Source organism: Oreochromis aureus, linkage group 22, assembly GCF_013358895.1.
Source record: "Oreochromis aureus strain Israel breed Guangdong linkage group 22, ZZ_aureus, whole genome shotgun sequence".
NCBI classification, from domain to species: Eukaryota; Metazoa; Chordata; class Actinopteri; order Cichliformes; family Cichlidae; genus Oreochromis; species Oreochromis aureus.
Genome location: NC_052962.1, coordinates 25,692,699 through 25,796,648, shown reverse-complemented (window position 1 = coordinate 25,796,648; position 103,950 = coordinate 25,692,699). Strand labels below are relative to the sequence as shown.

The 103,950-nt window shown below is 39.8% G+C and overlaps 1 protein-coding gene and 2 long non-coding RNA genes across 3 annotated transcripts; 2 read left to right on the top strand and 1 right to left on the bottom strand.

Moving 5' to 3' along the window:
* Positions 1-4,144: 4,144 nt before the first annotated feature.
* Positions 4,145-50,603, bottom strand: LOC120435759. The gene is made up of 3 exons (XR_005609893.1): positions 50,325-50,603; positions 10,012-10,211; positions 4,145-4,924 (listed from the first exon to the last, which is right to left on the bottom strand). It is a non-coding gene; the product is annotated as an uncharacterized LOC120435759 (long non-coding RNA).
* On the top strand, positions 5,398-11,052 carry LOC120435760. Its single transcript, XR_005609894.1, has 4 exons — positions 5,398-5,832; positions 6,505-6,629; positions 10,740-10,777; positions 11,029-11,052. It is a non-coding gene; the product is annotated as an uncharacterized LOC120435760 (long non-coding RNA).
* Positions 50,604-55,157: 4,554 nt separating the features above from the next.
* On the top strand, positions 55,158-61,739 carry LOC116318905. The gene is made up of 3 exons (XM_031738072.2): positions 55,158-55,338; positions 55,696-55,855; positions 57,640-61,739. The coding sequence occupies exon 3, from the start codon at positions 57,644-57,646 to the stop codon at positions 59,438-59,440; it is 1,797 nt and encodes a 598-aa protein (XP_031593932.1). The 5' UTR covers positions 55,158-55,338; positions 55,696-55,855; positions 57,640-57,643; the 3' UTR covers positions 59,441-61,739.
* The last annotated feature ends 42,211 nt before the right edge of the window (positions 61,740-103,950 follow it).

The following is a 103,950-nucleotide window of genomic DNA, read 5'->3' as shown; positions in this document are numbered from 1 at the left end:
AATTTACAAACACACACAGGGATCTCGGTGCATTTTTTATTCATTCCTCTGTGACAGGCTGGGCTAAGGCGGCAGATGTGTGACATGCGCTATGACAAACAGGCACGCTTTCTAATGAGGATGGATGGGAAAGCATGTTGGATCAAGCGAAAATACAGAAGACTAATGAAGGCTGACATCAGCAAAATCAAACCTGTGTGGTTGTTTTCTTTTTTTTCTATTTCCTGCATTGCAGGTTATTAAACAGGATGTCCTTAAACTCCTCCTCCTCCGCATTTATCCTAATACCATTGTAGACTAACCACAAATTCTCTGCCTGTCCTTCAGTCCTCCCTACAAAAAGGAACAGGACATTTTTTGACACTTTTTAGTGATTTTCTGTGTTTCTTCTAGCTGCTAAGTTGAAATACTAAAATAGTTTCAAGTATTAATTTCAGCTAAGACCAAAGGCTCTGCTGAAAGGAGTGAAAACGGACAGCAATGCATACTTTTTTCCAGAGAGAGCAATAAAGTTTACCTTTCCCCATGAAGAGATGCTCATTTGGGTAACCAGAATTAGCATGAGTCAAGCTGTAAGTTAACTGAAACCAAACCGTGATCTTTGTTTAAACCTAAGCAAGTAGTTGTGGTACCCAAACCTGAACAAATGGCAACTGAACACAAAAGTAAACAGCAAACCAAAACGGAACATGTAAAAATAAAACCAGAGAAAGTGTAAAAACATTGGTCCCAAGAGACTTGAACTGGGGTTGCCTGAGCGACACGCAACCGCCACTGCCACATCCTGCTTGTTCTTTTTTGTGGACTGTTGACTGGAAGCACCACAGTTCCCCTCTGAGATCGCAAATGTATAAACATTGGGACTATTTCACAAACTGCCTGAATAAACTTTAGTGAAGGCTTCACTAACTGCCATCAGATAATTATATGTGTGTCCATGAAAATAAATCAATGGACAAAAAAATCTAAAAAGTCCAAAAGTCTTGTGCCACCCTTCATTTCATCATATTTTGCTTCCAGGGAGCCAGGCTTTCTTGTAATTTTTAAAAAGCGGTCTTGAGCAATACTTTCTGGCTTTCTGAAGGTCTTTTAGAGTTTTTCACAGTTTACACAAGCATAATAATAGATTTTTGTAACAGCAAGGTGATTCCCAAACAGCTATTAGCCAAAAACTTAGCATATGTCCACATGGTGTGCAGTCTGTACTTAAAAATCTGAAGAAATTGGACTGGACTGAAGTAGAGGACAAAAGAAGAAGTGGTAGGTTTAAAGCACATGTATCCAAAGCAGATGAATAGTATTTAAAAGTCATGTCTTTAAGAAATCTAACTGATCTAACTACTGTTTGCTGAAGGCTCATCAGAGTAAGTCTCAGTGGAAGAGTGGCTGTCAGGAAGAAAAGCAGAGAAAGATGTGCCAAATTACTAAAGATCTGGATTGAAACTCAAATCTGTGGCAACACCGGGTGTTATGGAGTGATGAATCAATAAATGAATAAATCTGACACTTTTGGTTCCAATCATTGGCAATATGTACACTATACAGTGTGTGATAACCTCCAGAAAGGAACAAAAAGTAGCCAGAATCCAAAAAAGTGTTTAATGTTCTTCGAGAAGACTGGAGAACTAATCCTGAAGACCCCTTAAAAAATTACAAATAATTACAAAATAATCTAAAAAATAAAGGTGTTGAATTTCAAGCTCGCCAGAACGTGTACTCTATACTGCCTTATATACTGTATTTCTATTTATGGTTGCATGTGTTTCAGCAAATCACTGCATTTCCCATTTTGCTAGCAAAATCAAATGAAATCAAATGATGGTGGGTTGAGACTTTTGGACAGTGCCGTATTTCCAAATACAAATACAGTTGTTGGAGGAAAATTCAAGTGTAGCTCAGAGTCTGGGAAATTAAACTTTTCATTTGTAAGAGGATGGCTATGTCATTTCCTCTTTTAAAAGTTACTGCTGGAGTTGCCACCAAGCAAAAGATTAACCTTGCCTTCCTGTTTCCTGGAAGACAGTAGCAGCACAAAGCAGCTAGTGTTAAATAATAAAGCAGGGCACTTCTACTTGGGAGCATGTGGATGCATTTTAACTTAGTTAATCTAGGTTAGAAAAATGTGGGGGCTTTTTCTTGTCAGCCTATCCATTTAACCTTTTTCCTCCTTTCTTTCTCAAGTCATATTTTCATGTTTGGGCATCTTTGACTTCTTTGTTTTTAATATATCATCAATGCATAACACATGTATACATTTTTTGCTGTATAACAGATCATTACAAATGCCATGGATTTGGGGCCTGTCCAATTCAAATAAAAAGGAAAATAAACCAGTGGTGTTGAGACAGACACGAGACTTTGCTCTGCTGATTTATTTCTGCTGCTGTTTGCCTCGGAAATGACAGCGCTGACAGCACTTTGCTGAGCGAGTTCTGTAAGAGACAGGGGGGGAAAAAAGAGCTCCTCAGCAGAGATGGGTTTTAAGTAGTTTCATAAAAGCAGCTGAAGCAATGCATCACGGTTGCTCAGTGGGTTAAGAAGCAAACCGTGTATCTGCAATGTTAAATTCATGAAAAAATAAAGGAGCTGGATTCAGGAATAAATCAGATCTCTAGAGTGCAGCTTTTACCTAGGCTGCTGCTGAAACACAAGGAAGGATGACAGTCTGACCTGTCCTAATTAAAGCATAAATAATAAAAGACTTGCAACTTTCATGCATTGTTTGAAATTAATAAATATTTTAATTCAGAGGTAGACGCTTTGAGAACTTGGATTCCTTATTAAAACAGCGAGTCGGTGACGCACAAAGATTCAGAGGAACATGCGGCAGCCCTTACAAGAGGATGCACTTGATGTTGGAGAAGGGTGCAGCCTGCACACATGCACACACTCGGCGCTGATGAACAATACTTGAGCAAAAACTCACCCGCATAACCTCTGATAACCTCTTGCCTAACTCCATTTCACCCATGCACAGTTTTACAGCAGCAGCAGGCGTGATTAGACCAGGATGCATTTGGCTGAGCCCAGCTGTGGAGAGCCAGCCAGTGGATGAAGAATATCAGTCTCTCATCCCGCTAAATGAAAACTAAATGAAAGGCTCTCAGATGGTGTGAGAGTTGCGTAAGGAGGCACCGAGCGAGGTCCCGGGATAAGCTGATTACGTGGCAGACTCGTATTCATTTCCACATCCAATCCGAGTTGAGCGACAAGGCTTAGAGAGCCCCGCTCCCCGTTACTATTGCACCCACTCCACTCCTCTCTTAATACATATCTTCTTCTATTTTGTTGTTGTTGTTGTATGTGGCGAGTGTTTATCTGTGTGTTTGTGTGTGCCGCAAATGATCCCACATGCTTCCCTGACCGCAGGCGTCAAAGGCAACTGCTAAATCTGCTTTAGATAGTTGTGGTTACAATGCCACTAACAAAATGTGCACACACGGTTGCTCATACATGTTCATGCACTTACACGCACACACCCAAAGCACTATACTTGAAACGGCTTAGCCAAATGTAAAGTACACACCGAGGCTTAGCAGCTGTGAAGGTGAAAGTGACAGGACAGCTGGGGATGTTATCCAATTGTCGGCATTTGTCCCGTTTGCTATTTTGTGTGCGTTTGTGTGGTTAGTCCAACAGTAGCGGTGCTGTCAGGAGGTCAGATCTGGCATCAGAGGAGAAAAAGGGGCAGTTTAATAAAGTGTCAAAGCTTAGCAATAGTTGTTTTTCACCACGTGAAGAGTGAGGGGTTGATGAGAGAGGCCGCGAGCAGAAACGATCTTCAACAGGTGGCAACGCTTCGTCTGCCTTTTTCTCTCAGTATATATCTAAGCCCACGTGCCTCGCTATGTGTGTATGTGTAACACAGCGTCTGTTATTGTACAGCTAATCCTCCACAGAGGCCACAGCATATAAACAGAACAACTGTGCTCACCATGTGACAGGCTCAGAGGACCAAGGAAACACCAGCGCTTCCTGGTTTACTTTTAAATTACAGTGGATCGTTTGGGAAACAATGGCTCCATTTTGAACAGAAGAAGCTATTTGTCCTCTTCAGCAGCTGGTCTCATAACATTTTGCACGTGTACTGATCAGTATATAAAAGTGACTGTAATTCAGTTCAGTTTTATTATATAGTGCCAAATCACAACAGGGCAGTTTACATTGTCAGGTGAAGATGCTACAATAACACAGATAAAACGCCAACAATCAAATGATCCCATTTGAGCAAGCACTTGGCGACAGTGGGAAGGAAAAACTCCTTTTTAACAGGAAGAAACATCTGACTGGATCAGGCTCAGGAAGGGGCGGGTATCTGTGGCGACTAGTTGGGGGTGAGGGGAGGACAAGAGCCAAATCTCTGGCTCTCTGTGGAAGAGAGCCAGAGATTAAATTCCACACATGCCTTACTTTTGTTAATTCCCTTAAATGAAAGTTAGAAATCTCCGCTTAGCTCACAGTTTACAAAAGGTAGGTTTTAGCATTTAGAAGCGAGTGAACTGGTACTACAGGGCCCAAAGTGGGCCAAGAATATATCCTCCATGCACTATACCACCACTAGCATCCCAAATTTGACTCATATCTTCAGGTCTCTAGGTGAGCCTATGTGAAGTGTAGATTCAGTTTCCTGTGACAGGAGTGGGACCCGGTGTGGTCTTCTGCTGTTGCAGCCCATCTGCTTCAAGGTTCGATATGTTGTGCTCTTCTGCATACTTTGAGTTACTGTTGCTTTCCCATCAGTTCAAAGCAGCCGGGCCATTCTCCTTTGACCTTTGCCATCAACAGGCGTTTTTGCACGTAGATACTCTAATAAGGAGGAGCGCTATCATCCCTCAAATCTTCTCTGGTTGATTTCACTTTAGTTGATGCGTTTCCTCTTGCTCACACGAACTTAGTTCCGCTACAGCTGTAACCACAATATATCCTGTTTAGTGAATGAACAAAGAAAACAGAGTAGATCAGAAAAGAAAAGGGGAAATGTCTGTCGCACAGATTCAGATTGTAAAAAACAGGGTATTAAAAACATTTTATCAGAGGGCAATAATAAACTTCTGGTTTATTGTAAAGGAAAATTTAGATGCATTAAAACTTGGGTCTTATTCAGCCTTTAGTTTGACATTAATGATATTAATAGCTGAGATCAGAGCATGTGTAATGACTACATGCCAATATTTCTTTCAGAATTGCATTTCATGTCATCTGCATTCATTTTGCAAAGAAACCCCAAAAAACAACAACAAAACAAAATATAGCACAAATCAAAAAAGCACAGATCAAAAAAGCTGAAGCACTGGTTGTTGTGACTATATTCTTAGTATGAAAAGCAGGTTGTGTAAAACTGTATTTTCCTCATCATATAGTGGTTGAATTATTCAGTCCTCCTTATTGTTATGATAATTGAAGCTCTCGCTGTCACTTTTCTGATGCCCTAAATTCAAATTCCTCCGCATCATCTGTACTTGTTGAATAAATATTTAGGCCCACTCTGATCACGGTGCAGAGAAAATACTTTTTCCTTCCCTTTTTCAAGGTGTTTTCACAGCAGCTGACACAGTGTATGTGTTTTCTATTTGTAACCTGCCATGGAGCTGGCTTATTATCAGAGGAGTGACCACAGTGTCACAGTAACTGCCCTTATCCCCACATTCACGCTCACCCCTCCGTCTATTACCATTGCCCTGGTCTTGTTCCATGCCATCTGTGTCCATAGCAACTGGACAGAATAGGTTACTTATTATAGGACAGGGGCTCAGCTGCCAGGTAGTTTACAATGAGATTTGTCATATCCTCTTCCAAACAGGTCAACAGCACATGAGGTACAGGAGGTCAGAGGTAAGAGCTGTCTGTTTCAGAGTGTGAAACTTTTTCCACTGTTCGAATTTAGGATTACTTGTATTGACTTCCAATATGCATTTATTATTGATCTCATGATCTCAATTTAATCAGAGCCTAACTGTTATTCTACAGAGAGAAGGTCTATAAATCAATAGCGATATGATATTTAACATAAACTATTTTGTCACACAAACAAAACGGAGAGTAAAGAATGATGGATACAGGCAAATCTGCCCAATGTAGTAGTTTTTTTAAACGACAAGCAGTGCAGTGTATGGAGTATGCAGTAAATACTTACCTGAGATAAAGTACCTCATAGTTAACAAGAGAGCTGAATGCTAATGATATAATGTTAATTATTTTTGTACCAAGTGTTTTAATAGCATGTAATGCTGAATATCAATGTGTTACTCACTGCATATGCCTAAAATAATTTAGTATTGAGAACAGCTAGTATCAAGTTAAAAAAGCCACACCAGTTCACCATAACAACAAGTTATGGATTTAAAGGGAAATATGTCTTAATGATTTCCAGCTCTTTTCGACACATAAGCCACTTTATTAGGTGCAAGTAGTTAGTATTGGTCCATTTTTTGCCTTAATTCTACTTCTATGAAGTCCAACATGAATCTCACATCGACCACATCCCAAATATCCTCTATTTAACAGAGATCTGGTGACTGTAGAGGCCATTTGAATGCAGTGAACTCATTGCCACGTTCAAGAAACCTCTTTAAGACAATCTGAATGTTGTGACATGGAGTGTTATCCTGCTGGAAGATGGACGCACTCAGGTAAGCTTTAAACAATGCTCGTATGGTGGTAAAAGGCCTAAAGTGTGGCAAGAAAATATCCCCACATACCGTGACGCTCCCACCATGAACCTGACCTGTTGATATAAGGAACTATGGCCTTAATATTGTTTACAAATTCTGACCCTACAAAGCATCTTCAGACCACACAATCTATTATCCAATTTGGGTCTGCCCATGCAAACTGTAACCATAGTTTCCTGTTCTTAACTATAAGGAGGTCTTCTGTCGCTGTAGCCCATCTCATTCAAGGTCCGACGTGCATACTCATGGGATATTTTCTCTTTTTCATTCCAGTTTCTGAAATACTCAGACTAGCTAATCTGGCACCAACAACCATGCAAAATTCAAAGCCACTTTAATCACTTTTTCCCCATTCTGATGCATGCTTTGAACTCCAGCTGGTCTTCTTGGCCAATCTCTACAAGCCTAAATCTGATGAGTTGCTCATTATTAGATGTTTGTGTTAACAAGCAATTGAACAGGTGTTTATAACAAAGTGGCTGGTGAGTGTAAAAAATCAAAAAGTTCTTTTATTTTGTGTCTGACTTTCAATTCTCTTTCAATCAAAGACAACTGCGTTTTTAATTTCATGAAACCCAACATGGTTTTCTACATATATAATACTTTTCTACTGTTGCTGAACATTCAGTGCTTTTTTCCCACCCAACATATATATATTCATAAAGTATTACTTTATCATTTATTTTATTAACAAAACAGCCATTATTTAGATGATATAAACCATTTGCCAAACACTACTCATATTCTCATGTGTCCAAAATATAGACAAAACTACAAATGTGTGTTTTGTTCGAAACATGTCAGTTGGGTGTCTCTTTGGAAATTTCACAGACTCACAGAGAACGAGTGAGAGAAGTGAAGGGAAGTCCTTTGGTAGCAGCTGCGGGTGCAGATTGAGAGATAGCGTTGCAGATTGTCAAATTCCTCGTCTCTGCCCCTCTGTCCTCTGAAGCACATCTGTGTGGAAGCAAGCAGACTGGGACCTCAACAATGGAGGACATTCAGTCAGCTCGGATAAACTCTTCTCCTGTTCCCATACCATACCACCATCACTGCTCTTATCTCAGTGCGCTCCCTTGCCTCTCACTCCTTCACTCTCCAACAATAACTTTTCTTCACTTCCCTGAACCTCCAAATCTCACCACCAGCTTGTTAGTGTCCCCGCAGTTCCTCCTCTTCCCCTGATAAACTACGGGCTGCTCTCCCCTTCACCGCAGCCCACCCTGTCATCACCCCAGTTGTTAACCTGGACCGTGACGATATTACCAGATGTGACATGTTGCAGCAGTGCTCAGCATTCTCATTTCTTGCACCGCTGTCATCTTTCTGAGTTAGAATTTTATTTTATCCAGTTTAACTTTGCCTTGTTTCCTTGCACTGAAAGCACAAATATGGAGTATTATATTGGCTATAGTCATTTTACAAATGGGTTTACTCAGTGCTAGAGTTTTCTGAGGCGAGAGCTCTTCTCGTTTAAAGATGCACAACCTCTCTGTAGACATTTTGCTTTCAAAAATTAAAAGATTGAAAATTAGTCCTAAAAGAGGAAAGAATAAATAGCCAGTAAGTGACCAGAAAATACAAATTTTAATCATGTCTGCTTAGAACAACATAATATATCAACTTGTTACTGCAAAATTAAAATTGTATTGCAAAAGGCAAACAAATGAAAAGAGGTATCCCATCCTGCCAAACTCATGGATACAAATACACTAAGGCCAGTTTGCACAGAAAGAAACAGAAATAAAATAGTCAAAAGTAATTATTTTCAATGTCATCTATCCACCCACCCATCTATCAGTCCACCCATTTCTAAAGCAATTTATCCCCCGCATGGTAACTGGATCTGCTGTCTCTGATATCAATTGAGAGATAATAGGTTGGAGAGCAGGACAAGCATACTCTTCATTTTAAAATGAACCACGGTAACCAAATAAACTAAACAGTCCAAATATTGTATTCAGTTGTAACAATGTGTCTAACTTTTCATACAAATAGATGAACAGCTCTCTATGTGGAACTGAAACTCTGAGGATAAATCGATCTCTTCTCATGACTGACCACAATCGCCCCCTCTTTTGATAATCTGAAAACACACTGTATTTAATTGTTAAATATGTACGCATATTGAATATTGACTGTCACACAGCAGCAAGCTTTAGGACACGGACGATATCTTGGCCCTGTTCTGTCAGAGCAATTAAAAGCAACCAATGAGGAAGCTTGTAGCTCCATTACCAAAATGCTGGATTACATGTATCAGCGTCAAAACTGCAATGAGCCGAATCCTCCCCATAATGAGCGCATTAATCCACCCCTCCACTCTCACGTCCTCTCTCTCTGTGTTAGCAGTGATAAACCTGCAGAAACAGATAGAACAGAACCCCCTGCCTACTCTGGATTTATTCAGAGGATGTTTCGTATAGATCACAACTGATTTTTCCCTCAGGTTTGACTTATTTAACATTTGAATTTGTGCAGCATGGAAACAAAATCCTCCTGATAATCATGCCTATAGGTTAACAGCCATGTTATCATGAAGGGTGACTCGGTTTTGTAGCTGCAGGTTGTGGAAGTTGAACTGCGACAGAAAGAGGAACAGATTTATGGAGAATTTTTCCCCAATGGAATATCTATAAAGTTGCATTTTGATAACATACGTTTTGACTTATTATTGTTATATATATATATATATATATATATATATATATATATATATATATATATATATATATATATATATATATATATATATATATATATATATATATATATATATATGTATATGGCACTGCCAGGCTCTCCACACCTGACTTCTACCCAGTCCAAACCATGTTCTCTCCTGCGTGTAGTTGGCTGAAAGGAGGGCAAGACCATGTAGCTGAGCCTAGCAGGGTCCCATGGACTAAAGCCTGGTTCCAGGGTGGCCTGGTGGTAATATGGTCCCCTGGCCTTCTCCTTATTGATTTAGAGGATTTCTAAACTGCTCCTGGGATCATTCCAGTGGACAAATCCCTCTACCATGATGGTATTGCAGAGGGTCTAAAGAAGCATAACATCCTGCAAACTGTTCAAAGACCGGTGTGGCATCGGCGGTAATGCAGGCATTAAACTATCAGTTGCGGTGACAGAGAGCTCAGGATGAAAGTGAAGTTGTCAAATTCCCAGTCAGTCTCACTCCTACCCTCACGCATGGTCACAAGCTTTGGGTAGTGACTGACAGAAGAGGCACAAGCAGTGGAATGAGCTTCCTACATAGGATTGTGCTCAGATCAAAGATCACTTCTCCTCTACACTGAAAGAAGGAAGTTGATGTGGTTTGAGGATTCAACTAAGTTACCTCCCGGGTGTGTCATAGGTGACGTTTTTTGGGCATGTCCTAGAAGGTGGCATCCCCAGGATAGTCTCAGAACACACTGGGAAGATTATATCTCACGGGTGGCTTGGGAATACGTAAGTGTCTCTGAGAGCTGGAGGAGATGACTGGATAGAGAGAGGTCTGGGCTTCTGTACTTAGCCTGCTGCCCCTGGAACCTGCAGCTGTGTAAGGGACAGAAAACAGACAGACAGTATTATATTCACTTCCATGCACTGGTTAAATGAATTCTGAGAAGGAAAATAACTGAGTGACAGGTGAACTAATAGATGTGAATTTGAATTTAATGTGCATTTCATGTTAACTTATTTTGAATTAATAATTCAGCGTTGAAGTTAAATAGATTTTTTATTATGTAGCAAAATATTTTATTATAATTAAAACTGAAATGGTTTATAATTATCAAGCTGCCACATTTTACAAGCTGTACAAGATCAGAGTATAAATACAAAAGAAATTTCCATCATCCTTACATGTGAGAGCAGGTGTAAATTAAATAGGCATAGATGCACAATGAAAAAAAAGCTGAAAACAACCTCATAAATATGCATTTTATCAAAACATGTTATAATGCACACCGCCTTTCTGGCATATTTCTCCTCTAATCATTTATAGCATTAAAATTCCTCTTCTTCAATCAGCAGCTATTAGTGCAGAAGCCTTATGCTTAATTCTGTACTCTCCATTCACAGATGGAGAATAACTCAACAGCACAGATGTTTTTCTGCAGGTAAATAGAGAAATGTTAAGGCAATATATTCCTGGACTATATAGACTTTGGAAGCAATTAAACTACTCCTTTAGGCTCATGTGGCATGCAAAGGCCATTCTCTACCTGATGGGGATGGCCAAACCTGTTTCTTATTAGTTGTAATCTTTGTCTCAAAAAATATCAATAACATCAATGAAAAGTGAATTTAAACACAACTGTAATGTAATTCTTTCACAATATATTCCTTCTATGACATTTGATGATGGCAGAGAGTGCTGTCTGACAAAAAGCCCCTATAGATGTCCAGCTGGATTAAGATCATACGACTTAGATCGTTTTCATCCTCATCACATCGTTCCTGTGCTCTGTGGATGGAGACGTCGTCATCTAGGAAGACTCCAATCTATTCAGCATGGAAACTTTATTAAAGGTGATCACTCAGCACATCAGATGGCATGGTGAACCCAAACCATGCCAGAAAGAAAACAGACCACCCTATCCCCTCACTGAAGGGGCCATAGGTTCATGCTTTTCATCCTTTAATTCTTAACTCATTTGTATTTAAAATGTTAGTAACAATATTTACCAAATTCATAATCTAGGTTTAGCGTGTTAGCATGCTAATTAGCATTAAAGTACAGCTAGGGCTGACAAGAACATAAAGTACTGGTAACATTTGCTGTTAGAAGGAGCTCTCAAGATATCTGTTCATCAGTCCCTAGAGTGTTAATAAGCTTAATAAACACATACATGACCATCAAGCTAAATTAACAATACGAGCTATGGCATATGGATCTGGTTGGGGATAGCAAATTGTGCTGACATGAGGATGAGCACCAGAAGTGTCAGGTTGTTCTGTGACTAAGTTGCTGGAAAGTGTATTTCAAATGGTTGATGTTATGCTTAATTTTGTAGCTACAATGACCCAATCAAAACTGGGCTGTGATGGTGGTGATAAAAAGAAAAAAGTCAGGAAATTATTCTATTAAATCCCAATTGGTCCTTGACTGTCTGAATCAAAGTGTATTACATGGCAATTCAACTGGCAGTTTTAAGTCACATAGAGCTAACGGGTCTCAAACATACTGTCAAGTGCTTTTTAAAGTGTTCGATCTCATGCCTGCAAATCATAGGAAGACCTGTATGGCCCTGCTGCTTCCGCCTGAATACTTCTATAGGGATCATCATGTAATGACAGCACCTCTCTTAACCAGCGCATAGATCTAACACTCCCCCTCCTTTTCCTCCTTTTAATCCTTTCATCTTTTCCTCTCCTCTGCTCATCTGACTCTAATCTGCCTTGCTTATCTTTTTCAGGGGCTCGCTGAGCGATGTGGCCCTTTTGTGGAATGGATAGATCTACAGATAAAAGACAAGTTTAAAACGCCGGTGACTCAGCCGGGGTGTTGTCAAATAAATTGGGACGACACCTCTTTCGTCCCAGGAGATGCTACGTGCTTCGTTATGGCGAGCTCCGGTGAAGGTGTGGTGTTTCTTTCCTTACAAATCTCACTGTGATTTATGTAGCTTCTTTTTTACTCTCAGTCATCTGATTTTTTTTTTTTTTTCAAATCTCAGCCGCTCTCCTTTAATCAGCCTTTGCTGTGCTTATTTGGAGTAAGTGATTGCTGGTAATGTGGTCTGGCAGTGAAAGGCCAGGGCCCAGGCCCTCACTGAAATCCATAGATTTTCTCACAGCACTATTGCTAGCTCTCTAGGTGTGAGTGATGATCTCCATATGCCCAGGCTAACCCATATACTCACCAATAAGGCTGTGTGTATTAGTCATGCCTGTGTGCCATTATCACCATGTGTCAAGTGCACACCTGATATGTGGTGGGTGTGCGTCTCCAAATACTTGCATGCTTAGGTATGTGTGACTGAGATGGTTAGTGTTCTAGTATACATGTGTGTATGTGCCCTGTAAGGCTACAAGAGCTGGAGCCTCATACATCACTGCCTCACCTTCTTAGTTATGTTAGCTTTTTGCCACAACTGCTCACTGCTGGCTGTTTACACTGACCCTGCTGCACGTCAAGACAACAATTCTTGCCACATACAACAGCTGTAAATGTCACAAACTGCTCAGACAGAGGCGGCTGACAGGAAAAGCAAACAACACAGGCTTTAAAGATAAACACAGAAACTCAGCTTCTAGTTTAGTAGGTGCACCAAGTGTAGGTAAACAATCCTGCAAAAAATGGTGCCTTCATGAATGGGTCTAATGTGTTAGTTCTTCTATCTTGTGGGGTTCCCCAGGGATCTATTTTGGGTCCCTGTTTTATTTATTAACTAAATGCTACCCCTCAGGAAAATCCTGCTGAGACATGGCCTAGATTTTCACTGCTACATAGACTCTATGAACCATTAAAGCCTGGCACTACCGATGTCTCAAATATTAGATCGTTTTCATCTGAAGTTTTGGTAAATCTGTTTCCTGTCTAAGATTCAATGACTCTAAATCTGATGAAATTCTGAAGTAGGCAAATTAAATAATAAGTCATATAACTTCATCTTCCTCCACCCCCAGCACTATCAACACTGAAGATCTTTCCTCTGGTCTGAGTAATCTTTAACTCTGACATAACTTTTGATTTACAGGTGTCTACGTCATAAACACTGGGTCACCAGACCCAGGTACCCTAACAGTCTACAGTTATGCATTTCTGTTTCGTTCAGCTTAGAGAGATATCCAAAATCTGCTCATTCCTGTCTCATTCTGCCCCAGAAAAGGTTATCAGTGTTTTTATTTCTTCCAGACTTGACTACTGTAATGCACTTTTCTCTGGCATCAGTCACTGTGATTTACACAGACTACAGTTATCTTAAAATGCTGAAATCGAAAAAATTGGTGACCACAGTACATCAGTCCTTCCAGTCTATCATTGGCTACCTGGTTTTAGAATGGATGTAAGATTTTATTGCTTGTATTTAAATCTCTATAGGGTCAGGCTCCTGTTTACATTCTAAGCGCTGTCTAATATGAGCTTTCTGATATGGCCTTCATAGTGGTTCCAAAGACTCGTCTGCTCAATAAAGGTGTCCAAGCCTTTGCATCTCGTACCCCACGACTGTGCAAAAGGCCAATTAATGCCTTGTCGATGCTTTTATCTATTTTTCTTTTGTTGAATGTGTGGGATTGATTGTGTCATTTTGTCCCCCTTAGTTTTCACTAATTTGAAATTGCTTTTAATTCTGCAGACCTTTTTTATTTTTTAAATTTCCTTTTCAATTTCGAACTTTCTTTAAAAAGTGCTGTAAAAATAGGAAAATTGAAGTAGAGTAAAATCAGCTAAAACATTCAGGTTTCAGGGTCAAAACTGGCAAAGATGAGGGCTACAAAGGTGCCTTCCTCAACTGCTATCGTTCCTTGGTCCTAGTCTCTCTGTACTGTCTATTATCTTTGTAATTGGTGCTTTTTGGCCCCAATGCTTCTGAAAAATTAAAAATAAAGAAACATCTTCTTAATTTATTGTAACTAGAAGGCTAACTAGCTATCAAATCAAATCAGTTTTATTTATATGGCACTTTTAAAAACAACAGCTGTTGAACAAAGTACTGTACAATAGAATAAAATTCTATAAAATTTTAAAAAGAAAGTAAAATCAAAGATAAGAGAAAAATAAGAATAAAATAATGACAGACTCATACAGAATTAAAAGCCAAGGAGTAAAAATGGATCTTTAGACAGTGTTGAAGAGGTCCTGACATTTAAAGGCAGTTATTCCATAGTTTCGGAGCAGTCGCAGCAAAAGCCTGATCTCCTCTGTGTTTTAATCTAGACCTAGGGACAACTAGCAGCATTTGGTCCACAGACCTCAAAGATCTCCCCGGAGTATACCAATTTAAAAGATCAGAAAGATAAATAGGAGCTAGTCCATGCAATGATTTAAAAACAAGTGTCAAAATCTTAAAATCAATTCGAAAACTAACTGGCAACCAGTGTAGCGAGGCAAGTATAGGAGATATGTGCTCTCGTTTGCGTGTGCCAGTCAGAAGCCTTGCCGCAGCGTTTTGAACCAGCTGTAGTCGGCCAATGGATGACGAGGTAACACCAGAGTAGAGGCTGTTGCAAAGCTAATAGTAGCATCTCAAAAACACCAAAAATCTAAAAAGGTAGGATGCTCAAGTTACTTCTGAGCTTCATGAGCCTCGATCTCAACATTTACATAGCATCCTCCTCTGCACACCCTCCTTCACTTTAATCATCTCCTTTTAATGCACATGTTCAAACCACCCTAAGCTTGCTAACTTTGTATCCAAACCATTCAACCTCAGCTGTTGCTCTGATACACTCACATCTAATCTAATCTATCCTGGTCACTCCCAGTAAAAATCTTCAAATCTGCTTCCTCCAGCTCTGCCTCATGTCTTTTTCATAGTGCCATCATCTCCAAACCATATATCATAAAAGGGGCTCACTATGATCTTGTAAACCTTTCTTTTCACCCTTGCTGCTTTCCTTTTGTTGCAAATCACCAAATCAGACACTCTGCCTGTATGATCTTCACTTCTATTGTGCACTCTGCTGCTTTGGATTTTCCACCTCCAAACACAACAGTATAGAAATCCTCAAACTACCAAACTGAAAAAGGCTCTTCTGAAGAATCTACTCCAGTTCTCAGCAATTCCTGACACTGGTGGTTTGTGGAATAAACAAAATGGGCAGTGTATCAGGAAGTGGAGGGCTAGACTAAACAGCGGTAGGTTAAACAAATCCCTAGCTGGGCAGCTTTCCAGTCCTTCTTTATTGACACTCATGTGGTCGTCAATTGCAATTTTTCCTAATAACATTTAGCATTTCTCCTTTGTAAAATATTATATAATCGGTCCCATGATGTTTCACAGATGTTCACATGATGTGCCCTGGCTGGGCAGCTTTCCAGTCCTTTATTGAGACTCATGTGGTGATCAATTACAATGCCTTCCTAATTACATTTAGCATTTCTCCTCTTTAAATTGTTATGTAATTGATCACATGATGTTCCACAGGAGCAGCGAGGTTCATAACTTTGCTAAAAAAAACCTGCTTTCTCTATTTTGATATCAGGTATCATATAAATGTCTGCTCCTCCATTGTTAAATGATGTGCCTGACCAAGAAACAGTCAGATCACACTGACTCATTTAAGACTTGTTTATAACCTAGAGTAGTTGCAGATTTCAACTGTAAGAGAAAGAGCAGTGGCACTCTGTCCCATCTTAACAGAGGTTGCTTGTGCTTTTGTGTGTGTGTAAGCGACTGTTACAGGCCATGCTATTTCTTGCTCTCTGAGAGCTTTATTCTCTTGCTGCTCCAGACATCACAGGCCTCTGACACCCACGGCTGAGGTTGTGTTTTGTCAGATGCTCCCACCAAGTAGCGCCAGAGTGGCAGTCTCCACACCAACACACGAAAATCACAAACTTCTACTGAGATGAAGCAGCCGCGGAGGTTACGAGAGAAGCAGCAGAGAAAAATGGAAGGCAAAGCAACAGAGACAAGGGCAAGGCTTTTTAATTAGCATGAGCTGGAAAAAATAACACAAGAGCTATTGAGACAGATGCTCACAAGAAGGATAAAAATGTATAAAATAATTTCCTCTCTTCCAGCAATTCACAAGGCTTCCAGACCAAAACTGCCTCTGCTGTTTTTTCCATTTCTTTGTGGCAGCGTTGGTTTATGTTGCGGTCCAGAGACCTTTTCAGTGAGCTGTACGTTTTATTTAAAGACCTGTGAGTGTTTCTGTTCCACATATAAATGTGCACACACACACACTGCAGCAAATGCACTCATATGCAGTCTGTCCAAAGCAAAACAAAAGAAACTTACTTGCGTATGTTCATCTTATAAAAACCAAGCCATGTGTTTGGTGGAGGGGCAATCAGTGGATGTTTATGGGATCAATCAGAATGGCAACTACAGCTAATAAGCCAAACATACTCTCTACACACACACACACTTGGAGTCAAACAAACATGTTCACATGTACACGCATTCATAGAAAAGTGAAACTTAAGCCAGCTCTCACCACCACCACACCCTGAGAATGTGCAGCACTACACTCCGTGCCAGAGACCGCATTTAATGAGACTGCAAGGGACCACTAGCTGAAAAGAGTCTACCTTGAGACAACACACGCACACACACACGAAAACAAACATTAATTAAGGGCGTACATAATTCCTCCGATGGAAAACTATTCCAGACGGGATGCATATCACTACAGAAACGCTTGCCCACAGAGATGCCGCAAAGTATTCCACTATAGAATCCATTCAGCAGGTGGGTACACATCCTACCACAACTAAACCATATAAATAAGAAGCTGCACTCACGCATGTGCTTTTAGTTCTTTTTAATGCAATTTCTTTTCCTGCATAAATATACGGGACTTATTTAAACAACAGGCTTCGGTTCCACTCGCACGTCTATGTTTATATCTTTGTACTGCAATGCATGCACTTGGTGCATCCCAAAAGGTTGATTCTGTTCATCTGGACGTAGCGTTTTCAGTGGGAGAAACGTTTCATCACTCATTAAAGTGTCTTCTTCAGTCTCAGCTGACTGCAGGTTTTCCCCAATCTTATAAACAGTACATTTGCACAATGACTGAAACTAGCACCACTGAAGGAACAATGGGCTGTGAGGTCAGTTCATTGATCATTAAGATGCAAATTGTCATGACCACTGATCAAAGCCCACTGATCAATGGCCATGAGTACCATTGACAGAGAGTTGGGAAATGGCTGCAATCACAGCATTTTAAGATGGTGACAGATGTACCCTTAGGCCCCCTCCTCGATTCAGAGATGGTTTTTCTCTTTTCACATAAATGGCCTCCTTGACTCGCTCAAACCAGCGTTCCTCCCTGTCCAGGATGTGTACATCCTCATCATTGAAAGAGTGTCCACTGCCTGTAGGTGTAAATAGTCACTTAGATAGTGATGAAATGTTTCTGAAAACAATAGAATAGAATCAACCCTTTGGGATTTAATTACCTGGATGATTGAACTTGCATCAAGACATACTTGGTGAGTGTATTTGCATTTGGTGGTAGCTACAGTATCCGAAAGCGGAGAAGTCTATGCAACAGCAAAAAGGTCTGTTAGTTTGCCCAAACTACCTGCAGTTACTTTCTACAAAAGACAACTTTCCTTTGAAAACAGATCAGAGAAGTGAGTTTTGTGGCTCATCCAGAATGTGACAGTATATCCCTGCCACCAGTGTCACACTCTGAATGAGCCGCATACAGTTCTTTGCAGTTTTTAAGTCTTTAGGGTTGCCTCCTAACCTGACATCAATTCCCCCTCCTCCGCTCTCTTTTTCTTCGTCTTTATCCTGTTTTAAATTCCTGTCCCTGAAGTCATCAGAGGTTTGGGCAGACAGCCAGGACAACGAGCAGTGTTTAAATCTGTCTAGTCTCTTCCTGAAGAAGAGATCTGGATCTGCCCTAAAGGCAGACACACACCAATAAAAAAAAAATTAAAAAAAGAGTAGAGAAGTTTCCAGAGCTGACAAATGACGACAACTCAGGCAATGACTCTGCAATGACCAGTATTATTTACTAAGTATGTACAGTTTTTGGATCATTAATATTCATATAACTGCAACTATAGAGCCTCTGATTGTATAGGAGAGGAAGCATTAAAGATGCCCAAAAATACGCAAAGCAGTACTGCAAAACTACTGCGATGTGTATGCATTTTAATGAGATCATTATGGATCCACTGACACTTGGTAAAAGGTGCATTTTGGAGCATTCTCACTTAACAAACACTCCGGCTGAGAGTGAATGCTAAAAAAAGGGAGTGTTACAACACTTTCGGCAGAAAAAGACGAGTTACTATGTTTCCAGTCACAGCTTCTCCTTTCCCAAAAGACTTGACAATAGAGTGAAAGGTTCCAGGCAGACAAAGAAAACTTAAACTGATCTGTAAATTAGCTTGCAGGTCTTATGGTCAGCTTAGCCACGGGGACTGATTTGTGCCAATAAGTCGAAGGCCCGACAGGCTCTCTGCGGGGTACTCGTGTCATTTTCTTACCGCACTGCTCTCTCATTTCCTTCTACTTTTATCATATTTTTTTCCTCCCCGTGTGTTTTAATACTCTGGCTTTTGGATCTTCACTCTTATTACGGTTTATATTTGGCTCCCGCTGATATTTATCATGCCCCAAACACCATCTCTCTCGCTCTCGCTCCTCATTTCCTTGATGAATTGGCAGTCCACTGTAACCCGATCCCTGCCTCCTCCCTGCATACCTGAATAATAACATGAAATGTAGACAGGTCAGTGGGGCTGTGACCTGCTGTGTTCCCTGGGGCGTGACCTCTGTATGACTTCAAGTTACGATCTAAACATAACTCGTGGTGGCACCTTGGAATAAAAGGAGGTCACTGGATTTGCCGGAACACATTGTCAGAAAGCGAAGAAAAGCGTCTGTACCGCGTGATATTTTTAGCCGCAATGTGCCCAAAAATAACCGGCTGTTTTCGGCATCATCCTGCAGCTTTCATTTGATCATTTACGCGTCTTAACACAAAGCACAAGAATGACATCACCCTGTGCCTGGCTGACCATTTATCTCATTATGTCACTGTTTTGATAATGATGCATTTAACTGATTTCTTCTCGAAGACTGACAAATGACTCCTTTGTGTCTTTTAGCTCTTCCTGTGCTGTGACTAATTATGACCCAGACTCAGAGCGTCTCCTCGGCTCCGGCCAGGTTAAACTCTAACCTCTGTGACATCACGGTTAGTGCTATGTTCTCATCAGCTGTTATAAAGATATTATAAAGATATGCTAAGATCAAGGCTTTTTGGTGTGGCCTATATTTGACCTCATGTTAAAGAAAACTCATTAGTGGCAAAAACAAGCTGCTGAAATGCTGCACAGCCGTGTTTCTGTTATCCTGGTGAATATAAGTCCAATATTCACTCTCCTTTAACTCTGTATTGGACTTATAGGGGGAAATCTAGGTCTTAAGGTGCTAAATGCTTGACTGAGTTAATCTAGGTAGAAAACTGGTACATTGATGGGCAAGCAAAACAAAACATAACCCCCAAACCCAGCCATTAAGTCCAATCCTTACTGATTACAGAAGCAATAAGCTGAAAACACATAACACACTCATCTAAGTCCACTGGGGGCCACCTTGCACTGTTGTATTGCACTTAAAATATTGCCCATTTTGTTGTTTATGTCTGAGGACGTGCTATAAATATACAAACAGGTGAAGAAAAAGATTTCTTCTTAATCTACACTTTGATGCCTATAATCTTAGCTCTGTTCTTCTCATCGCATAGCAACAAAGCTGCAAAGCTGCACTCCTACTCCGACATTTTTTTCCCATTTAAAGTAAAAGGTTGTTGTCATCAACTCTTCGTGAACCACGCAGATTTAACTCCTCGCAGTTTTTTCCCCTCCCCCTGTATCTTTCCATCAGCATTTTTAGCCGAACACTTACTGAAGTAATTGTCCACAACTGTCAGATTCAATTGATTTAATTTACAAGGACTTATTGGAACACACAATAAAAACAATGAAAACCATCATCATTACTGGCTTTTATTCAACATTTATTCTTTTTTACCCCAGCTATTTAATAACCATGACGGTTTTATTGCCCTCCCTGCAATGTAATAGTCCTCTCATTGTTCAGAAGCCATGTGGCCTTGGGCTAGTGGGGAGAGCGGTGGGCAGATTTAAAGATGGATCTGGTTGATGTGCGCTGGTAATATAATCTTCTGACGTGCGTCTGTGAAAATGTCACTATGGCCTGGAGCGGCACTGTGTGTACTCAACCTCACAGGTAGTAACTGACAACTCTGGGTGTAATTCAAAAGCACATTTTTAGGTATACATGTTTATTTTTCCAACTTAGGGCTGCGGTGAAAAATTTAACAGCGTCATCAAAAAAAAATAAATGCTGTGTGATTTATTAGCAAATGTATGAAATATTTTACGATACTGTATTTTTCTCTGCTTGTCAAATTCTCATAGAGCATTGTGCTTGGAGCAGTTCTCCATCCTTCAAAAACACTCTGCAGACAAAAAAAAAAAAAAAACTAGGGTACATGCTGGCTAAATGTGTCGCTGCCCTTGACAAATGGCGAGACATTTGGGTTAGCCTTAGAGAATATAAGCATGACAACCTTTAATCGATCTGCGCTTTTTCCTGCAAACATGTGCAGTGAAGCGAGTGCTCAGAATAGATAAGCTGACTTGTCCTGAATAAAACACATGCGCCACCTTGTTCTGACCGAAACTTTCACCTCTCTTTCCAGAGTTTTGTCAGGGTTTACTTTAACGGGCGCTTACATCAACTTTTGACTTCAGCCATAATATAGCCTTTGTTAGGCACACCTGTTCAATTAAACCTGCTCGTTAACGCAAAAATCTAATCAGCCAATCAGAAGGCAGGAACTCGGTGCATTTAGACAACTGATTTAAGCGACTTTGAACGTGTCATAGTTGTTGGTGCTGGTCTGAGTATTTTAGAAACGTCTGATCTGATTTTCTCTCAACCTTCATCCATAGAGCAGCAGTTCTCTGACTGAACATGTCTTGGTGATGTCAGGTCAGAGGAGGAGGAGAATGATCAAGACTGCTTTGAGGAAGGCAAATCAGTACCTCAACCACAACCAAGATATGTAAGAGAGTGCCTTTGAACATACAACAAATTTAACTTTGAAGCACAAGACCACACCGGGTGCTGCACCTACAGCTAAGAACAGTAAAATGTCAAAACAATCCCCACGGGATCCTGCAATTCACATAGTAGGATGGGAATCCGGTGTGAACAATAAGTCTCAGGCCCAGTCTGGTGTGAACAGATGGTATGGATCCATCCTGCCTTGCATCAGTGGCTCAGGCTCCTTTTGATTGGTGGTGATGCTGGTGTAATGGTATCGGGTTATTTTCTTGGCCTGTTAATACCAGCCGAGCATCATTTAAATGCCACATCTCCCCTGAGTACTGCCGCCGATCACGTCCATCCCTTTACGACCACAGCGTGCCCATCTTCTGATGGCTGCTTCCATCAGGATCTGTCACAAAGCTCCAAACAAACTGGTTTCTTGCACATGTCAGTGAGTTCAGTCTACTTAGATCTTATCCCAATAGAGCACCTTTGGGTTGTGGTGGAACGGGAGATTCACATCGTGGATGTACAGCTGACAAACATGCAGCAGCTGTGTGATGCTATCATATCAACATGTAATGGACCAAAATCTGAGGCATGTTTCCACCACCTTGTTGAATCTATGCCATAAAGAATTAAGGCAGATTAGAATTAATGTATAAGTAAAAGATTATCTGGTGAGTGTTTCCATTTTGCTATCTCTCAGTTCGATTACTGTGTAATTTTTCATATGGCAAGCTGTACTTTGAAAATAATGCCCAGTTCCATCCAACAGACAACAGAAAGTGCAGAGTTTGAAACTATATAGTCCTGAAACTGGGGGTCTCTGGGTAAAAAAGAAATACTAGACGCAGTCAAGTGTGCACTCAGTGGCTCACGCAATGTCAAGTGTTGTGATGTACTGCTATTGTCCCATGAGACACAGGACAGTCAGCTCAGTTTGAAGGAACAGGTCAGAGTACATTGTGTGTGGGTGTTAGTAAGTGGACGGTTTGTGTGTCTTTGTGTGTGCTGCTTGCAGGAGAAAAAAAATCTAAAACAAAATTGTACAAAAGCGAGACAGTTTTTCTCTTACGCTGCGTTGACTGAATCTTATATGTTATTTTGAGGAAATTACATATACTAACCTCTCATATGAAAAATGATTTAGGAGAGTAGCTTGATGCAAATGTTTTGAAATAGACATGACAGATTTGAATATCTGAAATACAATATTATGAAAAAAAAATCAGATTCAGATCACAAGATTTGCATTTTGTTTTAGGGGTAAAAAACCTTAAAAGAAGGCAAAGACGTTTAAAAACAGTAAAAGGATAAATATGTTTAGCATTTACATCAATAAGTTCAGATTCATGGGAACTACAAGTGATCTGTATGAGAATCATGATGTTATTAAAAGCGTGAGAACAGCTAATAAATGAACATCGCTGCTGTTCCCAGTGGCCAGTAATAAACTTTTACCCACAGCTTTTAGGGCTTTTCTATACAGGAAAACAGGAGATCTTGTGAAAAAAACAAACATCTTGAGCTTAAGAAATTTGTGTGATCACAGCTTCTGAATATGGCGTACTGAATATGTGCTACAACACATTCAGTACTGCATGAAAAAAAAGGTACTTGCAGAAAAGAGTGATAGTGGTTCATTTCAAAATAGATATCAATATGTTTGCCTAATGATCACCATATGCATTATTAAAGCAATCGCATAGTTTTTCAAAGGTATTACGTGTGATGTTCGTTAACCAGGCAGAGTCAAGTACAATATGTGGGTGGTTATTCCCACTCTGATCATTATTATTTCAAGGCTGTCCTGATGTCAGACTGAATCACTGAACCCTCTTTGATCTAGGCTCTCTGAAGCAGCCCATATGGCTTAACATTCAGGCCGTGTATTTACCTTTCTAACTGAGTTGAAAAATGTCCTCATTAATAACAGTGGATTGTTTTGTCTCTGAGCTGTCTGCCTGGGCTTGGCTAGCTGCTGGTTGCCGAGAAGAGTGTAGTCCATCCACCCAGAGTAGGCCGCAACAGTACACTGGTAGCACATTTAGCAGCGCCGTTAATCTGAATATCAGACGCAAACATTCAGCTTGCATAAGTAGCAGCATGAAAGCAGCTTATATTTTGAAAGAGAAGGAGTGAGTGGGATTGAAACTGTGATCGTGCGTTCGCATGCAAGCCCTCGTGTGCATGCATGCATGCGCCCATATGTGTGCGTTTGGATTTGCCTCAAACATGTGTATCGGTATCCGTGCACAGCTGAGGGAAGGGGAGATTTGTCGGCTTGAATTTCACCGGTTGAACTTTGGAGTCTGATACGTTTGGGTGAGTGAGGTAAATCACATAGAGGGGTGACTGCTGTCAGGAAGGTGACACTTTGAATAGCACCAAGGTTCATGAAGGGAACTCAAAAGGCATGCGGACTGCTACTTTCTCAGTTGTACATAATCAAATCATTTGTATCTTTTTGGTAAATCATTGTCCTCTAATGTATGCTCTGTAATCTCTTCTGAATCAGTGTGGAACCTCCTGTCTAATCTCCTGGACCTATGATTCATTGACTTACTGCTCACTGCAAGGCAGCTTTTTATTATCAGATTTTTTTTCCTTCACTGCATGTTGCAATGGGAGGCTTAATGTGTCTTACTTTGATTAAAGTGTATTTATATCAGCGTGGAATTAAGAGAGACTGAATATGAATTTCAATACAGAGAACCGGCATCTGATCTGTGAGCTGCAGCTGCATACCACAGTGGGATGTAGGCTTAATGCAGCGGGAGGTGCTGGCTTATGAGTTTGCCACGTGGATGTGTTGTGCTCAAGCCACACCATTCACTTTTTTGTATTCATTAAGCTAATATGCGGTGGCCTTCAACTCTCACACACACACCCACCTCTGAAGTTAAGTGTCACTGAGTGTCAACAGACATTGGCATTATTGTCTTTTTCAGGCATGAAAAATTCCGAGCATGTTTCATAAACTTCAGTGTCATTAGTCCCACTGTGCTTAAATATAATTAATTAGAAATGTGATAGCATGTGTTAGCTATTCACCATTTGCATTTACTAAACAGCTTCTACAAATCAGGCACATTATAAAGAATAGCGATAGATTTTGTTTTCTGCATGCTAAAATCAGCAACATAAAAGATGGATGGAGCCAGGGTGCCATCGCCCATCAGTTTTTGACTCTACTTTTTGAAGCTCCAACATTAGTATTAGTTTTATTAAGCAAGAATTTATTTTGGATGCTAATTTATCAGCTAACCAAGCTAATAAGGGTTAGCTGATAAATTAGCATTAGTTTATTAAGCAAGAATTTATCTTGGATGCTAATTTATAAGCTAACGCTTATTAGCTAACCAAGCTAATAAGCGTTAGCTGATAAATTAGCATTAGTTTATTAAGCAAGAATTTACCTTGGACACAAAGGTGGAGTGCTAATTTATCAGCTAATGCTTGTTAGCTTGGGTAGCTACCTACATTTATAAATTGTATGGGTACACATACACATATCAGATAATTAGTGCCGAGCACCAGCTAATTTCTCTATAAGACACTTGCCAAACACAAACAGGTTTGCTTCAGGTTCAGGAAGTACCAGTGATTTTTCCCTGCTTAGCCCTCCTCCACAGACAGATTACTCTTAAAAATCAAACAAACCAATGTCAGTATACATTTTGTATTTAAAACAACATGTTACAGGAGTTTACCAATGATCCCAGCTCTGTTAGACCTTTTGGATCTGTTTACTTGTGGCCTCAGCCTTTGGTAATGGTTTCCGACTGTTATCCATCACTCAGTCACTCATAGATATTTCCACTCAGTGTGATGTTATAAAGTAATTGCCAGTGTGGCTGATCTTCTGACTTGTTTTCTTCAAAACAAGTAGGTGCTATTTGGATTCAAACTGAATGCTTTTTCCAGAATCTGCACTGATTGTTTGACTATAAATGCTGTTATACACTGGCTTCAACAGTACTGCTGATGGCTGCATTGTCTGCCAATAGCACTTGCCAGCTGTACCACTGCCCAGCGCATTACGTGCAGTGAACATTTAGTTCACTGCTGACAGAAAACAATAAATGCAAATCTTTTCAGCACAATCGTGCACAAGACGGCTATTTAGTTCAAGAAAATATTCTGGTTCTGGATAAAAGAACACAAAACTAAGTGTGAAATAAAACAGTGATCTTGTATATCAAAGTCATGTTTTTTATTCACTCCAAACTTCTGAAGTCTGCAGACATTATGGCTCTGTGTCCTTATGTGCTCTTGATTAACTTTAAGCAGCATTTACATTTTAAACAGACACACATCATAACTGGGCATTTGCTGAAATGACGGATAGAGGTTTTCTTGGACAAGCTCATTTCAAGTAGGATGGCAACTTTACTGCAGTCAGCTTGGATTAACAGCAGCTACAATGAATCACAGCAAAAATGTCAAAGCATATCTAAACCACTCTCAAAACTGCTTAAACCACTCCTGCAGCACACTATCCATCAGCAGCCCCTTCTGATAGTATGGCATGGAAGTAATGCATTTAGATGTGCTACACACAAATTATGACTAATGGGAGGAACCAATAGCTGAGAATTAGTTAAGTCAAATATCAGTTTAAGAAGTTGCTGTGAAAAGTTTTGATAAGTTTTGATTTTCTGGTTTGTGTAATTTATTATACCTGATATTAATCCCTCCCTTTAAGAAAAAAACTAATGAGTGAAAAGGAAAAGAGGGCCTGTAGATAATGCTGGCATTCATTTGTTGCGCATGTTATACAATCTGTTTACTGCCTCACTGTGAATGTTAATATAAATGAACTGAAGGCAGGAACAGCTGTAGTTACTTAGCAATGAGAAGCGAGTTCCTGCAGTCACTTACAGGCCTGTGTTCATTCTTGTTGGACATTCAGTAGATACTGTGTCGGTAGCCGTTATAGACAGGTGAGTGGAAACGCATTCCACCAGAATGATTTAGTGCTGCAAAATATCCCAGTGTTGATATGAGTGGATAAAAAGGTTAACTGTTCTAAATAAATAGATGGATAATCAGTTAAACTTGATGCAGTGCTGCACGTGGGGCACGCTTTATTTAACCCATTCCAAATTAGCATCCTTCAGTACGATCACCCACAGAGCTGGATGGTTTGCAGGCGACTGCATCAATATGTACACCAACACTTCATACACTTTTGTTTTGTACTTTAAGCACTCAGATAGCAGTTTAAGATGCTGCTCACGTTAGTATTTTATCTGTACGACCATGTGTGTTTATTCCCACGGTACAGTGGAAGTGAAAAGGAGGACGTCTGTTGCAGTGAAACTGCCATAAAAAAAGCAGAGCTCCAGACACAACATGTCTATGTCGAGCACCCTTGAATGACCCGGTGCACAATGAGCCACAAGTGTGTGTGCGTGGTAACTTGCCCGAGTCTGTACAGTCACTTTATGTGTGGGTGTTCCTGAAATGGGACTTTATTGGTGTCCCTTGGGTACCCATTGGTTTCCTTTGTCTGATCCTTAAGACCCCATGGGAGCTCAGAAGCTTTAGAGTTTGACTGTCTCCTACACTTGCACACATACACAGACTCGCCTGTATAGCGCTGCCATCCACCTCTCGCTCGCCTAATAGACACTACATAAAAGGAATCCCAGTGGGGCCTAAGTGGGCCTCACTATTCATTCACTCCATGTCTGACATCAATAAAATGACCTGCAACCACTCAAACACACCTTTCTGTCACTTCCAATTTCCTGCTTCCTTACCGATGGAACACAGATGACTATGTCAAGACCGCTGCTCTCCGTGGCTTACAAAATATGAGTGAAAGTGCCTGAATTTCAGTTATTTCTTTGTCCATTTTACCTGCAAAATGCAGCAATGGATATTGTGATATTAGGACAACAAGTAGTATAAAAGTGCGATCTTAAACCCATGAGTTATAGGTATAGATAAACCATGGCTTCCCACATCAGATGGTACAAACAGTATTGCCACAGGAAATATTACATTTGCTTGTTAAACGAGTGAAACCAAATGCAAATAAGGGAATGCACATTTGTAAGGGGGAAATAAATCCGTATAAGCTATTGGGTAGGGCTGTTCATATAACGATATATATCGGATGACGATATAAAAACGTCTATCGTTTCATTTTACGCTATCGTTTGTTTCGTGGTGTCGCAAAATAAACTGTTTACGGCAATATTTTTTCGTCGTTTTGATGGTCTCTCTTTCTCTTATATTTAATATAACCACACTACGGACGGACAAGCGCCTGTTTTTATGCGTTGTCGTTAGCAACAACGACGGTAAAAGCATCGCGTGTCCGCTTGTTTATATTCCACATAAACATTTGACAATAAAGCTCAAGATCCTGTTACGACTTTTCAAAATAAACTGAATCACGTGAAAGAGTATGCAGAGTGTTTACGGATGAGAAGCAAAAAAGAGCCGTCAGGTGCTAAAAAAATAAACCTTAGACTCAAACGTTAGAACAGGCTTTTCCCCGCAGCACGCCGTGTAATAAATACTCACAAAGAAAACGGCGGCCGTTACAACTTATGTCTTAAAATGTATCGTTTCATGCATCAGTTTAAACACTCGACTCCAGGTACACGACGCCCAGCTGGAAACACTTCATGCAAGTCGAGCTGCCCGACATTCACAGAATTTACAGAAAATGTTACATTTTTGTGATTTATATCGTTATCGGACGATAGATGTCTTAATATCGGGATATGAGATTTTGGTCATATCGCACAGCCCTACTATTGAGTAAAGGTGAAGGGCCGAAAGATGCCAAGTGAAATGCCTGAAAAAAGTTCAACTGGTCCTTTTTGATCAGTCTGTGCTTTTTATTTATTTTTTTCTTGTTTCTTTAAAGGCTAATTTCAGTTACCTCCTTTTTATGAACTATAAACTTACATGAGAGCATATGTGGGGCTGATTTCGCATTAGTCAGTTGAAACCCGATCACTTGAGAGCCGATATGACAGCATCTGGCATTTTCCACACTGGCCTGACAGAGCGGGTATATTCGATTTAGCAGCTTTTCCTTCTGGATGATCAAAAGTTACTAGTGAGAACAGATGGGAACAGGAGAAGAAGATAAAGAAAAAGAGGAGACTCCAATAAATCCGTTTAAATAGACTGCGTTTTTGGGGGGATTCATGCAAGTAGGCAGCGAGCGCCTCAGCTGCCACCTGCCCTGATGGGGCTTCTTATTAAGGACTTGGCTCAGTTTGGCAGGTGCACTGAAGAAACAGACAGAGGGCTAAATAATAGTGAAAGGTGTTTGTCTTCTCTCCCACCCACCCCCCTTTTGGAGCATAGCTAAAATTCATAACAGGAATCCCATTATGTTATCAGTGTTGTATAACGTCGACAACGCCATTCCTGTGACAGGTGTGTAATCTCACCAAAAGCGTTTTGACAGTCCATCAAACCACAAACGCCAGCTAGAGCCTGATCCTTTCGGCTTCATTTTGAATGTCATTCTGTTTTGATTTTAATCTGGTATATGAAAGCCCCGCCTGCACCACCGCCACACACCAATGTGCAAACACCCAACATTCAAAAGCACACAAACACTCATATCCCTCCCACCCCACCGTCACAGAGGCTCCGTCTCCCTCCCACCAAGCATTCTCCTCCTGGAGATTTTATTGCTATCCTCACCTGGCAGGGCGACATCATGATCTATTTTCAGTATTTGTCCATCTCCTAGAGAAGTAATCACCTTAGCTCTGCCGTAGCAAACACTGCTGTCAGATGAATGATATTGAAGCTGTAACAAGAATCCGCAATGGCCCCGCTATTCAACAGCTGAAGCAGGAGCCTCCGCTGCTTTAGCTTTGGAGATTGCATTCAGAAATGGCCACATACATCTCATTAAAGAGTTCTCAAACGGAACAACAACCCTGGATTTACAATGTCGAATGCACCGGGCTGCAGCTTCTCTTTGGAAAATATTCTTTAATGAACAAAAATGAGCCAAGACTGCAAAACAAGCCCGACCCCTGCTCCCTTCGAGGCCGACATCAATACGGATTTGTCCCTGAATACTGGCTCACATACTCAAACTCACGGTATTTTCTAATAGGAGGTTGTTAAATTAAACGTTACAACAAAATATAAAACATTTCAATTTAGGAAACATGTTTGTTCATTACTTCTGCATTAACTGAAAAATCAGCTAACAAAGCAACTGTGTTAGCTTTACTTTAATGTGAAAATTTCCATTGTTCACACACGTATACGTAAACAAAGACACTAAATCCACTAACAGGCGAGTGGAATAATGATCATTTTCTCAATTTAACATTCTTCCATGAAACCGTGGGCCTACTTTGACATATACCACCCAATTAAAAATTGTTTCTCCCCGAGCAGGAAAAATCACTCCACCGTACTGCAAAAACTACCTGCAAAGAGCCCAAAATAATAACTTGGATTCCAACCTCCCCAGATTCCAATCTGCAGAATGTGCCAAAACAAGCCTGATCCATGGAGCATCCACCCAGCAACCTACAGGACCCAAAGGATCTGCTGAAAGGAACATTCCAGAGCCACATATCAAAGAACACCTCACCTCGAAAGGCCCTGTGTCGATGCTACAGGGCCTCAGAGACGTTTTCAGAACCTGAATCCGATTTTGTTTCGCCAAGCATGTTGCACAAACAAGGAATTCTGTTCTAGCACAAAGGTTATGCCGCCCGTGTACATAAGACAATTTTCCATAGACGAGATAGTATATATAATATATAACAAATAAATACATTTTGGCCGGACAATAGGAACAACAGGGACGTATGATGCAGTGATTTAACTGCTGTGTCTTTTTTGGTGTAGATCTGGTGACAGAAGTGAAGCCTGGGAGAAATTTAACCCACCTAAAAAGGTTGATTTGTGGTCCACTACTCTCAGGCTTAAAATGGGATGTTCTTCTGTTATAACCTGCCCACCACAAGATGACGCAGGTAATGATTCACATCTGAGATGAGTTATACAATAAAGGCTAAAATGGCAAAACCTCCACAGAAGCCAATAAGAAAAGTTTGAACCTGGTATAATTAGTTGGAATTATTCCAACTAAATATACTATTTATACTTCAGGGCTGGATATATGCAGTATGTGTCTGTGTGTGCATGTATGTCTGTTTTACAGGTCTAATTACATGCCTAAAGTATTGGTTCTGTATACAGTGGCCATATTTAATTACATCTATAAACTTAAATAACTGTGGTTGCAGTTGCGTTATGCAATATTTTCCTTTTTTTCAATCCTAGTGTATAAGAAGCTATTTAAAAATGACTGTCTTATTTAACAGACTCTCAGTCATTAGAGATAGTTTAGTGTTAACACCTCAGTGCAGTGAAATTAGAAAAACAAATACAACTAAATAATGAAAAAGGTATTTTTCTTTTGCAATGTTTGCTCCCATAAGGCTGTTTCTTTTTCTTCTTGCGCACAAAGACACATATACACACACAAAACATATCCATCACCCATCACCCACTATGTTATTTTAATGGTGGGCTCTGCAAGGCCCTAAATAGCCTTCTCTTTCACTGGTCCATCACTAAAGGATACAATGTGCACTAGGTCCAGTGAGCACGTTGAATGATGGCATATTTGCTTGCGATTCTCGTTTCTATGCCGGTTTTGAAGTTTCTCTCCTCCCGGGCTGCGTTTGCATCTTCTGTGTTGTGGCCAAGGTAGATTAATCATTAATCAGCCCCCCTCCCCTTCTGCCCCAACCTATCTGTTTTTGGGCTCATCCTCAGCTGAAAACACCCTAATCATCCCTCCGTCCTTCCGCTCTTTATTTGGTCTCTTATGCAGCAGTTTTTGCTTCCTGCTGTTATACAAGCAACGTTTTTAATCCTCTTTGGATTGCAGACATTTTGAACCAAATGATGAAAATAATAATAAATGTGTTTTAAATGTAATGAGATTCAGGATGCAAACCAGTTTTATTGTTATCTCGCTTAGAGTCAATGTTTGCATAAGTGTTTACTTTTTAAAACATGGTTAATGAAACTCTTAAGCTTGGATTTACTGCTACAAAGTCAAATAATCCAATTATCCCAGCCAGCAATGCATATCTATTTTTTTTTAAAAACACACTTGTATTTTATTTCGACTCTTGTAAACCTCTGCCTTAAAATCTGCCCCACGGTAAGCTGGCATTGACTAAATTTAAGCCCCGGTGAAACTTTGACATTGGTATTGTTTATTTGCCAAGGTTAGGCCACTTGCAGCATATGGAAAGATGGGATCGCAGTGTAATCAGCACTTAGTGATAGTCTGACACTATAATTTTATGGATTCACCCATTAACTGTGAAGTGGTGTCAGGTTGAGAAGAGTTGGTCTTTGGAGACCTTGGAGATTGAGCAAGCAGCCCCACAGCTGCTTTTCGCATTCTTCTCTCTCCAAGACTGTTGACTTCATTTCCTGCGAGCCTCACCCCAGGACGCTTGTGTCTGCTTTCTCATTCCTCTGTTTTTCTCTTTCTGTACTTTTCCTTCCCATGTTCTCTCTGCGTGCCTCTTGTTGCCGTGTCCATATTTCTGACTTGCTTCTATTTTATTTCCCTCTCTCTCTCTCACGGTGACCCACCGGAACCTTCCAAATCTCTCGTGCTGTCAGAACAAAATACATTAATGGTACACTGATGATGTAGTTCCTAAATCAAGCATAGCAAATGGCTTTTTGAATCAAATATGAACCACATGACTTTGGGCAAATCTGCAGCCAGCTCACATACAAGCCCTGTTTCAAATTCTGACTTAACCTACTTCCCTGTCGTCGAGCCACTGCTGGTGCCAGAGTTTTATTGGCTTCTCCAAGTAGCTGCCTGGTTACAGTCGTAAGGTATTATTAAATATTAAACTTCTGACCTCAGAGAAGCATATGCATGTGTGTGGCCGCTGCTTTAAATGCCATTTAAATTACTTTTTTTTTTTTTTTTTTTAAGCGAGTAGTTCATCGGCAGGTCAACCTCGAAGGGAGAGAGAGAGAGCAGATATAGAGTGATTTATAGTATTTGGAGGAAGGTGGGGGACACAGGAAGGAGGAAGAGGGTGAGAGAAGTGGGTGCGAGGGGTGGGGGCATATAACACCCCATCCAAAATGGGATGTTTTGCAAGCCTGCATACTTGTAATCTGTGTCAACTGTGTCGACGGCCAAGGTGCTTTCAGGAACAGGAAACTAGGGGCAAAAAACAACACACACACACACATATACACACCAAACCACCTCCACCCATTTTTTTCTATATGTGACATTTATTTTTTAAATAAATCTCCTTTCCAAGCAGCTAATTTCAGAATTGTTAAGAGACATTGCACACCTACAGCTTAAAAGCTTTAATAGGATTTTATTATTATTATTTTTGATTAGATGGCATTAGAATGACAGCTTTGACCAACTAGACAGGTCGTTTGCTCCCTACTGTTCTCCCATCAATCACCCATGCATTTCCTCCTTTCACCCTGGGTTTGACTCCAATCACAATCACCCCGATTTCCTCTCAGTTTCCTGCTTTCTCTTCCTGTAGAACTAGCCCTCATACTATAGCAGCATTCTGATTAAAACCATTTATGTCATGCAAAGACCTATTAATTGTGACAGTTCAGCTCATAAATTAGAATTTTTGTATATTTTGTTCAGTAAATACTAAACAGGTGCCATGCAACTTGCAAGCAGAGAGTTTATTCAGGCGACACTGGAATTCTTTAAAGAGGTCATTTGCAATGTGGCAACCGACAGCGAAGAACACCTGACAACAGGGTGCACTATGGGAAGAGGGTAAGCCTGCAGAGGCAGTGTGATGTTTTGGGCGGTGTTCTGCTGGGAAACCTTGGGTTCAGCCATCCATGAGGATGTTACTTTGTACCACCTACCCAAGCATTGCTGCAGACCCTGTACACCCTGGGCTAGAGTCTATCCAAGTTGGCATAGGGCGAGAGGCAGGGTACACCCTGGGTAGGTCACCAGACCTACACAGAAGCAGACAGACAATTATTTAAGTTCAGACTCTTCAAAAAATTAGACGCATGTCTTTGGTTGTGGGAGAAAGCTGGAGTACCAGGGAACCGCACGTAGCCACCATCGAATATGTGGATTTGAACCCAGGATCTATTCTTCCTGTGAGGCGACGGCGAACAAAAGCTATACTTTTTAAATCTTGTATTTCACAGCAAATGAACAGTTCATCCAGGTTTATTTTCTGATTGTCACTTGGGAAATTATTCGCTATTTAATCAAGTATATTTTCTAAATCATTGCTTGGGACTATTTAACAGAGAAAAACACAGCTGCTGTGTAAAATGACACAGCAGTTCTAAGCGCTTCTGCATATTTTGCCAAATTCAAATCCTCTTGATTTACTTTCGGTCCAAATCATTTCCCTAAAAACACAATGAATATATCAGTGTATATTTAGCGCATAAATATTTAGATTAATTTTGGTTTTCACCCGTAGTCCTGTTTACCCTTTATTTTTGTTTTCCTCTCTGGATGCATCAGCTCAGTGCTTTTCCTATGGGTCTACTGTTTGATGTGGAGTAAAAGGCTCCAGGAGTTTATGAATGAATATTTTAAAGGGATCCAGTGAGGCGGCAGGGCACAAAATGGCTCCTCTGTCCTCCCTACAAGTCGGTCAGTCATTCTGCCGCAAGCCCAAGTTTGGTATCTCATAAAAGCAAAGCTGCATCACTCTGCTGGGAAGGGGAGTTGAGTACAGGAAACGGCTTGTGTGTATACATACACACACACACATATATGTATATATATATATATATGTGCATGTGTGTGTGAGTGTTTGAAAAAAAATGTTAGAGGAAGCAAGTTTAGAAAAGGAGTGAGACAGAAAAACAGAGGTGCAGGGTGTGGGAAAAGAGGCGAAGGAAAATGTGTGGGCAAGAGTTGCTAAAATGGGAACTTGTGCTGTTGGAGCCTGCAGGCTGTCAGACGGATGTGTTGATCAGTGCAGAGCCCGAATCAAACGGCTAGTGGGGAAGATGAAGTCTCCTCTTCATTTGCTAACAACTCACTACATAACTTTTTGTTTGTTTTTATTTGACCTCCTGATTCTTTGAAAGTTGCAGCAGAAATAGAAAGCAGGCATTTTTATTTTTGAGCAAAGTACAACGCTTAGGAAATTACAGAGGAGACTACTAGTGCTGCACGATACTGCAAATTATGCTATCAGTTATCGATAGGGCCAGTATTGCACATAACAATACAAATACTTTTAAAATATAAAGGCAGTTTATGAAGGGAAACCAGTGTATGATTTAAATGTGTCTGTTCTAAAGCACTTTGGGTCACTTTCTGATGTTTAAATGTGCTACAGAGTATAAATGAAACAGACGAGACAGTCACCGTAAGAAGGCTCTGACATTATTAAAAATTCACATGTGAGGTGTATTTTTTCATTTAAAAAAACCCCTGAAAAACCAACACAGTTCAGCGGACTATATACTGAAAATGGAGCATATCAAACCCATAATCAATACAATAACAATATAATTGCTGGCATTGTATCAATATTTGGATCCATCTACTCACCTCTAGACACTACAGGGGGGTGATTCAACCCCTTTCGAATGAACAAGAATAAAAGCAAAATGGAAAGGATTCAGAGAATAACACTTTAGTGGAAACTCACAAAAACTATCCTAGAAATATTCCAGCTGAGTGTTAAAAGATTACAGTATCACACTCATCTACACCAGAATTCCCTGTTAAGGTGTGATCTGCAGCTTCCTTTCTTAACTTGTTGAACTGCAACTTATACACCAGGGCTGCTATGTGTGATATCCTGCAGTTAGAAAACATTGAAGAAATCTTACATGCACGGTTTGTTGGCTTTGCAACAAATTGCGCGCTGATAGATCTCAGTAAATGTAACAGGATAGCCTCATTCCCTGTACGGGAGATTTACAGTCGTGTGCAAAAGAGGGCAATGCGTTATGGATGGTGCTCTGCAGGAAAGAAGCAGAGTCTGTCATCGAAGCATTTTTCTTGCAGCAGAGTAGTTCCTTTTTTTATTGACAGTATATTTTGCTGTTGAAGCGGTTAGATGTTCAATTTCTGAACTAGTTTAGTTGAAGTTTTTTTAATATTCTATAAAAGCAGTAATAAATAACTACTTCAACATAGTTCAGAATATGCACACACCATGCTGGTGGCTGATTTTCTGATTTGGGCGCAAAGCAAGAGTCTACTAGAAAAAAAAAAAGACATGATGTAAGCCTCTTTGTCCTTTTAGCAACATGAGTGACTGATGCACTGACTCCAGGAGACCTCAGTTATCTGTGTGTTCCTCTTGCAGAAGCAGTGGATATTACCCAATCCTGTGAAAACCTGTTGTCAGTGTGAGCCTGGTATCATTGTGAGCTCAAAAACTGCATCGACATGCAATGTGTTCTCTGCTCTAGTCTCCGAGTTTTGGCCACCTCACTGTGTGTGTGTGTTTTTTTGACTGATTCTAACCACTCAGTCTCTGTTAGTATGAAAAAAGAAGAGACAGGGAGGTTATGGTGGATGGGAGCTGGGATAGTGGCATCGGGGTTTGTCTGTCTTCTAATCTTTCGCATGCATCTCCGGTTAAAATTTCTCTTGTGAAAACAATTATATTAAAATAAGGAGAGGCACAGTTTATAATGTCATCTTCAGCAAGTCAGCTTGAGCCTCGTTAGTATGAGCCGCTTCGACAGAATGTGTATTTTTGATTCTTGTGTAGATCACCAAACACAAGCGCTTATGCACTGCCTTCCTCTGCTGCCTCTGATTATCTTGGGGAAATCCCATCCCTTAGGTCATTTTGTGCCAAATGTTTTGAGACCGAGTCGAGTCTGGGAATGCTAACATCTCGGCATGCATCAGCTCAGACATCTCAGGAGAGGCCATGGCCGCCGAGCAGGCAGGTGTGATAAACACATATAATACAGGAACGCTACTTCGTCAGATGCGGTTCACTGGCTCTGTGTCATGGTTTTGAAGTGATGTAATGCATTATTCTTTGCACTCGCTGAGACACACACAATATTCATATATCTGTTGACACTTACTCCTACACATTTAGTACAGATGAACACTTTCACACACGTTTGCAAAACTAAAAAATTTCCGAAACATTTTTCTTCATATCTGTATTTCATTTAAAAAAAATCCAACATAAAAAAAACTATAAGAATCAAAACTTGTGCACTTTTTTCCCCACAATGACACATTTTAATTGAGCAGAGTATATAAATGTCTTTGTCTGAGTTTCTTGCCAATACCCTGTGGCACCATTTTGAGGCAAAATCAATAAGCAGCATGACCTTCAACATGGACAGAGTTTGGCAAAAAGGACAAAATCAATACCAGCTAAATGCCTCTGAGCAAATCTGTAATGAAAAAGTGCCATTGCTCAAAATGTGTCACATAATTTGCTACAAAAATTGCAACCTGCCTCTAAAATGGTAAACAATATTCATGTGCTTATGAAACCAACGCACTACAGAAAACCTATTACCCGTGAGTCCGGTGTAATCAAGGAGAACTGATGGATTTTTGTGGATTCAAGAGGTACAAAATGCTGCCCACCATGTGTGACAAAAGCAGAAAAGTAGATATACCTGCAGAAGCATTTAGTATCAATTTGAGCTGCTCAGTGGAGAATGCCTGCAGCTGTGATTTGTGGATGTGTGTATTAATTAATGAAAAGACCATGACAGAGAAAAGCTGTGACTGTGTGAGCTCTCCAAATGTGGAAGATTTCTTCAAGCAATCTGTTGCCTGGCACACGAACAAGAGCGTGCGAGAAAAGAGAATTCTCTGAAAAGCTTTACTGGATGACTATTTTCTTCTACTTTGTTATAAATAATCACCTCAGGGATGTAACCAGCAGAATAATGGATTCAAAAATCGAAATGAATTGAATTAAAATGTTAAATCAGAGCTATCAACCGCTGACAGGTCTTAGAGAGCCAGCTCTTAGTCACTAGAGTTCTTTTGAAATGACTGTATATTTATCATTTGTAGCTCTGTTCCTTTTCAATTTGATAAATTATATTTTGTCATTATTTCATAAAACCTGAGAAAGACAGAAATGTGATAGTTCCACAGACTGTATATAAATGATGTAAATGGGCTCCTTAAACAACCACTGGTTTGTGAGCACTAGGGTTGAAACTTTGACTTTATTTATGGTCATCTTTGTTAATAAAGCCAAAAAAAAATGATAATGACAACAAGATAAAGTGCTAAGTTATCAGCTAATGCTAGCTAGCACAGTTAGCAAGTCCATAGACTTGCATCTATAGACTGTATGGCTGCTTGCAAAGACACAGAAGAACATAGAATACTATAACTTTACTAAGCAAAAGTGGAGCATTGATTTGTTTGGGCTCTTTAACTGTACACCAAGCTAATTATTTTCAAAGGATGTTACATTAAGTTTGCTTAATGGCCAGCCTCAAGTGACCGTTGAAGGAACTTCAGTGTTAGGCACTGTGCTGGCTTTATTTTGCAACTCCCAGGGTTGCCACCTGGATAATCCCTGCTTCTGTGAATTGACTTTTCTTCTGATTTTTATCTAAGAGCACTTGAGGTAGATACTGTTTTTCTCTTAATTTATCTAATGAAGCCTTGCAAAGACTCACTGAATTCTTTCAAATGTCTGTTGATTGCGAAAACAGGAAAGCAGGCATACCTTAGTTCATTAGTTATCCAGCAAGTAAAGCTGTAGGTAAAGCTTCCCAGGCGTAATTTCACTCAAGGCACACACTGCATTTCAGTAATATTAACATATTCATACCCACATGTTGAATCAAGTAAAGAAGCAGGGAAATGCATATAGTACAGATGCATGTTTATGTCCATGCACTTAAATATGCACAAAAACTCTGGATGAATTCACAGGCTTGGAGTTTTACAGAGGATTCCCAAACACATGCGCAAACAGCCAAACACACAGAGGTGTGATCTTCCGGGCAAGGCTGCGAAATGCTGCTATGTCAGAAAACACCTCGCAATGCAAACAGAACTTCACAAGGCAAGCGCTTGTTCCAAAGCCAGAATCCAGGGCAGCGCTCCTAACGTCTCTGTGAGAGGAGGAAAGGAGGCGAGGGAGTAAAAGAGAGCGAGCGGTGAGATGAGACCAGACCGGACATGATGAGAGGAATCGAAAACTAGAGGAGAGAGCAAGAATCAAGCTCGAGCAAGAAGAAAGGAAAATATTAGAAGAGCACTGCAGGAATGATTGAAGATAAGAGTTTTTAGAGAGGTGGCATAGAGGGTGGGAGAAAAGATGAAGATGAAAAACTAAAAGACAGCTTGAGATTGAAAATGGTGAGCAGCAGGGAAAGGTAAGGCACAAGAAAAACTAAGATTTCTCCCCTTTGTACTCTTTGTAATCTTATTTCAACTCTTCAAAGATAAAAATAAACCAAAGAGCTCACACCTCACAGTAGTAACGCAGCATTACTTCCAAAGCAAAGCGCTAACATTTGAGTAGCTAACTATATTTATCTGTAGAGCATTGGGACAGGTTCGAGTTTACATCCACCGCATCCATTGTGTAGTACTTCCGTATCCTGTGCACAGTGTGTAGTTTCAGCCAGCCTTTAAGACTATCGGGTCTGTAGAACTAAAAGCTCAAAACCGGCCACCTCTGCGTGGATCATCTCAATTTTCTAAAGTAAGAGTAAGGTCAATGACCTCATGGCAACCTACAGTTGCTAGGGGGAAATGTGTACTCCCAAACTGGTTGGTGAGTGAGTTGCTGGCTGCTGCCAGGTGAAATCGGTTGCAATCGGTTGGTGTAGGGTGCTACACCAAAAACCTCCTTGTGCTTTATTTGGTTGCTATCTGTTCACTGTGGTCAAACATGGCTTGCATCAAAGACGCCGACTGTCCAAGCAGTAGTGAAACACAAAGTAGAAATGCAGGCCGTTTGCCTTCAAAGTAAAAGTTGCAACTTTTACTCTGAAGGTAAAAGTTGCAACTTTTACTCTGAAGGCAAAAGTTGCAACTTTTACTCTGAAGGCAAATATTCTTCATTTCCAGCTTATGTTCTGCTTTTTATGTTCTACTACTGCTTGGCACGTGGTTTGCAGACAAGTCAGCATTGAAACTAGCTGACCGTGGGCAACCTGGTAGTAACCAAAGCAATCACATAAAGAGCTCCCACCATCCTCCATCCATCCAGCCTGTGTGTGGAAGCTGGAGCACCCAGAGAGAACATGTGGAGAACAGACAAGGTCCACCATAAACCTCTTTGCAAGCAAACTCACGATAGCATGTCCAGCAATGCTCCAGTAACCACTTGCCAAACAGTCGCAATATACACATTCAACTAGCAACTAGCGTTTACAAGGTCACCACTTACCATTCTCTACTGCTTTAGCAGCTGATTTCAAAGCAGTCTCATCATCGTCTCTCTCTCTCTTTTTTTGTTGTTGTTTTATACAAGAGACTGAATAGTGCCGGAAATCTTGCTACACTTTCAGCAAAAACAATATTCAGTCACATTGTCTGGAGTCCAACATCTATCAGAATATTTTCACTTCCTCTTTTCTCTCACATGAACTTCCTTTTCCCCCTCAAGCTTAAAAAGACTGTTTGGAGAAATGTGAGCTAGTTATGCTTTATGATCTGCGGTCTGCTATCTTATTGACATTTTGCCTGCCCTTCAACAAAAAATCCCTTCAATAATATAACTCATTGTCGCGTGCAGCCTCAAACATAAAAGGCTGGTTGAAGCCGGACATGTATTTTCAGCTGTTTCTGTCTGTTTAAAAGAGGATAATCCCACCTTACATCATTCGGAATGAATTAATGGGTAATTTTGCTAATTTGATCTGTAAAAGTCAATCACATTAAGCCAATCTTTCGACAGCCAGCAAAATACCAAACTTTACAGTAATAACAATAATTCTGTAGTTCTGCAAGGTTGTATTTTCCTTAATTTCTTGTTTAGTCTGTTGCTAAATGCCTTTACCCCACAAACTAGTATAATTATCCCAGGCAGTTTTTCCAGTCTGGAAACCTTTATTCTGATTGGACAATGAGTGACCCAGCTACCTGTGTTGTGTTCTATTCTATTCCCATATACATGTTGGACTTCTGTGCTGCACCCAGCTTGCAGCACTGGTTATTTCATCTATCAGTACTGGAGGCCAGTGGTAATACATAAACAGCATTTATTAAGAATAAATCTAGAAAATCTACCTCTGTGTTACCATGCAGTGCAGAAGCTTGCGTCACTAGCAACCAGAAGCGGCAAACAAATTGCTCAAAGAGCGCTTATTGCGATGACGCACATTAAATAGGCAGGGTTGTTTCGTTTTGACAGGCATCCAGTTTTCGGAGCTTCCTGTGTTCTCTGTCTGTATCCTCTATTTCAAAGCATCTGTTAACCATCAGCAAAACACCACTTCAAAAGCAACAGTCTAAAACAAACCTTTAGGTAAAGTGGGATGAATAAATAGTAATCAAAGACCAAAACAGAAAGAAAAAAACCCCCATAAATACTCACCATCTTCAGTGTTTGGAAAATGTGACTTCTTCCTCGTCAAAAAATCTCTCTTAAACACAAGGAAGTTATTCCTCTTGTTGACAAAAGCCATGTTTGTTATGTGTCCTGTTATGTGAAAAAACACGAAACAGAAGTATACCAAGAAATTGGGTTTGAAGGAGTGTATGAGTGTGTCACTTGTTTTCAGTCAGTGTGCTTTTTTCTCAAAGTATCAGTGGGCGTACTATAGAGCCAGTTCTGGAGCCACCAAATCTGCCTTTGCCTTTAAATAACAATGTACACGTATTTATTGGTTAAGTATAATACATCTTAAAGTACTCAGCTTTTTTTTTTTCAGATTTAAAGATTTGAGACGTTGTCCTAAGTATTAGTATGTGTGTGTGTGTGTGTATGTACAAGGCCCAGGTGTGCGTTTCTACTTAGCATGCGCACGTGCAGGGTGGTTACAATCTGGAAGTGGGATCTGACTCTTCTGCGAGACACCCCCTTTCATTGACATCCAGTAGGACAGATTATCTCTGGCATTCCACATGTGGAAGCAGTTGAAGCCAGAGGAGCTGCTTCTGAGAAATGTACAGTAAAAATATGTAGGACAAAGTGCACACAAACGGAGGGGATACGGCTCCTTTGGCCACTGTATATTAGCTGCATCATTATGGGATTCAGGATTTGGACAATAATATTCTCTTGTTTTAGAAAATATCTCAAAATATAAATGTACAATATTTAGAACTGTAGTTTAATACAATAAACACTAGATTACCTAAACTCTTTATTTACTCACCCTAGTAAGTCATGAGAGCTGATGTTTACAGTTATGGTCTGCAAGTTTACATATGCTTTGGGTTTTAAAATATTTCTTTAAACTATTTTTTTTCCAGGATGAAAAAAAAGAACAAATTAGACAAATTGCACAAATTAGATTTTCTCTGATCCACTGAGTGTAAATGATACATTTGCACTGTTACCATTAAGTTAATAGCAGATATGGCTGATAATAAAATGATATTGTTGTTGGCACTAGGCAGAAAATGTTATCCATCTTGACCACCGCTAATCGTGTTAATTTGACAGAATAACACAATTAATTGTGTCTAAAAAGTAAATAAAACTCCCAGAATGAAGCACTGTTAGACTTCTTAATTTGCCATTTCTCACTGCGGTATTCAAATGATAGCGAGCATCAAGAATTTTGCTAACTATCACATCAAGTTTGAAATGCTTGTATAGTGACAATCACATTCAGTTATATGTAAAGAATATAGGTTCTACTTCTTTTTAAATAAAAACCATGAGAGGGAGGGCATCACCTCTGTTCTGTCACACCAAACTTCTCACAAGAAAGTGAAAAAATTGTTTTAACAGCAGTCTACAATTGTAGCATCTTATGTTGTGGCGCATTAACTTATACAAAGGAGGCTGTGTGCTTAGTAGCATTTGCATGCATGCATGTCCTGCTGTCTGTAAACCTGATATCTTGAAGTTTTGAATAAATTCTCATATCATTTTGTAGGGGTGCATAGTGGATCATGTTAACAATCCATATAAATTTGGTTTACATCCATTAAGGACTTCAAGGCCAACTTAATGATTTACTTAAACTATATTTCAAGGATAAAAGATCTGATGTATCAACAGGACCTGGAAAAACTAGTCCATGCATTCATCTTTAGTAGGCTTGATTATTGTAACAGCATCTTTACAGGTCTACCTAAAAAATCAGTCAGACAACTACAGCTCATTCAGAGCTCTGCTGCTCGAGTTCTTACCAAGACCAAAAAAGTGGACCACGTCAGTCCAGCTCTGAGGTCTTTACACTGGCTGCCTGTCCATCAGAGGATAGACTTTAAAGTTCTGATGCTGGTCTATAAAGCTCTGAATGGTTTAGGACCAAAATGCATCAGTGACCTGCTGACACAGTATGAACCTTCCAGATCCCTCAGGCCATCTGGATCCAGTTTTTTATTAGTTCCAGAGTCAGAACCAAACATGGAGAAACTGCATTCAGCATTTTTATGCTCCATATATCTGGAACAAACTCCCAGAAAGCCTCAGATCAGCTGAAACACTCAGTTTATTTAAATCCAGGTTGAAGACTCACCTGTTCTCAGCTGCATTTGAATAAAGTACCAAATCCGCACTGTTTTACTTTTAAGTTTAAATTCTAAAACTTACATTTTAACTACTGATTTCATCTACTGCTCCTTTCTTTTTCTTTTTTCATTTTAAATGCTTTTTAAATGCTTTTATTTTTTAACGTCTTTGTAAAGCACTTTGAATCACCTTGTTGTTGAATTGTGCTATATAAATAAAAAATAAATAAATAAACTTGCCTTGCCCTGCCTTATGATTGTTACAAGTGTGGCGTGTAATGCCAATTTTGCTAAAAAAGTGAAATGAATGCTGCAAGTAATTATACTCAAAATGATACCAAGTATATCAAAATGGGTTTAAACAGGGCAAATAACAAAAGCATGCATTTTGCACTCTTTTTAACTGCACTAGAAACTACTTAAAGAAAAAAAAATTGAATATATACAAAATAAAAAAATAAATGCTGCCCACACAGTGAACTGGCTCAGTGGAGTTTTGCTTCTTGTTGACTATGTGACCTTGAAGGACTCTTGGTAACTAGGCTACAGCACCGCTTTATTGGTTTAAAAAGGCCTATGAATGAAACGACACAGTCTGTACTTAAAAAGTAAGAGGAAAACCTTCTAAGACCGTCTCAGTTTCACTACTGTCCGGCCTGTTTCATGTATGCAATTATCAACTTTACAAAGCCTCGTGAGCTTTTGTGATCATTCACTCTGAGTTCGCTTGTTCATCAGTCTTGAGAGAAACCATTCCTCGGAGACAAAGTCTATTTAGGGACAGGAAAGAAAATTGCAGGTTTTAAAAAAACAGTCAGAGTGTGAAGTCAAGCGAAGAGACAAAATGTTCTGACAGGAAACTCTGCGGTTATTACACATAATGGACCAGCATATTCACAAAGACACACCTGCGTGAATGCACACACACACACGCTAACACACCATCATGATGATAATATTCTAACATCTGTGGATTCATTAACGCCCTCCCTTACATGTAAATTTTTAATCCATGTTCGTCTGCTCTCCGCAGTGTGAGGTATGGCTGAAATCCTTTTTTTTTTTTAATGTGAGATGATTCATATGAGCACACAGCATGGTAATCACCAGCTAGTTGCTGTGCATCAATCAATTAAGAGAAGCTGTCAAAGCCCCATAATGGTTTTAATGTGCTGCTTCTTTCACTGGCCCACTGAATCGCCTGAGTAATTGCTACATAATTACCCAGAATCATCTTAGGTAGCTCTCTACCTGGTTAAGTCCATGCCTGAATATAAATGTGTAGAAAGTTAGTTTCGGGTGACTTGTTTGAAAGCAAAGCACTTCTCATGGGAGCCATCAGAGGAATACATAATACAACTGAATTGATAAAGTGATGATTAGCAGTGCACCTGCAACAAGATGAGATGAAATCAGAGAAGAGCTTCAAAAGGCACTGACACATTTGATTTGCGAGGGAGGGAAAAATGGAAACAAGCATTGCTGGTGGAAATACTGAGATCATTTACTTAAGTAAAAGTACTGAATGTGTAAAGAAATTTCATTACAAGTAAAATATGGTTAACAATTATGGTTATTTTCTTAATTAATTAATTGAATGAGTGATATAAACAAAAAAATATAAATAAAAAAGTGAAAAATGCCAGAACTCATCCAAATATCTTCTTTACCCAACTAAAAGTATGAATCTTAAAATTAAAGGGACCCGGAGATTTGATCAGCTACATGCATTAAGTTTATTTTTTTGGCATTACTTGTAATAAATTGCTCAGTTGGCAGAACTACACAATTAAACTATTCAAAAAATTTCCTGTTTTAAACTTCTGAAACAATGTATCATGTTTTAAAACTTTTGTAAGAAGAGCATTATTTAAAATTAATACAATACTACAGATGGCAAATACTCCCAGTGAAATGTAAATTGCAATGGTGGTAAAAGTACATTTAGAAAATTTACTTGAAATTTAGCCAAGAAAGTGTGTATTACACTACTGTATTGGATTATGGTTTCATTACCTGTCGTATATTTTACTCCTGTTGCTGACAGAGGCTCAGATAAATGTAACCATTAGTATCATCTATAGCCGTACACGGAACAAAAACTCCCCCCTGTAATATAGTGAAGATGATGTACAAAGAGTGCGTTAAAAGAAACACTCTGGAAGAGAATAAAAAAGAACGTAATTGCAAATAAAAACCTAGTAGACGCAGCTTTAGCTGCTCTTCACCACTGACAGGCCTTGACAGCAAAAAGCCGTAAATGGCATTCATTCAAAATAACTGCAGTTAAAAGGAATGACTGTGACAACAGATTATATGACTCATTTCAAGCACTACAAACTATTAGCCAGGTTGCTCAAATAAGAAGAGGCTTGCTATGTAATTACTGATATTAAACACAAAAACATGGGGGAGATGGCGGGGTAATACAAAAGATACAAAGCTGGTATTTCTGATATCTTTTAGCATCTTTTAACTTATTTTAGATGAAGGCGCTGGGTGCAATCAGCTCATGAAAGCCAGGAAAGCTCCAAGGTTAGCAGCAAATGAAGCATGAGATTGTGGTCAAAAATCTTCTGCTGGTGTTGTCACTTTTGCATATCAGAATTAACAATACAAGGCATATTCCCATTTTTCCCATATTACTCCCATATTTTGAGACCACCTCCTGCAGGCCTTCTGTTTTTAACAAATTTTCCTGGGAAACTCCCAGAATTTACAAGACCCTCAAATTTTATTTAGAGAAACAGCACTACACGAACCACTGTATTTTCTGCATTGTCTAATGTTACCCAAGTTATCAGATTGATTATACACTAAAAACAGTTTCAGCCCATTTGTCAGAGCAGCCTCAGGCTACTCGCAGCTTGATTTAAGAGGTGTGGGCAGCTAATCTTTGTGCATACAAATCGTATGGTTTTCGATTGAATTAGCTGTCATCTCAGGCATGTGACCGTTTCGGCTATCCTTACTGCAAAGACACAGAAACAGCGAGACTTTAAAAACACATAGTGGTATGTTATATGAGACTGTTTTGGTATTTATAAATGGGAATTGATGACTTCAGTACAGCTGGAAAGATTTTAATAGGTTAAACAAAGTAAAAGTGAGGGCGAAGGCATATTCAGAGGCACAGAGAGAGAAAGACCATAATGGAGACTGAGGAGGAGACAATCATGATCTGCTGTGATGATCCCTAAGTGAAGCAGTCAAAGGAAGAAGAAGAGATCAGTAAGTCGGAACTGAAATGCTGCAAAAACACAAATGTTGCTTTAGCTGTGGCACCGGAGAAATATTTTAGTACACCAGTTTTCTGGTATGCTTCATATTTTAGCATTCCTTCTGGAAGGCAAACAGCCAAAAAAGCTAAAGGATCCTGACCAAACATCAGTATGTTACAAGAAAATATTATTTAAGTTGATAAATCACGACGACTTCTTTGAACTGACAAACCAACAGAGGAAAATTTTCCCGGGAATGAGATCCTCTTTGAGCATCACTGTAATCTTCATCTAAATAGACTTAAGCCTGTTGAAATCCGTCAATGAAGCATTTCACACACACACAAAACAAACTGATTGAAGAAACAAAGCAGCTTAGGTTAATGAAAACAATCAAAAACAGTGCCTAATTTCCCGTACATCAAGAAACAACACCGCATTTGGAAGTGCTCGAAATATGAATCACAGCTTTTGCAATCTAATAAAAAGGCTTTGCATGAAGCAATATAGTGACATTCAATTTAGTCCTATTTGCCTTTCAAATGAGCCTATTGATGGTTTGAAAGTCACAGCAGTCGCAATCCAGCTGTGTCAGTGGGAAACGACAACGCCGTGGTTTCTACTGCGGAGTAAAACACAACAAGCAGGGCTGAATCTTTGTTCCTCTCGTACAATCATCACCTCTTCCACCTACTATACTTTCATCTTTCCTTTTCAACCTGCAGTCAATAGATATGACTTGCCAGGACAATAACGATAAACAAATATCGTTGCTCATTGTCTTATTTGGAGAGTTCAGCCCCCAGTGAGCCCCTGTTGGTGCTGCTGATTAATGCTGTGTAGTGTTTGGTGCTGACAGCGGTGCCCACATTCAGGGCCCCTTGGTCTCTGGGCTAATTAAAGTCATTCTTCAGTAATATTCCTAAATCAACTGTTTCCTCTTGCCTATTTAAGACCTAATTGGAAGCATGTGCACTCAACCCAACGGGTTCCTTTTAACCCTTGACACTTCAAGAATGTGTCTGATGTGGTCACTGATTTTCTTTTGCTGCTTTCTCTTTCTTTATTCTTCCCAGATGAAAAGGTGTGACGATGAAACTTTCACATACTTTTTTCCCCCAACGTCTGAGAATCAGACTGTAGATGTGGCGATGCTTTCGGGACCTCGGTGCTATCAGTATGTGTTAAATGTCTTAGAGAGGGATAAGACTGACAACAAACAACTGTCTGGCTCCACATCAGATCCCGTGCTTCTGCACTGTGGCAGGAAGAGCAAATACTCACGAACACGGGATTTATCCAAAATCTGCAGATCTGCTCCAATTCTACATCATTTCATCATCATAATCCAGCCGTGTACGCACTGTCCGTCAGTTTAACACTCCTTGTTTACAATGTTACCTTCCATATTACATCCATTATTATTATTAACACTCTTAGGAAGGTTAATTTATCCAAGAATGGAATAATGGCATGCGTGTGTGCACATGTTAATTATGCCCTCACCCATGCTGGCGTTATGGCTCTAAAAAGAAAACATTCTGGCTTTACTGGAATTATTATTCTGTTCAATTATTTCACATTTCTTGGCAGTTCAACTCACTTTGTTATTTAAATATTGTTCTTCATTTCATACAGAATGATTCCCGCCTGAATTTACTATAGAACAAAGCAGGCTGCTGCTTCAAACCCATTACTAACAGAGACAATGCGGTTAGGACTTCTCTTGTAGACTCTACTCTCTTTTTTCTTCCTTCTTTTTAGAGTCCAGGACATGACGAAGACATCGCCTCTCTGCCTGCTGCAGCAAACGATTTGCTGTTTATCTGCACAGACGGTTCAACTGTGAATTTGCTTTAATCATTCATGTTGCTCCATTTCAGCGAGATCTCCAGGTTGTTATGAGATTTCGTAGCCGGTCGGGTGCACACATAAAACTCCATTTGGATACGAGATCATTTCCAAAAGAAACGGCTATGATGTTTTCCACCACATAGATTGAATGAAGTGATGAGTCATTGAGGCGCCCAAGCTTGTCATTCTCATGCAGAAAACAAAAATACAGATGGAGGGTCCATTACACTTTACCTTTCAGTCCTGAACTGCCTAGCTTAACAAACCTGCTTTCTTATGGAACGCTAGGTGTGCTACCTCTCAGCCTCTGTTTGTCAATGCCTCAAACTCATGTCTACAGCTGCTCTGTGAACAGAGAGCTATGGTACCCGTGCCAATTGTTGTTTGAAGAAAGACTGACATTATTGCTTTTGTTCACTGGAATATATTCCAAAATGTGGCTGACCCAAAATAACCCAGAGAGAGAGAGAGAGAAAACATAGACAGCAGCACAAAGCAGAATCAGCTTAATGGCTATTGCAACAGGAGGAATTATTATAGCTATAAATGGTTGGCTAATGCTTTAAATTGTGAACTAATATTTTAAACAGGCATTAATGGTTGGAAAGTGTAATAAAAGTCAAATAAAGCATTTTTGTTGAACTTCGAGCTGTAGGTCACCAACTTCAATTTTGAATATTGATACACAGTACATGGAGCTAAGGATGGGATCCTATTTGGGCCCATTTAGCCTAAATATTTGCTAAAGAAGGACGGATCCGGTTCTGACAAACCATCCTACTTTGCCAAAATGTCCTACCGTAAGTAGTTTATGCACATTTCTGCTGTCACAGAGTAATTCCAGCACAAATTTAAGTAGGTATGACGGTTTGGCACTTAACTTTGCCCATCAGAGTATGCTTGTAGCTCATATTCATAAAGCCAGGACGGTTTGGCACTTCATTTTACCCGTTAAAGCAGGGGTCCCCAATCCCAGTCCACGAGTGCTGGTGTCCCTGCAGGTTTTAGATCTCACCCTGGGTCAACACACCTGAATCACATGATTAGTTCATTACCAGGCCTCTGGAGAACTTCATGACATGTTGGGCGTTTATCAATATGCGTACTTGTGCGTACTTGCGTTCTCGTGTACTCGTGATACGTCATCAGTCGGAGACCAAGTACTGTTCCAATTCGAAGTACGCATCAAACCGAGAACGCGAAAAAGTCCCGGATGTGTTCTCGATCCGCCCGTTTTATCGAGCATGCATCGGTGTGGACTTGGGACAGCTATATATCCCAGAATGCATTTCGTCCAAAACTCAACAGCGGACTCCCGGCACATCGTTTTCAACCCCCCCACCGCTCGCGGACTTCTCACTACTCAGGTTAAAGAAACTCAGCAGCTGTCTATAGTATTGAGTGTCCACTAAAATAAAAATAAAAGCGTTCTAACATCTCACCTGCTTGTTTTTATTAAGGTATGTACACGTATGTACATGTACACTATTTTTATTAATAGAGGTTTCACTACTGAGGTTAAAAATGTTATATAAGTCACTTAGATCACTTCTAAATGTTAATGTTTGGTTTATTTCAGTGTTTTATTTGTTCCTGAGTAAACTGGTTTGGCTGTGATTAAAGTTAAGCTTCATAACATGTTACTCACAGTTAAATTAGGAGGGGACGCAGTAAAACTCCGGACCTGTGACATCATCACGCACGCAGGTGTTCCAATTGTACATATCGCGAGTCCGTGTCATGCGTTCTCGGCGGGTACGTGCTCCCGTGCGTTCTCGGCGAGTACGCATCACCGAGAACGCGAGTACGCATCGCTCATTTGGGCATTGATAAACGGCCGTTGAGAAGGTAATTCATCCATTTAAATCAGCTGTGATGGATCAAGGACACATCTAAAACCTGCAGGGACACCGGCCCTCGTGGACTGGGATTGGGGACCCCTGCGTTAAAGTATGCTTGTAGGTCACATTCACAAAGGTAGCATGGTTTGGCACTTAATTTTACCCGTCAGAGTATGTTTCTAGCTCTTATTAACAAAGGTAGGATGATTTGCCACTTAATTTTAGCTGTTAAAGTATGCTTGTAGGTCACATTCACAAAGGTAGGACGGTTCGCCACTTAATTTCGAGTTGTGCGCATGCGTAGAAACAACGGGTAGGATGGTTTGTCAGGTAGGATGGATTCCCAGAACACCCCTGGCTAAATGCTAAACTTGATTATGACTCACCTTTGTAGCCGCCTGTGTCAGTGCAACTTTCCCAGCAGTCACTCTTCAATTGCTGATGGTACTTCACTCAAAGATGCACATTTTCTTCTGTCGGACCAGGGCATAGGTCTCTAAAAGTCATGACGATATAGACAGATCAAAGACATGGCAAAGGCACTGCAATCTACAGCCTCAAACATGGTGAAGTCTTGCTCTGAGACAAATAAAAACATTATGTGCTTCACCAAATTGGCATCTACTTCAGGAGAAGTGCATTGAGTTATTATGTGTTAAAGTCATTTTCAGGTCCCTGAATTTCTGCCAGTGGGTATCAAGCTGAGGTCACTATTGAGACTGAAAAGACCGGCAAACATCCTGTAGAGGTGCTTGGCCACAGTGGCCTCTGCTGACGGGTAAAGGTACTGCGAGCAGAGGTAGGTTGAGAGTTTTAAGCGTGAAGCAGCGCAGCCTTGGCATTTATTTGAAAATGGGTTGATGATCACTAATTGGTTTAATCCTTTATTAAACTATGCGCTCATGATTACCTTAAGATAATGAATCACGCTCAGCCAACTGTTGTGGCAGAATATAATTGACATGGATGGATCCCAACTGCTTACTGGGAGAAGCTGTGGGATGCATCTGTCCTGCCTTTGCACAGCTGCTGGAGAGTGATGACAGCAGTGTTTGGCTTTTTTAATTGAAGCGGAATGCAGTGGCGTTTGCACGACTGAATCAGAAGACAGTTGTGAATGCGCCTCATCAAATTATATCTAAACTGTTGTCAAATATGGGAATCAAGCATATATTCTCACAGGATCTTATCACGGTGGAAAATATGAAATGCTAATATCTGGCATGACACAAGAAAAGCAGCAAGAGTACATCCAGATGTTCCAACAATCTATTTAGCAGTGTGTTTGAAGCCAAACTTTATGACAACATGGAAATACTTTTATGAGAATAAATGTCAACCACAGACAGAGGGAACAAATGAAATTGCCGTTAAAAGCAAAACTCCCACGGCAACAAATGCTATTGTCTGAAAACACGGCATACACATACAGTAAAAGATGCTTTCCCATAAAGTGCTCTGAAAGACCTCACTAAAGCTATTTTCAGCCTGTTTAGTAGTAGCCAAGCACTGATATAAATCAAGTAATTGCTAACAGAGTCCCACGATGTTATTTTAGCTTCGAGCTCAAAGAACGCAAAGATTGGCCATTAAAGAGAAATGAAATGATACGATTTAATTGGCTTTTCGCTGACCTAATGCTTTCTTAAGTCAAGAGCGTGTGGCGCTGTTTCATGTTTAAAGAAGTGCATTTTACAGCAGTAATTGAAAGGCTTTTATGTCACAAAATGTTTTGAGTCCAAAGCTCGCACTGATGGATTAAGCCAGACTCTGAGCATTACAAAGAGGGGGGCATTTCACAGAGAACACATGAAAGCATTTTTCGGATCTTCGGCGATAACTTTAATCTCGGAGCCAAATTTCCCACAACAACCTACAGATAAATGGAGCTTATGTGTCATCGTTGCAGTTTTGGCAGATTTGATTGTATTCCAACAAAAAAGAAAACAGGCTACTTGTGTGTGAGAGCGACACTTAAATCAAAATGGCAACAAGAACCAGCTTTCAGTGTGCCGTCTTTCCATCATCTTTAGCGTTTAATGTGAGTGGAAATCAAGATTTTGCTCAAGGAAAACATAATGTGGAACCAAAGAAACAAAAAGGGAGAAAAGAAACATTTATTATAGTTCAACATTTGCTTTGAATTAAATCCTGTTACTGTGAGATCTCTTTCTGCGCCTCTTTTCTTTCCCAAGTGGATTTTTTTTCCTATATCAAGAAATTTAGATACAAGTAGAGTAAATGATAATTCCTATGAGACCAGAGGATGTTTGGGAAAAGCCAAATCCACCAGCTAACCAGGAAACCAACATCACGCTCCATCACTGCCATGCCATGACATCATCCTGCTTCCTCTCTGCTGGTGTCCCTGTGGTCTGGACTCCTAAATCTCTGGCTTAAACACTGAAGTTCTCAAACGGGCTTGGCGAATTAATCCAACGATGAGAGACAAGAAAATAATAGTGCTCAGCTTTAGTGAGGTCCTCTTGCCTTTTCTGTCTCTCTGCTGTGTGTCAGCATGAATATTCCTCCTCTGAAGAGTGCTGCGATACAACCTGACATTACCAACTTGGAGTGCCCCCAAATTAGATAGAGTTAGTTTGCTTTGGCAGCACTCGCCGCTCCACAAAAACCTGGATACTGCATAAACTCCAGAAATGTCTCTAATGACAGACATATGGTACAGAAATGTACCCCTGAGCTAGAGGTAATCACTGTCATTTAATGTTACAGCAAATGAGTCGACCATTAACACCCAGACCAGTACAGGCCTACACCAGCAGTAAAAGATCAGTTTGGTTAATTTGATTATGGTGCTTAAAATTGTCTAAAATATACCCAGTTTTATTGCTGTCATCCATGACAAACAGTTAAATTAGTGCAACTCACGACATACTTCATACTTATACCTCTAACATACAGTTGGGGCCGTAATTTGTTGGACAAAAATACAGATTTCTTTTTACCTTTTTGCCTCTGTACACAACCACAGTGGATTTTAAAATAAACAGTCAATATGTGATTGAAGTGCAGACTTTAGGCTTTAATTCAGGGGGTTTAACAAAGAAGGACAGATTAGATTTTGCCTGATAACATCTAAAAAGCATGCAGCTTCTCTACAGCTGAAACCAAGATTTGCTGGTACCAGAACGACTGAAGGAGAAAGTATGAAGTAGGAAAGGTACGGCTCATTATCCAAAGGATGTCAAACATGGCTGAGACAGCGTGATGTTATGGGCATGTACGGCTGCCAGTGGAACCAGGTCCGTAGTGTTTTTTGATGATGTGATGGCTGATAGAAGCAGCAGGGTGAAATCTGCATGTGAAGCACTGATTCACAGTGCAAATGGATAATAACCCAAAGCATACTGCAAAAACAACCCAACAGTTTCTCAAGACACAACATTAAAAGAAAGGTACTCTTCAATGGCCAAATCAGTCACCTGATCTAAACCCAACAGAGCATGCTTTTCAATGAGCGAAGAAAAGACAATGCAGAGAGGGCCACAAACAAGCAGCAACTGAAGGTGGCTGCAGTAAAGGTCTGGCAGGGCACCAGACAGCCATTAACTGCCAAGGACTTTCAGCCAAGCAATCCTTATATTTAAAAATATGATTGTGAAATTCATTTTTAGCCTCTGAAATTTGGGGGCTGTGCAAAAATGAGTGCAATTTCTAAGCATTTACTGAAATCCTTTTTTAAAAAATCGATTGTTAGAGACAGGAAAGGCACAAACATGAAACTGACTTTCTACTAAGACTGATCAATTGATCGATTTAAATATTTGGCAGTGTAGATCATGTACTGAGTGAATGGGTGTGGGTCTAAAGGCATTGTTGGTAAAGATGTGATTTGAGATACTGGACTTTATTGGTAGACTCTTTTTTATGTTTTTGACCTTTAATAGAGCTAATATTTCATGGGTTAATTGAGAAAAGAGTTTCAGATTAACCAAGTATGAAAACAACCATTCAGTTACAGTGCTAGTGGATCTATTACTGCTTGTCATCAATATAAACACTGATAGTTGTAGAACAGCATTCAATTGACCAGCTACTGCAAGAGGAATTGGTCTTATCAATAAAACTAGTTACAGTATGAAGTAGCTAGCTAAAAACAAGCACGATTTAGACCAGGGGTGTCAAACATAAGGCCTCTGGGCCAGAATCGGCCTGGCGAAGATTCCAATCCAGGCCATTGGATGGTTTTGGAAAATGTGAAAGAAGAGATAAATTTGGGACATTAACTGTATTTTCACAAGTTTTACAGCTTTTCCTACTGATAAAATCCCCCATGGCACTTCACAATACACAAAAGTATTTATATAATTCTTATATAATAAAATGATAGAAAGATAGATTTCTTTAATTTTACACATTTTCTTTTTACAGTTTAACCCCAAAAAGTCATGCTGACATATATCTTTCATTTACTGCACATCTTTTCTTTATCATATAGAAATCCTGTGACAGACTGTTAAAATTGCTCTTGCTTGTCTTCTGCTAAGATATTATTAATTAAATGTGTAGTTACACTGAAATAATTTGGAGTTTCACTGATTTGGCCCACGTAAGATCAAACTGAGCTTTATGAGCACCACAATGTAAAACGGGTGTTTTATAAAGTAAAATGCATTAGCAAATTGTTGTTGTGCAAAACAAATAAATACCTATGCTCGTTAACTAAATTTTAAAAATATTTGATGATGTCAACCTGTAGCTGCTAATATGAATGTCTCTTTAACCCCATCCATCATCAAAGAAGCAATACAGAAGCAATCCACAGCCACCAGTTCAAACATAACATACGTGCGTTTGGAAGCAATGTGTAAGCATAGCTGTTCATTAATTTTTACATCATGTTTAAAATCAAAAAAGTTTTTTAAATCAAGTTGTAAAAAATTGTCATAGCTGATGTCTAAAAAATATAGTGTTTAATTAGTAAAATAATTACTTTGTCTGAGTAGACACTTTGAAGAAGTTAAACCAGCTACCATGCCAAAGTAAAGAAAACCTGGGCATAATTTATCTTATCAGTTACAGCCGTGCTTTCCAACATGTCATGATGTGGGAAACCTTGTTAAGGATAAAGACATTCAAATGACAAGTCAGCGTTTCCCTTCATATCAGAAACATAATGAGAGTGCCAGGCGTTTCCCAGTTAATCCATTTAAGACCTTTATTATCTTATTAACCTTGAATCAAAAAGGTGTGGCAGAAGCAAAGATAGTAGAGAAAGAGGTTATATTCAATGCACGCAAAGGCCAGAGCTGGTCAAATTTGAATAAAACGGTTAATTATAACGCTTAACCTCGCTGTGAGAGTAAATGTATTTGTAAGGTAACACTGCACGAAAACTACAGGAGCAACTGTGCATTTTTCTCTTCTGCAAACTAGCAGGTCTGTTGATATTTTTATTCATGTTGTTTCATGTTATGCTGAACAATTTTATTGCTATGTTTTGCATTTAACAGTATTGAGTTCAAACAGTTTGTTTCTCGTCAACTTTCCCTGTGACTCAAATCCAACTTTTTGAGCCATTTGAGCTCCCTTACTTGCTGCATTGGGGATTCAGGAAGCAGCTTCACTATCATAACAAAAGCGTTAAGAAACGCCGTTTGTTGACAAGTTATGTTCCATTTCCCGGTCTTTTATCGTCAGTCAGTCTGTAACGTGAACTTCTTTCAGTATGCAGACGGTCTGTTATCTTGTCAAAGTTTACCGTCTGAACAATGTGCTGTTATTTCGTATATTTAGACCACTTTGCTAAGGTCTCTGGCAGGCTACAGAGTTAGCCGAAACGGCTAACTTAAATCCTCCAGTGACTTAAGTTGGAGGAAGATTTTCCATCAAGTCTGGGCATCCGATGAAACTGAAGCACCTTCCAGTAAAAGTGGAGTAGTGTGTGTTCATAGAGGTGGGTAAAATAAGCTACTGTTTCTTTGATTTTCTGGTTTGTTTTTTTAACATCAACTTGTGTTATATTTTGATTTCATTCCAGGGAAGTGAAAGTGCTTACTGTAGAAATAAAAAATGTACTATTGCAAGAACTGGACAGTAAGAGCAAAGATTGTTAACCTGCAGGTTGAGATGTGCAAGAGTCCCAAAACTGAGAAGGAAAAAGTTTTTTCCATGTGTAATATTTTATTTTATTTAGTTACGAATCAGAAGATAGGTTATGCCTTAGTGTTTGAAAAAGCTAAAAATAAATCTAAAACCTTTGGGACTCCATCCTTTGGAATTCTCAAACAGAAAGCAACCACGTAATGACAAGTTTGAACACCAAAGCTATCATTCTACACTTCACTGTACATCACTTTGTTAAGTACACTTTAAGTATCACGTTGGACCCATTTTTTCCTTTAGAACTACTTTAATTTGTTGTGGCACAGATTCAAGGTGCTGGAAATATTCCTCAGATACTTTGATACTTACTTTGATGTGATACCATCGCAGTTGCTTGCAGAAGTGTCGGCTGGAAATCTATGTTGCAAATTTCCTGTTTCACCACATCCCAAAGGTCACTAGATTGAGATCTGGTGACTATGTACAGTGAACTCGTTTTGTCCATGAAACTAGTTTGAGGTAATTTGTTCTTTTTGACTTGGCGCGTTATCTTGCTGGAAGCAGTTATCAGAAGATGAGTACACTGTGATCGTAAAGAGATTGAAATGGCTACAATACTGGGGTAGGCTGTGCTGGTTAAATCATGGTCAGCTGGTACTAAGGGGTGCAAATTGTGCCAAGACAATATCCCCTACACCATCACCAGCAGACTGAACTGTTGAGAGAAGGCAAGCTGGATTCATGCTTTCATGTTGTTTACACAGAATTCTGACTCTACCATCTGAATGTCACGGCAAAAATAATGACTCATCAGACCAGGCAACTTTTTTTTTTTCAGTCTTCTATTGTTCGATGTTGGTGATCTTTTGTGAACTGTACCATCAGTTTCCTGTTTTCAACTGAAAGGAGTGGCGCTCTTTATGGTCTTCTTGTTTGAGGTGCTGTCTGTTCAGATATGCTCTTCTGCATACCGTGGTTGAAAAGAATGTGCACCTGAGTTACTGTTGCCTTCCTATCAGCTCAAAGTAGTTGTCACTTTGAGTCACAATCACAGTAGTCTTTTCACACTCAGAACTGCCACTCATGTCTATGTCACTGAGTTGCTGCCTTGTGTTTTGCTCATTAGATATCTCTGGTAACAAGCAGTTGAAGAGGTGTACCTAATGAAGTGGCCAATGAAAGTATTTTCAGCCTAATAGTCCAACAGAAAATACTTAGACTCACTGACGTTTGACTTTGACCTTTGGCTTTTATGACTTGCAAATATATTGTAAAATATATGTTTCCATGTTTGCCTTAATTTAATTTATTTCCTAATGGGTCTGTTTAATCATGCATTATAAACAGAGGTAAATGTTTTGCTCAAATTTAACAGAAACACCGTCTGTGTCTAAAATTAAAGCTGTTTAATCATGGAGATTATTATATTCTGTGAGGAGGGTGCTTAATTTATCTTCATGTCCGTGGAGTCTGGTCCTATCAATCTGCGCTGTATTATATTAAAAGGTTTTTCTTATCCACACTGAGGTATGTGCTTAAGGAGGAAATTATTTCAGGGCACAGTCATTGTGATTAGGCGTGCCTGTACAGCAGCAAGATTTGTGATTAATGATTTTCTTTATTGTGCTAATACAGAACGATGCCACGCTTGCAGTCCGGTGTGTGGAAGCATTTTACCCCAGCCATCAAAGATGGAAGAGAGACCTTCATGTGCAACTACTGCTCAAAGACATACACAAAGAACGCGACTAAGATGCAGATGCATTTAGACAAATGCAAGGAGTACTCTGTGGTTTCGCAGCAGTCGCCGGGCCCAGATGGGAGCTCCTCTGCCTCCATCCCTGTTCCCTCCTTATCATTCTTGCCATCTGCCACTCCTGGGGGACAGTTCCTCATTGATTCTGTGGACCAGCGCAGCCAGGCGTATGCCGACGAGTGCCTGGCGAGAGCTGTGTACGCCACATCTTCACCCCTCACTCTCACAGACAATATTTACTGGAAACGATTTTTCAGTGTGCTTCGGCCGGCTTATTGTCCGCCCCCTAAAGAGGCTCTTTCCTCACATCTGTTGGACTGTGAGTTTGACAGAGTACAAAGCCAGGTTCATGAGAGCATAGGGAAAGCAGACTGCGTCGCCATCATCAGCAGTGGCTGGTCTAACGTGAAAGAAACTGGGACTATTATCTATGCTGTTGCTACTCCCGTACCGCTGTTTTACAAATGCACGATGACAAAGGAGCAGACACACACAAGCGAATTTATTGCTGAGGAACTTAAAGGCGTCATAAATGAAGTCGGCTCACAAAAGGTTTTCGCTGTCGTCACCGACGATGTCCCGGAAATGATGGCAGCGTGGGCTCAAGTGGAGGAAGCTTTCCCGCACATCTCAGCTATTGGCTGCACAGCGTCCGGTGTCGAGCGTCTCTTTGACGACATAGTGGCGCAGCCGTCTATGAAGTCACTGTGCAGGAGAGCTGAGCAGGTGGTGAGGTGTGTTCAAGAACAGCAAATGTTAAGTGAGACTTTTAGGTGCTGGCAGACTACAAAAATAAGAAACCACACTTTTAAAGGGACAGCACTGGAACTGCCCTCTGGCACAAACTGGACTGGTGTGGTTAACATGTTCAGCAGCCTCCTCGAGGGTCAGAACTCTCTACGAGAGATGGCAGTCTCTACCACACTGGATATTGAAGTGACTGTCAGGGCTACCTTGCAGGATGCCGCGTTTTGGAAAGGGCTGAGCAGCAGTCGGAACTTACTGTACTTGATTGGGAATTATATTGATTTCTTGAAAAGAGAAGATGCCGCACTCTCTGGTGTTGTCGACATGTTCAGTCAGCTAAGATACGTCATCGGGACTTCTCTGTCAGCATCTGTGCTGCACAGCGCCGAGCAGAAAGCGGTCATGGCATCATTAGACAGGTGTCAGGAGTTCTGCGTGAAACCTATCCACGCAGCAGCGTACATGCTCGATCCAAAGCACGTCGGACAGCAGACGCTCACCGGGGAGCAGATAAACAGCGCTTACTACGTGATATCCAACCTGTCGCACCATTTGAATCTCGACGAGGGTAAAGTGCTCGGCAGCTTTGCCAGGTTCTCGGCCAAGCAGGGACTGTGGAAGGGGGCCGGAATATGGAGCTCGTGTCAGCACGTGTCCGCATCCACGTGGTGGAAAGGCCTGTGCTCTTCTGAGCCGCTGTCTGCCGTAGCCTTCGCTATACTCCAGATCCCACCGACAACAGGTGCGTGCGAGCGCCTGTGGCAGCACCTCCGTAGTACGAAGGTGAAAGGCTTTGTCTCACCGGAGAGGGTGCAGAAACTTGTCGCAGTGCAGGCAAATCTCAATCTTTTAGAGCCAAGTGACTTCGACTATGCTCCACTGGAGAGTGACGAAGAGAAAAAGGCTTCATTTCAATCAGAGTCTCACCAGTAAGAAAAATGCCTTACAGTGTAATAGAATACAACTATTAGACTAGATGTATTCCTTTCAGTGTACAGGATTTGAACTACTCTATAAAAGTAAGTAAACTGCACCGTGCTCATGTTTCTTTATTCAATCCAAGGCTTTTAGAGAAAACACCTTCATAAGGAGACACTGAATCAGATGCCTTCATGTGTTTTAGTGAATTCAAGTTTTTTTGTATTACATAATCACGTAGTATGTATCAACTTTTTAATCACAACGTAAAATATTAACACAACAACAAGGTCATATATTTCTTACAGCAACTAAACCATGTAAATAAAACCACTGTATTTATTGAAGATAACACTTTTGTCTCTTTTGCGTTTATGCCTGCATGTCAAACACCTTCACCTTCACACACATTAAAAAGTGTTTCTGCACAAATGTTCTTCAGAAATACACCACAATAATTTTAACAAGTTAGATCTAATCTTTATAGTGAAGTTGCCAGGTTACCAGCAATTATTTTATCATCATTTTTTTTTCCAATGGGATGAGCGTAGAAGTAATAAGCTGTAGAGATGATGGTAGTTACGTTTTCTTACTTTGAGGTTTCCACTCTTTCCCCCAAGCCAAGTGGCTGTTGGTCTTACATTTAATAGAGTGCTAGTTTCCTTCAAATAAAAGCAAATTCGTGAGTTTAAAAGGTTTAGCACCTTTCACTGAACATTATACAATGAAATAAAATTAAGTTTTGCATCGGTTTTTAAATTAAACGCATCATAAAATAAGCTCTGATGTATCTATGCAATGAGGCACTCACTGTTTCCTCACTCCATTACTCCCACACTCTACACGGGTCTTTCCCTCATCTCTGTCACCACCTCCGCTGTCTTGTGCCAGCGGTTTTGCACCGGGAGGGCCTTGGGACTCCGAGGGCTGATCTGGGCCTTACCACTAGCGTTATTAATCTTTATAGAAATGAGCCGGCTCGTCTCTAGAGGTGTCTCTGCTTCAGTGACAGCAGATCTGAGGCAATGCTCTCCACTGGAACACTCAGTAATTCTCCCGCTGCCTCTTCCTTGAACTTCATACATTTCTTCTTGCTGCCTGTTGTCTGTTCTTCACCGTGGATCTTGTAGGCTGTAATAATTAGAGAGACTGTTTATATCAGGTTACAGAAGAACAGGGCCGTGTTCAAGATGTGTGCTGTTTATGCCAGATGGTGCGTTGGTTGGTTTTTAAAGTTGCCCTTTTAGTGATTTAGTCATATCAAGCTGAGTGCATGCAATTACTAATATGGTAATTTTTCTTTTTGGTCATGGTTTTATCTGTGTTTCATCATTTGTTACAGGCCAACATGATCAGTGTCAAAGGCTTTTTGTGTTGTTGGCTCATGAAGCGCTTCTGTTACATTCTAACTTTCTGCCTGGAGGTAAAATGAAATTCAAATATGACACATAATTCAAAACAGTAAAATGTTGTAACTCTGTACACAGAATATTTTCAATTGTCTTACTAAATTACTGTACAAAAGACTTTAGCCATCCCGATTTTTTTTTATATTTTCCAATCAAAATAGATCAAGCTTTCTTGTAATTTTTTTTTTAAATTATTAAATATTGTTCAGGAGTCGTTCTCCAGGGATCTTGAAGGACATTCAAAGCTTTTCTGTAAATGTCTGCGTTTTGTTCTGTTCTCTGTCAAGATGATACCACACTGCTTCAATACTGTTGATTTCTGAGCTCTGAGGAGGCCCATGAATGCCAAATACTGTTCTATTGTGTTTTTCTGTCCAGGTATGCTCTTAGTCCATTGGCAGTGTATTTGGGATCATTGTAATGCTGAACAAAGAAGCTGTTCTCAATCAGATGATTTCCAGATGGATCAAAATTTCACTCTGCTTTTCTGCGTTCATAATTCCATCAATTTTAAACAAAATCTCCAACACAACTGCCTGAAATTCAGCCACAAACCATGACAGAGCTTCCACTGTGTTTTACAGATGGCTGCAGACACGCTGCTAATCTTGTCAATACACTGACAACAGTTTTGAACTGTTTGAAATCTGGATTCATCGCTTTATAAGGCCTGTTGCAAGTCTAGTTTTTGAGTAATTTGGCCTACCTCTACATTTCATCTTCCACTTCTCCAGTTTCTCCAAATTATTTTAAAGACATAGCACATCATGACAAGGAGTGTGTCAGGTTTTTGGCTAATGGCTCTTTGGGTATGACCTTGTTGGTATAAAAAATAACATTTGGTGCCTTCAAACTGAGTTACCTTTGACATTTTTCATCTTTTTAAATAAAGAAACTGAAACAAATTGTGTTTTTGAGGCAGAGTCCAAGTTAAAAATGACGTAAACATCCGATTTAAATTCACTCTTGTGCGCAAAAAGGCAGCTAATGCCCAAGAATATCTAGCTCTTTGTAAGCAAAATATAAAGAAATAAGGGTTAGCCCTGACTCCTTGTTCCATATTATATTTTGAAATAAAAATAAAAATAGGGATAAGAGAGATGATTAATCTGATGAAAGAAACATGAATAAAACGAATGTATAATGGGATCCAAATGCCCACTTAATTACCTTTAATAGCCACTTTACGTCACCTCTTTCTCTCTAATATATAACCTATACACCTTTCATACATATCACTTTACCTGTTTTCAGCTTCGTGTGACATCTACAATGCCCTATAATTAAATGACTCCGTTGCTTCCTCTCTGACATAGAAACATCATTTATCCCTCTTCAGTGTTTTTGGTGTGTAGCGCCATGAATCTGCCATCTGGCCAGATCATAACACAATAGTCCTGCGACAAGGCTTTAACCACTGTAGATAAACATGCGTTTAAACACACACTGATGTAGTTATATCACTATGCAAACAAGAGGAAATTGTTGAATTTCAGCTCAGCTTAACTGGCACGGTCCACTAGTGAAGAAACACAAGCTCTCAGCAGCTCCTCGACATGTGGAACAGTCGCAGAAGGTGGCCTGGAAACAACAATGAAAAGCATTCTGCTTTTCTTGGGAATTTGTGATTGGGGAGGGGGGCATACCGATTAAGCTGTCTGAATTCCCCCATTAAACCCTCCACAGTACATTAGCCACCAAATCTCTGGACAATATGACAACAGATTAACATGTCTCTCTTAATTTAACTGTGGACATGATGAACTGCGCCGCGCAATTTGTTTGCAGTTCTGGGTTGTAAAGCACTGTGCGGGGTAACTTATGAAGTGTGGTCTGATAATTAAAGCCAGACGAGATTGTGTGTAATTTTGTAATCTAATCTGTTTGACAAAGTATGACTGCTTTAACAGCTGGTGCCAATCCAAGTATAACTCTCTCATCAAGGACTGATACTATTATCTTAGCCTGGAACAATGGCTGGCTTTAATAGGGACTGTGTGTGAGACAAAGAGAGCAAGCGAGGAACCGGTGGTGTGCTTACATTGCAAACAAAAGCAAGTTTGTCCAGAAGGAGAAGGTTAGAGTTTTGCAGGAGTATCACTAGCTCAAGGAACCAAATTTAAAACCCTGAGGGGAAAGGTACAGTGTGGGATTTCATCAAGGAGTCTTTCAGTTGTAACTCCCCGTCTCTGCTGCTGTAGCCTCTTCACTATCTTTGTATCTCTCTAGTCATACATAAAAAGTCAGCATCTGGAAATACAAAATGAAAAGGCACAATGAAAACTGCATGTGGAGTCCTCAGAGTAAAAGGCAGACCTCTTTTTGGAAAGAGATTGCCTATAAGATTTTAAAGTAAACACCACACTGGAAGCAGGGAGAAACATGTGCCCAGGCTCAGTGTGTTTGTGTAAGTGCACTGCTTTCGGATGCCACATCCATGCATGCAGACAAAATAAGGTTTGCTGATTCTCTTAACACAGACTCAAGATTATAGAGAAGATACCAGAAGATGAGTGATCACACTGGAAGAACTGGACAGGGATGTAGAAGGGCACTGACCAGGCAGTGGGATCTGTATCTGCTCCTTTGGGCAACGAGGAACACGGTGAGATCCCAACAAAAGAAAAATCCAGCAGCCTACTTGTGCATGGTTCTGACTAACTGTCTGTCAAAGGGGTTTGCACTCTACCTGGCAGGAGTCAGTCACTGATGTCTAGCATGTGGATGTCTGTGTGACTTTCCCAGGATTTGCCTTCCAGTACTATTACTGACCCACTGCCAAACTAGCTGTGCTAGTTGATGTTTCAGCCTCCATAATGTTCGCCCCACCATGTTTAGTAGCCAGGAGTAGCCTTAAGTAGATACAGTCGGTTTCTGCAGCAATTTATATATACAGACTTTTGAATTGTGCACTAATATCAAGCATTTGTGGACACAGTGATGAACGATGTTCGCTGAGATGGTTCTGAATCAAGGGTGGGTAATTAATTTTCCCAAGGATAACAGATGTTCAGTTTTGGGTTTCAGCCATGTCTCTACAGAGACTAGAGTCTGGTATTTTCATCATCTATGGCACATAAATACAGATCCTCTGCAATTTAATGCAGAGAAACATTATTCTTAAATGTTCTCATGAAACTATTTGAGATGCCTTCTCCACTTTTCTACCTAAAGACTCTCTAAGATGTTCTTTTTATGTGCAATCATGTAACTAGAGTGTCTAATTGTTTCATTGGTACTCTGTTTTGAATAAATTTGTGTTTTAACTGAATTGCAAGTCATTGTGTTTATTGTGCATTTGCATTTCATGCAACATCTCAAACTTTTTTGGACAGTCTCCATGTTTGTTTCAGTGGAAATCTTAAACACAGTCAGGCTACATTTCTTCCTCCCTTTTATCCTTGTCACTGAGTCTAAAGTGGCCGAGCAACTGCGTCAGAAGGCTAAACCTTTATTTAGAGATGACCATTGTGTCAGACTGTTAGGGTATGCAACCGTTGCTAACGTCCAACCTACTGTAATAACAAGCCAGCAACAGTTTGCGGTTAGAGGCACCCATCATTTTCTCATTCCTCACCCTGGCCAACACCAACCCACTCATCAACCCACTCCCCTCTAACCTCTCCATCTGAAAAACAAAAACAACAGATGGGCTCTGCCAAGGAGACTCCTACCCATTACCACAGTAAGGAGCCAGAGGGGTGGTGGGAGTGCTAAGCTGCTTGCTTTGCAGATATGTAAAGTAGCCTGGTGGCACGGAGAGACTAGGCTGTTCTCCCTCGCATGCCTTGTTCTTGCTGCTCTCAGCACCTCATAATGCTTTTATAATTACATTTCAACACAGTTGAATTATGATTGGGTGATCATAGCATTTTTTTTTTTTCCTGGCTATCACCTACTTCACTTGACGGTAGGTCATGCTGGCCTCTGGAATTAGAGGCCTGCATAAGCTGCAAATTACATATAGAAACACATTTTAAAAACCTGATGATAACCCGCACACTTGTGTAACGTCTGAAGATGGAGCTACAAATAATTATCAGCTCAATCTCCAGCTCTAAGCTTTAAAAAGCTTCCTACTGGTTTACAGCTCATTGTTTACCTCTTGTTATGCAACTTTACCGTTTAGGTTCACGCTGCATGCTGTTTTCGGTCACAGCAGAAAGCTTTTTTTCTGCAAAAAAGCCAAATCACCCACAGTACACTACCTGCTCGGCTTTAAAAAACAAGCAGAAACAATTAGCGACTCGCTGAACAACAAAGAGAATCATTTAGCAGCACAAAGTTTGTGCTGACTTTGGGCAAAGGGTGGGTACAGCATGAACCACTATTCAAAATCCTCGTTATTGTGGCCATATTTGAAGTGTCTGTGGTAAAACCAGCAACTATTATATAAATGTGTTACATAGTGACGGAGACAGGTCACTGAGGAAAACACTGGACTCCAGTGCAGCATCTCATGCAGTTCAGGAAAAAGGTTTTTATTTGAGAGACTGACTGTGGGATGGATTTGGGCTTGAAATCTTTGCAGACCTTTTGAATACACCGTGGGATGGGCACTTTAGGTAAACGGATAAAATATATCACTGAATCAAAAGTGAAATTGTTAGTCTGCAGAAAATGATGCTTACATCTAAGTTCACTAAGGAAGATCTATAGTCTGTTCTTTACAGCACTTCTGCTTCCTCATGCTGTCAAACAGCTCTGACATCATTACTGTAGTCCAGTGATTTCCTTGCATCATTTCTGCAAGCCAATCAGCCTCTGTTCTGTGTGCATTAAGTGCTCCTCTGCCATTCTGCCTTTCAGATTGGCGTTCATGCCATCCACCTTCTTCCTATCACCGCCTCACCCTGGTCATATCCACCAACACCAGCTGATTGTTGATTTCAAAAATAATATCCATGTTGTTCTCCTACATCACATTTTTTCCACATCTGGCAATTCTAAACAGGACCCACATGACTTTTTTGCTATATCTGTGGATGCATACAAACAGTAATGAAACTTTTTCCTATTTTTTTTCCAGAACAGATCTTGTGAAAAATGTATACTTTGCTTATTTTGGTATGAAATTGGGAGACCAGGACAAGCTATGGGCATGTCATTCAGTTATCCCAGTATGTTTTGAAAAGCTCTCTGAGCAAAGACTAGAGGAAAGAGAAAGACCTTAGGTTTTGGTGATCCAGTGGTGTACAGGGAACCACAGAACCAGTTTGATGACAGACACTTCTGTTTAGTGAATATTTCTGGATACAGTTGTCAAACTAAATCAGTTAGCCAGTCAGTTAGCCTAACCTTCCATCAGCAATGATGGACATTCGGATGAAATACACACTACCCATTTTTACTGGCTTATTCGATAAGAGAGAAGAGTTGCACTACATTCTAGAGATGGGAACTGTGGAGATCCAGCTTCTATTAGCTCATCTGTCCCCCAGTTATTCACTCAGCCAGACTTAAATGACTTGGCACAAGATGTTGATTTGTCAAAGGAAGCAGCTGAATTGATTGGGTCTAGGCTCAGTGGGAAAAACCTGCTGGCTCCAGGAATCATGTTTTCTTTTTACAGGCTTCATGTGAAGGATGTTATTCCTTTCTTTCAAATGGATGATGACTTTGTCTATTGAGCTGATGCTGAAGGTCTTTTGGGTGCAGTGGGTTTTCAGTACAAGGCAGACGAGTGGAGCCTGTTCACTGACAGCTCAAAGCAAGCATTAATGTGCCCTGTAATGGTAGTCACTTTGCATCCGTGCCAGTTCTGTCCAGCTAAAAGAAACCTATGAAAATAAGGTAATTGTGTTTGAGAAGCTAAAACACAATGAACACACATCCATCATTTGTGAAAAAAAATTTACATTTCTACTGTTTTCTAGAAAACAGTAGAAATGTTATTTTGTTCAATTCTTCCCAGTTCTTCTCTCCATATTAAAATGTTAACATATCACGTTGTAATTGGAAATTTAGTGTTGCAGTTCAGTTACAACCTTTATCTAAGTACCATGTACAATTTAATTGTTACATCTTAATGTAGAATTAGGGGAAGATCACAAGCTTAAGCCTTGTAAAATGGCCAATAAAAATGGAAATACAGTACATCCTGGGCTTTCTGACCTCAGGAAATCACATGATAGGGTGCAGCTAGGTTTCACAGACGGTTCACCTGAAATCTTGGCTGATTGTGACTTAAAACCCGTTTTCACACCTTGGCTCATGTGATTAGGTAGAGGATCAATGGGGGTCCATGACCCTCTTGGGGACACTCCCATAGGGCATAAAATCTGGGACTCTCCACCATTTGACCGCAGAACTGAAGAAGCTTCTTGTATGAGAGGTGAAACGTCTTCGAGCAACTAAAAGAAGTCCAGACGCTTTTCTTTCCAAACTCCTTAGACTACAGTACTCGAGTAAACTTTAACTTCCACCTCAAAGGATAAGCTTCACTATTTCTTCTCCTTATTATTAGGTAACCCAGAGCTATGAAATTATCCCTGAATATTAATTTTTTATTACACATGTTAATGATTAGGTCTGCTGTAGGTATATTGTATAATGTTTTGATTCAAACACTTGAATTAAGCAACATCTGGATTCTTAAAAGTGTTGTTTTTATTGTCTGTAATTGGTTTGTTGCTATGTACTGGTGTGTGATTTATGTTTACATGGTGTTGTGCCTCGTGGCTGGCGTTGCACACAGACTTGTTTTATTCCAGCAAACATTGGCTTTAGCTAAAAGCCAGGGGACTCATCTGCGATGAGAAATGGCACAAAATAACCCAAATAGTAATGACACTATTGGGGATGATGCCATTTGCACTACGTACGAGGTCTATCTATTTCATCTTTGGAAAGTCATTTTGTTTGGATGCAATAGCTAACTGCTCTTATCAGACAAGGTTGTTAAAAATGGTGGAAGAAGAGCACAAACAAAGCCTGTTAAAGTGACAGGGATTCTCAGAGTCAGCTGCATATAGAAAAACACAGCCCCTCCCTACCATTAGGAGACATTGCCAGAACATGATAATCACACTAGAAATACCTATTATTCCAGGGTGGGGGGTTGTTACAGAAGCACAATTAAAATATAAATATGAACGATAAAAAATAAGGAATAGCAGGCACTCCAAGTGTAATGTCAAATTAAATATGTCAGAGTTAAACAATACAATGTACAATGTAATTATGATGTTAATATTGAAAATAACCCAGGTGTCAGAAGGAGCAATGGTCCAATACTGACTTCAACTTGGACATTGTCACAAAGTCAAGTTCCAAACTCACAATGTTACCGATATTGCGGATCAATTTACTGAGTCTGTTGGTGTCCACTACTCTCAGGTTGCTTCCAAGCACACCACAGCATAGATAGCACTGATAGCACTCACCACAACTGACTAATATAACATCCTGAGCATCATCCTGTAGATGAAGGACCTCAGTCATCTCAGAAAATAGCAATGGCTAGATAGTAGAGATGACCCTTCTTGTAGAGGGCTTCTGTGATTTAAATGAAGTCCAGTTCATTAACAATGTAAACACTGACAGCAGGTGAACATCAGTGTTGGTCAAGTTACTTGAAAAAAGTAATCAGTTACTAATTACTGATTACTTCCCCCAAAAAGTAATCCCGTTACTTTACTGATTACTTATTTTCAAAAGTAATCAATTACTTAGTTACTTAGTTACTTAGTTACTTTTTAAAAACACGATTTACAACCTGAATAGGTGATAAAGCGATAGATCTTTCAGCCCAATTCTACTTTTTCTGCATAATTCATCATACAAAATGTAATCAAATGGAAAAGTCTCTTTTAAAACTTGTTTTATTAGTTTTAATCTTTTAACTTTATGCATCAAGCAAAATTAAATTATATGCAACATTCTCTGACTGGAAGAAATTTGTTTAACATTTAAACCTATTTTCTGCACATTCCAGCACATAAAATAAAATATTTTTTTGTGTTTACACTCACTCTTTCAAATAGATGCAAGTAAAACACAGCAGAAAATAAATAAAATCAAAGACTAGCGGTCCTGTTGCTCTATTTTCACCTGTAAAGCAGGACTGGGGTAGGCGGAGGAGGTTTACCCTGGTGCAGGTGCTGCAGCGGTCAGTGGAAGAATCCGCGAGTTTCTCTGTGAATTTCACATTACGTCGTAGCGCACTCGGTGCTTGCTTGGAAGTTTAGGGGTTTTTTTGCTGTAAAAAGAAGTTTTCTTCCCACGCACAACGGACACTAATGTTTTTGTCACTTTTTATGGAATCAAACTCAAAATAAGGTCAGTACTTCCACGCTTTAAACGCTGCATGCTACACTCTGTCCCGCACTCGATATATTATGATCTGCAGACAGCTGTTGTCACGAACGTCGCACTCGCTACGCCACTGTCATGAGACATTCTCGCAAAAAATCACGGTTTTAGTAACGCAGTAACGCAGCGTTCCTACGTGAAAGTAACGGTAATCTAATTACCGTTTTTGCAATAGTAATCCCTTACATTACTCGTTACTTGAAAAAAGTAATCAGATTACAGTAACGCGTTACAAGTAACGCGTTACTGCCCATCTCTGGTGAACATACTGTGGTCTACCACTGGTCACATAGTCAAGTTGGCAGGGATCACCCAGAGAAGGCCTGACGGTATTAATGGCACTGAAGAAGTAAAAATAACATGATTCTCAAAGTGCTGGATGGCTTGTCCAGGTGGGTGTAGATATGGTTGAGTGGGTAGAGGATGGTGTTCTCAACTCCAAGTTGGGGCTGGTAGGCAAACTGGAGTGGGCAGCCTATGGGCTGCAGCTGGTGCAGGATGAGTCTCCCCATGGTCTTCATGGTCTTCATAATGTGTCATGTAAGTTCCATGGGTTTGTAGTCCTTAGGGCCAATGGGATGTCCATTTTTAACACAGGTATGAGGTTCTCAGTCATCCAGGTCATTGCAGTTTAAGGAGCTTGGAAGGAAAAGCGTCTGGACCTCCTTAAGTTTCTTGAAGATATTTCACCTCTTATCCGAGATGCTTCTTCAGTTCTAACGTCAAATGGTGGGGAGCCCCAGATTTTTTTTTAGGTATAAGGTATGACCTCTTCCACAGCATGGGCCAGGCCTTGAACATTGCCATCATTTATCTCCACTGTTGTCTTCATCCTTTGTCTTACTATCTCATGTTTACATTCAAACTTCCTGCTTTCAATCTCCATTTTTTATCCTGTGTGTTCACTCAGTATCACCTGAGGATTCACAAAAGCAATCAAAGATGTGAAGGGAAGCTGACGACTTCTTTCTTCCACATTCCCCTCCCATGAACAGTCATTTGAATCAAACAGCTCTTTAGCTTCTATCCAGGACATGAAGTGAGAGAAAAGGGCTGGCCCGAGTTTCTCTTGGAATGCGTGCCGCTCTCCTAGAGCGACAGAAACCTCGGTGGTGCCAAGTACGCAGCTCTAACTGCTACCAGATGTACAATTATAACCACTTACAACCACCAGGGCCTGTTTGGTGGGCAAAAAAAGGGAGATAAAGTACTTGGCAAAATAATGAACAATCTGCAGAAATATTTATCTGTTTCAGCTTTAAACTATTTCTTTATTATGGGCATTTTATTGCCTCTGAGATGCAGATTGTGTGTTCTGAACCACACAAAACCACTGCAGAAGTTACCATGTTTTATAAGCTAATTATAGACCAAACACACACACTGAATGAGTGAGGGTGTATTGATTTTCCTCCAGCTCATTATTGAGGGAAATGGAACGAGTCAGATTTTTTTACAAAAAGGGGGAAAAAAAATCTAAATACATTACTAACTTGTTCTGTTCGTCGCCTTTTGAGGGTATAATGTTCATTCAAGTTGACATATAGTTTGCTGAGCATGCCAGGGAGTATAAAACATCATCTTACTTGATTTTTCCCTGCCTGAACTGTACTTCATGTGAACTGGAAGAGCTATGGAAAGAGGGCATTTGTTTGAGGAGCCTTTTTTTGGAAAGTCAATTTTATTTCTTAATTTGTGAATTTCTAAACACTAATGTGATGTCCCAGACATGATAGAATCAGAAAAGTCAGTCAAGATTTATTTTGATTTTTTCTTTGGACAAGTTTTGCAGCAACACACTTGAGCTAAAGGTGCATATCCTAGGAACAAAGCCAAGTTGTTGTATCGGCTGCATAAGGAAAAACAAATTTAGTATCACATACTGGCCATTTTATTGGGCACAGTTGTTCAAGTAGTCGTTAACACGAATATCTAATACATTTATCACATGGCAGTAACTTAGTGCCTTTAAGGAAGTAGACATGGTTAAGATGACCTGCTGAAGTTCAAAATGAAGAATGGTGCTTTCAGTTAATTTGAACTTGCAACGGCTGTTGGAGCCAGATGGGCTGGTCCGAGTATTTTAGAAACTTTCAATCTGCTTGGATTTTCCCACACAACCATATCTTTATAGACAGTGGTCCAAAAAAGAGAAAACATTCAGTGAGCGTCAATTCTCTGGGTGAAAATGCACAACTGATATCAGAGGTCAGAGGAGAATGGTCATACTGCTTTGAGTTGCAAGATAATTTAAATTCTCACTTCTTACAACCAAGGTATGCAGAAGAGCATCTCACATATCAAACCTTGAGGCAGATGAGCTAGAGCAGCAGAAGACCACACTGGGTATCACTCCTGTCAATAACAAGAAACTAAGGTTACTACTCACCCAAGCTCATCAGAATCAGAAAAATGGAAAAAAGGTTGTCTGGTCTGATGAGTCTCACTTATCTGCTGAAGCAGTTGCATGGTAGAATTTAGTCTAAACAATATGAAATCTATCCTGCCTATAATGCCACAGCCTACCCAAGAATTGTAGCTGACCATGTCCATCCTTTTATGTCCACAGTATACTGACATCCGATGGCTGCTTCCAGCAGGATAGTGCATCATGTCACAAAGCTCAGATTATCTCAGTCAATGAATTCACTGTACCCAAATGGCCTTCACTGTCACCAGATCTCAATCCAGTAAATCACCTTTGGGATGAGGGGGAATGGGAGATTTGCATCATATTTCAAGGACATATAGTAATAGAGTGCTACACCATTACTATATGTCCTTGAGCAAGATCCTGAACAGGCACGTGCAGAGGGGGGGGCGGAAGGGGCTTGAGCACCCGCCCCTTTCCTGATGGGTGCCCAAAGTGCCCTTTTGTTGAGGCAATTTTTTTTTAAATTTTTAATTATTATTTTTTTTTAAATGTGTGTGTGCGTGTGGAGTCCTGTCTGTGCCCCTCAACAATAATATTTAACTATTAATCACATTTTTGCTAAATAAAAGGATCTGGGTTGCATCAGTCACATGATCACCATTAACCAATGATCGCCCTTGACGGCAGAACGCACTGGTTACGAGCCGGGAACGAGCTCACAAAGAGCACGCGCATTTTTTGCAGTCCGGAGCTGTAGGAGAAACACAAATTACCTCAAAGACACAGACTGATGCGACAAAACCAGTAAGTAGGTGTACAGCGCACACTGTAGTCTGCAGCACACAGGAGTATTAGCTTATTACGTACACGTTGGTAAGCTGTCTTGTGGCAACTGACGAACTGAAACAAATGAGCGTGCTGTGTGTGCAACAGCGCGACAAACTTTACCTGTCCTTTTATTAACTGCACAAGTAATCCTGGTCATAGCTGCTGGCTCACTGGGTAAGGCTGTCATGGGTCTGTAGCTCTGTCCACCGTTTTAGGGAACATATTTAGTTTTAAAGTAAGTTACAGGGCTTTTCCTGCCTTTCTGGAGGGATTATATTTCACTTAAAACGATCTAATATGCATGTCCACATAATTATGGATTATTATAATTATAATATTTTTTAAAACACACGCTGTATTTTAAAGAACATACATTAAGAAACAGATTATATTAGATTTATATTTTAAATAAGACAAAATGCTGATTTTACAGCAGCAAAATTATTGTATCTCTACAGTTTAAAAATGTAATAAGCTTTCTGCCTGCACAGAGTGGATAGTGAAACAAATGGAATCATCATAAATACATTATTTCATATTTATTACTCTTTTTCCCTCATTGCTTTATTATTGTAGCTCTAGTAATGAATAATAAGGGAAGGATTCTGGATCAGCACCATGATGGAAACATGTGCCCACAGTATATACAGTATTCTGAAGAAGGTCTAAAATGTCACTGTGTGTGCATGCGTGTGTTTTATGTATATGGATTTTTGAATTATTACTCATAATATAACATTGTCCAGACATGGCTGGTAAGGACATGAGGAGGAAACAGTAGGAGCTGTGTGAGGCTACTAAAGGCAGTGGATCCCTCAGCAGCTGGATTACAAAGAGCACAGGTAACATTAACACATGTACCAGTTGTTGGAGAGGTATTCCAGTATAAAAATAATAATAAGCACAACTGAAATGTTTTGCTTCTATAACATTTTTCTGTCATCATTTTATTATAGTTTAAGTGTAAGAGTTGTTAAGTGTGGATAATTAAATAATAGTTTATTGCAATAGCAAGTTGTGCCTTGTTCTCAGATGGACAGCAAGTGGAGAGTGTTATATGAAATGAGGGGATGGAAGGAGGAAGAGAGGCAAAGAGTGATTCACAGGCAGGGTCTAGTTTATTTCTCAGTTTTTTGTTGCCTTGTGGTTCCAAGTGCTGTCACCAATCTTTGCATTTTGTTATTATCTCATGACACTTGTTTAATCAGCTACCATCTCTCCTATGGACTTCTTAATGTCTACAGTCTCAGATCAACACAGCCCTGCCTTCCAGCACTATCAGCAGCAGGAGCAGCAGCAACCCCTCAACAGCAACATTGTACCCATCAGGTAAAACATAGGCTACGTTTGCTTTGCCTCACAACAGTGATATAGTATGATGCGATCCCACATTAGATTCTTGATGAATGTGTGTTGTTGTTATTCAGCCTGGTTCAATGTGCCCCTTTTTAGCTTTGAGCACCCGCCCCTATAAACGTCTCTGCACGGCCCTGATCCTGAATCCTCATGCCGCATTGCTCATGATGCATCCATAGGTGTGTAAGTCTGCATTAGATGCGGACACACCACAACAAGTCTGCATTAGATTAGATGTGCTTATATCTAATGATGCACCTATAGCATAAAGCATGTGTAAATGCATGAATGTGCCTTAACGTATAAAAATACAATTTTTTACATGTCTTTCCATTTACTACTTATGTTTTCCTCATTTTAATTGGTCAGTCAGTTTTTTAGTGTCTCGCAGTGTTTTTCCTGTCATCAGTAACACACAAAAACACCACTAAGAGCTGTATGTATGCACCTCAGGCTTTTCATTTATTCTACACAGGATGAGTTATAGCAGGTTAATAGCACTAAATTAACAAAAGGCTCTAATACACACAGTCAGCTTTGTTGTTTCCGGCTATTATTTTTCTGGCACTAAATATAACAGTGAGTGCCCTCCGTCCGTATACTCTTCCTGGAGGACACGATGACACATCAGTGGGCTAAATGGAGATGATGATGAGTAATATGACAAATAAACTATTTCGGTAATATGTTGGCTAGCTCATTTTATCATCACAACCAAATCCAAAATACTATAAGACCAGGTCAGATACATTTCCTGTTTTACTAGACTTGCAACATTGTCTGAAATACTCACATTCATCTGCTTCACAACAACTGCGGCCTGTTTTACCAACAGGCTTCTCCCTGGTGGTGCGTGCTGTGCAGTTTATAGCAACAAATCACTTCAATACAGCATCTCAGTGTAAGTTTAAAATGGTAAATGAACTGATTCTCATATAGCAGTTTTCTACTCTAGTCGAGCATTTAAAGTACTTACAGCATGTCTTATTTGCGCATTCACACGCATTCATGTAAGCCCTTTTTTTCTATGCCTAAGTGCTTTCTGTCGAACATTCACACACATTCACACTCTGTCGAATGCATCGGAGAGCAACTTGTGGTTCAGTATCTTGCTCGAGGATTCTTTGGCACGCAGACTGGAGCAGTCGGGGGATTAGACCACCAACCTTCCCATTAGTAGATGACCTCTCTACCTCCAGAGCTACAGTAACCCCAGAAAAAAGAATGAGGATAATGTACTTTTCATGGTATTTTGGTATAATGCCATATTGCCTGAGGTTAGCTTCTAAGGTTATAATTCAGAAATGGCAAAATAAACACCATGCCTATATCTTTTTTTTCTTTTTTTTTGCATAAATCATTATTGCATCGTCATGTGAACAGCTTCAGTATCTGCAGAAATCCACCACCTGAGAGGTTAGCCATAAGGATTGCTAAGCTGTGATTGGAAAATTGCTATTCAAGGGATGGCTTTAGCAAACTATCAATTCACAATGATCATCAGACCATCCTGGCCAGAATTTGATAACACAGTGTAATAGTATTAGTCTAAGATCTCCCATCTTCACACATGTAATTATGGTCTGCCTGTGAGGTCCACTTGCTGATTTTCCTACCTGCAGAAACATTGGTTTGGGTGAGTCATTGTTATTAGTGAAAGGACATAAATCATGCATGCACACAGACTTATGTTTTTTGTAATAATAAAGAATCCTCCACAGCGCTCTATGAGGCAAGACATAATGTAATTCTTCTCCGGGAGCACAGTCGATGCACTCATCTTGCCCGATTATTTTGAGCCCAGTTAGAGTTTAGAAAATGGAGACCAGCATGCCTATATTTCTTATGTTAATTACAGTTTTCCACGATTTAGGCTTTTCCAAAATCTGCTTTAACCATGGAACAATACCCTGTCTGTAGAATGATGGAAAATTCTCCAAGCACCACTGCATTCCCGTTCGTTCAGTTCAGGGAGTTAGCCCTCAATCAAATACAGTTTCGACGGAATAAATGTGCTGTCTGTCGGCCACAGGGTAAAATACATACAGACGACTACCTCAGCTACAAAAAGCAGGGCTATGCAAGCAAATAAAAAGCTGACTGAGCCAGACTGTGGCTCACAGGTGTGCGACAGTGTATATAAAACGTGGACAGTGTGTTATTACAGGTGTGTAACCACATGTTGACATACCCTCCCTCCTCTGCTGACAGCTTGTTATATGGTTCGGTCTCCTCTGACCCTCAAGGCTCGGTGAACACTTTAACTAGTCACTGTAACCTAAGCGCTGCAGAGCATGACACCATGATTTAGTCTCTGTTTTGTGGTTACGAGTGTAATGACTGAAAGAGGCTCACGGGACATGGCAGTTGATCCTAAATCACCAGAGTGAGAGGTGTGATAAATATGAATAAAGGCTCAGTTTCTTAAGGCCTCCACACAGAAAGAAAAACATTCCATAACATAATGATTTACAAATTCTTATTTTGTCTTGAAACAAACTATGCAAAACGCAACACTCCCTCATTAAAAGTGGACAGTTGTTTGTTTCTTGACGCAGATTTAAAACAGTAATTGAGGTCAGAAACTCCAGCAGTCTGATAGAGTACAAACCTCCAGCAAGTGATGACAAAATTACTTTTTTCCAAATTGCTGACCATGGTTTGAAACGGTATCAGTGATCCTCTCAGAAGCACAAGTGCTGCTACCTACACTTTATAGCTTACGCGAGCAAAATGAGTAATTATTTGATGCTAAACAGGAAACTGTTGAAAAAGACCACATGAGTGGGGAAAAAAAAACCCTATCCCTCAAACTGCAAAGAATAGCAGAAGTATCTTTTCTGACCCTACAACTTGCAGGCTCCCATAGTTTTGAGTTATCTTTTGGCTAATTTTATACTTGTAATTACTTATAATTACAGGATGTAATTGTATTTTACACTGTTGTTAGTTTTACTTCCTGTTTTTAGAAGTTTCCCCCCTCTTCTGGTTCTTTTTTGTTGTCTATGCTGTCCTTGTTAGTTTATGTTTAATCTGCAGGACTTGTTCCCCACTGTGTACAATATACAAGGTGTTATTTGTGGAGAAAAAAACAACTAAAAAATATATAATAAAAAATAGCTTTTTTGTCCCCTTGATAGAATTAAGGAGCCAGAGCGGCCCTTTATATTCTCAATCATATTAGAGTATTTGTTACTGATGTCTATGTGTAATAACTATGAACTTGAAGTAAACAATTTTAGAACTTCAGCATAAAACTGCAGCATTTACAAGAATATTTTGACATAAAAATAATAATATGCACAATATTCTCAGTCTTTAATCCAGTTAAATGTAATAAAACAAACCTCCTTAACTTCCACTTCCACTTTGGATGACTATTTTCCCCAGCGGGAACACTGAACTTCAGCATTTACTGTAATATGAAATAACATCAGAATGCAAATGCACAAAATCAAATCAGTTTCAGTTCATGAAATAATAAATAAAGTATGTAAGTATGTTACAGTAAATTCAAAAGAAAACAGGTTTTTCTTAGATGATGCTGTGGAGCATCATCTCCAGCGTGTCACCCCTCTGTCAACCACATCTGAAAATCTCCAGACAGGGAATGAGGCACCCTGTTCATTTATTGACATCAACTTTGTGAGTTTGAAAATCCATAAATATGTGATTTGGCTTTTTAGTGCACTTTCAACCTTTCCAAACGATGGTCAGGTTGGGATTAATTTTTCTCCACAGGAGCGTTTATCACAGAAGCTGCTCCATCCCCAATGAACTTTTACAGCAAGCTTTGTCTTTCCAACTGCTGGAAGTGAGACGGCAGACCTTGTGCATAAGTGAAACTCAAAAGTGTTTATGGGGGCTTTCATTGGTCTCCTTGAAATGTGATGATTTGCATTTCTCTTTTATTTAATTAGTGGTAGTTTTCATGCTAAAATAGCAGCATGATGACATTCACGTCACGTCTTTTCACCTGAAGTGGTTGTGCTCCTGGTAGTCAAGTAGTGCAGTAATTTCCAATTTCCAATGATTTCTCTTATGTTTCTGTTGAACTCCTTGTGTGTTGCTTTCTAACTATTTTTAGATTTTTCCTGATTTTGCTGAATATAGATATCCGCGGTCCAGTCAGACTGTCTAATACTTTCTAAACCACTCAGGCCTGGCGGGTAAAGTTAACAAAACGCTTTGTGTGGCCTAATGTCAGCATACCACAGTGGACGACTGGAAAAAAAGTTTTATGTCCTGATCAGCCCAAGTTTGACTTTTTCTGTAACACAAGGAGTAAGTGCAAGAAGAGAAACAGAAGAGAGTGATATGAAATAATTCAAAACTAAACACTAAAAATACTGGTGGGAATATTAAAGCATAAAGGTGTTTTGACTATTTTGGAGTTGGACACCTGCGCTGACTCAACTCCACCCTGACCAATGAGGCCTAGCCCTCTGTTGATCTGAGACATCCAGCAGTGTGGAGATGGATTAATTCTGCATATTGCCAGTACTACCGAAAATATATCCCAGCATCCATTCATCCATTTTCTTAAGCAGTAGGCTGTAAAGGCAGGGTTTACCCTGGACAGGTTGCCAGATATTACACAGAGTCAGCCAATAATTCACATTCACATGCACATCTTTGGCCATATTAGAATTGACAGCAGACTGTGGGAGGAAACAATATAATAGCAGTGACAGGCAAATTATTTTACCAATTTGTTCAGTCTGTTCAGGCAAGAGACTGTAATACCCATAGGAAAAAAAGATTTTTTTATCCCAGTACTCATTTATGTAGGAAATATGAAATAAAAAACTGACATAAGATTAAAATAAGTCCTTGGAATGAATAATTGAAGGGAAAAAGATAAACAGCTTTAAACAGAGAGAGAAATGCAACTATATTACTAGATATTGTGTGTAGATTTTGGCATGATTAGGTCACATAAAACTAGCTCCGACTGTATCTTCCAAAAAATTGCGGCACAGATTAAAAGTTTCTGTGACCCATTTGAAACTGTATTTGCACATTTTGAGTGGACTTATTCACACAACAGTGTAATCCAGTATTTAAAATCTGTTGTCAAATACTGCGTGAGCTGGTTGCATGAATGCTAACTCGAGAGGGCTACCACGAGAACCCAAGTCCATCTGTCTCTGAGTGAATTTGGCCTGTGAAGGTATTTGTGGCATTTGCTGTTATCTGCTTGAGTTGACGCTATCTAAATTTTCCTTTTCTGCTTCCAGCCTGGAGGGAAAATAATGCTACAAACTGACACTTCTGTCTCACCAGGGTGGTCTAAGAACAAGTATTTGACACTAAAAACTAAAAACTTTGAAATGCTGAGTGTTTTCTTCTACTGTGCTTCAGTCACAGTGTGAATATGATTTACACTGTGTCAGTAGAAGTGACATTAAATATTGGTGTTTTTTTGAAGCTTTATCCAAGCAGCACTAACAGCACTAAAATGAATTAATAAGTATTCATAATATAAAATCTCCCTTTGGGAATATTGTTGATGCTTGGTTATAATATCTACTAAAACCCATTAACTCACAAAACAGCATCTTTGTGGTATTTGTAACACCTTCAGTTACCTGCCAGCAACCACTCGCTAGTCTTTTGAAGAATAAATACTTTTCCCTAGCGACTGGTGGTTGCCATTGTGGTCACTGTGAATGACGCTTTCATTTTCACAGTGACTACCAGCAACCTCCACCAACCACTTCCCACCTGATTCAGCAACCTCGATGGGCGCTGGCTTGCCTCTATGCCTGTGTGACTGGGATCTTAATTACCAAACTAGGGACAGGTGTAAAACTCCCATGGTTCAAAAATTCACAATTAATAGCCTAGAGCAAAAAACAACCTTGTTTGGGGGTGACAGAGCCATGGTGGTCTGCAAGAAAAATACCTTTGGGTTCACAGGGGATCTTTCCCTTGTGTTCACTGGAGAAACCAGTGAGAAAACCACACCATGTCAAACTGTATTTAATTTAGTGAGAAATCAAGGTCTCACTATGAAAAATGATGGTCAAGTGGGATATTTGCTGCTGTTGACAGCAAATAGGACTTTTTTGCAGTAACGTTCACATTTATGTACCTCATGCAACGTAAATCCTTCCATCAAACACTGCAGTCAGTTCTTACAGTATTGTACATTTGTAGCCTAAGATGATAAATGGAAACAAAAGCTCCTAAACTCCATCATATAATTTGTTACACCTAAATGTTGATGTGTTATTTTGACACTCAGCAATATGCTGAAAAGCATCTGACCAAAAGGCAGCAACCTGTGAATTGAACTGTCAGCATTTTCATTCATTTGTAGTCGAGTATGAATAGAAAGCTTAGAAAACCGTTTCCACCTTCAGTCTTTTTAATAGAATATATTTACAGGTTACATCCATATCTTCTGCCACAAAACCGAAAGAGTTTTGGATGCGGAGAAATGATGAGTGAAAATTTCAGGTTACAACGCTTTAATTCATCTTGTTTCCCCTCCTTCGAAAGAAAGCTCGCCTAGCAGTTTCTGGCAGGAATTGAATTTCCACTGATTGTGCACCTCCTGCGACATGCTGGTGGTAACTAGAATTTTAGGAAAAACCACAAGGCAAGATATAGGGTCAAGAATGATTGTATAAGCAACTCTCTCTCAGTGTAAATACTGGTGGTTATTTTTGGCAGATTGCTGCAGAAAACAACAGAATATTCAGCCATATTTAGAGAGACTGACCAATAACCCACTGACATGGTTAAACCACAAAAATAAAACAGATGACATGTAGAATTCATGTCTGCACTGAATGATTTCTATGCATTTTGCTTTACACAGTCTATTCAGATGACTTGCATGTAGAATCGTCTGCTTTTCATGGAGGGAAGGATGTTATTTCACTGAAAACGTTCTCAAAACCTGGGACCTAGCAGTTTGTTCCCTCATTTTAGCCTGCTTCAGCGTGTGTGGTTTTTCATGTTAAGAAAGACCACATTCACTGGCCTACAGGTGCACCACGAAGAGTTTAAATTCTGTCAGTTTATGAGAATGTGTTTTATAGAACTGGAAAGAGGACAATAAAAACCACTGCAGGGCTGGACTGGAAATAAACAGCGCCACATACCAGTGTGATCAACACACTTACTAGACCAAAATCATAGTCCGTTTAGCCTGGTCTGCTCTTTCTCGCTGTCAGTTTCTCTCCCTTTTTCTTTCTCTCAGCAGTGTCGACAGTAAGTGGGATGTTTTCCTTCCAGCCCTGGGGTTACCTTGGCAACTCAAAGGAAAGAAACGTGCTCAGAGGCTGTGCAAATTGAGGCGTAGGCCGAATTCTTTCCTTTACAAGCCGCAGGGTCCATGTCAAAGCCAGCCGGCCAGCCAGCCACCTAGCCAGCCACATGTCAAGAGACACCATCCAAGGCTTGTCTCCGGTGAGGGCTCTCAAAAAGAAGAGCCGTGGCTGCTCAGGTCCTCGGGCAGACTGTCAGTGGGTGCAGCTACAGGACAAGTAAATGTGAAGTATCAAATCTCAGGCGGAACCAGCTGGCAAAACACTGTGACAAATCTTTAAGCCTACATGACTCTCGTCTTTGACTTCCATTTACCAGACAGCAATATCAGTCATCACTTCTCCACCACAGACAGCTTTTAAAGAAACTTCTGTTGGCTATTGTGTGATGACATGACTCCAGAAGTTTAGCTTTTATCACACTTTTTGCATTTAATACATTTGAAATGGTCAACTCCAGTGCAGAATGAATGACGAGACTAGATTTATTTTCTTTGGAGTCTCAAGTTTCCCTACCTTGCCTGGAACACAGAGTCATAACCCCTTCATACATCCTGAAGACCAGAATCCTTTTTTTTTAGAGTTAGATTATCAACCAAGAATGTAATCTTAAGCAAATGTTTCTAATACAGAAACTCTTGTAAATAGCACATTTTATTGGGGAGTGTACTCAGCTGCAGATGAAAGTATGTAGCGTTTAGCGTAGAGTTTAGAAAAGTGACTCAGCGCAACAACTGCTTTTAGTAAAGATGTATTAAAGCTGCTGTTAGCAATTTTCAGAGTGACTGAGCTCTTGACCATGACACACAGGAACACTGGTAATTTTAGCCTGACTGACAATTACGTGATGGTTTGCCTGCAAAAATAACCTGGAACATTCAAATGTATGACAGCAAAAATACTTTACCCTGTCTCCAAGAGACCGTCTTTACCTGGCCTTAATTGCATTTATTTATGTATTTAGCTGGTTAAATATATAGACAGTGGGCAGCAACTTTAGAGGAAAACATGGTGCATTTCCCATTAAAATAAGCTTTTACAATCTGATAATGCTGCTTTTAACTATTACTAACCACTTCTGCAGATATTTGGAGAGCTCTGTGATTTATAGCTGAGTAACACTGGAGTAAAAATAGAATGGCAACCCCCTTGCAACTTGGAAAAACTGGGAGTTGCTTGGTGATTTCCTTGAATCTTTTCGCATTCGGCAACCTAGTGGTTTAGCATGCAACACCCTCAACTTCTGGGTGACCACTTTTGATTCCAAGGTATTTACACAGGTTGCTGGATGGGAGGCAATCTGTCTGCAAACAATTGCAGACTCTCTAATAACTGCTGTGTAATTCATAGACACAGACAGATTGCACGTTGCAAAGACTCTGAGTGAGTATGGATCAGTAAGTGCAACTCAGCTGGGAAGGGTCTCTTTGCAGCAAGGGACTCGACACGTCTGGTTGCCAACTGCTTGCTTTCTGTTTTCTTTTCTAAGTGAGGTTGCTGAGTGCCTATGTCAGTTTGCAGTCAAATTTGCATCATGAAGCAACCGTCTCACTGTTTGAGGAGGAACGTCTGAATTTATGTCTCAAATCTATAAGGTTCTGACTGGACTCTGAATGTAAGTAGTTAATGTAAAGTTGCAAACAACAGATTTGGAACTTTCACCAATTTATCACTGTTAATCAGAATATTAACACAACTATTGCATCTAATTGGCAACTTGACCTCGTTCAGTTGGAAACAGATGGCAGACTGACTACATGTTATTGCTGTTTTATCACTGTGTCGATGGTTTAAAGACAGCAACCACTGCAAGTGGTCACAGACCTGATTCTTGTCTTTGAAGAATTCATTTCGATAGCAATGAAATTGCAACTTGATTGCACATGGTTGCAATAATTGCCATGGTTTCACAAACTCTGACCACTGCTTTCCCAGGTGTGACTATAGCATGAAACACAGACAGTCACCAATCACGGATAACACATACATAAAACCTCTACATTGATACATATGCTACACAACAGCTACTTTATTGAGAAATACATCTGGTTGGAATTGAATAGAACTGATTGAATAAAGATAAACTTTTAGCTCATTGCTACAAGCATTTAGGGTTTTTTTCATAGTTTTTGCTGCTGAAGAATATCTTTTTTGTTCAGTATTTCATGCCACTAAGCATCATGTAGCACGAAAAATATATAAATATACAAACTTGCTGTGTAATACTATTTAGTGCATCTGAAATATTCAGCGGAGGTGTTTCACTGACAGAATGTCACTTTTTGCCCCACAACATCTGAACTAACCAAAGGCCTGAAAAAGTGGGCAAAAATCTTAAATCATTGATAATCACTCAACATTAAACACAAATTGCCTTTCCGTTTCATAACAGCTCTCTGCCGGCTTTAATTTATAATTCCTTGATCCGTCTCTGTCCCAGAAATCAACTTCCCATCCTGATTGGCTGCCTCTCTTTAGCGCTCCCTAAACGCGCATATTCACCGTGACGGAGGCTGATGAGGGTGTTCTCCACCTGTCGCACTATTTAACCATAATTGCCTCTATTTTTCTTTTCTACTCTTTTAAATAAGCCACTAAGGTATTCTTTTAGCCATCATCCTAATTTAATTTCATCCCCCTTAGAGCAATTTAGAAAGATGTCTGAGACTGACTTTTTTTTTTCTACAATGTCACTTACCCCGTTCCACTCTTCACTGCCTTGCCGTTCTATTTCCACTATCCAAATGGAATACCAGCACCACATGCATTTTTAACAAGAGCAGAGGGATATGCATGTTGGAAGCTCTGCTTTTGTGTGTACTGCATATGCATGTACTCGTGTAAGAGTGCTGCTCATGGTTTTTGTCTGTAAAGGAAAAATACTGACGAAATAGGCCAAAGGACCGTATCATCTAAGCTTTTTACACTCAGTTTTTGTATATCAGTGTTACCTCTGTCAAGGCACGTGTCAGAATGAGTGTGTAATGTAAGCTGGCACAGAAATGTTGAGTGTGGAATGATGACATTCACACAACCTGACATCCTGTATGTCAGATCATCCTGACCTCACCACTGTGAATAAACATACGGGTTTATTGTGCGTTCTTGCAAAGTCATCTTGCCATATGTCATCATCTTTCAAATCATCACGGAATAAATTGCTTCATACTGAAAACGGGGAGAAAAGGACATGCTTTCAGTGCAAAAAACCTGCCACCGATATGCCCTAAAAAACATCTTTATTTTGCTTTCAGTGTCATCTTCCCCCACAAAAGGCTGTGGGGGGGATGAGCTGGGGACAGACGTTCAAAGCAGTTGTGGGAAATTTTAAGATGACTGTTGAATACAGGAAACTTAAAGTTTCGGTAGCACTTTGTAATATTGCTCTGAAACTAAGGGTGTAATTCCCCCGCATTTAAAATGAAATGTCGATGTGATTTTTGTTAAATTAGGGTCTCATCAAATCACTTGAAAATTCTTACCATAGGTTTTTTTACAGGAGAGAGAAAAATGTAAGCTACTCTGCACCCTTGAAAGTACAGCATATTTGCAATGCAAGATGAGTTAAATACTGATTACAGTATAGTTACAGTATAGTATAGTATTACAGTATAATACGGTATAGTTAATTCTGACTTACAGTAGACGTTCTTTGTTTTTCCTGTAAAAGTGTGAATTGAAGTGTACTTACATAAGTCATTTTAGAACCTTTAAATCACATCCAAGTATTACAAAAATGTTACAGTACATCTGAGGAAATGACACACTTAGTCACTGGCTGTATGAAATTATAAAGTGTTATTACACTTTACAAAGTGGCACTAAAGTCTAAAGATGAGTTACACTGAATAAAGTTTGTTAAATGAATGATAAAGTTTTTTTGTGTTTTACCGTTTTGTCATAAACCCATCAGGTATACATTGTGAGTACTTGCATTCATTGGCCACAATTGCTTCTCTAAGGTGTCTTTCCTCTTTCCTCCTTTGGATTGTGTTAGCACACACCTGATCCAACCTGCCACAGCTTCTGTTTGTTGAGTGGTCAGGGCAGTCACTCGTGCTGATGATCAGTTAATCACGTATATTTCATGAGCAGTCTGTGGCTCCTACTCTGGAAGCAGTAAGGATGTACTCATTTTTTAACAGGAAGACACAAAATCCAGTGAAAATGTTCTTTTTCAAAGGATTATCTCTCCTTATATGATATGTAGATCCTGCTGTACTTGGAATGTTTATATAAATTTGGCTTGACTGGAACGTTTTATAGAAATATCGCATATATACAACTTCACATACAAGTGATAACAGTGTGTATTGTGTGTTACATTTACTTCCTGTTTTATTTTGTGAATAAATCATGTTTGTTGCTGCTCCTGCTGCTTTAAACTTATCTCTGCCTTTGTGAGTGCCACTGCTACCTCAATCATTTTCCCCCTGCAACTTGTTTCATTAACAAGTTTGCTGCAGTTGTTACAATTCTGGGACATTTTTTTCTCATTAAAAAAAAATATTCAAAATTTCACAAAAATAACAACCACAAAAATTACTGTCCACTTAATCATTGCACTTCATTGCTCAAAATGTCACTACTAGATGCAATAAATAAGACAGTTGGATCAAACGATTAGTGTTATAGGTCTTCGCCTCTGTGCCCCACATGGTGTTGAGGATGTGCATGGATTTGTTCCTGTTTTGCCACTGAATCATCTTACAGTCCCTCATATTTACATTTATTATTAGACACCACGCAGTGTAAGGTTTATGCCACAGCTGCCCTAAAGTAACAGCAAAGGTAATTACCAAAATTATGACTTTTTGTTTCTATAATCAAATCCATCCAGAATTATATTTTAATACTGAAATGTACTATTTTACAAAAATTTAAATAATAGTAAAGTACATAATTATTATCATTTTTATTAAAATGTCAAATTGCAGGTATTTACTTGGATTATTGGACATAAAAAAAAAAACAGTTTAGTGGTTGAATTATATGCTTGATCAATTTCTGATATATTTCAACACATTTCTAAAGTATTTGTGTTTTCTCTTTGATTCAGTTTTAATATTGTCACATATAATAAGAACTAACTGAGAGGAGACAATCAAATAGTTGTAATTGTTTAATCACACATGGCTGGCAACACTTGAATACTTTTACTTTAAGTAGGATTTTTCTGGCAGGACTTCTGCCAGAAATCACACATAAGTGCTGCTAATTATCTACCAGTGATTTCTCTGTTAAATATCAATAAAAGAGATTTCTCTCGTGGAGGGAAGTAAACTTTAACTTTTATAGCTGGTGGTCACCTGGGTTCATCGGGTCCCACGTCCATTAGATCGAAGCCATTTATCCTGGCAGACAATTCATTAAATACCAGAAAGCAATCAGAGTGTGTATCTGTAATTAACAGTCATCTCTCAGATTGCCTCTACACCATTAAATACCAGACCAATATCTGAGCCTTGTATCCCTATTATCCTCTTCTTGATTAAAAATGCAAATGAAGCTCCCTCTAATTACACATTAACTGACATGGAACTGGACAAAGCAGTGTGTGCCACGTGCATGTGTGTGCGGAGGCTGTATTATTGGAAGGTGGGTAATCAAACGGTTTGAGTGGCGACTTGTGAGGTTTTATGATTAAATTGCAAGGAAGGACAATTAATGAAACTTTGTTAATGTCACTCAAACTTTAAAGGCTGAAATTAATCTCTGCATGTCTGCAGCTGGCATTCACGTGTCAGGTTCTTACAATTCTTTGAAAGCATTTCATCCACAGTAAGGTCTTGACAGAAATTGCCTTAACTGGATCTAATTAGTCAGTCAACATATCCTTCAGAGTACCCTGCAGCTTCAGCTACATTTAACCCTTGTGTGATGCTCGTTTGGGTCAGCTTATCAGATGCAGGTAGTGCAGTAGAACCTGTTTCTGTATAAAAGAGGCCTACTTTTACACCATGTCATTTTAATTGTGTACTCCAAGAATTACCTTAATTAGAACTTTTTGCTTTCAGTAGTCAAGAAGTAAAAATTAAACAGTGTCTCGTAAGCTGTGAAACAGACAGGGTGGCATTTATTTTTTAATTGTGGATATCATTTTGACAAAATCAAGATAAATATAGGGTAGTGTCAACAGCCGTGCTATGCTGTCAGCTAAATGAGCGGAAAGAACAGAAAGTTTTGCTGCCGCACATTCTCTGGAGACTGCGAAGGTTGCAGACATAGTCGGTTACTCCGCTGAGTGACAATCCGTAACATTTCCATTCTGCATCCTTGCGCTCCCTCTGATCACTTTATTCAGTAAAAACTGATTTACATATTCTACTTTTTTTCTTATCAGGCCATATGTCTGAATTAAATGCATTCCAGAAATGCTAGATGAAGCAGCAGTCATTAGCAGGCTGTTGTACTATACAGCACTGTCCTTTATTAAGATCCTTATTTTACAATTGTGACACTGTATGATAAAATCGACTTAAATCAAGTTAAAGGAAAACAGATGTGTTGTATTTTGTGTTGATATTTAAAATGTGAGATTTCAGGAGACAGTTTTGTCTTAACTGCAAGTCTCAAACGGCATGTTACTAAACTCAGATAGATGTCTATATCAGATCAGGTGCAAACAAACGGGGTCCAGACAAGGTTGCCAGGTCGGCCACTGCAGGAAGCGCCAAGACAAAAGCTAAGTAAACTAGTCTTTATAAAAACAGATTTCAAACAAAGGAAGCTTAAATGTCACCAGGTAGATTGGGACGGTCTGGCAACACCTACCCTTGACATACTCCCTGCCTGATGACTTCATTACAAACAGGTACAGGAAATATCAGTCACACCGAGAGGCTCCGCCCCAGGGTAGAAACCACCAACAGAGCCAGCCTGGCAGTTCCACCATAGAGGAGAAATGGAAGGAGGGGGAAAGAAAAGAAAACTCAAACTAGTCCTGCTAAACTATAACAATATCTTTATGTTTAGTACTGTGCAAAGCTCTGACTTCCTAGCAATTCTATATTCTAGCAATTATATTTTGCTAGAAAAATTAGAAATACATGCAATGATTGATTGACACATGCAAACATACATGGCAAGACAAAAATTCTAATGTCAGTATTTGGGATGACCGCCTTTATTCTTCCACTTAGCCTGAATGCTCTTAGGCAGGCTTTCTTGTAATCTCTTTACGTTATCTTTAAGACTAGCTCTCCAAGATACTTGAAGAAGACTCCACAGTGTTGCACAGATGGCTGTAGGCACTCACTACTGTATATCTCCTGACCTTCTTTTCTCCCTGTTGTCCTTCCTGGAAAATGGCTTCGTGACAGCCGTCCTTCCACTGAGACAATTCCTGATGAGGCATCAGTGAAAAGTGGATGAATCAACTGAAGTGGCTTAGAAAATGGTTGCATAGTATGACAAGACTGAAAATGAGTGAAAAAGCACCTGATGGCCAAATAAAAAAATCTGAAAGACTCTCAGAAAGAATGGAGAACTATTGCTCAAGCTCAGTTAAAAAAAAGACCAGAAAGTCTGGCTCCTTGGAAGCAAAACATGAAAAAACATGAGGAGTGGCTCAAGTCTGATGTCACTCATTGAACTTTCCAAATCAGATAATAAAGCTCTTTGAACAGTTCTGGGCTGGGCTGTGTTTAGTGTAGTGGCCCAAACACTTCACCACACCTTTCACACTCATCATGCAATGGACACTGAGAAGTTCTCCCACACACTCACTTGAGAAGAAGCGGCTGTAAATTTGCAAACCACATGAAAAGACTGGTCCAATAGCATTTGAAAAGTGTGAGCCACATAATTGTTTTATTTAAAGTCACTCATGCGTGTTGGGGGGAAGTTAACAAGTGCGCATTTTTCTTGCTTACTCTCTGCTGGCTTTGCTAAGAGAGAGGGGAGTGCAGATGCAGGAATATGTGGCTCATCAAGGTACCTCACAGGAAAGCTGGAAAACATTTTTGCTACAGGAAGCTCAATTTTAACAGCAGGGGAAGACTAACAGTGGTTGGAACAAACTTCCTGTGGGCGACTAGAATCACATTTCATCTCAGATACACAGAATGTTGGAACACACTGTAACAGATTATCTGTAGTGTGGATGTCTCCTACTCAGTGTAATGCATTACAGTAATTTACAGCGATTTTCAAAAGTCAGAAAGTGATTAAAATGTGAAATTCAGCATTTCAGCACAATGATTAGTCCCAGAAATGCTGATTTTGTCCACATGGAGATGATCTATTTAGTGTTGTTATACAGATGTTCAGATGAGATTTGTCTCTGAATCACCGCTGTGTCAGTTTGGTTCAGGGATATAGTTTAGGGAAGCAACAACAATGGCTAAAGATGCATTCATAGTGTTTTAATAATTTAAAATGATTATTATTCTGCTGCCATTACAGTTTATATGAATATTTTCCCCATTTTTGCTATTTCTGATTTAATCAGCTCTTGGTTATTTTGAACAAAGTTGCCTTGTTCGTAGAATCATTGTGCAAAGATCTCAAAGACAGGCCTAAGGTCTTTTTTTGTTGAATAGCCAGATAAGTGTTTTCCACTTCTAATGAATTTCATATGCACTTTAGAGCTGAGTATGTACAAAGTATATTGCCTGTTACCAATAACACATTAATGGTTGTCCAAAAAAAGCTGATCCCTAGTCTTCATGCTGACTCCAAAGCCAATCAAAGAGTGACATCATTGCCTGCTGCACCCACTCACCAGATATTTTATTAGGCGCAACTGTTAATGCAAATGTCTAGCAGGCCAGTTGGATGGAAGCATATTAATCCATTTGTACATGCTCACGATAGCCTGCTGAGGTTCAAACTGAGCATCAACATGGGAAAGAATGGTAATTTAAGTTGCTTTGAATATGGAATAGTTGTTGGTGCCAGATGGGATGGTCTATCCTATTGGTCTACTGAGGTTTTCAAACACAATCATCTCTAGAGAACAGGAGAGCTGAAAACTGAGCAACAATCCACATGGGCTCACTAACACTGGACAGTATAGGATTGGAAAAACATCGACTGGTCTGGTGAGTCTTGATTTCTGCTGCCATGTTCAGGTGGTAGGGTCAAAATTTGTTGTAAACAACGTAAAAACATGAACCCACCTTATATCATGCTTTGTTGCCGACCATGTCCACCCATTTATGACAACAGTGTAACAGTCTTGTGATGACTGTTTACACCCTGCCACAAAACTCCGACCATCCTAAACTGGTTTCTTGAACATTCCGATGAGTTCAGTCTGCTCAAAAACCTCCACAGTCACCAGAATCAATCAAAATGCCTTTGGGATGTAGTGAAACAGGAGATTAGTATCAGGAGCTGTCAAATCTGCAGCAACTTTGTGATGCTACCATGTCGATATAGACCGGAATACCTGGGGAATGTTTCCAGCCCCTTGTTGAAGCTATGCCACAAATAATTAAGGCAGTCCAACACTGTACCACCAAGGTGTATCTAATAAAGTATACTGAGTGTATATAAAGCTGAAGGTGTATCTGGGTCTGTGAAAGGAAAGAGAAATGTGAATCCCATTGAAATCAGTGGCTTTTTTATAATCTTAGCTAGCTGTGATGCTAATGTTAGCCTAATATAGAGCTTTGAGTTTTTTGGAGCATAACTCCAAAACTGTATCAAACTTCATATAAAGGCTTAAAAAATATAAGATGTGATAGAAGTTGACATGCAGCAAAGAAGGGATAAACAAGATGGTGATACACAGAGAGAAGGAAATTAAGGAAATGAAAGCATGCAATTTCTTTACCACTTATTTATCTTTAAATGAGTCAGGAGTAAATCGAGGTTTCAGAGCACTCGTCAGAACGAATGTGGCCCGTTGTAGTGGCTGTAGTGACTCATAGAGCCAAACTGACCTCACTGTGTTCTTTCGCTAAATGTTACTAGATTAAAGAAGGAAACTCTTTGAGGAGATATGTATCAAATATCTTATTTATCTGAGGAGAGACGACGAGAGCAGTGAAACTCTAGGGCAAAGGTTTCTGCAAAAAAACATAAGAAAAGGAGCAAATATGGGTTCATATTGAGGTCACATGAACTCATATTGATTCAGAGATGGACAGGTGGGACCTTCATTTCACCCTGCAGCCAGACTTCACTACCTTTCCCTTAAAATCAGACATGACACGTTAAACAGCCGTAACTGGAAAACTAAGTCACGCAAGAAAAGACAAATGGAGAATTTATCCAAGATGCAGCTAGCCGTGTGTCTCTGCACAGGAAAGAAAAAAAATGAATAAGTGAGCAATAAAGACAGACACTTTGTTGTCTCTCTTTTTAATTGAAACAATACAAGAAAAAAGGCTTTTCTGTCACCACACATGGTTTGACACATATGTGCTGATCCTCTGGCAGGACTCATCTGGATGAACTCCAGCTCGCTCACCGTGGGCTGCAGCGCTCTGCTGTATCTGCGTAGGCCTGGTTTCCTCTTTCTCGTGAAAACAACAGGATTGTAGTCCGCCGAGGGAATTTCCTCGGACTGCAAACATCTTCTGTTTAACCTAGACTGTGAGCAAGATGGATTTGGCTTTCTGAGAAAATCAAACCCTTTCATAGGTACTGAGGGCATTTCATTCTCTCGGCTATGCCTACTTAGCCTCTCCGTCTTATTGTTGTAGAGAATTTGCTGGTGGGAATACGAGTCTATTATCATTCTATTCTTCTCTGCCTCCATGCAAGCTTTAAATTCCACTGTCACTCTGTCAAATGTGTTTGACTGATTGTCACTTTTTTCCCACTGCTTTCTGGAAACCGGGTGGGAGAAAACATCATTGTATTTCAAATACTTAATCATTTAACTGTGATTTGTCTCTTCTCTTGATATTAAAATTGTTCATGAAAGTTTTAAAGCACAAAGGAGGCCTGTCAGTTCAGCACACAATATACCATAACATTAAATCTTAGACCGTACGGGAAGAAAAACAACATGAGGATCCACTTTAGAGGTTTAACAAACTCAGAAATGTGCCTCAACAATTTTCTGACACGAAAATAATTGACAAGATCACCACTGGGAGGTAGAATCTGCCTATGTGCCTGAGGCAAAGCTTTCACTGTGGCCTTACATATTGAATAAGTACTCCGTATCCCCCCTCAGGATGTCAAAGGAGTGTTTTTAGTCTGTGCAACTGATTTGAACTCATTGAGTAATTGCTGTTAAGAGAATCACACTGATGGATTTTTAAACTACTAGACGCTGAGCAGTATTGAAGGGAACTCAGTTTGAGTCAGCTCAAATTTATGTCAGATGTCTTTCAGAATAACCTCGAAGTCTTCAGAATCTGTTCAGTGAAAGGGAAATGCATTGCAGTACTGCTGTTTAGTTTATACACTGCAAAAAATACATGTAAAGAAACTGTACAAAGGCGTCTTCGTGAAATCTAAGCGATCATCAGAGCTGGTCATTGTAAAAAGGCTTGGAAAGGTCATTAGTCTGGAAAGTAGAATTACAGTCTTGTGGCTGAATAAATCTGCCAACCAGCGATGTTGCAGTTTTATGTTTCCATTTTGCCCAATAATTGCAGGGCTGCTGTCGACGGATGATGTCATTTTCTGTACAGATTGCAACATTTCGGATTTGTAATGTAGGAATTGGTATAAAATAAGCCTTGCTGTGAGAATAAAAACAGTAATGTTTCTTAGATGTGTTCTCGTGCTTGGCAAAGAGAGAAAGAGAACATCCTTATGCAAAGAAGTGAAAAAAGGAAAATGTAATCAAATATACAAACACTGGTATTTCATGTTGAGGTGAAGGGTGAAATATGATCTGGGGTTAATAAATCTGATTGGCAGGTTTATGCATGTTACTTTTGAATTAGTTCCTTTTATATGTGCTGCAGCTTGGCATTGCTTCCACTGATGGCATGGAGATACTTTCTCAATAATAACCAAATAATAACATGATCCACTTACAGCCTCAGCACCTTTCTTTTTTCTTCTCATCCCTGTGATGCGTTCATGGTGCAGACATAAAGTTGCAGTCGCTGTACTTAAGTTAAGCTAGCTAGCTGCAGAAGATGAGTAAGCTTAGGTGAGTAATTGTCAGTCTTGGCAGGCTTTTTCTCTCTCTTCTTTTTGGCCACTCTCCCTCCTTCACTCTCTTGGGTGTAGAGTCAAACCTACCTGTGCTTTTTCATACTGCACTGATGCATTTGCAGTGCATTGCCATATCAAGGCTGAGAATTTAAGGATGGGCTTTTATTCTCTACCAGATTGTTGCTTCCACCATTTCTGTTTTTTAGTTTCCTGCCTGGAGTTGAGTGTTGGTTCTCTGGAGAACTCACCTGTGTTCCTATGAGGTATCAGAAGATCATGGCCAGCCATTTTCCTCTTTTGCTCGTCACTCACATGCTACTCACCTGTCTGCCTGCTCTCCGCTGAACTTCTTCTGTCCTCTCTGGACCTCAACCTGTCTACTGGTTACCCCTCCCGTGCATCAAATTCCAGTGCTAACAAACCCTTCCTGAGTAATCCTAATGGAAATAGTTCCAGCCCAGTTGCTCACCTGCCGGTCATTAATTCCATCCATTCTGTAAATAAATCTTTAAAAACTTTTATTGGCTGTCTGAGTCTGCTCCTCGGGTCAGGAAATTGCAAAGTCATGACAGTAATATTGTTGAAGTTCCAGGTAATGAAACTTGTTTAAAAGCTTAACAAACTGTCTCTGGAGAGTTTGTCCCAAACTGTGTCAGTTTAAATGTACAGTTGCTGCATTTCTGCTGGACAAATTATTACATGGTGTATTTCAAACCAATTCTTTTCCCCACGCTACACAAGATCTCAAGATTTCCCCTCCTGTTAAATCCCACTTTAACCCCTGATCATAATCTCTCCAAGTGTTCTGGTATTATGGCGTTAAAGAATGGCCAGACGAATGTTGGCAGGACAGACGCACAATATAAAAAAATTCCCCAGCCACGTGGAGGCTTAAGAACTAGACCGCTGTATTGGGATGTAATTTACCACATCAGTTCTTGAAAATAGAGACTTTGAAGCAACCTACCTTCTCTGACATCCTCTGAAACTGTGAACCCAAAACTTTGATCTTTACCAGCTAACAACACTGCATCTGAAGTCCTGTGCCTGCCTCTGTGTCTGATGGTGGGGAAACCTCAGTCCTCTCTCATGTGGCTGTCTGCCCCTCAGCCCCAACCTGTCTGTTTTGAAACCCACCAGACACAAGGTAGAGTGAGGCAACTGAGGCGAGCAGTGCAGCCTGCCTAAAAGCCCATGCTCGGGACGAGGCGTCTCATCAAAGCTCTGGGAACGCCGAGCTCCAAGCTAAGTTTACTTGGCTGCATTTGAGCTCAAATATTTGAGCAGTGCTCTGTGGCCTGTGTGCCACTGGCAGAGCAACACAGGATCCCGCGTCCAAAACAACATTTTTGGGGCAGTGTAGAAGGCTTGGAAGGTGCTTGTAGAAGCACTTTGAATGTTCGGTATGTGCATCACAGATGTTTATGCACAGGCATCCTCAGTAGCCTTCCTCCCCTAATTCAAACTTGACAAAGTTTAATATTCAGGAAGATTTTGGACTGTATGCAGTCTACCAGAGCTACTGCACTTAAGTACATAATTGCAATTTTGTTAGGTTTTCATGATTTTAAAACAGTTCGTTTTACAAAAGCAAAATCTAGAAGTGAGGTTGCTTGGTGAAAGTACTCATAGAGAGGGTGTTAAACCAACAGCCTCATTGTAAGATTGTTGCTTTGGTTGTTAGCAAATTGCCACTATCATCCATAGTTTGCAAGGCAGAAACAGACTTGTCCATCAAGTGGTAGTGAAACTGTGAAAACTGTAACATAAGCTGGAAACGGAGGTAATTTGCCTTCAAAATAAAAGTTGTGCCAACTTGTTTCAAAAGGCGCAACTTTTACCTTGAAGCCAAATGGTCTGTGGAAGCTGGCAAGCGTTTGACAGCTCAGCATGTTGCATTCAAACTACCGGCAATCGGAGGGAATCTGGTAGTGACAAAAGAAATAGCAAGGAGGATTTGGCCAGCCAGTCGGGGGATACACATTTTTCCCGGTTGCCGGTGATGGTCGAAGACTGGAGCTTTATCCACGTGTCACCATGCTTGTCACACATCCAAAATGATGAACAAGGCAATGTCACATGATTAACGGGCATGTGACAGCAAAATAATAAGTAAAGGAAGTTTAGCAGAAACCAGTAGCTTCCATGTCAGCTTTTAACTTGAAGTAAAATGCATCTCTCTTCATTTGGTTAAGTTTCCTTTTAATATTTTTTTTTTTGCATATTTTTTTAATCTAATAAATATTTACAAGTATATTATCTACATATGTTCATTTTTAGCAACAATTACCTGCACTCCAGAGTTCTCTACTGCACGTTTATCATGTTATTATAATAAAAAACAACAACTACAGTTGTGAGTAACCAGATTGTTTTTTCTGTAGTAAATATCCTCTAATGTAGAAATAGATAGAGTCATAAAGTTTAATGTAAATCATTGTTAGTGGAATGCCAGACAGTTGCAAAGACAAGTGAGACACATGTTATGCCATTCATTTCTGGACTGGAATCAAGGAATTTTCTCCAAAGCTAAGATTTTTGGAACTTTCCATACCAACAAATGCTTATATGATAAAAAAAAAAAAAAAAATTAAGCAGGTTTAGAGGTAAAGCTTTTCAGTGTATCTGCTTGTGTAGTTTCTGTAACTAAAGGCAACTAAAACAACTCAAATGGTGCCCTTTGACTCAATACGAATTATTTTTTCATCTTTTTTTAAATATATATAAATCAGTAAATATACACACTGTACAGATTAGGAACTTGTGCTTTTTAATAGTTGCTCTTTTATTTCTCAAAGCTCACACAATAATGCATAAAACATAAATTCACCACGTTCACCTAACTGAGCAGTCCGTGAGTGCTTTACGTCCACTACCGAGCTATTAGGCCCTCAGGATGTGTGTATGGTGTTTACATTCACTTTCACTCAACTATTAAGATATCATCTTTCAGGACTGGCATTTATAACGCAGCAGGCCAGTGCCTCTCTACAGCAGGCTTACAGGGACGAAACATTAGACTATTGTGTTCCTTCTCCTCCAAAACAGTAAAACAGCTCGTTTTATTCAGTCAAATTGCTGAAGGGTGGATTTATTCTCTCGCCTGTTGTGCCATAGAAACAGGTAAAAAAAAACAAAAAAAAAAAACAACTTCTCCTCCAAGCATCACCACAGCGTTTTCACCCACTCACTTCCCACCCTTAACAACATCAAACACGCAAGAACGCTTTTATATGCAGATACTTTTGCTACGTTCTGCATTTTAATGCAATGTATATTTGCTTCCCTCAAAACTGAATGCAAATTCCAATCCATCTGATCGACAGCATATTTTATGAACACTAGAATTAAGCAGCAGACTTTACATATGCCATAAACATCTTGAGCTTACTGCGCTATATGCCCTCTGTGTATGTGTGACTATGTATGGGAGTACGTCTTGTTTTGCAACTCAGTGCTGTAGTGCCATCTAGTGGTTGTGAGCTGTAGCTGTTAAAATCGCTTCTGGACACACAAATGAACGCTGGCACACAAAAACCTTTCTGTCCTCTCCGGTTTTTACTAGTCACGCAGTCTGGTTTCTGTCCAGCAATCCACGCAGGGATACTTTGGGATCTTTTGAGCCCTAGCTGCCCTCTTATGGAAGGTTAGACAGGACACAGGCAAACTAAACACCACCACCTCTTGCTCCCTTGGGGTGAAATGAAAAACTGTTTCCTTCCATCCTACTGGGACATGAAATGAAATAGGTACGTGTGTGTGTATCTGAGTGTGTGCAAAAGTGGGAGGTTGCACTACTGCCGCCCAGAAGATAACTCATTATTGTACTTAACAGTGACAAGCTAATCCTCTGGCTCCACTGTGACCCTGACCCAGCAGAATCTCTTTAGATCCACAAACACTGCATTTAATAGTATGTTAACGTTGACCTTGGATCATGTGCTACACTTAAAAAAGTGAAACCTTTTAAAAGTATAGATTTTAAGGGTATGTGAGCCATAATGGAAGTGTAGCATTGCTGTGTCAGTTTAATCTCGAGAAAGCTTCACTGGCGATGAAGCATTTTGCAGCTTAAAAGCCAAATATTTCATACTGTGGGTGGAAATATCTCACAGTTTATCATAATGCTTCCTCTCGTGATACAACTATTTATACAGTGGTGTCAGGTATCGGTGCTTTGATTAAAATACGCAGGCCTGCTGAAAAGTTTGCCTTGTGTGTTTGACTTACCAAAGCTGCTACTTTATGACTCTTTGTGCTGGTGTTCATCAAATAAAATGAGGGTAAAGTGAGCCAAAGTTAACCAGCTTCAGTAAAGAAGAAGAAACTCACAGGGGAAAGTAATGAACAATAAACGAGCAATGAAGAATGGAAAAGCTAATCAGAAAACTTTAAACTGAACTGACATATTAGGACTGATTACACACACACACGCACACACACACACACACACACACACACACACACACACACACACACACAAATCACAACAGTAACAATGTAATAAATCTATATTTTCTGCTTTTACCCTTTTTAAACATATCCCCGATCTCCTAGTTGAATCAAGAGAAAAAGTCAGACTTTAAACACTCGAAAAACATGAAGCAATTTTTTTTCCTTTTTTAAGAGAAGACAGTCCATTTTGGACTGACATTCAAACCAGAAGCATATTTCCAGCTGGATGAGTAAATGTGCATATATATATATATTTGTACCTGTTTGCAGTTGTTAATTCTATTTTTCTGTATCATATGTAGAATTGTTTAAATCCCTACTGGGTGGACAATAATGAAATTTCCCTTAATGGATGTTTAAACATGACTACAGTTTACTGAGTGTGGATGTAATCACCCTACGATCGAGAGTAAGTAATTTTGTTCATTTCCAATATAATATGCTGAGGTGCAGAGCCAGAACAAACTGTAGTAATACTTATGGGAAAGTAAGTAAGGATATTTGGGAAGTAGTGGTAAATCCCTCAGTAATGCAGCCACTTCCTCAAACAAATAACATAAGCAGAAATTTCCTGGCCTGCAGACATGCTGATTATTACCATACACATGCAAGAATAGATAGTATTTCATATATGCTATAGGCCTTGTTCGTCATGCATTCGTTCACATGAATAGAAATATTTTTTTTATTCGCCCCTAAGTCCCTGAACAATGCAGCAAAGTTCAAACAGCGGCTAACATATTGAGGCTGAGAACGACAAGGACTTTTAATGCATATATTCACATTAATTCTGCACACACACACACACACGGACAAAAGGTTAAAACCCCTAATAGCCCCGTATTTACAACACACGCCTAGCAGCAGAGCCCCCTAGGCTGCTGAGTGATGAGCCCTCTTCTAGACAGCATGTCTGGGACTTAACTCCCTAAGCAGTGACATAGTTCACAGCTGTGTGTGCGTGTGTGTGTGTGAAGTCGTCATGAACCCACTTCATCTCACAAGCATGCAGTATTTTTGTAATATTTTACTGAACTTGCCCAGATGAAACAATTATTATGTTTTCAGTTTACTTATGTCAGTTTGACAGGGTTTGTGGAGGAGAGTCGAGTGTGTTTACTGAGATAGCAAACGAAACTGCAGCGCGTAGAAAAGTATTTTTAAAGTGATTTCAGCTTTGTTTGACATTACCTTTTCTGGCCAGCAGGTGGTGGCAATGCTTCACTGTGCTTCTCTGTTTCTTTTCCTCCATGAAACACTTGACCCACATTTGAGTTTGTGAATAAACCAGTTAAAGGAAAACTCAAACTAGAGTTTTATTTTCATATTAGATTTTAATTCCTATTAATTCCTATTCCTATGTTCTTCTGTGCTTACAAACTGCCTTTAATGCCACGTAGAACCTAAGCCTATACTGTAAAACAACAACGTTTCAGATACATAAAGGATTCCCAACAAATGACAGCTGCGGTGACTGATGCGAAATATTCCCCTGCGCTACTCCATATCCTATCTGTAATCTCTTCCACAGCTCAGATAAATCAATAAATCAGAACCTTGTCTCCGTTGTTGCCTTTTACTGACTCCATTCCCACAGCAAGGATTTACAATACAGCTCTTCAATCCCTTTTCTTTTGGTAGATACAGAATTTCCAAATAGAGATAGAGACAGATGGAGAAAGGAGGCGGGGGAAAGATATGTTCTGCAGATGATTTATTGGCTTAAGTTCTTTTACGGGCTCATGTAGTGTAGGTGGGCCAGCTGCAGAATGACCATCGTAACCCAGTTCAGTTTTCTCTCTCTTTTCTCCATCTCCTTGTTATTAGCAGTACCCTTTGTCTATCTGCGTAGATAATGCAGGCCTAATAAATACTTTCAACTCTCCTCTTTTTTCCCCACTCCTGGACCAGTGGTTATCAGAGGTCTTTATGACCCATCTGCCCCAAAGGCATGTCGGACCGAAGCTACAAGACACACACTCCTTTGATCTCTGCCACTGAGCACTCGGAGGCCGTTACCTCCAGATTAGATTCAGTCATTTACAGAACAGGCTGTGACTCAACGGGAAACCAGAAATGTGCCTGCAGAGTAACTGCAGAAATCGAGGCATTGTTCAGAACCCTGGTTCCTAACATGTCTTTTTGTTTAATAATTTGTTTTGTTTTTACTCTAACTTGGGAGAGTCATGGTAATTTCCCTGACTGATTTCTATTTCATTCCACGATACTTATGTACATAAATTCACATTGTGCTCAAAGCAAGGCCAGATAAGATTGTTAAAGAGACTAATCGCATTATCTTCATCCAAAACATGAAGCTAGGTTTTACGAAAGACAAAACTGAGCAAATTATAGATTTTGGTTTAAATGGCATCAAACAGAACTCCAGAAAGTGAAGATGCATGTTTCTGAAATGTCAGCTCATTTAACCCCATTAAAATCTAGCAAGAAAAAAAAAATCACTGAGGGAAAACAGGGAAAAGAGATTCTCACCAGCAAAGTAAGGTTAAACCTGGACAACAGGAGCAAAGCAATTTGTTCAAGCTAACGATCAAACATCCTCAATGGGTTTAACTCAAGGATGACAATTAGGCAGTTTGTCTCAGGTGGCCCTGTGTCTCTCCAGTAAACCGTGGTTTGCTGCACAGCACTATCAGTTGTCTGGTCATCATCCCAGATAATCTCATCTGACACACACACACACACACCTCTGACCCCAATTCAGCTGCGTGCCTCCAAGCAATACATTTGAGGCCCTGGATGCTGCAGGCTTAAGCTCACTCTGTTCTGACGTCTACATTGAGTGGCACTAATGCGTATGCACACCCACCAACCAACCGCATCCAAAGTGACACAAACACACACAAAAACATAGCACTGAAGAAAATAAAGGTGATGGTTTGGCCCTGCAACCATTACATCATTTGAAATAGAATTCGCCAATCAGTCATCTCTGTAGGGAGCGTTCCAATCAGACTTTGCTTCATGGTTGTACAACATATAGCTTTGGCCCAGTGTAACTGGCTTACTATGGTTCAGCTACTACCGCTATAAAGCACTGCTCTCCTCAAGTCACACATCTTTTTTCTGAAAAGTGTTTTTTTAAAGCACTCATTTAAATGAATGTTGTCCCCACTTGGCTGTGAAGACGTGCTTTTATTATTTCTTTTGAACTTAAGACTTTTGAACCCTTAGACATCTTTCATGTTCGAACTTGTAGTTTCGGACTCATGTTGCCTGACCACTCGAGGCTCCCAAGTCTCATTTAGTCTGCAAATGTTTCCCACTGAGGATATTCAAAAGGAAATATGCAAACTAATGAAGAGATTTCTACTTAAGCAAGCCTGAGACAGGTTAAAAATTTGGGAATTACATTTTCTTACTTTGCTCTGAGTAAGATTTGAAAACCAAAATATGAGAAGCTCATAAAATATATTTGTGTTAAATATAAAATATGATAAACGGAGAAATGAATTCAGGTAAGAATTGAGGTACATTCAAGGAGAAGACAGTAATCACATTACAAGGACCGTGGTGAACGACAAGTGTAAAATATGACGTTGCAGATCTAAGATTGGACAGTCGGCATTCTCCAAACAAGCTTGTCATCTATAGAACACACTTCCAATTAAATCTTTCACAGTAAAGGTCAAAGGTTGGTTAAAGAGCTGTAGTCATTTTAACTGATTATATTATAATTTTACAACTGTCTGTACTTTTGGAAATAATTTTAATTTCTCTATCTCACTATCCTTCTGTCTTTTTTTACACTATATTTTAAAATTTATGTGTTTATTAAAGCTTTTTATTTATAGTGTATTATGGTTTTATTAAATTGACTGTTGCAAATTTTGTTTGTGCATTGTGAATGTAAAAGCCCGACAAGGGACAAGGTTTTTATTAGCAATAGCTACAGGATACACTCTCTGTGTGTAGCGCATTGTGCTCCATATTGGAATTATGTTAACCTGTACTGCTACACTGTTACTACACCTGCACCTTGACACAAAATGAAAAATTGAAATATTGTAAAAAGAAAAAAAAGGAAAAAAAATATGGTAAATTTACAGTAAATATACAGTCACTGTACTGCAATGCATTTCCCCCAGTTATATTTAACATTTGCATTCAACCTCCAGAATTTAGGCTGGTGGTGGTGGTCTTTTTGAATGTTGTGTTTTATAGCTGCTATTTTTGTATCAGTGATGACAGATGTGGAGTCAGTGATCAAACAAGCATGAAAACTCGGTTTCACCTCTCTCTCTCACTCGTGCACAAAAGCACAAATAAATTGTCAATGTTAATTCAACACAAGTGTTAAAACTCAGCAACGTGCCAGAGTTTGTAAGCTCAGAGCCTTTAGAGTTCATTTAGCACGGCTGCTAGTTCTGAACAGCTGCCTTAAATCCATCGTAGCTCTGCAATCAACAGTTGTTAGTGCAAAGAAGTTTGCTGTGTGCCGACCACCTCACACATTACTGAAACTATCATTATCAGCTTGTTGCTGTTGAAATTATTCAGCCATATAAACCAAGGTATTTATCCGCAGCTTACCTTTGTCTCTGTGAAGTTTTCATGTTAACGACATTTAAAGTGTAGTAGGCAACATTGTGCTGCTGAGTAGAAGGAGATTTTAGAGATTTGATCATGTAAAGTGGCTGCAGAACTCCTTTGAAGCCCATCATTCATCCCATTATCTGTATCAGCACTTTGGTGACTTCAAAGTGAAGTTTAGCGTTGTCAGTGGTGGGACTTCAATGCAGTGTGTGAGTTCTTCTATTTGTAACGATTTGTAAGTTATAAGTTATTTGTAAGTTTATAAAGCTCAAGATGTCCTAAAGGCAGATTTTAGTAATGACTGCCTGTATCGCCAGTGGAAAGACAGGAGTAGATGAATGTGAAGGAAACTAAAACTGTGGACACTGAAATCCTGTTCCTGTGTGGATTTCAAAAAAAATCATTCTATCATTCCATACAAGTGCACATCCAAAGGGTGCCCAAGGCCAGGGGACTGATGCCTTAATGAAACTTTTTATAATAATTATAAAACCTTGATTATTAATTCATATGACTTTATTAAATTATCCAATTATGTATAATATATAAATTAAAAATGTTACAGGGCGACTGGTATAACACGAAAATGTAATTGTTTTAATTTTATTTAAATTCCCTGTGACATTTTCTCCCCTGATACAGCTTCTAGGGCTCACTTTCGGCCTCCTGAGCTAACCATGATAACTATCTTTCTTAGTCACTTTCATTAATAATGACTAAATTTACTCCCTATAAGGTCAAATGGTTCATGGTCATGAATGACAGTATAGGGTAACATATCAAACAGTTTTTGCATTTCATATTGGTCTGGCTTTTTGATTTTGTGAAGCACAAATGAACCTGGAACATCTGATTCCAGTTGAACGCACTGAAAATGCCATGCTAAAGCATTTGTTGGGATCATTGTTACATAGAAGAGAGATTCTGAATTCATGAAGCAAATCATTTTTATACCTAAAATAACTATGGTTGGTTATTGCTAATAGAAAATGAAATTAACAGTAATATTATTAAATAAATAAAATGGACCACTGCAAGACAACAGTTGACATATGAATTTACTGGCCACTTTATTAGGTATGCCTGCTCAACTGTTTGTTAATGTAATTCAGCCTGTCACAAGTAAACAGTGTATTTAGCAAAGGTGACCTGCCAAAGTTCAAGCTTTAAGTGACTTTGAATGTAGCATGGTAGCTAGTATTGGGCCAAAAAAGGAGAAAATTTATTCAGTGAGTGCCAGGTGTCAGCGAAAAAGATGCCCTGTTGATACTAAAGATCAGAGAAGATTTGCCAGACTGCTTGGAGCTGCATGCAGCCATGGTATGCAGGAGAGCATCCTTGAAAGCACAACACCTCAAGCCCTGAAGCAGACAGAGTATAGCAGACCGCACCTTGTGTTTTTACACCACTATACATTTAATCATTAGTTATTTTTAATCTCTGGTCTCCACATTGTGTCTTTTGTTCTGTCTCCCTCCCTCCATCCCCAACTGGTGGCGGCTGCCCCTTCCTGAGCCTGTCGGAGGTTTCTTCTTGTTAAAAGGGAGTTATTCCTTCCCACTGTCACCAAGTGCTTGCTGATTATTGGGGTTTTCTCTATTACCGTAGGGCAGGAGTGTCCAACTCCAGTCCTCGAGAGCCACTGTCCTGCAGCTTTTAGATGCATCCTTGTTCCGACACATGTAAATCAAATGAATGGCGTGTTATCAGGCCTTTCCAAACTTGATGGCATGCTGATGAGGTAATCCAACCATTTGATTCAGCTGTGATGGAGTAGGGATGCATCTAAAAGCTGCAGGACAGTAGCTCTTGAGGACTGGAGTTGGACACCCCTCCCGTAGGGTCTTTACCTTACAATCTAAAGTGCCTTAATGCAACTTT

What these genes read in the sequence shown, in the direction of transcription:
- LOC116318905 (XM_031738072.2), top strand. Translation starts at nt 57,644, where the DNA reads ATGCCACGCTTGCAGTCCGGTGTGTGGAAGCATTTTACCCCAGCCATC.